Consider the following 121,896-nt stretch of genomic DNA (forward strand, 5'->3'; position numbering starts at 1 on the left):
ACCATATGAGCCACAACATGAATTCAATTATATATCGTTTACACTAAAAAAAATGTTAAAATAAATAAACATTTGTATTTTTCTTTGCTAATTCTCACCTGATATTTATTACTCAGCGCCACAGCTCGATCTGCCGTGAAAAAATGCTCTGCAAACAAATTTTATATAAATTAAATTAAATTGAGTTGACTCGATTTATTGAGAAATTTACCTTTTTTTATTTTTATTATAAAGTCGTAAGGCACCGCATGTGATGAAACTGTGGGGATGCCAAAGCAGAAACGCGTGCCGACCCCTGGTGATAGAATTTTTTTCGTCTCTTGTGATGTTATTATTATGTTTAACGCGATTTTGTCTTGTTATTTGCCAATAAAATGCTCACAAAATGCATAACAAAGTTAATAAAGCTGAAAATTGTGTGAAATTTATCCTAGGGCCCAGTTGTTGAGTAACAATTGTGTCATGGAAAAAAAGAAAGAAACATCTTTGTTAAAATCTTTTAAAAAAATACATTTAAAGCTCATTAGAGAGTTACTTACCGAAACAGGTGACAACACATTATTATTAACAATACACAAAAAAAATCCCATAAATCATAAATTTGGCATCCAAACCGCCGACACGACACAAAAAAATAGTAAAATAAAATTATATTGCGAAAATCGATGGTGGCATAAAAGTAAATGATGATCAAAATTCACCAACGATCGCCTCGAGACATATAATCTCCTACCTATTCATAGCGAAAATTCGTAGGCAATAGTGAGTAGTAGTGTGAAGTTAGTAAAAAAATAATATTATATGATTATTATTCTCATTTGTTGCGGCAAACCGCGGTGTTGTGTGATTGCATTATTATTATTATTCATTTTTTACCATTTCTCTTTTTTTGTATTTTATTACTATTGTAAAACTTTTGTGTTTGCCGAAAATCACATGAGATGATATACTAATTACTGTTCCAATATTTATTATGCCGTCAATCATCTGTGCTATTATGATCTTTTTTTAACCAACTCGAATTAGGGGACGAAAAATTGACGTGATATCACGTCGGTGTCGCTCACATTAAGGGTGAAAAAAAGTATAATGCAAGTCCTTCAAACGATAACAATGCGCACACTTTTCTTCCTTGTTGTTTTTTTATAAACATTTATACTTATTATTATCCAGTGTGTGTGTTGGCGTAAAAAAAAGGAAGACGAAGGCGAGGGACCTTGTATAAACAACAAAAAAGAGTCCTTTGTACAACTTCTTTTATTATAAATTTATGAAATGCGTTCTACTTCTTCTGCCGGTTTTTTTTATCATTTTATTTTATTTTTAAGAGAGCAAACATTATGCATAAATAATGAGATTTTTTTGTGTCCTTTCTCTCAACGACAAGTGTGTGGCGGTAATATGAAAAACGTGCAGAAATGTCTTGTCAAGTTTTTTTCTTGTATTTTTTGCTTTTAAGGTTGGAACAATGGGCAAAAGTGTTAAAAATATTTTATAGTCATTTTAAAGAAATTTTATAAAATATAAAGAAAATAAATTTTATATAGAATTATTAAAGATTTACTGCTTCAATTAAAAAAAAACTTAAAAAGAATTAAAAAATAAATCTAAAACTGTAAAAATAAAAAAAATTATAAAATTGAACATTTTTAAATTTAAATTAAAAACATGACAAATGAACTGATTTAAAATGAAATGAATATTTAAAAAAATTATACCTAAAAAGATAAATGAAAATATTTAAAACTATTAAATAAAAAAAATTAATATTATTTTGTTGATTTTTACCATTAATTTTTTTTTTGAATATTAGGTTGAAGAAAATTTTGACAATTTTTAACTTTTCAGCTTAAAAAATTAAAATAATAATAATTGCTTTAATAATTAAAAAAATTGATTTTAAAAGAAATTTGAAACTTAAACTGAAATTGGAATAAAATAAATATTTTTTTTAATTTTTATTAATGGCTTTAAATTAAATTTAATTTAAAAAAATTAAAAAAAATAATTGATAAATTAATTTTAAATGAGATTAAATATTTTTCGACTAAATTTTACAGAAAAAAATATTTTTATTCTCCAAGGTTTTTTTTAAATTTAATTTAAATTTTAATTTAAAAGTGACTTTTATTTAATCTATTTTTATTTAAAATTTTAACTATGAATTTTTTGTAAGTTAAAAAATTTTTCGAAGTTGTTTCAACCTAATTTTATACAAAAAATATTTAAACCACTTTTCTTGTGAAACGAAAAAAGGACCGAGACGGTAAGGTAACGGGATACTCCAATAGTTATCATTATTATTATTTTATTATAATATTCTCCTTTAAACTCTTAACCTCTCATCATTTTATTCTCATTTTTTTTTTGCAGCTAAATATTTTGACCACAAAACGTGCCTTGGTGTATGCAAAAATTAGATTATTATACATCAACGAACCATTTCATTATCATTCACTCATAATTCGTACACACGAAAAATAAAAAGTTTATATATAGGAATACCTTGCTAATTGATGATTACAGCTCACGATTCACTCTTTTAATATTTTTTTTTATTTTATTTTTTAGGTTTTAAGAGTGTGTCTGCAAAATTTTTTAACTGGCCCGAAAATACTCATGGGAATTTCGATGCAAATGATGCGGTGTGAAATTGCGTTTGAACCAATGACGAGTCGTGTAATACGGTTTTGTTGCGCGAGAAAAAAAATATTAAATTCCTCACTTGCGAATCAAAGTATGAGCCAGTCATGTGCAATTATTAGTCAATAAGCTCTGCCCTCCAACCAAAATTACTTAGTATGTTACACAAAACGTTTGAAGATGCAAAGAAAAAAAATTAACATGCAATCCTTTCTTTGCTCCTTCTTTTCTTCGTTCTTATCGTGCAGCAGCAGCAGCGGGAAAAAAGCAACATGATGATAATTTAATGAAAATAAAAAGGAATATTCATAATTTTTTTTGTGCATACAAAATTTGTGTGTGATTGAAAGAATGTGAATATTTGTGAATGTTAAGAAAATATGAATAAATTACGGTAATTATCATTCCATGCATATTTTTCGGCCTTCACATCGTTGATGAATGCACTTTTTTCTGTTGCACTCATGAAAAATGGAGTAAGGACTCATTTTTCATTGCGCGAGACTTTCTAATGAAAAAAAAAACCCGCATGATTTGTGATGCGATTTTTCGACATGCAGACAAGTGCCAGACATCCCAAAAGTACATACACACACACGAAAGTAGTAATTAACCCAAAAATCCTCATATTTTCTGAGAGAATGGATGTATAATTGCAGTCTCCATATAGTTCACACTTTATTATTATAAAAATATTAAATACCCTTTTCTCTGCTTTTATTTTAAAAAAATCCTGTAGCGTGTTATTAAATTGTTTTTTTTTTACAAATCTGTAGTAAAAAGAGACGCAGAAACGATAATGATTGTGTTAGTGGCCTCTAATAAAATTTAGATTAACCTTTGACTTGACTCATGAAAACGACTCTCGGTTTGTTCTTTTCAAAAGTATAATTTATAAATAAATGATTTGTTGGGTTTTGTAGTTCTAGCGCGTTGGCATTGAAGAAAAGAAAACGAGAGCAGATGAAAAGATGAGCCATGCCTCGATATTTACTTTTGCTTTATTGTTTGTCTTCTTTTGTCTCGTTTCTTGCACTATAAATGATGTCTTTGATCTCTAAATTGTACACTAATCGCCTTGTCTTGAGTGTTTATCTTTATCGGGCGGATTAGTGGATAGAAGAAGTGTATTAACCTTTTGATCTCTTGATTTTTTTTTGTTTTTTTGAATTGTTTTAAAATCATAATTACCTTCAAGAAAATTAAGCTGGTCATTTATTTACTTAAAAATGCCACAAGGCAACAGGAATCTGTCCGAAAATTGATCTCATTAAATATTTTTGTGATTTACTCATTGCACGTTTCATATCGAACGATAAAAGTGTCCCAGTGGAAAATTTCGGCTTATTTTAGCCCCTGAGGGCCTAAAAAATTCCTTATAGTGATTTTTTATGAGATTTGTAAGTTTTTCGAGAAAAGTCGTAAAATTGATGTAAATCTAATGTTTTTGTCTTCATAAGTCAACATTTGAACGCTCAATCTTAAAAGAGGTCTAGAGCGTTCAATTAAATCATCAAAAATAATTATTGAGTCTAACTAATTATAAAAAAAATAATTATTTAGTCTTCAAATGCGTTCAAATGTAGACTTATGAAGCCCAAAAACATTAGATTTTTATCAATTTTACGAGTTTTCTTGAAAAACTAACAAATCTTCAAAGAAATCACTATATAAGCGTTTTTAGACCCTCAAGGGCTAAAAAAAGGCCTAAATTTCCCACTGGGATGCCTTTGGAGCACAACCTCATCTCTGTCTCCGTGTATAAAAAAGAAGCATAAAATCTGCCTTTTTTATTGACTACAAAAAAGAAACCTAATAATTACAGGTTATATGCAAATATTTTTTGATATAAAACGTTTTACGAGTATTTGTCGTCGAAGAATCTTTGACGATGTAAATTATGTAAATTCTTGAGCACGTAAAAAAAATATCACAAATGCATCATTATTATTATTATGTGAGTCTCTTATTTTTTTTTTTTTTTTTGCATAATCCATAAATATTTTCTTTGCCTCTTTTTATAATGCTTTGATGCAAATAATCGCTCATATGGCACGATAATTTACGTTGCACGTCTCTTTCGCATCACCACAACAACAGGTTGCGATGCATATCTGATCAAAAAATAATAGTCAATCAATTTAAGTGAGTCGCATTTTTGATACATATGTTTATTTATAAATACACGGCGAAGAGACGACAAACGATGAAAAGGAGGGAAAATATATATATTTTTTTTGTAATAACGGATGAAAGGATTATTTATCAAGTGAGCGTCAGACAGAGAAAATAAGGGAATTGTTTGACAAAATTTTACATTTTTCGAATTGAAAAAACAATTTACTTTGCTATTCATGCGTAAGAACAACTTGTTAAACATTTTATGTGATCTGTAACACTTTTTCTCTGTGCGATGACGATGATGATGGTTGAAAATGGAAAATGTGACGATAATAAAGTACTTTACAATGCTAAATAGATTTTATTTTTATATTAGAGAGTATTTTACATTTTAAATGGATCTCTCTACGTTATAGGTATATGGAAAGCGGATGAAGGGAAAGGGTGCTTAATAACACAGACAGTGGTTTGGTTAAAAGGGTACAACGAGACAGACCGATTTTAAATTATTTTATGATTAAAAACTGTAATTTAACTTAAGACTGAACATTGTGTGTTTGATGTTCATCATAATATTGCAGATGAAGAGGGATCGAAAGTAAATTGCCTAATCGTTTTTTTTTTATCTAAACTCTTTTTTTTAGAGCTATCAATATTGACGAACAGTCTGGCTAATTTTGCAATAAAATAAACATAATTAGCGTCAATGGTCTGACATTAATGTAGAAAATTGGAAACGTTGTGGCAAAACATACAAATTAAAAAAGTTTTCAAATGAATGTTTATCAAATCACAGGTTTTTCATCATCATTTGCCGTCATTGGCTCGTGCTGTCCAACTTACTCTGTCATTATGAAAGTTATTTTTCCGTACCTTTCTAAGAAATTTGCGCACACACGGAAAGTCATGCAGTTGTATTATTATGGCAATTAGACATTTTTCTTATTCCTTTAATTCTTACTACAACGTGAGTAATTTTTTTTTCGTAAGTAATTGAAAGCATTCATTACAGTGCCATGCCATTTCTGTTTACGGGAAAAGATTATTTATTGTATTGGGACTGCTATAAGATATGGATTTGCCATCGTTGGTTATAAGTATTTAGTAACTTGAATTGACACAAAAAGCTCCCTTAAATTTTTAAATGCTTTCACTTTTAATTTTATTTCTTAGATTTAGAAAAAACCAACTTGAAATATTCAGCAGGTCTATTGTTTCTTGGAAAGATTTGTTTAGAAAATTGAAGAGTAAGAAATTAATGAATTGACAGCTTCCATATTCGCATAATTCCAGAATCTAAAAATTAAGTCTTGAATACTAAGTAAATTAGTTGATAAACATTTTATGAATTTCTATTGATAGAAAGAAAAACTCGCTAAATCTTAAAGTCGACAGGTTCAATACGTTTGATTTAGTTCGATATGTGTCTAAAGTTACTCAAAAATTTTCTTCTCAGCTCTTGATCGGGATCATTAGAACAGCATATCGGTACAGCATAAGTTTAAAGCACGAGAAAAAGCATATTGTAAGAGATCTTTCGAAAAGAAGTCATTGTAGTGTTTTACATCGTTACAAACTAAGCATTGCTATATCCCCAAGTTTACATAAATGGAATAAGAATACTTGTCAGCCTCGAAAGATTCGATTTCGCTTACAAGCAAAGTTGAGATTTAGCAATGACAGGTACTTATAGCTTGAAAATTTGTCAATGTCACATTAAATTCATTTTGGTCCTGAAATTAAAACAAAAATTAAATTAGGTATATTTCAGTAGAAACGTAAAATTGTCTTAGAAACACATCTTACTACCTTTTGATTTAATATGTTAAGTCATTGAAGCTGGCACCCTGCGAAATCTCTTCACAAAACGCTATTCACGTACAGCTTGAATTTTCATGCAAAACCAACTTATTATTTCTGGTCTTTTTTCTCGATATTCAATCGGTCATTTTCCAATTGAAAATGTACACTTAATTTGCATTATTTTTATTATTATTGCGTTTTGTGTACAACAGTCTCTTTTTCTTCGTTCAAATCATTCATCATCATGTGATATTACTGTGTATGGATGTTTGTCATGATGGCAATACTACACAATATAATTTCCAATATCACAGCATATAATTTTATTCTTTTAATTTCAAAGATTAATACAAATAGTTTTTAACACGCAAACTCGTGCTGGTTTGAGGCCAATAAACAATTTTATTTTATTATTACACACTGTGTGTGTACAACGTACATATCGGAGCCGATTAAATGCGCGAGTACTCTCGCAAGTCTCTTAAGATGAGTCCTCCATTTGTTCGTGGTATCTGTCTCTCTTTCTATGTCCATATAATGACACATCGTGAAGTAATGCTTCGTGTTGTGATTATATGTGATTATTAAATGCGTCTTTATTATTATTCCTCTTTTAATTTTATTTTATTCCATGTGATGCTTATCATTATTATTTGCTATGTACCAATTATAGTAAATAGTTATGTTTGATTGATCCATGCTTGAATACTTTATTTTAATTCGCTCTCGTACCTAGGCTAGAGAGACGTTGATAATTCGCCATTTTTCATGGTAAATTAAAAAATTGCTGAGTAATGAGTAATGTAAAATGTTACAACCAATAACGTTTATCGACAGAAAAGAAGTAGTTGCGCCCATTTTTTTCCTTCGTTAGATGATCAATGCCAACGAAAAGCCTTCGTCCTTTCAACCAATGCTAAGGTAAACAATTCCTCGGAAAAGTGCTTGATTGACGTTCAGGCGAATAATTTGTTTCCAGAAATTGAAGTGCTCCTGAAGGCTCCGAGGCAAGAACAACAACAAGAAACTTTTGTAAGTGTATCTCATTTCATTTTAATGCAAATATTCCAGCAACAAAGAATAAGAAGAACAACGGCGGCGGCGCGGAAAAATTAAAATACAAACAAACAGACAGACAATACTGCAACGAATTAAATATAACAACAACAACACACAAATGATCATAAATATTATGAGATGGAGTCGGCGGCTGTGGCGGTGGCATGTCGTTATATTATTATTTTTTGATCGCAATGATTTTTTTTCTTTTCTTTATATTTTTTCATGTATATCGCAACTATGATTATTATTTGTGTTTAGTTCAGGTTTTTAAAAAAAAGTTACTACTGGCTTGATTATATTGTATGTTCGAACAAAAAAAGTCGACTTTTAACAAATACACATAATCATTTGTGTGTATAGCAACAAACAAATTCACATATCCTGATCACCGGAGGCTCATAACTTTATCACGAATTTTTGTTTAAAATAAAAATATTTTTTTCGAATTACCATTTACTCTGCATTTCTCTTGTATAAATGGAAACGCGTTGCATGCATGTGGTATGGATAAGAATAATGAAATATAATTCATCTAGACCAAATATATAATTCATGATACTTCTGATGAAGTAGTTTGCACTCTTTTTTTTCTGAATATTTTTATATTTATTACTGTGGTAGATAATAATTTCTTTTACCTCGATTTTTTTCGTGTGTTGTCGAGCATGATTGTATCGGTCGATGGTACTTGAATGTAAATTACTTTGATAAAAAGTTATAGGGTGACAAGAAATTTGATGCTTATTATTTGGGACAAAAATAAAAGCTTATTTACCTTATTTAGTTCCGTTATTCTAAATTTTAGAGTCAAATTTAAAAGGTCGATTGAGAAAAATCGATTCTCAGAAAATTCATTAGTCAAAAATTCATTAAAATTCATTCCAAATTTTCGTTTAATATTGACATAGATGCTATTATTTAATAATATGTACAAATTATAGATTCTAAGTCAAAAGTCTTTTTCAAATAAATTTAGAAGTAAATATAATAATTTTTTTAAAAAATGTTTTTTACCCATTTTTTACAATGTAGTCTTTTATTTTAAATAAGAAATGAATTCATATTTTCGAACCTAAAATCATTTTGATCATTTCAAAATAATTACATACTAATTAGTTTCCTATTAGTTTCGCTCTTTTTTTGTAGCTCTTAACCGTCTTTCGTTTGACGCATATATAAGATTCCTTTACAGGCGACCTTCTAATGTGTCTTATCTGATGTCGTTATATGAAATGGCGATATGGAGGTGCAAGTGTAGTTCGTATTCAACGAACCTAATTATCGAATTACGAGCATTATGTTCGATTTGGCGGGCACATATATAAGCTGTCCTCTGTTGATCTTCTTTTTTGGAAGAACTGGTCTGATTTCACGGTAACTCATGAACTTTGAATGGTATGAGATCCCATACTTTAATCCGGAAGACGACATTATATTTTGCCCACATGTTTTCTGTATCCTTTGCACCTTCGCTGTCTAAAGGAATGATGCGAAAAGCATTACGTGGTTGAGGCTGTGGTTGTATCTTCAACTTGTAACTTGTACTACTTCTTATTTAGAAGCATGAATTTCAGATGGATATCGTTCGAATTTATTTGACTTTTTCAAAAAAGATGACCACCCTAACTTTACAGTGCATTAACATATTATTGAATTATCTCTACTCGTTTTATCATTTTTTTGCCTTTTGACTTCTGATTCCAATCCGCCGTATTTCATATCCATTGTTAATAATATGTTACAGTCACACAAAATGTAAAATTTATAAAATGCCCGTGCAGCAACGTCGATCGATTGAAAAATAATATAAAATAAATTGAACATTGAATATTGTTTTGTTTGGTGGTATTTTTATTTCCAAACAATAATAATCGTACACTGCAAAAAAAAAAAATAAGAAAAAAAAGTAACAATCATAACAATAAATGCAGCAAACAACATTTATAATAAGAAGAAGCAAAAATTATTTATACACAATCATTGGATGTTTTACTGGCTGGTAAGCTTCCCGACCAGCATAGTAATTACATTTTTGCAGGCATTTTGAATTTTTCTTTATTTTTTGTACTTTATTATTATTACTCGCTTGTGTACAACATGTTGCTGGTTGCACGTTATCGCATTTATAACCAATATGCGTAACTTTTGTGCAAGCCAGCCAAAGAAAAACAGGGAGTGCACCGAGCACCAAACAAAATGAATATAATGATCAGCATCTACTGTGCATATAGCGCGTATTAAAGACAATCTAATTGCTTCTTAGCGCACAAAAAAATGTAAAGAAAAAAATAAGTAACGCAAAAAATATGTTAAAAAATACCGGAGAACAAAGGTAGTGGGAGTGTCTTTTTTCGGTAGATTTTCAGGGCATTTTGTTTTGTTTTTCTTGGTATCGATTCGCTTCTTTTCCCGAAATTCGATTGAATTTTAAAACTTTTATTGTTTGGCATCTGTTGAATTTTCTTGGAAACGCTCTCGACTCGAAACATGATTCTTGCGCTGTAATTGCAGTTGCACGACTTTTTAGCTAATCACTGATTGTGATTATGTTGTACATATTTATGCGCACTGTAGGTACATTGTGATGCAGAATAAAAATGCAGCACTCGCCCCGGGCGCATTTACAAAGGTTCAAAAGGCTCTTAATGGCCAAGGTTACATACGAAACTGCACGAAGAAAACGTCTGCTTCAATTTGGTGGATAATGACCATTAACCCAAAGTACCTCGATTTGTCATTTTTCTCCTTCGTGTAATAAATGTCTTTACAAAAGTTATCTAATGTGTGTCTCTGCTGTCGCCCATTTTTCATAAGTACCGAAAAAGAAACGCAGAAAAATTACTTTTTTTCCCTCCTTGTTGTTGTGTGTGTTGTAATAATCAGCGAAAGCTGCAGGAGGAAGATGATAAAGCGCAGTGAGTGGAACAGAAACAAATGCTCATATTTTGTTATATTTCTTGCCTTAAGGATAATCACCTGATCACCATTATTTTTTTCGAGCCATCCCAGACTAAAAAAAGCACTTACAAAGTACTTCGAAAAAAAATTTTATGAAAAAATAAAATATGTGCACCATTAAACTTTTAGGCCTTGACAATATTCGAAAATGTTTTCAATTTTTTTTTTTCATAATTTTTTGACAAATTTTCAGGATGAAAAATCTGAAATTTAAGAAAAATTTTAATTTTTTCAATAATTTTGATTATATTAATATTTTGTATTTAAAAATAAAATAAAAAATTTTTGATTAAAATAAAAAAAAGTTTAAAAATTTTTATAAATTTTTTAAATTAAATTTAAAAAAATTTAAAGTTAAATTTTTTCATAATTTTTAAAAATTTAAAAAATTAATTAAATGCAAAAAAATTAAATAATTTTTAAAATATTGACAAAAGTACGGAAAACATGCAAAATTAAAAAAAAAATCTTTTTACAAATAAATAATTTTTTTTTAAATTAATTCAATTAAATTTAATTTATTATTTTTAAATTATTAAATTTAAATTTCTTATAGATTTATTTAATAATAGATTTAATAGATTTTTATTTAATAATTAAAATATTATCTCACCCAATTAATTTTATCACAAAATGTTGAAAAATCCGGAAAAATCTTTGCAACCGAAAACATTTTTAATTTTTGTATCGTCCTTATTATATTTTAAGAGATCTGTAGTCCAACTTTTGATTGCTGTACACAAGTGTAATCATCTCCGTCTTAGAAAGATATAAACCACCAGAAAACTCGTCGTCGTCATCATCCTCGTCGTGGTGCGTTAAAATTGAAATATTACAATAAAAATATGTACTCCACAGATTCTTGCAAGTTCATTTCATTACTTTACATGCCATCAACAGCAAAATATAATAATAAACTTCATGCTGATAAAACTTCCCGTACAAAATCTTCGCTGATCCTAGCTACAAATCGCTCGAATTTACACGAAAAAAAAATCATGGACAATATGCTGCTGCCAGAACGCGCAAGAAGAAGAAGAAAAATTTGCGCTATAAAAAGAAGGCAGTAAAAAAATTCACGTTCACGAATTGCCAAAGGGATGTTTTACCATAAAAATTATTTATATATGATACGGACACGCGGTATCTCGTTCTTCTTCTGTTTTCTTCTCGACAAGACAAGAAAAGTATAAAATGCATGTGCATTATTCTTAGTGCGCGAGTTATAAATTTTATATGCATGTGCACAGCATCTGAAAACTTCAGCATACGAACTTCTGAAATCAGAAAACTTTATCTTTTTATTTTAATAAACTTTTAAACTTCCATAAAAGACCGAATTCATTCATATATTTCGAAGCCCGCAATGCTAAATCATAAAAAATACCATTTTACGAACACACTTTTATTATTATTATTTTTTTGTTTCGACAAAGAGTAAAGAGTTGACTCGTTACTCGAAGGTACATGCCATTCATTTTTGCCGTTTTGATGCAACAAACACACTCTTCTTCTTCCTCACTCATAAGATACCTTTACTTGTTACTTGCATTTAATCTTTTAATCGTCGCCTTTGGATAAATCTTGACAAGAATCTGCATATAACTTGTGTCTTTGTTATGTTTCGTTATTTTTTTTCGTACACAACATTTCCAGTAACTTGTCTTTTCCTTTGCTGTCTTCTTGTCTCTCGCTCTCCTACTCTCTCGCGGTGTGCGGAAAATTTATATTATGGCGCACTTTTTATTCATGCACGAAAAAAAAGTCGTTCCATCTTTTAAAATAACGTAAATCACTTGTAATGTTTATCTTTATGGTGTTCCATAAATAGTCTCCAGCTACCCACATACGAGGGAAAATTTTCTAACCTACTCTGTGTTGGGTGACAGACAATTCCGCGATGAGATAATTATAGGTGTCGAGATCATTTTTCTTCTGGTGCATGCATTTCTAGGCGTGTTTCTCAATGCAAAAATTTTTATTCAATCACAACAACCGCTTTTTTTTTCGCATGACACCAAACGATTATACTAACAACGCGAACTAGCTAGCAAACTGTTGAGAGATAAGAGACAACGATATAGTTTATCTAAATGATAGTAATTATAACATCATAAATAATGCATTCTCTTTGCCACTCACAACGCACAGCGCAAAACATGGAGAAAAGAAATTGTTTCGAAACATTGTCAAAGGCACGAACAAACAATATGGTAACTGTTGCACACGACGACGGTGAAAAATTACATTATAATGTCATTATTTTTGCATTACAAAGTAATAAAAGTTGCATAAATAGACGCGATAAAGGCGGTATTTTAGCAAATATTGTTAGAAATTCAATGAGTGACAGGTAGCGCTCGAGCAATTTTTTGATATCCATTAAAGGCGGGAAAAGCTTTTGACTTAAACTTCAAATTCTTAGTTTAAGCTTAAGTTTTTGGTCAAAAAAACATATTTTGACTTCATAGGCTATTGACTTAAGCTTCGGTTCAAGAAAATTTTGAAATAAGTCAAAAAACAAATATTTTTTTTTGCATTTTCTACCAATTTTGAAAAATATAAATTAAAAAAATAAAAATTAAGTCAATTAATTGACTTAAGCCAAACTTAAGAGCATATGATTAAGTTTAAGTCATAAGTCAAATAGTTTTGTCTTAAAAAGCTTTGCAGCCATGATTATCAGTCAAAGCTTTGAAACTCTGATGTCAAAATTTTAACTTAAACTTCAAAGTATTATAAGATTTAAACTTTATCTTAAGTAAAATTAAATTAAATTTTGACTTAAGCTTAATTTAAAGTCACTCAAATTTGACTTAAGTTATATATTTAACTTAACTTATAAAATATTTTTAGAAAAAAATTGTATATTTTCTTGTATTTTTATTTAATTTGGTAGAAAAGCTGGAAAATATTTAACTTAATACACATTCATAAATTTATTTTTTTTCAATCAAATATTTTAATTATTTTACTTAAGTTGAAGGTTAAGTTTATATTAAGTCATAAGTTTTTGTAGTATTCTTTTGAATTTTGTGACTTAAAGAATTTTCAACTTAAGCTAAATTTTGAAAAAAAAAATCAAAAGTTAATTTAATTTAATTTTTTTTTTTTTTTTTGAATTAAAAAAAATCAATTTTTTTTAAATTTAACTTAATGTGACATAATTTTTTAAGTCGACTAATTTTTTTACGCTTGCAAGGTTAAGTAAAAGTCAAGAGCCTATCAAGTCAAAATATACTATTATTTTCCTAAAATTTAAGTTTTAACAGCTTTTTGAGATTTTAAGTTGAATTAGTGTCAAAAAATCTGAATGAAAAGCTTTTAAAACTAATTAAAATTTTATACTTTTGTTAAATTCTGTTAACTTTCAACAATTATCAGTTTGATTTGACAAAAAAAATTGAATAAAACTTACCTGATCTCCACACAAAATTTGCAACCTTTTACCTGGAATCGCAAATAAACCTTTCGAACAACAACAAAAAGGCATAAAATCTCATTATACAGCATATCATCATTTGTACTCCAATTCAAATATTATTATAACCTTCCTAATTATCGTTATATGACCCATCGACGTAGCGAGTCACGAAAATATGTTATAAATCGCCATCGCATCACTTCGGTACCGAGAACATCATTAAATTTAGATTTTATTCGGATTTTATGGTTTATGCGTTTATTGCAGCAGCATGTCAGCAGACACACGAGAGACGTCTGACTGCCAAAAGGATGCACCGTCAACATTATTATTGTTCTTATTACTTTTAAATTCATCATGATATCAACAAAGCATAAAATCGGCACAATCATTATAAAAAAAAAATAAGAGAAAAAAAATTGGGAACAAGTTCAGAGAAATAATCGCGGTTCGTGTGGTATTTGGCATCATAAAAACATTATGGGTTTTAAGGAACTTGTCATTAAAAAGTAATATTGCGTGTCTATTGTTTCTTTTTTTTGTGGCTCTTTTCGGTCTCATAATGCAACTAAGTAGTGTTATGAGATACTCCAAACACTAATCAGCGAAAAAAAATCAGTAGAAATGATCCTTAATGTGTAAAAAATTATCTCTCAAAATTCTCGGAGGCAATATCCAACTGTTCGTTCATTCAAGAGATGCCACTCCAACTTATGGGAAATACAAAAAAAAATATATTTATATGCGATTATAATTAATATTATTATTAATAAAGTATCCGTTAATGTTATTTTTATATATTTTCTCACAAAAATTACGAAAAATGCTACAGGTCATTTTTGCTCCATCGAGAGATGATAATTACCGCGCAGAATAATTATTACAGAACAATATCGTACCATAACAACAACATCATTATGTACCGAACTAATTGTTTTTTTACAAACAACGAAAAAAAGTGTATTAAAAACCGCTCAATATCTCATGGGAAAACGCAAAATTTTTATCAAAAGTTCAAGCACCTTCGAAATAACGCGATTTGTAGTACACACTACGCTACGACGCCGTAAAAAAAGTCAGAAAAAGGATAAAAAGCAAAAATATTTTCTAATTTAATTTAGAAACGAAACCTTTTATGTTGTTCTTTGCGTATTCCCACAACTTTTTTAATTTTTAGTTTCGAACGTCGATCGATCGCTAATAACAAAGGAATTTCTCGCCAAAAAATATGATAGAATTCTAAAACTTGCAAAAAAAAAAGTTATAATAATAATCATGTTTGTATTACTTTTCTATAGCGATGTACGATGGGAGACTTTCCTTCAAAAAATTTTTAGTGTGGTTTGGTTGCATGACGCACAAAATTAAAAGATTCCCTTCGTCAAAAATTTTTTATCAGTAGTTTTTTTTTGCAACAAAGAACGTGAAGAGTGAAGAAAATAAGAAATCAAAAATAGATCGTGAAGTTTACAAAATAAATAATGATATGGTAATTATCATACAGGGAACAGAAATAAGCAGAAAATTAACAAAATTTGTATTTAAAAAAAATTAAAAAGAAGCAACGGACCTGAAAAATTGTAAGTTGTAATAAAATTTTTGGGGCTTGGGAAACAAAAGTCATGACTAATGAGAACTATTTTGCATAATTTTATGCATATGCATGTTATTTTTTTATATTTAAAGATTTTTTATATACAAAAAATATGTTTGATGAAATTTGATTTAATTTAATTTTAATTGAAGAAAATTATACAAAGACAAGATTTTTAAAAAATTTAAAAAAAAAAAATTTTTTATGTAAAAAATAACAAAATATCGAACATTTTTCTTTCAAAATAATGAATTTAAAAAAATTTCAAATAAAATATTTTTTTTTTACTTTCTTGAAGAAAATATTTTCAAAAATTAAAAAAAAATAATTTCAATTAAAAAAATATTTTTTTATTCGAAAATTTCTTTTAAAATCGTAAAATATATATATTTTTTTTTTTGAAGAAAATTATACAAAGACAAGATTTTTAGAAAATTAAAAAAAAATAATTTTTTACGGAAAAAAAATTAAAAACATCGAACAAAATTCTTTAAAAATTTTAAATTTTAAAACAATTTTAAATAAAATGTTTTTTTTAAATTTCTTGTAGAAAATCATACAAAAAGCAAGATTTTTAAAAAATAAATGAAAAATCGAACAAATTTCTTTTAAAATTGTAAAATACTGATTTTTTTTTTTTTTTTTTTTTTTTGAAGAAAATTACATAAAGGCAATATTTTTTTGCAAATAAAAAAAAAAATAATTTAAAAATAAAAAATCGAACATTTTTTAAAAATGAAAAATATTTTAAAAATTTTTGAAGAAAATTATACAAAATTATAAAAACATTGTAGAAATAAAAAAAATTAAACGAAAAAAAATTTATCAGAGCATCAAGTAAATTTCTTTAAAATTCAAGACTTTAAACCAATTTTAAATAAAAAAAAATAAAACCTTTAAAATTGCGCATTTTTATTAAGTTTAGACATTTTTATTTAAAGTTATTGATTTATTTCATTTTATTTATAATTTTTTTAAGAAATAAAAAATCTCACAAGGATTAAAAAACCTATAAAAATTCTTACAAGTGCGTGAAATTTGGTATTTTCCATTCAATTTAATTTTGTTAGTTTGCAAATTTCTATCTAAAGATATTTTTAATTTACTATTTATGGAAAGTAAACATCAAAAGCTCAAATAAGTACCTGACTTGTCTGTAACGAATTCATTATAAATTGTAAATATAAATATTTATTTTGTATTTTCTTTAAAATTTACTTTCAAACTGACCTCCTTCCACTTTAAAATGCATCTTAGACGAAATATCGCTAAATTAAGGGGATAAAATAATTTCTTGTCTTTGTATTTTTTTAATATTTACAAATCCTTTGTCTTTCCTTAATAATCGTAAATGTTAAAAGGGACGAATTTGACTATTTATTGTGTGCTCTTTGTTTATTATGTACTTTAATAAGTTTAGTTCCCCCCTTTTTAATCCAAATAATAATAAAAAAAAGAGAAATAATAATTTCCACAAAACAACAAAGAAGAAACTTGGCAACTTCTAACAAGACAAACGTCCTTTTCTCTCTCGGCTTTCTATTATTACACAAACAACAATTTAATTAAACTCTTTGTTAGACTCTGAATTAAATTATTAACGTTTTTTTACCTCTCGTTTCGCTCGGAGGTGTTTAAATGGCGACTTAGACATTAGATTAGTTCAGTTAGTCATTTTCTTTCGCAAATTAAAAATTATTCTTTTTTAAGAAATTGAATCCATTTGTCGATGTTGTCATCATCCTTAGCGTTAGTCGGGTGCTGCGTGGCAAATGGCAGAACGAGAGAAAAGTGTTTGGCTTGTGGCACTATTTGAATGTAATTTATGCTTTTGAGTATTTCTTCCACGCGTATATCGCAATAATTGTTAGGTTTCTTCCTTTTATTGTATTTTATTATTTTTTTTTGTTTTTATTTTTTTCCAAACAGGAAACATTAAATTACGCAATTACCATCGATGTCAAAAAATATTTATTGGATTATTATGATTTAAATCGAATATCCGTGAAGCTTGGCACACGCAATGTAATGGCACAATTAACTACATCCGATCCTTATTTGCGTATTTGTTTCGTTTCTATAAGAAAAATTGAAGAAGTAAGTCAATTTCAACCAAAGGAGAAACTTTTTTCTATATTAAAAAAATATTAAACAAAAAAAAAATGAAAATAAAAAAAATGAGAAAAATACAGACCATAAAATTAATAAAACTTTTCCTTTCAACTTTTTTTTTTATTTTTTTTTTAATAAATATTTGTAAAGTTTTCAATGAACATGATTACTTTCCATCTGATAAACTTGTGAAAAAAATATTAAAAGCTTTTTTCCATTTTTTTATTTTTTTTTATTTTATAGGAAAAAAAAAGTTTATAGAATTTTTTTCTGATAAAAAAAAATTTAAAACAATCTTGAGCGCATTTCCTGTTCTTTAAAATTTTTTTTTCAAAACCCGAATTTGTCAACAAAAAATTTTTTTTCCTCAAGCAATCGTAATGCGCTTACCAAAAAAAAAATTTAAAGTGAAAATTAAAAAAAAAACGAGGAAATATCGTTTCATCTTATAAAACTTTTTTTTTGCATTGCAGCAAACTTTCAATAAAAATGGAAAAGAATTTTTTTATCTTTTGTGCACTTTTTTCCTTTTTTTTATTTTTTCATTTCAAACGTTGTCGTCATAAGATCCTTTTATCCTAGATATTTTTTTCTAACGTAAAATGTGTGTTATTTGTTTTTGTTATCGCAACGAGACGAGAAAAACGGTGACACAAAAAAAATGTGTGCGAGAAAAAATCCTTTCATTGCATTTCCCACTACTTTTCTTTAAACGATACTAATAACAACTGTGTTTACCTCATTTTTTCTCCTCTATTTCCACAGATAGTGTTTTTCTCGTGATTCGTGTGTGTTTTATTTCATTTTATTTGATGGAAGGCTAAAGGGTGACAACGAAAGCTTCGTTTAAATTTTTATTTATGGAAAAGGTGAAAATTTTATTGAGACTCCTGCCGAATTCAAACATTGCCTAGATGCCTTCTATGTACAAATAAATACATAACAATCTCTAATGTTGAACAAAACCCTCATCTTTATTTTCCGACACACATACAGACACACGGAACGTGCACTCATGTGGAAATTCTCCATACAAGATCCAATCTACGCATTCGTTCACTTGTCTTCGTGTGTGTGTGTGTGGATTCTCTTCATTTTCTCCCTGATTCAATATTTTCATCGAGCAATATTGTACATAAGAGCAGCACAAGCATCCACGTGCTCGCAATACGAAATGGACACAAACAGGCAGCAACCGTTCAACCTCACACAACCGCATTTCGTCCATTGTAGCTGTATTTGTGTGCTCGAAAAGGCGCGAGTGGAATGAGAAAAATGTGCGATTGTGTGTGTGTTTGTGCCGTATAACGAGGCACAGTGGGACAACGGTAGGCGGTCACAACATAGGAGGAGTTTGCTGCCTGCTTTATTTCTTTTAGGCATCAAATACCCCCAAGCCGTTGCCGTTTAGACAACATTTTTTAGTACATTTCGATCGATTGCGCAGAACAAGTCGTGTGCACCTCTGTCTCTCGGAATATATCTCTCGTTTTTACCGAAAATAATATTATCAAATAATATAATATAACATATTCCCTTTCGAAAAGCAGCAACAATAACTTATTTTGCTTGTTTTTCCGAAATATTGTTGCGCTCATGGTCCTTATTTTACGTGTGGCTTCCGACTGTTTTGCTACTGTCGTCACCCAGAGCTGCCGAAATTCCGTGCAATTGTCACTCGAATAATTTTTGCCGAGGCATCAGACCTGAAAAATACAGAAAATCGTGCGAAACAATTAAATTAACGATAAAAAGTGAAGAAAAAATATTATTTAAAGCCTTTTCCAAAAGTGCCAAACGAATCTCAAATTTCTTCATAATTTTTATAATTTATAAACTTCTGAAAAAAACACAAAAATTTAATTATTAAATTTATGAGTGCCTCTCCAGCTTATAAAACCCTTCTTACAACAAAAATTCTGAAAAAAATAAAATAAAAATAAAGTGAAAACGAGTAAAAGTTCAAAAATCAACTAAATTCAACTAAAACAAAAAAAAAATAAATAATAAAAATAAAACAAGTTTGAAACAAAAATAAAAATAAATAAATTACACAAAAAGTGAAATTTAAAGAATTTACGCAACACAATTAGAGTGGATTATTAAGAATGTGCGATATGATAATGGTACGTTTTTAATATATTTTTATTTAAAATTAATTTATATTATTTTTAAAAAAAATATTTAAAATAATTATTTATAAAATATTAATGATAATGTTATTATTTTTATTGAATTAAATAATTTAATAATTTTTAATAAAAAATAAATACAATAATAATATTAAAATATTTTTTTTTTATTTTAATATTATTATTTTTTAAACAAATTAAATAATTTAATAATTTTTAATAAAAATAAAATAATATAATAATAAAAAAAAAATAATTTAATAAAACAAAAAAAAAATATTTTTGATTGAATACTTTATACAATTATTTATAATTTATTTTTAAAATAATTAATATTTTTTTAAATATGAAAAATATAAAAATTAATATTAAATATAAAAAATGTGATAAAAGCTGAATTTTTAACAAGTTACGCAAAGAAAAAAAAACTACATGACATTTCCACCGGAAACCGCTATTTAGAAATTAAATGAAATTTCTATCGCGCAAAAAAATGTTAATTAATCACCCGAATGGACAAGTCATTGCGGCATGCATATTTCTTAATATATATTCATGGCAATCCGCAACTTTAATTGCAAATAAAAACAATTAAGTTTGTCTGTCGTGTGCGAATGATAGATTAATAGAGACAATGCAATAAGATTTAACCTGCGCGATGTGTGCCCACAAATTGTATATCAAGAGAAAAATGAAGAAAAAAAGGCAATTATTATCATACCTTAATCATCATTCATTTCATAGGACTGCCGTTTTATATTTTTTTTTTCTTATTCTATTCCATCATCATTATCAGTGCAGGCACACTTTTATCCATCGCGAGAGTTGTTTCGTTAATTAAAACTCGTGTTTTGTAATAAAAGTGACCTGTGGAAGAAAAATAGAGACACACATGAATAAATTATACATTTTTTTTTTAATGATAACTTCTTTTTCATACCTGTTTGTTTTTATCATGCTTTCATCATCATTCAGCTACTGTTGTGTCGATCATTGCGATAGAATGAGTCATTAAACATACATTTTATGCGGCAAAAAGGCACCAATTATTATTAATAAAAAAAAACGTAAAAAATTCCAATAATTCTTTAATAAAGTGCCAAAGTCTGCAATCAAAGCACGGTTAATAATAATAAATATTACAACGAGCAAAAATTCTCATTTTTTGGCTACTGTTTAATTTCATCCTCCTCCTCCTTGATGCTTGATCTTTTTTTTTCTTGCTCGTTGAACACGTACCACAAAAATTACTCCTCACAAGACAATTTGTATTAAAATTCCATCATCGCATCCATCCTCCGTGTTTTTATTTTTTTAAATAATGCCAAAAACTTACTTTGTTATATATTGCATTCCGCATACGCCAAGATTTCATACGCATAAAATCCAATTTACCACCAAATTGGATAATTTTCAAATCAAAGGGAATAGAAGTATGCGTGGATGTTACGTTCAACGAGGAGAGAAGAGTCAAAAAGTGAGGCACAAAGCAAAAGTGAAAAAATTAATAATAAAAATAATAAATATTGCGGTTCTGGTTCTGTTTCTGTCTGAGGGATCGAGTGCAGTTTAAAAATAATTTTCATTAATTATCAATCACTTGTTGTTATTGCGGTACGTGTGCGAGATTTCAAAAAATTCCTCTGAGATTTAAAAAAAAAATAAAAAAAAACCGTGAACCAGTAGCAAAAATATATGATTTGTAAATTATATGTTTTTACACAATTATTTCTTATCTTTATTTTATTTTTATTATTTTTTCGCACACAAAATAAATCCTTAAATAATGATTTTTCGTGCACTAATGATATGATTCGTTAGCCGTCTCATTAGTTTCAGTCTAATTCCAGTGGCGAATATCGATTATTTTCTAATTTTTTACTTTTCTTACAATTTCTTACAAGGTTAAAACTAAAAAACAAAGCCCCCGAGCCTCAAGTAAATTAACGCGAAAGAAGAAAAATATTTTGAAACTGACAGAAAAACAATAAAAACCTCAACATAACTTTTATTTAGACATATTTGGTAGTAATTAAATATGTATTAAAAATTTTATATATAAAAACTTTATCAAGCGAACACGTCAAAATATAAAACACACACAAAAAAGGAGGAAAAACGGTAAACAAACATTTTTCTCCTGAAATGCTGCTCATATTATTTATATTAAAGTCTGAACTTTTTTTGTTCATCGTAACTGAGCCAAACTGCGAAGTAAATAAAGCCTACGGTAACTGTCTGTGCTGATTATATATTTAATTTTTTGTTGTCTATCCATTGCGCTGTGGATACACACACACATCATATAGATCCTTATCATAGCGGTAAAATTACCCCAAAGCAAGTAAATATTCGGTGTTAAAAAATTTATAATCTTTTTCCATATATGATGATGATGACGACGATGCTGTCTGAGATTGTTTAATTTTATATATAATGTTATACATTTTTCCGGGAAAGACGAAAAAAAAATTTTTTATTGTTATATATCAACTTTTTTTTAAATAATAATTTTCAAGGATAAAAAGTTAAAAATTTAAAAACTGTGAAAATGCTTAAAGCTAAAATAACAGCATTTTATTTATTTATTTATTATTTTTTTTATTGAAATTGAAATAAAATGCGAAACAATTGCATGTTTAAACAACAATTGATAATAAAAGAGAATAAAAAAAATTGAATAAAATTCATAAAATAATAAATTTTGATAATGACAAAAAGATAACAAACTTGTTGCTGCACACGAGATAGATTTTTGCATAATATTCATATTTATTTATTTTTTTCTATATTTTATATTAAAAAAATAATAATAAAGTTATTGTATAAAATAATATTATCGTAATGTAGATAATGCTAAGAGAAATTTTAAAAATTGTTCTCTTAATGAAAATCTTTCAAAGTCAAATTTAAAAATTCGTTCTTTTAACATTTTAAAATTTCAAATTTTTGTATTTTTTGAAGTTTTGATTTAAAAATAGTGAAAATTTTAAAATTTCAACTATTTTTCGTATAATTATATTATTTTCGTGAATTTTTATTCTAAAATTATCATTTTTGTGTCAAAAAAAAATTAAAAACATAACTAAAAATTATTAAATATAAAATTAATTAAAAATTAGGCCGCTCCAAATGAAAATCAAAAATTAAGTCCAAAAATTTTTAAAAATATGACTCGATAATGACAAAAAAAAAAAATCAAAATTTGAAATTTTACTATTTTGCATACAAAATGACAAAAATTTTTAAAAAATTTTTAAAAGTATTAAATATTTTTTAAAAATTTTTTTTAATTATCTTTTTTGAGATTTGCTAATTTAAAATAGATTTCAGAATATTACATTTTCATTTGGATTTTCATTTGGAGCGGCCTTAATTAATTAATTAAAATTAATTATTAAATTAAATAAAAAAAAAATTAAAATACATCAAAAATTTAAGAGAAATTCTGTTCTTTGAACTTCAAAATTAGTCTTCAAATAATTTATCTACATTTTTTGTTTCATTGAAATTTCAACAGTGTTTTTATCTCTTAGAATTATCTACATTACGGTAGTAAGTAGGCATGTTTAAACACCATAAATGAACAATTTTCTAATAAAACACTTAATTTTCTTCCTTTTCGAGGAAATAAAAAATTTCTCTGAAAGTTAACGAGAACCTCATTAGTATTTTTTTACAACCTACAAGCTAATAACAATCAAACAATATGCATTTAACTTATATAATATACTAAACGTACAAAATAATGGCTAAAAGCTTTATTATGTTGAACTAATTCAAACATTAATAATAATAATAAATAACAACTTCTTTCATTTTTGTATTTTAATTGATTTTAAAGCATAAAATTACACCATTTTTTTCTTATTAATTTTACACCTCCGTTCATGCAACTTAATTACATTGAAATTGCTATTTTGTGAGTTCACCCTTCGAGTAAAGTATAAAAAAAATAAACATGAATAATTGCAGAAACTCGATTTTTCGGATTGCTTTAATGTTGGTGGATGAAGCTAAAGCTTGTTGTTATGATTATTATCATTATTAATAGGACAGGTTTTCCAATTTTATAAATATTTTTTTTAACATTTGCTTGAAAATTTCGTTCTTGTTGTTTTTGTATGATTATTGGTGGCAACAATTATTTTTACGACGACTTGACAATAATGACACAAAAAAAGAAACAAGTTTTTTTTTTGTCGTCTTTCATGTATTTATGTATAAATGAAGAAACAGCAAAAAAAAATAATGGAAGCAAAAGAGTTTCTCGCTTTTTTGTTTTGTTTCAGTGCAATTTGTAATTTAATTTGTCAAACGTAGTATTAATAATAATAAATGCAAACGAAAAAATGCAACATGTCATTTTTTTTTTGGGCATAATAAATAAAAATTTTCTTTAATTTTTATCTTTTTACGAGTATGCGGGCGTTCCTGACAAGCCACTAACAAATAAATATAAAATCGAACATTCCTCAATAATAACACACGTGTTCCAGCAAAGATCATTTATGGTCCAAACTACAAAAAAAAATTACGGACTCGCAAATTATAATTATAAAATTCTTGAGACGTGCGCCGCTTATTTTTTCTTGCTTTTCATCTTGTCCTTTCCTCCTTCGACTTTATTGTTTTGCATTTATTTAAATTTTTGCTTACAATTTTTTAAGGTAATTTCCTTCAAATGTTGAAGATTACTCATCTCCTTTCCTCTTCGTTTCTCATTTTTTTTATTTTGCATTTGTAATGCATTATTGCAATAACTAAGCATTTAATAATAATAATAAAATAAAATAAAAACGGAGCAAAAAAAATGTGGAATGTGCTCCAAACGTGCGAGGATCATCCCATTTGTGTACAAACTGTTGTAAAAATGTACAATAATAATATAATGCCGAGTGCAATAATAACTTTGTGTTGTTGTGTGCAAGTAATAATAATCAATGTAAGTGTGTTTTATTTTTCTTCTTCATTTTTTTCTTGCTTTGGAGATAAGGCCTGTAATGTAAGCGTGCGCGCGCTCTTGCCCATCAGATGAGACAAAGAACGAAAAAAAACATAAATATCTATTTACATTTTAATTTCAACGATGCCCAGTAATAATAATGAAAATTCCTTTTAAATTAGTTTGTGTCATTGAGCTTCTTCTCTATGATGACGATGATTGAAAATAAATAAGAATTTCTTTGTTTTTTTTTTCAATATTTCATGAATAACTTATCGCGTGATCGCCTTTTTGAGTCATAACTCGTGTTTGTTGTTACAAAACTGACAATTTATTGACTTGTGAGATCATAACGATAATTATCTCGAAATCATTGGACAATGGTAGTTAATACCGGTAATTATTTATTTTGAGTCATTAACTTCTATTCTTAGGTCATTCAGCTCGTAATAAACCAGTGTTGTGACAATAAATCATACAATTAACAAGAATCGTTTGTAACTTGTTCTGGATCGAAATTTATGATGTAAATTTGTTCACAGTTGTCAATCATTCAGGGACATGTTGAAAAAAATATTGAAACTTTGTATGTCAGATTTTTTCCCACAAAATTGCGATTAAATAATATCGATTTGCATTTTAAATGCATGACATTTTATGTTTAATATTTTTTTTCGGTGCACAATATTTTTATTGACATAAAAATTAAAAAAAAAATAAATAAAATTTTGCACTTAATTATATTAATTAAATTAAATAAAAAATATAAATATTAAATAATTACTTTTTTAATTAATTTTAATCATTTATTTTATTATTTTTTCATTAAATTTAATCGATATTTAAATTAAACTTTAATTCTCAGACGAACAAAAGTGTTAACAAAAAAAAAATATTTTAAATGTTTTAAATTAAAAAAAAAAAAATTAAACGATCATAAACTTCCAATCAAGCATCTTCTACTTGTTGCGATTTATTGCAAATTCAAAAAAAAAAATTGTTGTAATTTGAATGCATTTCAAATTTTTATTTTAATTTATTCACTTCCTTTCTGTAACTGACTTTACTATGAAAAATATTCAGTTTAAAATTAAATTTTTATTCTTGCTCTTACTTTTTTCCATTTGCAAATGAAAAAAAAAGTTTATATTTAGACAACCAAACCATAACACAAGTTCATTCTTTTTTTTATAATAACAATAAAATTGAAACGGTTCGCCTTATAACTCACATATTTCATTAATGTTTTGGCAATATCATTTAAATATTTCCTCTTCTCGCAAAATAAATGAGATTTTCTCTCTGCTCAGCGCCTTTCGGTGTCCAGCAAAATGCAATAATATTCATATTTATCTGTTATGGGAGGCAAGAAGAACACAAAAAAATTATGAATGAATATTGCTTGGAATGATACTTCCTCAAAAAGAAACAACAAATGCACGATGATATATGTTGCCTTTCAAGATGTTAAAAGTTATTTAGAGATGCCAGGTTTTATTACCTTCTTCGAGTTCGAGGTAGTAGAGTACGATAATCATTTATTTTTATGAATTGTGAATGTTTTAAAGCGTATCGGCTTTTGACCTAGAGTCAGCGTGAGTTTGCGCATCACAATTTTCGTGTGTATAGACGGAAAGTTATGAGATGAGTTATGAATGTAGATCAAAAATGGTTCATTTCATTGATTGAGATATTTTACACAAAAAAAAAACCATCATCATCATCATCGCTGCTGTCGTATAAATACATAGCAGATGAAGGTGGATGATCGCCTCGAGCGGGGATTCCCCGATGAATGTGGGTCTTGCTAGTTAAATAATAATTTATGTGCGCTTTTTTTAATGAGAGTCGCAAGACGCCATTGACCTTGCCTAAAGGGTTAAAAATTCAGCTTTTCACGTTTTATTCTTGCTCTTTTTTTACGAAATTTATCACTAACTAAGTTTTTTGTTTTGTTCAAGGTAAGACGGCATCCTTAATTAATTGAATTTATCCCCCCGAGTTGCATGCATCCGAGTTTTTTTTATCTCGCTCACGACATTCGTTCATTACACACACGAGCATAAAGACGTGTTAAAGTAAATTATCACGTCAAATTACACCCAAACACGTGTGACTTGTGTGAATTTTCTCGTATATTTCGTGTCGTCAACGGTCTCCCGTAAAATTATCACCATTGCGAACTACGGTATTTCCGACATTAAAAACGATTGCTACTTGTATCGACACCACCCATTCATTGGCGGCAGCGGTGGCGGCGAAAGTAGCAACGAAAGCTATCACAACAACAATAATCTCGCCGCGAATAACAACAACAACAACAATAATAACAACGACAACTTGACTAGTTCGCTAGACGACAAAGCTCAACTGTACCAAAAACTTTTTTCGCCGCCGTCGGACTGCGGAAACATTATTGGAGGAGGCGGTATTGATAATACAGCTGAGAACCTTTCCGCGACAACATCACAAGCTGCCAGCAGCAAAATTGCCCCGAAATATAAAAACACAACGGCAACAGCGTCTGCTTGTAAAGGCATGACATTCCGTTGTGTACCAACCACATATGATGCCACTTCGCAATGGGTAAGTGAATACGAGACATACGAAAAAAAAATCGATAATTTGCATATTTCGCGTGTGTGAGTGCGTGTCCTCGTGATGGCGCAAAAAAAACATGACAAAAAACATAAACGAGTGACAAGATACATAAATTTCAACGTTTTTTTGGTGAAATTATAAAATGTAAAAAACTTGCAAAATTATTAATTCAGGATTAAAATCCATCTTCAAAAGACTTCAACGATCACTAAATGCTTTAATGAAAAAAATGTTCGAATTTACACTCATTGCACTGTAACAATTTTCACACTCACTTGTGGTTCTTCACATTTCCGTACTCCTCAACATGTGGTTCATGTTCTCGCTACAGGAAATTTTCAAAAACATTTCGTTAAGGGAAATTATTTGAACATCGATATCGCTCAAGCAAATATCGCCTCGAGGCTTAATAAATAGAACAATTCATTAGTTCAACAAGTTCGTGGTTCCAAAAAATTCACCGGAAATGGTTAAAAATAACTTGATAAAGTAATTATTTATCGATCAATCTTTTTTTCATAAAATCATTTTTAAAAAAGAGTTCGATCGTCATTTACGCATCATTTGAAGCTTTTTTGCAATGTTGACAAGCAACAGATGTACTCTCACATTTCATTTCATTCATTCACGTAAGAAGGAGAAGATAATTAAACTAGATTAATCAATTGAAAAAACGGTACGTGACATATCTAATGTGAGAATGTGAATCGAAATCCTCTGACACTCTGAAGTGCACTGTGAAAATTTATGTTTCGCAATTGAAATTTTTAGTGCGATATCTTTCAAATAGTTAAGTAAAATTTTTGACATATTTTTGACAAATTTGTAACAAAAAAGTGAGATCTTTTAGTTGAAACTTTGAACTTAGAACAAATTATAAAAAATAGTCTAAATATATAGACTTAATTATTAAAATTTTAATAGTTTTTGTTTGTTTCTATGTCAATATAGTAGAATTTTTTTATAAAATTATTGAGAACTCTTAATAAAACAGCATGGGTAGTTGCTTTAGAACACTCTACCGAACACTTTCCAAAGCGGCTTTTAGTAATATAACTTTTGAAAGAAGCGGATCAATCTCATCTACTTCCTTTGGAATTTGATCATGTTCCATTCATAGTTTAGAATAAAACGTTGTTCAGTTCCTTCGTATATCAATCTGCTATGTACTACCGTGGTCAAACTGACATTTTTACTTCTGGCAAATTTTAATTGATGGTACTTTGTTGGGATAATATTAGCCGGACCATGAAATTTTGTTACAACTCAATTTATAATTTAAAGCTATTTCGTTTTCCAAATTGTTGTGACATTTCCAAATGCATCCATTTTTTAGCTGAATCTTCGCTTGTTGAATCATGTGAAACTTCTTTGGTAAAAATGTTTTCGCTTTTTTCCTGAAATTAAAACAAAAAAAATAATTTAATAGATTTTACAGTCTCGCAAAAAAATATTCTAATTGCGAAACATGCAATTTTCACAGTACGAAACACTCAAAACGTGTAAACGAAGTTACATTACATTGTCTAATCAATTATTACGTTTGCCATCTTTTCGCGTGATATCCGACGTTAAAACCTGCAACTTACTCTACTTTGTAGTTTAATTGTTGCGCATTTATCTGATCGTACACATCTGACATTCTGCACAGTATTTAAGTAATGACTATATTAGGAATTACAGAAATTATGAAAGAAATTTCTTTGCAACTGACAAATCGAATCACAACCATTTAACTTTAAGAATTTATCACTGTACGTGGCAGATTATTTCAAAACATGCAGTTGTAAGCTGTTAATTTCATGTTTCATTGATAACGCATTTCCAATTAATGAGTATGAGCGCGAAGAGGATGTAAATGATTGAATGCCGTAATTAGCAATACAAAGTTATTCAGTTATTATTGTGAGTCACTTTGTTATTTCAATCAATCAAAATTCTAACAAATTGAATTTTTTCCTTACACAAGATTGAATTACGAGCGAGTCAATATTTAAAGGGCTTGTCCGTGACCGTTGCGATAAGTAAATTGATATCGTTGCGGCACATAATTATTCTTGTCATGATTAGTCTCCAAGTCTGCCTCGATTTATTGTCGATATCACTTAAATGATCTTGAATGGAAACTAGTTTGCAATTACCCGAGTCGCTTAATGTGTGGAATAAACGCGAGACGAGAGATAAGGATATTTGAATATTTCTCGCAGCAAATTATTATCAAGAACGGACCATAAATCCAGAGCCGTCTCTCAACGCCTTTCAAACAAATATCGCGAAACAAACAACAATGAGAACAATGAGGAATGTTTTTTTGAGTAAAATATCATGACACTTCTTCTTCTTTCTCTTCGTCTTCATCACAATTGAAATACTTTGTACTCCGACAAGTGCTATTATTTCGCTACCATTCAATGTCCATTTAGTATTGATTCGTATTGAAAAAGAGAGTTCAACTAATAATTTATCAATAAGTAGAAGAGAAAGATAAAACTGATATCTAGCCTAGTCATTATTTATCCAAAATTTACATATCGCAGTCGAACATAATTTACGGGTTCAATTTTTTTTTCTTTCATATATGAACACTTATCAATAAGTCGAATCATTTTAAACAGGTTCACCAAACAATAGTATTGAAAGTCACTGTACTCAATTACCACTTTGGTTTGCTTACTTAACGCGTGTGTGTGTTGGAAGCGGGGTCAGCTAGTAGTGCAAATGTTATGAGATAAATAATCAAAAAACGAAAAAAAAAGAATTTTGAAACCGTTGTTCTTTTATACCTAACCTATTCATATATGATTTTTTGATCATATATGTGTCGATTGGAAGTAGTGAACCTGAACAAGTAGTAGACGGAGAGAAATTTTTAACATGAGCAAAGATCTAATAAACTGATAGTGATGGATAGGTTGGTAAAATTATCAAATTTGTTTCATATTATGTTTGAAATTTTTATTTAATTCATGAAAAAAAATATAATTTTAAAATTTGAATTACAAAATTTAGAATTTGAGTTAAAAAAAACTAAAAACTTTAAAAATTAATCAAAATAAAAAAAATAAATAAGAAAAATTAAAAAAAAAATTAAAATTAAAATTAATTATTAATTTTTTATATAATTTTTTTAATTAATCAATTATTTATTTTTTATATTTTAATTTTTAAAATTTTTAGTTTTAATTAAAAATTTAGATTTGTCAAAAAATTGAAATTTAAGAAATTTGATAAAACTTATTAATTTTAATTAAAATAATTTAAAAATAATAAAAATTTGTAAATGTCAATTCAAAAAATGACCGTTAAAAATTTGAAAATCGCTTTTTTGCTAATTCATACTTTAAAAAAATATTTTCAACTCAAAAATCATTAAATAAAGTAAAATTTCTTCTTATTGTATCAACCTTACCTGCTATCCGCTTCAACATTTACTTGTCCAAATATGAAACATTTCATTTGTTTGTCTGACCATACAAGTTATTTTTGTCTATCATGATGCCAGATGAGATTCGTACTTGCTTTTTAATTTGAAAAAAAAAAATATCCAAACATTGTAACAGTCATTCATTAATTTAACTTTGATTATTATTACACTATAGCACAGAAGAAAAAAAGTAACATAATAAAATCGAACATGTTAATACTACTCGGCAAATAGGCACATCAAGCCGCAAAATCCATTGATCCCGCGATAAGAAATTTAAATTCATTTAAATTAAAACACAATTTACACCTTCGCCTTATAAAGTCTATCTTTGCGCGCGTAACATTTTTTTGTTAGTTTTTTTTTCTCTCCGTACAAAAATTATTTCACACTTAAACGCGACGTCGATTCACGTGAAGTGAGAAAGAAAATAAAGGAACATGTAAAATTATTGTAAAACTATTTCACCTTATTCCTAATCAAGTTTACCTAATCGCAATTTAATACGCTTTTGTCTTTATTTGGCCAGAGAGAGAAACATTCGTACGAACAAACTTGTAAATGCAAATTTTTGCTATTCAATCGATTCCTTACCTTAGATACCTGTATGTCCATTGTTTTTGTGTTTGTTATTATTTACACATTTTGCACCGCGTTGAAAGAGAATCGACATTGTTTTAACTGTTTGTTGACTGCCTGCCATTCATACGTTGATATGTGTAAAAATAGTACAATGATATGCAGGTAATAAAATACAAATTGTTGTAATATTTTTTGATTATTTCTGGACAATTGTCGGAAATATTCTTTGAAACTCTGAAAATTTATATAATTCAATTCAAGAAGCTGCTGCCGTTACTTTTTTTTTCTTTTTCCGAACACATGTCGATAATCATATATAAATATTAAGTTATAACCAGCATAATGTTATTGTTATATCAACGCGCGATTCAGTAGTTCGATCAAATTCTTTTGCAACAAAAATGATAACGGTCACAAAAAAAATCAAAAGACTTCAATTAAAATAAAAAAGGAACCTGTTTGATTTCATTCCTCTTCTTCATCATCAACCTCATTACAATTAAGATGAAATATTTCCTGCTAGAAAAGAAGAAGACGAAGAAAAAATGATTCATTACACAAAACACACCGTCAAACGATGTTAAATCATAAATATATCACCAATTTAAGATTTTCCGTGTGCATGTACGTAACATGAGAACATGTGTTTGCAAATGTACCATAATAATAACACAACGCTCATAAATTATTCAAATTCAAAATTCATTACCAATAATAATTTTATTACATTAGAGTAGTACGCAATTTATTTATTTATTTAAATAACGTCAATAAAAACAAATAAAAGCAAATCCGAAAGCAAATCCAGCAAATGATAACAGAGACTGCATAAAATATGCATCTTTCGTCGTTCCTTTTATTATTTTTTTGTGTTCTTTTTTTCCTATTTTGATATGAAATTGAAATGAAAAAAAAGAGAAAAAAAATAAATGAATGAATTTATGATTAGAATATCGTCTAGGAGAGGAAGGAGGAAAATATTTTAAAATTTATTTATTTATGATTCTTATTATTTTATTAGACGCTAGTTCATAAATACATATTGGAATGCAAGTATTACATTATTATTGTGTGTAAAGAAAATAAATTCCGCATGAATTTACTTACGAAAAAAAAAACTTCCAGATCATTATCATTATTATTTATTTGTAAATTTATGGCATTTGTTGTTTTGTTTATTATTTTGCGTTGGGTTATTTGTGTGGCATTCTTTCGGTACTTATGCTAATTTTCGGCAAAGAATATAAGATTTATTTTTATATATTTTTGCATACTTTAGTTTATATATTTAAATAAAAATTTTAATAATAAAAATTAATAATAAATAATAAATATTAATAATTAAAAATAAGTTTTAAAGTAATAATTATTAAAATTTATAATTAATTTTATTTATTATTATAATATTTTTTTTAAATAATTAAATTTAAAATAATAAAATTTAATTTTTATAACTAAATATTAATAATTATATAATTTTTAAAGTTATAATAATTAAAATTGAAGGGATAAATATAAAAAATTATTTTTTTAAATAAATATTTTATAAATTTAAATTCTTAATAAATTTTTACTTTTTAGGAAAAAAAAAATAAATATTTTGATTTAAAAAAAAAGTTAAAAATTTTTTATAAATCATTATTTAAAAAAAAAAATATTTTTTATAATTTTTTTATATTTAGTTATTTTGATCTTTAATGAAAAATTTAAAAAAATATATTAATATTATAATTTATTAAAAAAAATATTTTTTAAATTAATGTTTAACATTTTTTATAGTTTTATATTTTTTAAATATTATTTTTTTTATGAAATATTTTTAAAGAATCAATAAAAGTTTTTATAAATAAAAATATTCTCATCACTCATTCAGTCAACGATCGCAAGACTTTTGACCCGCAACATGAGAAGAAAATACAACCGAAAAACAGACACATTACACACTTTTCAATTAATGTCAAACTTGACATTTGCTTGTACAATCTTGATATAAATTTCCTCAATTCTTTCTCTCCTCATCATTATAATTATTTGGTTTACCTCTTTTTATTCAAAAACATGAATGAATGAAAGATTAAATATTTTTTATATACTCACAAGTCTTCACGAAAATAAAAATAAATGAACATGTAGAAACGCTCAGATACAGCACCGTAAGCAATTTAATAATAAAGTTGCCAAAACACAGTTGGTGGCTTTTTTCTCCTTTCATGCTCGGTCTCGCACTATGATTAAAAAAAAAGATGAAGCAAAAAAAAACGAGTATGTGTCCCAAATTTATCAATTAATATTTTATTTTTCTTTATCTTGATCGCTTACCGCCTGCCTGACTGCCGCTTTCTTGATGTGTGCGTCACATGTCGATTTATTTATATTAAAGTTGAAATGAGATTGAACGGCGATTCAATTAAATCTTATTTAAAAATTAGGTGTATGCGAAGAAATCGTTCAAGTAGTGAAAAGTGGCTGCTATTAAAATGTTTTATGAATGAGTTGTAAAAAGATGAATGAATGAAGCGGTGATTTAATTTCGCGATATGCAACGAAGATATATACAAAAAGATAGTCATTACCTTTATACCGTAATTATCGCATTTAAGAGATAAAAGTCTCTCTCTCGCTTGTACACCGTCAATGAAGACGAACGATTTCACGAAGAAACCTCAACTCATGGTTGAAAAAAAAAAATAATAATAACGAAAGCAGAGCAAGCAGGCAAGGCACTTGAGCTTGAGAGCTTATATGGCAAAAAATTATAGTTGTATCTAATTTTAAAGTATTTTATGAATATTTTTAAATAACTTGTTCAAGAATGTACTTTAAAATTCTTTCAAAGACACTTTTAATTTTTTTAAGTTTATTATTTATGCAGATGATAGCGATGCCGACTCATTCCGTATTGACCTACAACGAGATATTCGCACGCATTTCCATACTAGACAAGCATTCGCCACTGATCGTCCTATAAATTTTATATTAATATGTTTCAATATGATTATTATTATTATTAGTATTTGTAAAAATTTCCAATAAATGTATATACTTTACTTTATGTTACTTACCGTAAAGTAAATAATTTTAAAAGAAATAAAAATTAAACAAATTAAAATAAATCAAGAAAAAAATATAATTTTGAAGTCAAAAGAAAATTATATATCTTATTTTATTTTCTCAACATCATTTAATATATTTTTATAAATTTTTAGTAATATTTTTATACTTTTTAATTAAAATAAAAATTAATTAAATAAAAATTAATTAAAATATAAATTAATTAATTAAATAATAATAATTTATTAATAATGAGACCTTAAATAATTATTTTTTAACAAAATAATAAATAAAACACAAAATAAGTTAAAAAATTCAGTAAAGAATTTTGAAGAATTTCAGTTAAAAATTTGAAAGAAAAAATAAATAAACGAAATTGAATTAAAACTTTCTTTAAAACTTTATTTTTATAAACAAAAAAAATATATTTTTAAAAAATATTTGAATAATATAATAAAAATTGAAAATTTTAAAAAATATTTTTTAAAAACATTAAACATATTTTTAAATTTTCTTAAAATTATTAACATTACGGTATTTAATATAGAATATTGTAACATGCATAAACTACTGCTATAAAATGAATTAATAATATTACTATTATTATTACATTTGGAACATACTTAAACATATACCTAACATATATAAATAATTTATATTTATGATTATTTGCACATAATTTCAATTTTTTCCAAAGTTTCTCACATTTCTCGAAAATTATTATTAAGAAATTCAAGAAAAAATAGATCAGTCTCGGATTTCCTTTTGTCCCGAAACGGACCTTCCTGAGATGACAACCCAAGAATTGCCGCAGAAAACCGGTTCACACACATTATTGTAGATTCCTCTCAGTTTATGTCCAGTTTCATACATATATGCGAGAGAGTAACATACAAACATACACGCAAGATCGTACAAATTGTACTTACATTATTATTTTTATTATTACAACAACGCGACAGCAGCATGAGTGCAAGAGATAAAATATAATATTTTTCTTTATAATATTGCTAGAGGCCATAAGTAGGATACAAGCCTTACAGACAGCATGTTCGCAGACAGTGTGTATGCGATATTCGGATTGTACGCATCGCGCAAGTATTTTATCTTCGGGTTCGCTTGTTTATTTATTTATTATTTTTTTTTTTCGTTCAATATTTATTTATTGAAAAATTTTTTTTTTGTGTGGAAGATGATTATGGATCACTATTGTTATTGTGACCGAATATAGAAATTTAGCACGTGTGGATTTTATCAGTGCGAAACATTGTATAAATTAGAATGATCTAAAAAAAAATAAATTTAATAAAAAATGGAAGAGTTAAGTGATATCCATGCCCCATCCGCGAAAAGACGTCGTTACAGCAGAACTTTTGTGGAATATGATCAGCATGAGCCCCAATTTGACGATTTGCGCCACGAATCGCTGAATCAAATTCTCAAACATAACATGGAAATTTTCAAGCATAATGATATGCATAACTTTGACGATGGCATAGACGACGATGAAAATAATAATAATGATAGTAGTTTAAGTGGTGAGAGCTCGACGACGACGACCAACAACTGCGTAGGTCAGATAATGATGCCCAAGTGCGGTACAAATGGCACTACGACGACGACGACGAGTGGTAACAAGGGGGATCATCTTGCTGAAGAAAACGACAACAACGACGATGACACGACACTCGTACATTTTAATCAATTGATTGATGACGAACGGGAATCGGAGATGAATGAGGATGATGTTGCTGTAAGTTATTTCAATTTTGCTATATGGAAACTAGTTTTCCCCGCGCGCTTCATGATGACTCTTTACAGTTAGCTTGTCTAGCGAATGCAGTCCTTTGCTAAAAATATATATCATTCATCAATGTCTTCCAGCAAGCATTTCTCACTAATATTCATATTTAGGCTGAAAGAAAAATTAAAAATGTTTTAAATTTCTTAGAGGTCATTAGGAAGAAAGATTATCTAATTTATGAGTCATAGTATGAAAAAGTACAAGATTTCTTAAAAAATCTTAAGATATTGTACTTTTTTGTATGAATTTCAAAATTCATAATTATTTTTTTAGAAATTTGATCATTTTTCGTTAAAAATTTGAAAAGTAAGAAAATATTAACTTATTTTTACAAAAATGTTGCATTTTTCAATAATTGATATGAATTTAATACATATTATTAAAATTTTTATTAATTTTGATTTATAATATTAAATTTTTAATAAAATTTTTTATTAATTTAAAAACATAAATAAATTAATTATTAAAAATATTTAAAAATTAATTTAATTTTTGTATTATTCTAAATTAAAATTTTACAAAAAAATTATTTTTTTTTATTCTTAATTTAATTTAATTTTTGTTAAATATTTTTAAAAAAATTAAATATTTTTTAATGTTAAATATATACAAAAAATATTAATAAATAATTATTTATTTATATTTATTTAATTAATTTTATACTTATTTTTAAATTGATTATTAATTTTATTTATTTTATAATTAATTAATATTTTTTAAAAATATAATTATATTTAATTATTAAAATTTATTTAATGATAAATTTAAATTCAATATTTCCAAAAAAATATTTAAAAATGAAAACATTTTCTAAAATTGTATCAACCTAATATCCATATATATTTATTTTGCTCTTCCTCAAAAGTTCATTTTCTAATCGCTTTTAAATGTGCGCACAAAATATCACTCATTTCCTGGCACTTTTTAACGGTGAATAGAATCATATTTTACACAACATTTAATTTACAACAATTTGTCTTGTACTTATTATTATTATTACTACAACAAGAAAAAAAATGTTAAACTACAACAACTCCATAATGATCGAAAAAGTTGAAAAGCTAACCGCTTGCTTTGCTAAAAAATACTTTGTTGCATATTTTATTGTTATATTTACTTGTGTGGACACCTTTATGTTTACGTGAAAGAATTAAAAGAAATTTTATGACTTATTTATTATTAATATTAAATGATTTTCTTGTCATCTCTCAGCAACACGCCAGAACGAAAGCAACACAAAAACGGTGTGAATTTTATAGATTTTTACAGGCATTACGTTACAGGAAACTTTTTAGGTCATAATCGATTTATTTATTGACATGAAAGTTGCACATTTAATTATAATTGTTTATTGCAACAGGAAATTTTGAACATTTATTTTATTAATTCGCTCAATTTTATCCTCATCTTCGTTTTATCAAAAAAAAAAAATTTTTTTTTTCATTCATAAATAATTTTTTCGGTTCATTTCACAAAAGAAACACGAGTAAGTTACAAAAAATATGAATGAAAATTACTTTTTTAATAACATGAATGTATAACAATGATACAAAAACTTTTTTTCAATAAAAAAACTTGAAGACGAAAGAAAGCAAAGGAATAAAAAAAATTATTGTGATTAAAAAAATAAATAAATAAAATATCTTAAGGCCAAATTTGTGTAAATTTGTTCCACATTCATTCATTTTTATTTATTTATTTTTTTTTTTTTGCATTTCGCGTGTGATTCTGATAACGAAACCGCGTTGTGCGGATTTTGTATCAATTTCCGCGCATGTAATTTAAATGTATTTATTTTGTTGTTCGATGTTCTTTAATATTATTATTATTATTTTAATTTTCGCCTCTCGACGAATGTTTGTAAAGTGTCAAACTTGCAAGAAAAATTATTGTGTGGGAACAGGTTGCTCGTTGCTTTTGTAGTGTTAAAACACTTCTTTTTTTTTTGTTAATGAATAAAATTAAGTCTCTACAATAAAAAGTGGTTTAAGAGATGAAAGAAAAAAGAACAACAAAATAATGTGAATGTGTGTGGATGGGAATGGTGACAGTTTTTAATTTGATACTCGGGTGTTTTCGTTGTTGTTACAATGCAGAAAGAAAGCAGTTTATGCGATAAACAAGAAATACAATAAAATTTATTTAAATTATCTGTTTACATCACAACTCAGGGGGGTCAACCCACTTGATGAATCGATTTCTTTGTTTTTTTTCTTATCATTTTTGATGCACTTTGAAGATTTATGCGTTTATTGATTTCGCGAAAAATAATAAGAAAAAATGCTTTTAAAGCTCACTCTCACCCATTATAATGAGATAAGGTTCACGTATTTGCTCATGTGGTTTCACGTAATTTTATTACAAATTTACTCGTTTAATGCCGTTGAGACAATATTTGCATATATGAAATTTTTGCACGTAGCGTTAACAAGTGTATCTCTATTCAAATAATAATATGAACTTAATAAATCTTTGTAAAATGTCGAAAATGTTGTTTCTACCTAAACTTTATAAAATAAATATATATAAATGTTTTACTTGAGTTTTCGCGCTGTTGCAGTTATTTCTGCACCTTTCATTAGCTCTGTGTACTTTAAAAGTTAATAATAATATAAAGTTTATATCTATCATTAAAGTACAAACATATATGTTAGTATTATTGTATAGTGAAATAAAAATGATAATAATATTAATAGCGATAATAATGGGTCTAATGAATGTTTGATAAATGTTTGTTTATTTATTTTTCGAATGAAAAATTATATTTTTTCATAAAATATTTTATTTGCTGCTCCTCAAATATTATTATTATTATTAATAATGTTAACTTTTTTTATTATATATAATATATATAAGTGAAACTACAAACATTTTCCCACCACTGAGCATTTTAACTATCTTGACAACCGTTTATAATTCGATTAATAATCCCGATATTTACTGCAATGATTTTTTATTACTACCTGTGTATGTATAATGTATACTATATTATTATATATGTTAATATACATTAAATATATGTTAATGCAAATTTTGTAGAAAGAATATTTCTAATGCTAATTTAATTAAATGCCATATCAACAGGAGATAATTATTATTTATATTCTGCGCAAACGAAGACTTGACGCAATCAACGGACATGCACTTATGATAAATGATTCACAATATTACTATCTTAATAACAATTGAATAATTTTATAATAAAATATCTTATTTTATATATTGTTATGATTAAACTGATTGAATTTATCGCGCTTCTTATTTTTTTTAAATAATTCTTTTTTAATTATATAATTATTATTTATTTTTAGAATAATATAAAAAAAATAAAAATCAAAATAAATTATATATGTTATAAAAAGGTTTATAGCTTAACATTTTTATTACTTTTTTATAAAATTAACCTTTAATTAAACATTTTAAACATTCAGTTCATGCGAAATCAGATCGTTATCTGATCATATAATAAAACATTCTTAATTATATTAATTATAATCATTATTCTTCTTCATCTTCACCCACATGATGATGCGTTTCAAGTAACTTTTAGGAGTAGTGATATAAAATTTGTCTGGATTTTTGTTGTAAAATGTGTAACAACCTTGCAAATTAAACGTTTTAAAGTTTATTTCAGTAAAAAATATATTTTATTACTATTTATTATTATAACATACCGTCGGTTTTTTAGATGAAAGTTTCTTTTTCGTCAGAAATTGATGATGAGTCACTGAGTAAAAATTAATAATGTTACAAAAATGTTCGGATGTAACAACGAATAATGCATTATGTCAAACAAATTTACATTCTACACAACATTTTTATGGTCAATTTGTTAAATTTCGTATCGGTTACAATTTTTCTCTTGTTTTTTTCGTATTCTTTGTATGAAAAAAAGTTTATTTATATTAAAATAAATTCTTAAACATGAAAAATATATGTTGTGGAATAATTTTTGTGCTACTGTTGCGCACGTTTTCAGCTACTGTGTCCATTATACCACAATTTAAGATAACATTTTGCTGCTGCCTCTTATGTGATACTTTATAATGTGCAAGAATATTTCTCTTCTCGTCTCTTTTTTCGGTCCCATACACATATATGAGAAATAATAAATAAATGTAACAAACAAGAATAATATCATCTTTCGATATTTATGTTCTTCTTAAGCAAGATTAAGCATGTGTTGTGTACTACATGAATGCGGGTATCATTATAAAACTAAAGAAAATCGCAAAAAAATAAAATTAAAGGTCACAAAGCTTAAACTTCTGGTGAACACACAAGCACAAACATTATTAGTTGGAGGCACACACATTAATTACACACGCCGCAAAAGATTAATTTTACTTGCATATTATTTACAGATTCATAAAAATAAAAATAAATAAAAAGAATAAAAAGTTGGGAATACTACATGTTGAAAGGTGTAATTTGATAGCCTTTGTCTAGTAATTAGTGACGACAGTAAATTCATGACTGTTTAATTAAATTTGCTCTAATTTACCTTGATTTTTAATTGTTTTCCTTTTTGTGCATTGTTAACGAAAAAAAATATATAAATTTTGATTCTGACAAAAAAAAACATTAATCTTTACCGCGCCACTTAATTCTAATTTATAGAGACAACTTCAATGTGAGGCTTTGTGCTCGCATTTCTGCCCGCAATACACTCGAGAACCATCAAATCGAAGTAATACTCAATCAAACGTAAATTAATTTTAATAAACTTCAAAATTTCATTGACTTTTGCCGCACGCACGCACGTTCACAAAATATTGTATATGATGTTAAATGTATAAATAAAAGACTTACTTGTCTATGAACTCCCATTGAGCTGAGCTGATATGACGATGAAAAATGTTTGATTGAATGGACGTTAATCGCTTTATCTGTTGTGATGGCTGCGCGGAGAGAGAAAGAGCACGCAATGTTTGGAGACGATGAAATTTATTGAAACTAAAAAAAAATTAATAAAATATTAATTTGAGTTGGTTTTAATTTTAAAATAAATTTTTAATTTAATTTTAAATTTTATTATTTAATTTCTTTACTTTAATTTTTTTAAATTTTATTATAAAAAAAAATATTAAAAATGTCTAAAAATTTCGAAAAAAAATTTAATAAATATATAAATATAAATTCGTTTGACATGTTTGAATTTTTATTTAAATTATTTGTTTGAATTATTTAATTAAATTATTAAAAATAATTTTTAAAAAATTGTTAAAAATTTCTGACCTTTACAAAAATCATAAAAATTAGTTAATTTTTTTAAATGAAAATTGCTTAAATTCAAGCAAACATTTTTAATTTTTTTTAATAAATGGAGGATTTCATTCTAAAAAATACCAAAATCCTGGATTTTAAATTTACCTATAAAAATACATATTTTATTAACTTATCGTGATGTCCATCCAAAAATAAGAAACTTTTGCTAAGACAACATTTATTTTCGACTTATTTTAAAAATTTTTATCAATGACTCAAAATTTTTTAAGAACGCTAAAAAATCACATTTTTGGGCTTTCTGATCAAACGATTCGTTTCCGACCATAAGTTTCATGGTAAAAATTGATGTACTTTAGACGACCAACAATCCTGGTGAACAAAAATTTTGAAAATCAAAACTTGAAATTTTGACCTTTTTTTCGCTACTTGAATTTTTCCCATATTATGCGATAAAAATTTTTTAAAAATATCATAAAATTTTTAAAAATAAGAAGAAAAAAATTTCGCCAAAGCAAAAATTTCTTCTTTTTTGATGGACATCACGATAAACTATTCAGTTTTTTATTTCTACTACTATTTTATGAGAAAAGTGAATCCGGGATTTTGGTATTTTTTAGAATGGAATGCACCAAATAATAATTTTTAAATTTATATATATTTTTTTTAATTTAAAAATTAATTATAATTATATTATATTAGGTATATTATATTATAATATTTTTTATTTTGTTTAATTTTTTTATTTTAGTTTTTTTTTTTAATTGATCAGAAAATTCTCAAAAATTTATTCTTATTAAAATATAAAAGTAACTTTAATTCAAAATATTATAATAAATAACATTTAATTTTGAGTTAGGTAATTTTAATATTAATTTAAATTAAATAATATATTTTTTTTAAATTTTATTTTTTTAAAAATATAATAAGAAGAAAAAAATCATATCAAATAAATTGGCAAAACATCGATAACCATCATGCCTCCCACTTGCGATATGAATCACTCAATTATCATGAATGCGAGATTGTTTTAACATCCACCCATTCAATTCAAGCAATTATTTGGACATGTCAGAGATCAACAACCTTTTTTCTCCTTTTAATATTTATTTAATCTACAATCATAATAATATGCGTCGACTACTCGATCTCCAACCTGTGCCGCGCAACACAAAAGCCTATTTGCTTTCATCATGTTCAATTTTCTACTTGTACAAATAAATAAATAAAAAATAATATCCGAGTACAAAAAATAAGTAGATTGGACGTGCCTCCGGATTAGGAAGTTTTTATGTTCTCTTTAAATTTTATTTGAATTTATTTATATTAATAGAGTTCGTGCATTCGATAAACTCACCGAAAAATTTTATCTCGCGCAACATTAATCACATTTTTTTGATTCGTAATGATCTGGCACGCGAGTGGAACTTTTGAATTGAGCACGAATTTTTTTTCTGTTTACTCGTCGATTGTCGTAAGAACAATCGATATACAATTTTTTAATCAGTTTCAACAAAATACATTTTTTTATATTTTTTTTTTGTTGATTACCTTTTTCGATGAACGTGAAAACGCTGATTCATTAATTTTTTATTTGGAGTCGATGAAAAGTCGATTGTGAATGGAAAATGTAATTTAAGGTTAACAAGAAGATGATCAAGTTAACAGACAGAGCAATTGTTTGTTTGATATCTTTTGTTAACTTTTGTAGGAGCCAAAAACATCATAATCATAAAAAAATCGTAAGTCCGAAAAAAACTCGATCTCAATTAATCTTACTTTAAATTTTCTCGTGCACTTGTTTCACTTACCGCGACCGAAAGCTGGGTGTGTCTCCAATGTTTTGCTCGCATTATCGTTAATCCTGGTAGTTATGAGCTATTTATTCAAGATATTTTATGTGCATGTCATAAATATTCAAATTAGAGTCATATTTTATTGTTCACTGACGGCGGCAAACACCTTTAAGTCGCACAGCTACCGGACTTAATTGAAAATAATTAATAAGAAATCGAGAAAAACGTGTCACAGGTACCTTTTGTGCGGCGTGATTGACGTGTGCCACTGATTTTTCGCCCAGAGGCTCGACTTTCGATGACATGTTGTCCCAAATAAACACTCGTAACACGAAAATATCGCCAGATAAGGTCAATTTTTACCTTTTCACGTGTACATTACGCAAACGGAGCAACTAAATCGACAACGATGACAATAAAGACCCATTGAAAATCACATTAAAGCTCCATAAAACGGCGTAACGCATCGTCGTATGCATAATTTAACATCCAAATAAGTGGTTCAACATAATCTACATGAATGGATTTCAAGGAAGTTGATCATTTATAACATTTTTCACATATTATTATTACCTTTTTTCTCGATACGAGATGATAATGTTGCATAGAAGTGTTCCCTTTTTTGTTGTAATATGATGACACCAAATAATGGCAATGACTCGTATTGAATAGACCTGCAAAAAAAACATAAATAGGATAATAAATAATAAAGATATCATTTATTGTTCAACACAACGACAAGACATATGTGTGAAGAAGGGAACTTTAATACGGCGAGAGGATGGGAGAAAAGAAAGCAAACATGTTTGTGGGAGTGTAAAACACAGTTTTTTATGTAGAACAACAATAACGCTAATCATGCGGTGTAAAATTACTTCGTCTCTAGTTGAAAAATTGGAGCAAAAAACTTGAACTTGAAATTTGAGAAGAGTTCTTGCAGTGTTTGAGATTGTGTGAGATACGAAAATTTTGTTACACGTGACTTTCAATTAGTTTAGAAGTGATTTTATCAAAAAGATAATTAATTTTAGACGAATAATGGGATGAAACAGATCAAGAGGCTTGATTAACATTAATTATCGGTTAATGATCCGTCTCGTAATAATATTTTGATGGGTGAAAGATCTACCGCACGATCATTTAAGATCAATTAACATTAAAAAAGGTGAAAAAAATATGTTTTTTCAACAAAAGAACTCTATAAGATTTAAATTTTTAATACATATTTTGAATAAAAATTTCAAAAATAAAAAAAAAATTAGAAAAATTAATGAAAAATATTGTTTTCAATATTTTTTTTTATGAAATATATAATATGAAAAAAAAAATTTTTAATAAAAATAAAAAAATATATAAAAATAATAATATAAAATATAATATGATATATAAAAAATTTAAATACATAAAAATATTTTTGCTAAAAATTCGGTTTCTATACAATTTTTTTATAATTATCAATTTATAATTATAAAACATATTTGAGTAAAATACAAAAAAAAAACTATAATTTTTACGAAAAAAATAATTTATAATTAATAATAAATTATTTTTTTTAAATACATATTTAATATAATTTTATTTAAAAAAAAATAATTTTTTTTTATTTCATGAATGTCCTTATTTAAATAATTTAATCTAATTTTATTAAATTTAAAAAAAATTAAATTAATTAGGTTTTCTGAAAAAAAAAAATTTGTAAAAAAGTTAAAAACTAAAAAAAAAATTAATATTTTACAAGTAACATTATTAAAATTTGTTCATATTTTAATTTTTTTTTATTTTTCCTTTATTTATAATTTAAAGTTATATACTTAACATATAAAAAATAATTTTTTAAATAATAATTATTTTTTTATAATTTTTATTAAAATAAATTTTTCAATATTTATTAATTTTTTACAAATTATCAAAATTTTAATTCATCACGAATTAAAAATAATTTTACTTTAATATTTTTTTTTAAATATTGCATTAAAAACCCTCAAAGTAGAACGAAATTTTGGTTTCCATAATGGAAGTCACCTCAGTTTCGTTTAATAAATTAACAATAAATCAAGGAAGGAACCATATTTAATAAATTTTTATTGCAGCTGTTGGCATTAAATTAAAACAGTTAAAAATTACATGCTACAACATTTTATTTATACAAAATGTTCAACGACACTCGATTCATTGTTATTTTATGCGCTAAGGGAACGTAGCTCCTCCCTTTTTATATGAAAAAAAAATAAAACTTTACTTTAACTATTTATTTATTGGAATTCTCGAGACCTTCAACTGTCTCAAATAATAAATGAAAAAATTGTCTAATAAGATTTTGTTCACTTTTTGCCAATAAAAAGACATCATTTATAATGTTTCATGATCGACAAAAAATAATTGAACGCTAAAAAATGTTAATTTTTATCTAATAATTCGATCAGAAAAGTACATCACTGACCAGTAATGTTATGAATAATTTTTTTGTACCAACTAACGGTTTAATTTTTGGTTTCATACGATGATTGACTACTTTCGGAGGTATTTAACTACATATCGCACATTTCTTTTATTGAGAAAAATGTTGTTATTAATGAAGTGAGCTACTCATGAAATAATAAAGAAAATAAAAAAAAAATAATGAATGAATTGTATGAAATTGTAAGTATGAATAAATAAATTGAAAATAAATATATGGATGGATGATAATTATATTGAACCAACTTGTTAAATGGAAACATGTGAAGGAATGATTTAACGAGAGATCGGGCCAAATGATAAGTTTGGCTTGTTAAAAATTCATTACGTGGTAAAAATTATTCATACCTGACGATGATGAGCTAATTTTTTCAGAAATTTTCGAATTTTTTATTTTTTAAATTTTTTAGGAAGTCATCGATTGAATTATTTTCAACCCTTCTAGAAGTTTTTTAGGCAATTTCCTGTTTAGACAAATTTTTTATTTATTTAAAAAAAAAAAAAAAATCCGTTGAAATTCAATGGACGTCGTCGTTAAAACAAACATCCCTCGACTCGACACTTTCCCTTTCAGTCAATCACTTAGAAAAATTGCATTGAAAATCATTTCCTAATTTTATTACCTTTTCTGCTTTTTTTTTCAATTTCCATGTGTGTGTATGTTGCGACATAAAGGATGAATTTCAACAAATCACAAGCCCGGAGGCAATAACGCAATGAACTGTAAATGTGGGTATAAATGTTCAACCCCATGATTTATTCTTCCTCGTTTTCATTGCAAAACAGAACGATTTGAAACAGATTGAAAAGTGTTTTAAACATTTTTTTTTTCAATGGCAATTCACAACAGGAGCGAGTTATGCATGAGAGACTGTGATTTCGAGAGCGCCAGCGTCGTCATTACAACAACAACAAAAAAAAAACATGCCGTGCTAGGATGTAATTATATTGACACATAATACGCGAGAAGGAAACTAATAACACTTACGCAGTTAATTTACAATTCATTCATAAAACTAAAGGAAGAAAAAATTACAGCGAGAGATCAACGCAAATCGCTTCTTGATTGCCTTGCGCACCAAGATGCACCTGGATGGAAACATGCAAGAATTTACAAGAAGTCGACGACACGAGGTCAGGGTTTTAAAAATAAAATTAAATTATTTTTTGAATTAAAAAAAATATAAAAAAAATAATTTTTGACCAAAAAAAATTTCAGATTTTTGAAAAAAATTAAAAAAAAAATAAACGAAAAATATGTTTTCACATAAAATTCATCAACAACAGGACAACAAGGTCAAAAAATATTCAAAAAAAAAATTTTTTTTTTCTCAAATATTGAATTAAGCTGAATCAATTAAGGAAAATTTTAAATGAAAATTCTCGAAATTTTTAATATTTTGAGTCGAACATTATTTCACATATTTGACTTTTTAGCAAATTTTTAAATAATTTTACCAAAATTATTATTTTTTACATATTTATTTCAAATTTTTGCATTTCTTGAAAATTCTGGGAAAATTATCTCTTAAAAATTGTAAAAATTTATAACTTTTCAAAGCTTCAATGTAAATTTTAACATTTATTTAAAGTTCATATTTTTGTCGTCTTTTAAAAAAAATTTTAATATTTTTGAAATTATTTAAAATATTAAAAATTAAATTTTAGTTAATTAAAAAAAAATAAATTAAATTAAAATTAAAAAATAAATTAAAAATTTAATTTATAATAGTTAAATTATTTTTTATTTTTTTTTTAAATATTTTTATTAAATATTTTTTATTATACTTCAAATTTTAAACTTTGAAACATAATCTTTAGCACATATGTTTTTTTTATCCCTGACCAGACCAAAAATTTAAAAAAAAATTAAAAGCCTTTGACCCTCAAAAGCATCTCAGGTTGGCTGCCGAAACATTGACACCTTTTGTACTTGCGCATTGCTGAGAGAGAAATTTTTACATGATTATGATAATTTTCTTCGTACATAAATGGCGAACATTAAAATTTTAACAACACACTCTCGTGCAGAAACACACAAAATTTGAGGAGAATAAGAGCAACCAACCACTTTTTTTATAACAACATAAAATATTGTGTACTCCAAGTGCTCTTCATACACGAAAAAGACGTGTGTTTAGCTACTACAGGCATATGCGAGATTCAAATGGTACACACACACACATTATTATGATCGAGCTCGGTGTTGTTATTTTTTTTATAATTTTTTTTTTTTGTACATACACGAGAGAACGAACATGAGCAACAACAACACACAGTAAGCACATCAACAGCTACTGAAATAGATTTGTATATTTAGTTTACTTTAGGCACTTGTTATGAATAGAATGCGAAAAAAATTGTGCCGTAAGACTTTTTGACGGTATAAATAAAAATTATCTCGCGGGGATAAAAAAAAACTTGAAAAAAAAAATAAAAATTATTAATTGAAGATAAATGTGACAAAACAATAAAATAATCATAAAGAAAATAATTAATAGAGTAATTTAAAATAAAATTAATGAATAAAAATAATAATATTTACGATAATCGCGCACGTTAGCCACACATAGAGAGAACTACAATCATAATCTTGTGTCCGGGTGTCAATTTAATGAATTTTTATTGAAAATGAAGTTGACACTGCTCGCTGAGTAAATTGTTTTGAAAGGTAGCCGGTTATTAAGTGAACTCATCTCGTATCAGAAAAAAAAGTATCAATTAAAATGTTAATTAAGGAGATATTTTTGCGGGAATTTGTGTGATTGGCGGAGTGCGCGGTAATTAATGGGATGATTGGATCATTTATAAAAAAAAGTTGGAGGTCAACAGGCATCAGTTTTTTCCCTTGAACTTCGGTTGAAAAAATTTTTATTGAGGAAGATATGTTAAGGATTTTTTATCGAGTTTCATAATTTAAAATAATTAAATAATTTTAAATTATAATTAATAATTATGATTAATTTAATATTATAATAATTATAATTATCAATTAATTATTATAATTTTTCGCTGTTATTTTTTAATTTAAAAATTAATAGCTGATTATAAAATTTTTCCTAAAATTAATAACTAAACTAAAATTATTTTTAAATATTTTTTCTTTAAATGAATAAAATTTTATATTTTGTCTAAATTTTTAAATATTAAATAATTTTTTAATAATAAAATAAAATTTTTAATAAAAAAAAATAATTTTTTTAAAACTTTTGAAAAAAAATATTTTTTTAATTTTTTAAAAAAAATATATAAAATTTTCAAAAAAATGAAGAAATTAAATTTATTCGCCTTAGTAAAAAATATTAATTTTTATAGTTTTTGATAAATAATTCGAAAATTTCATTTAAAAATTTATTTGAAATTTTCAAGTTAAAATTTACTTTGGAAATTTATATTTTTAAAAATAAATTAAATTTAATTTTTAAAACTTTTAAAAAAAATCTACTTAAATCAGGACGAATAAAAATTACTTAAAAAATATTATTATTTAATTTATTTTCAATTCAAAAAAATTAATATTTAATTTTAAAAAATAATCACGTATAAATAGGAAATTAATAATTTGAAAAATTTTAAACTAATTTTCAGCCAATTAATTGCTTTTTTTGCCAATTTCCTAAAATTATCTTTTTTTTAAATTTTAATTACTGACCATCAAATTTACAAACATGTCACAAAATTATTTTTGCCTCCTGTTAACTACCAATTTTTTTAATATTTGAAAAAAGTTTAACACGAAAGTCCAAATCAATCAAAACCTGCTAAAATCCTGTTCAAATTGGAGCGATTATCTTCACTTCTGCAAATACCTCCGAAAAAAAAGTCATAAAACAGATGCTCCTTCACCACTTTGCATTGACATCGTGTATCGAATTGATAATTTTTTTACGAACATGTCAAAACACGCAGAAGAAATTGCACACATCACACGTGCATCGCCATCATCATCGTCAAGCAAGCAAGAAAATTAACATCACCCGTAATTGATGTTTCTTCATTCCTTTTATTTTTTTACGAGACTCTGATGCTGCTGCTGCTGTAGGTTGGTACGAGCAAAAGCGAATATTTACAAGATGTTCTTCTTAATTTTTTGACAATGTCTTGCATTCCTTCAATATTTATGTTCTGCAATCATTTACATGCCAAATGTATGTCGAACAGGCAGCGTAAGCGAAGAAGTTCATCTCTCGCTCTCTCGGAACAAAGTGGATGAAATTAAAATAATATTTACGATAATAAATAAAGGGTGGGCAACGTTGGAACGTACAACGCGCTGCAAAATATTAATTTGAATGTGATTTTAAGGATCACAACAAAAGGAGAAGAAAGAAAAAAGAACGATGATGATGATGATGAAGTTAAAGTTTTAAGGCATGTTGAACATGCTCCAAATATTTCTTCATTATTTTATCTTTTTTTTCTTCTCGTCTCTTCCTCAAGTTTGAAACTTGCTTGCACAGAAGGCTAGAATTAAATGCATTTTTGAATAATTGCTCTCGAAATTCAACGATGACTCATCGCGAAAAATTTTTTCCGTCGGTTAAGAGAAAGAAAGATGCTGAAATTGATCCAATCATCCGCTTTTCACCCGCCAACAAAAATCAATTTGCATATTAATTTATTTATTCAATTATCCGAAGGTGATTGTGTGATATTATAAAATAAGGCTAAAGGTAAATCGTCGTCAAAAAAGATAAATTAATTTAATTAAAAAAAAAAATAAATAAATATAATAAACAATTAAAAGAGTAATAAAAGTTAATGAAAAATGGAAAAATAAACTGATCAAAAATTTATAATTAAAAATAAAACAAATTAAAAAAATAAATAAAATTTATTTATACAAAAAAAAATTAAATTATATGAAAAATAAATAAAAATCGAGTGTGATCAAGACAAGTAAATATCAACAAAATGGCATTGGCTTACGTGGATATGTCGTCAGTTATTGAGGTTCAGGTAATAATTTAAATAAATGCAAAATAAATTTGTTAAAAGTGCGAATGACAAATGATGAGGTGGCTGCGAACTGACGTTATGACACCCAGTTGTGTGCTAAATTTGTAAAATAACTAATGGCAAAATTAAATTAAAGTTACATGTTCAAATCACGCAATACCTAATATTATTATTAATATTCTGATAAATATTCTGATTGTGAAATGAAGAAATGAAGCTACGCAACCTTGACGATCCCTTTTTTTCAGTTTTTTTGCGATAAAAAAAAGTCCCGTTAATGCTCCTCTCTTAGAAAAATGCAAATAAATTGAGTAATTATGCAAGTATTTTAATTAAATTGCTGCGCTTCTTATCGAACCACCATCGACGCCTAATTGAAGTCATTCATCAATGTTTTTATCTGATGCAAAATGGCACGAAATGCAGGTCACACACTGCCACGTGTTTGATTTTTTTTCCTTGAAAAGAACATGAAAAAGAAAATATTTGCCGACAATTGTGCGGCAAATAAAGAAAAATAATTAAAAGAAAGAAAGAAAGGTGTAAAACATCATTGCAAGAAATTTACACATAAAAATGTTAAGTAGACTTAAATATGTCACTTTGTCATCATTTTGGTACATTACTTGAAAGAAAAAAGTGTTTAAAAAAGATTTTTACATCTTTTAATGACACTTAAAATGTAAATTAATGTCGTCTTAACGTCTTTCAAGTATGCGCTTGAATCTTGAAACTTTTTTTGTGAGTGAATGAAACTATCGTAGAGTGCAATTATGAGAAAAAATTACGAAAAGAGGATTGTCACTGAGAGCTGATTTGTGAATGTGTGAGGTTTTGAAAGTGAAATTAATATTTTTAACATTGAAAAACTAGAAAAATAATTTTTAAAAATTTTATAAGAGATTTTTTTTTAAATTGAGCATTTTTTGGAAAATATTTTTCAAAAATACAAAATAAAAAAAAAATAAAAAAAAATTAATTAAATTAAATAAAAGTTAAATTAAAATTAAAATTTTAAAATATAATAAAAATTTAAATTTTTATTAAAAATTATTAAAAATATTACAATTAAATTTTTCTTATTATTAATTTTAAAAAATGTGGAGCTCCTTCGAGAAATTAGTTTTATTTTTTTTTTAACCTTTTTATTTTAGTTTTGAATAATTATTACTATTTTAAATAATTTTAATTAATTATTTTACGTGACTTTTGATTTGTGAAATTTTCGTCTTTCTCCTTGCCTTTATCCTTTTTTTTTCTAACAAAAAATAAATAATTTCTCAAATTTACTATTTAGCTTGTAAAATTTTCTATTATTTTGATATAAATTTCAAATAGAAAAATAAGAAAAATTTGTATTTAAAAAAAATAATTTTTAAAACTTTAAAGTTATTTTCGAAAAATAATTTTTTTTATAAGAATCGAAAATCTTTTCAAATAAAAGTATACAAAGTTTAATTAAAAATGACATAAAAATAGAAAAAGAAAATTTATTTCTAATTATTTAACCATTAATGCCTCTTTTTTCGAAGTTTATTTGCTTTTTTTAAATTTTATCATCGTTATTTTAATTATTTTATATCCAATTATCATGCAAGTTATCGTTAAGTTAAAGAACATTATCATTATTTTGATGTGGTGAACGGCTCTGCGTAAAACTACCGTTCTGATGGACAATAATTATCATTATGTTGACTCGTTTCTCGATCCTCATCATCATCGCTTCTGCATTATTCTCGCATACGAGCCAAGAAACTGCAAAGAAAACGATTAAACTGATAATAATTAAAGTTATTCTTCTATTTTCTTTCATGTTTTTTTTACTTAATTGTATTAGAATGTAAAGAAATTAAAACAAAAAGAGCAAAAATAATAAAGGCCAATAAATATTTGAGCTTAAAATGACTTCATTTAAGGATTTTTCAGCATGTCTCGTGCCAAGTCATGAGAATTAACCACAAAAAATCGGTCAATTTTGTTAAGCATTAACCTCCATTTGAATCATATGACGAGAAATGCCACCGCTGGAGCACCGACACAAACTGCATTAACCACATTTTTCACAAGAACATAAATTAACGCAAAAATGCATAAATTAACGATCACACAAATTGATTATTATATTATTTTTAATGATTTTTAATGTGCGTTTGATTAATATGTTCAAGTATTTTCTCATTTTTTCAATCAAATAATGAAAATCTATCAACGAAAAGTTAAAATAAGGTGACTTTCCATTTTATTATACACCATTTTATAAATTCCAAGACGCAAGCAGCAATCAACGACGCATGATTGATAGAAAATGTGAAGCACTAAACATTGACAACGCTCATAAAAAACCAGATTTAATTGAATATTTGACATATTTTTGCGCGAAAATCGCATTAAAATCAACAAAATGTCGCGAATGTGAACTTTTTCGCGATTCATGCAACTTTGAGCTTAAATTTTGCGTACAAGGCAAGTTGGCAATAATGAGCGAAGTGTTTCCGTTATAAATTAAATAAATATGGAAACTCCTGTATCCTCTTCAAATGCATGAGATGCGGAATGTTGAACATGTAATTAGTAAATGGAGCAATAAACAAGTCCGGTGACTCAACAAGAGGAAATTTTCAAAGCAATTAGCGAACGGCAAAGAGAGTGACAGAACAAAACTCGTACTCGACTCGGGCAATTGAAGGCTCAATAGACTCGCGCTCAACAATCCATCAAATCGGGTTTTATTATTATATCAAATTACTTATTATTAGCTAAATAGCTGAAACTGCCCACACACTGCATTTGACGATAAGAAGGAAAATTAACGTAAATTCAACTGTCTACGGGTCTGTTTACGGAAGCATTGCCATTAAGATTATTTTCTTGTTTCAGAGTGTTTGCATTGCAAAAAAAATGGTAAATGCACACAAAACAAAACTGATTAAGCCACCGCGTTGACTCCTAATTGATTACTCGAGTGTGACTAAACATGCAACTCAATTTAGAAACTCATTTGCATTTGCAAAAAGCGTTAACACCTCATTAATTTTCCGTCGTTTTTTTTTTCTTTACTTGTAGGAGCGACTTACCAGTCATGGCGGCATTGGATTGTCAGGCGGTAGTCCAGCTTACACACAAGGACATCGTGGCACAGGCACAAATGTGGGACACAATGGAGGGCATGGAGGTACGCCGCAAATGCATCATCAAGCGTTGCAATCAGATTTTCAGCCGCCGTATTTTCCGCCGCCCTTTCATCATACGACACAGAGTCCTCCGCAACAACAAGTAAGTTTTAATTTATTCATTATAATTAATTATTTTTTATTTTTTTTTAAACTGAAAAAAATCCAAAATTAATACAATTTAAATTATTATAAATGCACAAAAAATATCTAAATTTTTTAATTAAAAAAATTTTAAAATTAAATGTATGTATTAAAATTTTTATTAAATTAATTCTCATTAAATTAAATTTTTATTTTGCCTAAATTTAGTTTAAAAATATTAGATTTTATTTATTTTGTCTTTAAAAATTTTTACTTTAATAAAAATTATAATTTTTAACTTTAAATTAATTAATTCATTCATTTTAATTGAATTTTCGATTTATTTTATTAATTTTTCATCTTATTTTTAAATTTTAATTATTATTTATTACTTTAATTATTTTATTTTTCTCATTTAAAAAAATGATTAAATTAATAAAATTAATTAATTAAATAAAACTAATAAATTGTCCTGAAATATAATTTAAAATGACAAATATATTGATTTTCTTTCAAGAACCGAAATAATTTTTATATTTATTTAATAATTATTTTTTATTTTATAAAAATTATTTCAATAAATAACAATTGATTTTTTTAAATCAATGAATTTTTTAACGAAATTTATTTTTTTTTAAATTTAAAAAGAGAAAAATTGAATTTTTTTTTATAAAAATGCAAAATAATTATTTGAGCTTCAATTAAAATTAAAATATTAAAATTTGTAATATTTTGAGACTTTCAAAAAAATAAGAAAAGTAAATAATTCAAAAATGTATTTTTAAAAAAAATTATTTTTAAAAAATTTATACAAAAAAAAATTTTTTTGTTAACAAAAATCGCCTAATAATAATAAATAATTAAAAATTATTTATTTTTTATCTTTTTCAGAATCACGGCTTAGAATACTTGAGCACAGATCCATATGGACAACCACTATCATCATTGCATCACGCCCCGCTTCACCATTACAATCAATTAGCCGGTCTAAGACCGTCACAAGATCAATTAGGATTACACAGATCTCATCGTGACTCCGACTTACAAGGGCATGTGGTGAGTTTTGTTTATTTTTTGCTTTTTTGCCATTAAAACTAAAGCAAAATAACTTAAAGAATGTCTCGCAATTAGCTTCAAACTCTATTTATAAAGAGAAAAATTTAATATCACACACAATCAAGTCGCATGCCATGCCAGCAACTTTCTTTCAATAAAAAAAAGACGAAGATAAAAACAGCAAAGCAAAAAATGAATCACACAACGCACGCTTTAAAAGTATTTTGTGAAATTCCACAGCGAAGTTTGTGCACTATCAACAACAAAATAATAATAATAGGCAATACATAATAATAACAAACAGGAAGATATTTTACATTATTCGAATTTTTATTACGTACGAAGAAGATCCCTTCATGCAAGGCCCTCATTTGCTAAACGCACACATATTGTTAACAAAATATTTTGTGATATGTGACCAAGATTAAGATACCAAAAAGGTCTCTCTTTCTCTCGTTTCTTGCGCGATAGATAAATAGTTTTCTTTTCTTTTCATAAGATGCTCGCTCGCATCGTCTTCTGACAACAAAAAAGGTTAAAGAGAAAGAATGTTTCCGTTTTCTAGACTGGAAAATTTTTCAATGCAGTAGGTATCACCATTCTCGAAGGGTGACTCGTACTTCATCAATTTCTCAGTAGAGAGAAAGGAATTCTTTGGTCTATTTTCTTGTCAGGGTCTCTGTTATGTCTAAATAAACTACACCAGAAATATTTTTAAGTGGTCTTTATTATCATTTTTTAATATTTTTTTTTTATTTTTCAATAAATATTTTCTTCGGAGAAATATTTTTGTGTACGAGCCAATAAAATAATAAACAAGAAATCCCTTCAACGCAAATATTTTCGCATTTTTTGTTCGAATATTGTTTTCAATATATTGTTTTTAAATATATTTTTACAACAACAACAACGGAACAGATACGATACGGCGATAAACTTTGCTTTGCTTTACAAACATGAGTACTTGTAATAAAACATATTTGTTGATGATGAAGACGCTGATATTTATTGGTATTTGCCATATTTTGCAAATATTTTGTATTCTTCGGTTTTTAATATAAAAGTTTATTTTATTAATATTAAATTTTTGATTTCTTTTTATCGAGAAATGGAAAATTTTTATTATTTTTATCATTTATATTTTTTTTTTTTTGTAAGAAAAAAAATTATTTTATTTTTTCATTTTAACTATTTTTAATTATTTACAAATTTTCTTTAAAGATATTCTTTTTTTAAAAGTTTATTAAATAAAATTTTAATAAAAAATATTTATCAATAAAAATTATAAAAAAAAAAATTGTTAAAATAAATAAAATAATTTTATTTTATGAATTTTTTAATATTTTTTTTATCAATATTTTTTTTAATTATTTAATATTTTTTTTATTAATTTCACCTTTCAAAAATATTTTTTATAAAATTTTTAATTTTCGAAAATTCGTACAATGTAACTTTAAAATGAAAGTCATTTCCACTTCAAAGTAAACAAAATGAAATTTTGCTCTTAAAAAAAGGTAAATGATGAAAACAACATTCCTCGACACAGATTCCTGTTTTATTTTCTTTCACCGTCGTCGTTAGCAAAGTCTACAAGTTCAAGAATTTGCGCTGCGAAAATATTTTCGTAAAGTAAACTTTTTGTTCAGCATCGTTCCATGAATTCCTCTCGTAAAATCAATAATGCGAAGACATTCTTTAAGATTTAGACGTTAATACGATTAACACTTTAAAATCAAGTCAAATCAAATCGCTTGACGCGTCGTGTCTGTCATTAAATCATTTTTTTCTTAATTTTTTTTTTTATTTTTTCTTATCTTTCAATAGACACAATTGTCACATGGCTTCCCATATTCGGATCGCCGGAGTGATTATGGCAGTACAATTGGTGCCGGCAGCGGCGGTGGTCCCCGGATACACGAGCACGATCCACTCACGTTACATCAGGCATTACAAAGTGCCGTTGATGATGGACAGAATCCAGTTATTGATGAAAATGCGGGATTTATGTCGGATTTACCATTACTCAAAAATAAATATATTGGTAAGTGACAATTTTTTTTTTTTGTTTTTTGGTGCCATGTGCAGAAATTAAAGCGATTAGATTTTAAAATTAAATTTAATTTATGCGTAAAACCGGTTTTTTGCTACTTGCGGGAATGAATGGACCAATTTTTAATGAAAGAAATAAATAAATTGTGCCTCGATGGAACATCTTTCGCTGCAAATTTATTGACTTTCAATCCATTCACGATAAACTTGTAATAAAATAATGTACCTGATGATTTAATAGTGTCGAAATAATGCATTTACGCGGCTTTTTACAACTTCATAAATAATCCCGTATAGCTTTTCGCATATTTATCGAGAGATAAGTCCAGTATAGACAACAATCGCTCATTCAACGCCCATTCTGCATGTGAAAATTTGCACCGCGAAACAGAAGCTATTGAGTTAATAAATTTTTTTATTCAGTAGCTCCTTCTCAATTGCTTCGTAAATCACTGCTACAACATTTTAACATGTATTTTTATTGATTCGATATTTTTTTTCTTTCATTTTAGGAGATCAATGGTCTCTTCTGTATCCAAAAGCAGGTAAGCATCCAATTTTTTACACTTTTTACTATTTTTGAACAACAATGAGACCAAAAATTTGCGATAAACGGTGTTAATGGGACAAAATATGATGTTGATTACCTTTCTCATGTTTCAATCTACGAGATTTTTCAATGCAATAGGATGTCTCATGATGATTTTTAAAGAAAAAAAATTGAAATTGAGCCTTTTAAATTTTTGTTCGCCCTAATTTTTGATGTTTTAAAGGGAACCCCAGCGATTTTTCATACAAAACATTAAAAAGAGAGGAAAATTGTATGATACATACCTTAAATTCCTGTTGAACAAAAAAAAAACGAGAATATCAACTTCAAGAGAGGAGGTTTCAAGTTGCATTGCCAACCCTAAAAAATAAAAATAAATAAAATATGATTGTTGTTTAGAAAAAAATAATAATTTTAGGTGTTAAATAAAAAAAAATAATTAGCAAAACTAACAAATTTAATTTTTTTCAGACATCAAAGCGAAGGATAACGGCAATATAAATATAGGATCGCCAAGTGATGTATTTTGTTCGGTTCCTGGTCGTCTTAGTTTATTATCTAGTACATCAAAGTATAAAGTGACTGTAGCTGAAGTACAACGAAGATTATCGCCGCCAGAATGCTTAAATGCGTCACTTTTGGGAGGCGTTCTCAGAAGGTATGAGATCATTAAAATACGTTTAATTAGTTCAACGACACAAAAATCACGAATAAAAATTTTTAATTGTTTCTTTTTTCTTCCTCATTTAAAAATTTCAGAGCTAAGAGTAAGAACGGCGGACGACTATTACGTGAAAAACTCGAAAAAATTGGCTTGAATTTGCCAGCTGGGCGTCGTAAGGCAGCAAATGTTACACTTTTAACCTCATTAGTGGAAGGTAAAATTTTATTTAAAATTTTTTTTTAAAGAAAAATTATTAAAATTTAATTTTTTTGTATGAATAGGTGAAGCAATTCACTTGGCACGCGACTTTGGTTACGTATGTGAGACAGAATTCCCCGCGAGACAAGTTGCCGAATATCTGTCGCGACAATATGCGGAACCGCAAGATACCTATAGACGGAAAGAGCTTCTAATGAACACCAAACAAGTGAGTTTTCTTATAAAAAAATTAACGAAAAAGACATAAATGACATTTTTTGTGTGAAAAATTTTAGGTCACAAAAGAATTAATGGACTTGTTAAATCAAGATCGTTCCCCCTTGTGTAATACTCGACCCCAAATAATACTCGATCCACAAATTCAGCGTCATCTTACGCATTTTTCACTCATCTCGCATGGCTTTGGATCGCCAGCGATTGTGGCTGCATTGACAGCTATTCAGGTAATTTTTTAAAAATTTATTTTTTTAACACAAAAAATTAATTTTTATATTTTTTGTAGAATTACTTAAACGAATCAATCAAACATTTAGAGAAAATGTATCCAAATAACGGCAGCATGGTGACATCCTCGTTAGACAAAACAAAAATGGAAAACGACAAAAAGTGATAGAAATTGTGGTACTATGATGATGAAAATGCTCAGTAATGTTATTTACAACTAGATAGAAATTTTCGTTTTTTTTATTGCAACCATCGAAGAAACACAGAAGAAAGCCAGTCGATCCGTTTTTTCTTTAAAAAAAATAAAACAATATTAATTTTTGATCAATAAATTGAAATAATGTTGTGATGTATGTTTAATTATTATTATATATAAATTAATTTTATCCTTTAAAAAATACGTAAATAATATTTAAAAAATTGTACAAAAATTAAAATTAATATTTTTTAGTTATTAAAAAGTTTTGTGCTGGCAATTTATTAAAAAATTAGCTCGCAGGAAATCTCATGAGTTACAGAATGCCGAGATTATTATTTTTAGTCCCTTTAGTTCAAGGTCACGTTTGTAAATAATTTTTTAACATTCCTAAATATCACATATTCCTTTTATGGCTGTAAAAAAAATCTGCTTCAAAAATATTTTTTGTAATTAATTTTTTGTTTCGACATTCCATTCTTGCATCACTCGTTGTTTCTTCCCCTCCGTTTGTAAAATTTCAGTGAATTTATGTGCCAATTTCGTTTTATTATTTTTTTTTAAATTAAATTCAGTAAATAATTCGAGTGTGCCATCACTTCACTTCAGTTTTAAAAAAAATTATTGGCAATCTTTTTCTTTTTTTCCTCTTTTTTCATTCGAAATTTTTACTAATAATTAATCGTTCAAAACAAAGTATTAAGAAAAAAACAAAGATATTTACAACATGTATCATATTTATTATATAAAACACAAAAAAATAATTATTATAAAAATTTTCACGTAAAAATATAGAGTTACAATGTATTTTCTCGTTACGAATTTTCGAACATATATGTAAAAAAAAATATTTAAATTATAAATTTAATTACTTCATGATATTATATCGGAAAGTGTGAGAAAAATCAGAAATTTTCACTGGAAGAATCAATTTATTGACTCTTTTTATTAATTAGCTTCGTAGGCGTTAAGGATATAAATACAAAAGAAAGAAAAGTGTAGAAAATACGACAAATTAAAAAAAACACACAATTCTAATGTAATAAAAAATAGTTTTAATTAATAATAATAATTAATTATTAAATATAATTCAAACACAAAAAAAAATAACTTTGACTTTATCATTCAAATTAATAAATTTAATTCAATCGATTATGAAAATAAAGAAAAATTAAATGAATTTTTTTCTCGTTTTTTTGATCATTTGGCTTCAATTTTTTTCTAATATCAATTTTTCATAGGGAATCATTTTGAAGGTTTTTCCTCAGAAGAGGCCGAATTTCATCTTTGCATTGCGCCGACCTGTTCTTTTACGAAATCTAAATGGTTGCAAGCGTCGTTCATGGCTTCATATTGATATCCGAGCTGTTGGTGGATGGCTTCCATTTTTTTCAGTGTTTGTGATGTGTTGTCCATTGTGGATTCCATTTGTGCGAAGGATTTTGCTGTTTGCATCAGGATCTGGAATTGTTTTTTAATTGGAAGTTTTTAATAAATTTTTGAAAAAATAAATTTTTGAAACAATTTCTGAGAAAAATTTAATTTTTAAGTCGATTTTTGATTAAAAATTAATAAAATTCGGTAAAAATAAAAATTATTTTAACGATTTCACGTCTTAAAAATGCAAAATCTCAATAAAAACCTCTCGAAATTTTCTCAAATATTCATAAAATTAAATTTTTTCATATCCTCCGGCGATGAAAAACAGAACTCACTTCACTTGATTTTGATCCTCGAAACACTTGTCGTGCCACAGAGCCCGCATTGTTCAAATTCACCGCTATCCGATCAGCCAGACGCTTTTTACTGTCTTGGAACAACAATTTTGCAGAAGTAGAAGAGGTAGAAGTCATTTTAAAATGTAGAAAAGTGATGAAAATTATGAAAATTCCTTCGTTTCTTGTTTGTTTTGATTTTTTGACAGATCAACAACCCCACGCTACAATTGCGCAACAAACGTCAAGACCCCAGCTGCAATTTCGAATCAATTCGCGGGAAATTGGCATTCAGTTTTTCCTTATTTTTCCTCAAAAAAATAGTTTAATTAATTAAAAATCGATCAAAAATTATGCAAAAGTGAGTGTTTCGCTAATTTTTGATCAAAATTACTCAAAAATCTGTAAGAAATTGTATAAAAAAGATTTCTTACCTCACATTGCTTTGTTTACTTCAGGAATTTTCCACATCCTTAATAAAAAATTTTAATTTTTATTTCTTTTTTAGATATGGAAACGCCGAAAAGCAACTCAAGAAGACTCAACCCGCGAAAATATCATCCGACTCCGAAAATGTCGGAACGTAAAAAGGCCTTGTTTACTCCAAAATCCAGTGAAAAATCTCCCTCAATATCGTCCTATCGCGAATGCAGTGATGACGACTCAGATTTGGGAATAATGAGTCCTTTGCAGCATTCTTCCAGTTCATCAAAATACGATTCTGATGGTGAATTTTAATTAATTTTTGATTATTTTCAAGTTTTTAACATAAAAATGTTTCAGATTCGGGTCCGACGTCATTTAAAGATGTTTTGAACAGCAGTAACAGCAGTCGAAAGAAAAATTATGAAAGTCGTTTCAGTAATTCTGGCAAATATGAGTTCGTTCCTGCTAGTCTAAAGCCCACGTTGTCCGATTTAACGGAGGAAAGTGATGTTCAGACGCCGAAACAGCTGAAATTGAACAATGCTTGGATCGACATTTCTCACATCGAGGCAGATATTTCGGCTCCAATACTGCTGATGACTCCTTGTGGGACATCGACAAAGGATAAAATCCCTAAAAGTTCCTTCCGTAAGACGATTGTTGACTCAGATGGGGACCGAACTCCAATTGTTGAAGATCAACCAGCGGCAAAACGTGCAGCGGAAGAGGAAAAAGATCCAAAAGCACGAACTTCCTTGTTCAGCGAAGGATCAATTCCAACGAAAAACTTTTATTCAGGCAACGAAACGAAAAAAGATGACTCTCCAAATTGCTCAATTCTCGCTGCCATTCGTCAAAACAGCAAAATTGGCAGCAGATTGATCAATAATCACAAACAAAAGCGTCACAGTTATCCTTTGACAATCAAAAAACGTCGTTCCTCGATCAATCGAGGCGTTTTTCACAAAATCCACAAACAACGTACGAGAAAACCGAAAGTCATTACGCGCAAAAGTGCCGCAAAAATGACAAAAGATCAACTTATCGAAGCAGCAATGAACATTATCGACAATTCCCCGTTAAATTCGTACCTAAACTCGTCCCTGGAGGTAACGGAGAACGACAAACGACGTCGCGTCAGTGAATTACTCAAAAATATGACAAATTCCATCGAATTAGCACGTCCCTTGAACATTGAAGTGCCTCAGCAGAACCCCTTCAATGACGATTCAGACGTGGAAAACAATGAAAATGCCGAAAATTTGAATCAAAACATCCTTGATACAACCATATCGAACGAAACTCTGTCAAATCGCAAGTTTTTCAAGTCAAAAACGGAAAAACGAGCAAAATACGAGATCATGAAAGGACATTCGGCGATCCTTGATCAATCGGGAAAATTATCACTTGCAAAATCCGTGGAGAAACCAAAGAAACGTAAATTACGATCGTTGTTTGATGACGATTTTGAGTTCGCTGAAGAGCAACAAGAGGTGAACGACATCTTGAAAAGTCTTGAAGACCCCAAATTAGGAACTCCCTTGAAGGAAGGTCCCGTAAATGTTCACCAAAATTCGTTTATGTCGCCGACAACGACGCAAATTTCGAGTTTGGCTTCCAAATTTGCCGCTTTGAATCCCGTTTCAGATCAAAATTCAACCGAAGAGAGTCAAAAATTGTTCCCGTTATTCGAAAAATCACAGCAAAAAGTCGTGAATTTAGAGCCAGAACCCAAACGGGTGAAAGTAACGAACGAATGGCGCCCAATTGGCGATGATCAGTTACAAATTGACGCGGGACAGAAGGAATTTGGGGCAATCGAGTGCAAAACTTGCGGATTTATCTACACGGTAAGTCATTTTTTTCAATAAAAATTAATAAAAAATTTAAAATTTTAATTTTTTTCAACAGCAACACGTTCCCGAAGATGAAATGCTTCACCAACAATTCCATAATTCCTGTCAAATACTCAACTTTAAAGGCTGGGAGAAGGAAAATCGTTGTTTAGACGTGTATGAATGGGGTGTCGCTGGTCGTGTCATCGCCATCTCGAATTCCGATTCAAAAACCAAAATGAATCGAGCGCAGGAAATTTTGCGACTTGCCGATATGGAATTGGGTTTTGCGCAAATCCCGCTGCATCAGAACGCGATAATTTTCCTCGCGTGCAACAACAAGGAAATTATGGGACTTTGTGTGGCGCAACCCCAATCGGAAGCCAACAAGCTCATCAGTGAATTTGGAATTGATTTCTGTTCGTCTGAGACGTATCCCGTAAAATGCGGCATTTCGCGCATTTGGGTGAATTCGAGACATCGACGCAAGGGTGTCGCATCGAAGCTTTTTGAGGCAGTCAAAGGCAATTTCATGTACGGATGTCGCTTGAACAACGACGAAATTGCCTTTAGTGCACCGACGGAGATGGGAAAAGCTTTTGCGGAGAAAATTATGGGAAAAAAGGACTTTTATGTGTACCAGTAAAATTAATTTTAGGCTTTGGTGTGCATTTTTTGTGTGAATTTGATGAAAATTATTTAGATTTAAGCAAATTTAGGGAGCTTTAAACCTTGTTAAAGCCATAAAGAGGCCATTCATGACACAAGCTACTCAGCAAAAAAGACATTATCCGTAAATTTAGAGTAATTTATATCGCATGACGAATAAAAATCTTTATCAATAATTTTTTTTCGCCTTTGACTAAACTTCAAAAATCGCAATTCTGCTAATTCCTTCGAGAACAAATTGAGACGAATTAAATTGATAACACAGCTGATCTGCACCAGCATGCAAAAAAAAATTCCTGCCCATGTGCTCTGGGGCGGGCAGGAATTTTTTTTTGCATGCTGGTGCAGATCAGCTGTTTATCAATTTAATTCGTCTCCATTGCCCTTGTCACAATTGGAAATTTCAACATCAAAATTCCCCATTCCTCAAAACAAATCGAGCACAAAAATGGCTCAAAACAGCGTTCCTCAAGTAATTACCGAGACAATTTGCCTCAGTGACGACTCCGATGAGCCCCAAGGTCCCGAAACGCCCAAAAATAGTTCGACAAAGCCCGAGGAACGACGCTCAAGTCGCCGAAAACGAATAAAAACGGTTCGTACGCTTGTTTTCATCTTCCTCCTTGGATATCCTTCGAAATTTTTCCTTTTTAATTTTAGACGGATGATCGAGCAGAAACTGCCCAAAAGAGCGTCGAAAAGAAACCCTTGGAAAAAAGTGCGACAAAAAAGAAGGAACCATCGCCGGCAACACCAGCACAACAGGATGAAACAAAGCCGCCGGAAAATCGGGATCCGTTCAAGGAAATTTTGACAGGACTTGAAGGTGCGGCCTTCCAAAGTCGCATCCCATGCGAAAAAATGACTGCCATCGAGAGTGCTTGTTTTCCGGAGATCATCAAAAACGGATTAATATCGACGCGGGTCTTTTTGAACATCAGAAATCGCATTTTGCAGATGTGGATTGAGGACCCAAAGACACAGCTGACGATCGAAAATACTCTGAAAAAGATGGAAAAGCCGTTCGAGTGTGACCAGGAGTTGGTGAAGAAAATTCATTCGTTTCTCGAGCGTCACGGATACATAAATTTCGGGATTTTCAAGAGATTAAAGCCACTTCCGACCTTGAAGCATGGGAAAATAGTCGTAATTGGGGCAGGAATTTCTGGTTTGACTGCTGCACGTCAATTGCAATCATTTGGCTTCGAAGTGATAGTTTTGGAAGCTCGAGATCGGGTTGGAGGTCGAATAGCGTCGTTTCGAAAAAATAATTACGTCGCTGATTTGGGAGCTATGGTTGTCACAGGAGTTTGGGGCAATCCCATTACTACTCTAAGTCGCCAAATTGGCATCGAAATGCTCCCGATCAAGCCAATGTGTCCCCTGTACGGCGCCGGAGGTAAATTAGTGAAAAAAGAAAAAGACGAGATGATTGAACGTGAATTTAATCGATTATTGGAGTCAACGAGTTATTTGTCGCACACCTTGGATATCAATTATTGCGGAAATTGCCCTCTGAGTTTGGGAGATGCCCTCGAATTTTTGATAAAAATGCAGGAAAAACACGTCAAAGAGAAACAAGCGCAGTATTTACAGGAAATCACACAAGTTCAGGAGAAACTTCTCGCTGGCGACGAATTAATTTTGAAAAAAGTTGAGCAATTGAAAGAAGTAAAAGCCACATATGCGAAGCTAACGAACCAGTCGAACAAAAAACAATCACAAGCAAAAACGGAAGAAGCGGAAACAGCACAAGCAGCACTCGAATGGCAACGACGCTCAACAATGCGCGAATGGAAACTCCTGTGGAACGAAATTGAAGCGCAAAAAGAGACAAATGCCGAACTCGAAACAAAATTAAAAGATCTGGAAAATAACCCACCGAGTGACATCTACTTGTCGTCCAAAGATCGCCAAATTCTCGACTGGCATTTTGCGAATCTCGAGTTTGCCAATGCGACGCCGCTGAGTAACCTTTCGCTCAAACATTGGGACCAAGATGACGACTTTGAGTTCATCGGGAGTCACACAACCGTCAAAAATGGATATTCCTGCTTGCCCATCGCACTTACGGAAGGTTTAGACATTCGCGTTAATACCGCAGTAAAAAAGATAAAATACTCCCCGGGCAAGGCGCAAGTCATCGCGGAAGATTTCAAAACGAATAATCAATCGGTGACGTACAACGCGGACTTGGTTCTTTGTACACTTCCGCTTGGAGTGCTTAAAGTTGCCATTTCCGATACGACAGAGCAGTTAAATACCGTGCGATTTGATCCGCCGTTGCCAGATTGGAAACAAGCAGCGATCCAAAGACTCGGTTTCGGAAATCTGAACAAAGTAATTCTTTGTTTCGATAGGATTTTTTGGGATCCAAATACGAATCTCTTTGGGCATGTCGGCAGTACGACACAAAGTCGCGGCGAATTGTTCCTTTTTTGGAATATTTCGCAGTCGCCGGTGCTGTTGGCGTTAGTAGCGGGACACAGTGCTGCCATTATGGAGAATGTGAGTGATGATCTCATCGTGGGACGATGCATTGCGGTGCTAAAAGGCATTTTTGGGAACTCTGCGGTGCCACAACCGAAGGAAACTGTCGTTACGAGGTACGTTTTTAATGAATTTCATTAAATTTCGTTTAAATTTTTTCTTGGTTCAAGTGAAATTTAATATTTTTGTTCAATAGAATTCAAAAAACGAGTGTTAAAAACAAAAAAAAATCTCAAAAATTGCCAAAATTATGACCTAAATATCGATTTTTAGTATAATTTATTTACTTTTTATTTATTTTTCCTAAAGGTGTTCCAAGACCGTTTTCTGTTTCAAATGGATAAAAATTTGTCAGAGGGGCTCTAATTTATCATTTTTAATCATTTTATAACTCAAAACTGCCAAAAAATTGAAACTGAAAAAAAAAATTTCTTTGACATAGTTTTGTTTTGAAAACTAAATCAAGAGAAAAACTAAATCAAAAACTATGTCAAAAACTGTGTCAAAGCAATTTTTGTCAAATCTTGCTCCAAATGGATAAAAATTTTCAGAGGGCTCTAATTTATCATTTTTAATCATTTTATAACTCAAAACTCAAAAAATTTGAAAAAAAAAACTTTTCTTTGACATAGTTTTGTTTTGAAAACTAAATCAAGAGACTTTTCTCAAAAACAGTAAAAATCAAAAATCAAAAATTTTTTCAAATCAGAGGGGAATCTTTAATTTGTTTTGAAAACAAAAAAAAAATCAAAAAGTGTCAAAGCAATTTTTGTCAAATCTTGCTCCAAATGAATAAAAATTTATCAGAGGGCTCTAATTTATCATTTTTAATCATTTTGCAACTCAAAACTGCCAAAAAATTGAAACTAAAAAAAAAAATTTTCTTTGACATAGTTTTGTTTTGAAAACTAAATCAAGAGAAAAACTTTATTCAAAAACTGTGTCAAAATTTTGAAAAGTTTTTTATTGGATAAATTTTCACAAAATAAAAATTTAAGTCAAAACGCTAATTTTATAACAAAATTTCAAAATTGAACAATTTTATTACTTTTTTATATAAATAATCTAAAAAAAATTTATATAAAATTTCTATATCAACAATTTTAAGCAATTTCAAAATATTTTCTTAGATTTTTATTAAAAATAAAAAAAAAAATATTTTTGAAAATTTTTTAATACATTTTAAAAAATTTTAAATTAAATAAATTCAATAGGAATTCAATTGAAACGAAAAAATACTAACCAAAATTTTTTTAAAATTTTTATACGAAAAAGTGAAGAAAAAATTACATATAATTTTTAAACGTTAAATATTTAAATTTTTTAATTTTAAAAAATTATTATTTAGACATAATTTTGGAACTTTTTTGAATTTTTTTTCTCCCCATTTGATTTTTTGATTCGAACAAAATTATTAAATTACCTTCAAATTAATAAAAACCTTCATTTTTTTTTAGATGGCGTGCCGATCCATGGGCTCGTGGAAGCTACAGTTTCGTCTCTGTCGGCGCCAGCGGCAGCGATTACGACTTACTTGCAGCTCCCGTACGAAATAACGACCAAAAAGGAAACCCAGAAAAAGATTTGCCTCGACTTTTCTTTGCTGGCGAACACACAATCCGCAATTATCCGGCGACAGTACACGGAGCTCTTCTCTCTGGACTCCGAGAAGCAGGACGAATTTGTGATTATTATCTCGGAATGCCCAATGGCATGCATGACGACCCTAAAATGTAAAATTAGACAAAATTCTCAGAGATTTATAAAGTTAGAAATTTGTGAATTCAATTTATTTCTATAAGCGTCTGACATCCAAATCCAAGAGATCGAAGGCATCATTCGATAAAAAGGCGAAATCATAACCCAATATTTGAGAAATTTCCTTTTCTGTCGTCTCGATTTTGTTACATGATGATTTTAGCCATTCGTAAAACTCCTCGGTCCAATCGGGATTCTTGGGCCAATCACATTTTAACAAAATATTGCTTTTACGGGCGTAGATTCGTTCCAAATTTGTAGCTGTATGTGCGGCAAGAAGCATTGTGGCGGAGGAAACGGGCTCGTTGATCACCAAATGGCGCAAATAGGGGCAAGTACGACACGTGAGAACGACTAAACTGTCAATGCGAGAGTTAAAATCCATTTTTGGGTTCTGCAAACTGCTTTTGAAGCCGTAAATTTGAAGCGTTTTGCTGTAAGAGTCGATTATGCGAACGACTTTTGTTGCTGTTATCTAAAAAAAATTAAAAATTTATTAAAATTTTGATTTTTTTAAGTTTTTTAAAGCACTCACCTTCGTATTTGGCGTCGAATAAATCACAGAATAAACGGGCGCATTCACTTGCAGCACAATTTCCGCATCTGCTGAATCCGAATCGATACTCAGATGAACTTTCAACTTTGGATTTCCTTTTTTCACGCCTTCCCACGCCTTTGCACTGCACGAACTGATGCCATCTCCCGCCGGCGAGTATCGATTCTGATGCAAACACAAATGTTTCAAATTTCCATCGGAAATCAGCATTAAAATATCATCGTCGATATTTTGCGGTGAAATTTCCAGCACTTGCAAGTTCAGAAACACCCCAACATGCATAATGGGACAATGCATCGACGTCACATTCACTAAATTCAAAATTTTCAAGTTCATCGCGTTCTTTTCCAGAACCTCGTCAAGCAAATGTTTCGCTTCGAATCGTTCAAGCATGAGGTCCGTCAACTTCAAAACACGCAAACAGCGAATATTTGACATGAAACGCTTCAAACTGACAAGCATTGAGCCTCCCGTGCCGAAAAGTTTGATAGATTCCGGGTCTTCGGAGTAGGACATGTTGCAGGGGAACAAATAATCCAACTTTCTGATGCGAGATCCGATCCCGACGTAATCCTCTTGTCCTGTATGCGCATCAATTTTTTGCTCCATGCACCACGAAAGCAACGAAATGAACTGAAATAAGTTGTTAAAGTTGTATTCGGGACGAAATGTGAGACCTTTGATGAATCTGCCGATGCGCGTGAAACATTGCTGACACTTGAGATGATCCAAAACGTTCTGCCAACCGCTGTAATAATTGTATTTTTGTCGTGTCAGAGTCTTGTCCTTCACTATGAAGTTCTTCCAGACACCGGGCAAGTAAAAGGCTTCATACCATCTTGAACAAACCTACAAAAAATTTTAAAATTTTAATGGAGACGCATGGTTTTTTACTGAAATTCAGTATCTGTCGAACCAAAAATTTTGATTTTTTGAGCGTTTGAGGTATTTTAAGACTTATTATGGACAAACAATAAATTTTTCAGGTCACATTTTTGATAACTTTTATAATTTTTGAACTGAAAAATTTCTCATTTGTCCATTTTGAGCCTTAAAATACCAAAAACTCTAAAATTTTTCGTTCGTCGGAAAGTTTTTTGGAGCTTCAGATACTAAAGTCGAACGAATTTTCACGAAATTTTGAAATAAATTCAATAGAAATCACTTACAAGACTCGCATAGTATCGTTCTTGCACAGTCAGATAAGAAAAAATCTCCTCGAGGAGCAAATCTGGCAGTTCATCCCATTGAGAGTACTCTTTGTTTGGATCGTAAGGCTCTTCTAAAGCATCAATATAGCAAGCTACGAAGAAAAAAATGTAAAAAAAAATTTAAATTTTTGGCCAAATTAAGTTCAGAATGAGAAAATATGTAAAAAATCGAAAATTTATAGAGATTTCCTGAAACCTTCTTCAAAATTTTCTGCACAAAAAAATTTTTTTTGTCTATTTATTTACTATTTTGTCATATAAGGCTCGAAAATCAATTTTTCGGCTTAAAAACTTAAAATAATTTTTTTTCTATTTGATTTTTCATATTCGTTTGACGTCATGAATATCCGATTTATTGTTATTAGTATCATAAAACTATTCCGTTAGATGCATTTTAATCGCAATCTGTTCAAATTCGAAAATTGCGGTGTACACAAAACAGATTGCACTGATTGATCGTTGATCTACAAATAATTATTAATAGCTTTTTGCTCTTAAAATAAAAATCGTTGCCGGTCCTCCAACGTAATCCTTATATAATTTTCGGTAATTCCACTTTTTTCTCATTAAGACATTTTTTTTCTTGAATTTTTACCAAAGAAAGACACAAACCTTCATCGTCTGCATTTAATTTCCAACCAGCTTCGACGAAACCTTCTTCTTTCTTTATGTGTACTTTTGTCGTCATTTTCGCCCAAAGACGGAATTTAATTGAAATTCATGTAAAAATAAAATTATGGCGCAACTAGAAATACAAAAATTGAAAAAAAAAATGTAAAAAAAAACGAGTGGTGACACGACGGATGATGTGCAAGAGACAAAATTCGAGATCACACTAAACATGAAAAGATCATCAGAGACGAGAGAAAATGCGAAATGTGTGAAAACTGTTGAGCAGGACATGCGCAACAAGTAACTTTTCCGTTGTTTCTAAAATTAAATGTTTATATTTTTTGTTATTACTTGGCGTGATTGAGGAAATTAAGATTTTGACATTGCGGAAAACAAACATTAAAATAAAAGAAAAATTTAATCTGTAAAAAATAAAAAAAAATTCAATCCAAATTAATGGAAAATTGAAAAATTTCTATACTTTTTACCTTTTTTACGTACATTCGTTCACCGGTCGACCACTTTTCTCATGATTTTCTAATTACGTTTAGAAATTTTATTTATAAACATCTCTTTGCCACAGAAACAGTTGTTTCTATGATTTTCTCGACCTATATATTTGTGTGAGAAACACTTGCACATCTGTTCGCTTCTTGTTGCTCTGCGAGATCATGAAAACATATGATTCGGGATTTTCTCTTTTTTTCACACACAATCACGTGTCGTCGCGATCGTCGTACGCGGAAAAGTGTTTATGTTGACACAGCGTCGCTATCGGATTTTTCGTTTATTTTCGATTAAAATAATAAATTATGAGTGTGATGAGCGATGCGTGGTGCTCAAAAATTAAAAGAAAATAATGGAGGCGTTCAAGAATCTCATAACGAAATGGAATGAAACAGAAATGAACTTTAGAATGAATATTTATTCAATTTTAGGCATAAAATTGGTCAAAAAGTGGCTTGTTAAATTTATCAGCGTTTTTACTTCAAAACGCTGATTTTTTTGTTACGTCAAATATCGACCAAATATGAACAGAAATGAACTTTAGAATGAATATTTGTTCAATTTTAGGCATAAAATTGGTCAAAAAGTGGCTTGTTAAATTTATCAGCGTTTTTACTTCAAAACGCTGATTTTTTTGTTACGTCAAATATCGACCAAATATGAACAGAAATGAACTTTAGAATGAAATTTATCAATTTTAGGCAGCGTTTTTACTTAAAATTTTTTTGGTCAAAAAGAATATTTGGCTTGTTAAATTTATCACTTCAAAACGCTGATTTTTTTGTTACGTCAAATATCGACCCAATATGAACAGAAATGAACTTTTAGAATATTTATTCAATTTTAGGCTTAAAATTGGTCAAAAAGTGGCTTGTTAAATTTATCAGCGTTTTTACTTCAAAACGCTGATTTTTTTGTTACGTCAAATATCGACCAAATATGAACAGAAATGAACAATTTTTTAAAATCAAAAATATTTGTTCAATTTTCAGGCTTCAAAACGCTGATTTTTTTGTTACGTAAAATATGACCAAATATCAAAAAGTGAATATTTGTTCAAAATTTATCAGCTTGTTTTTACTTCAAAACGCTGATTTTTTTGTTACGTCAAATATCGACCAAATATGAACAGAAATGAACTTTAGAATGAATATTTATTCAATTTTAGGCATAAAATTGGTCAAAAAGTGGCTTGTTAAATTTATCAGCGTTTTTTACTTCAAAACGCTGATTTTTTTGTTACGTCAAATATCGACCAAATATGAACAGAAATGAACTTTAGAATGAATATTTATTCAATTTTAGGCTTAAAATTGGTCAAAAAGTGGCTTGTTAAATTTATCAGCGTTTTTACTTCAAAACGCTGATTTTTTTGTTACGTCAAATATCGACCAAATTGTTAAATATTATCAGCGTTTTTACTTCAAAACGCTGATTTTTTTGTTACGTCAAATATCGACCAAATATGAACAGAAATGAACTTTAGAATGAATATTTGTTCAATTTTAGGCATAAAATTGGTCAAAAAGTGGCTTGTTAAATTTATCAGCGTTTTTACTTCAAAACGCTGATTTTTTTGTTACGTCAAATATCGACCAAATATGAACAGAAATGAACTTTAGAATGAATATTTGTTCAATTTCAGGCATAAAATTGGTCAAAAAGTGGCTTGTTAAATTTATCAGCGTTTTTACTTCAAAACGCTGATTTTTTTGTTACGTCAAATATCGACCAAATATGAACAGAAATGAACTTTAGAATGAATATTTGTTCAATTTCAGGCATAAAATTGGTCAAAAAGTGGCTTGTTAAATTTATCAGCGTTTGAACTTCAAAACGCTGATTTTTTTGTTACGTCAAATATCGACCAAATATGAACAGAAATGAACTTTAGAATGAATATTTGTTCAATTTTAGGCATAAAATTGGTCAAAAAGTGACTTGTTAAATTTATCAGCGTTTGAACTTCAAAACGCTGATTTTTTTGTTACGTCAAATATCGACCCAATATGAACAGAAATGAACTTTAGAATGGATATTTATTCAATTTTAGGCTTAAAACTGTCAATCGACCCAATATGAACAGAAATGAACTTTAGAAAAAAATGAATCAGCGTTTTTACTTCAAAACGCTGATTTTTTTGTTACGTCAAATATCGACCCAATATGAACAGAAATGAACTTTAGAATGAATATTTATTCAATTTTAGGCTTAAAACTGCTTTGACCCTCAAAATGAACTTTGTTAAATTTATCAGCTTGTTTGAACCTCCAAACTCTGATTTTTTTGTTACGTCAAATATCGACCCAATATGAACATAAATGCACTTTAGAATGAATATTTATTCAGTTTTATTCAGTTTCAACAAAAATAAGAAAGTAGAAATTAAATGAAAATTTAAATTTTTACGAAAAATTAATTTTTTTTTTTTCAATTTCGTCTGTATCCAAGTGACAATGAAGCCTCGCTATTATAAAAACCTCAAATTTATTGTATTATCTAAATTTTTGTAAGATATATTTAGGATTTTTCGTTTTTATTAAGATCTGCAAGTTCACATTCACAAATGATTAACTTTTTAAGTCAACTACGATGTGCTCCAAAAATAATTTAAAATAAATTAAACGATGGTTTAGCCTGAAATTCATTTTTTCCTGTGTCTGTTTCCAATCAACAATTTTTTTTAGAAGACTGATTATCAGTTTTTTCGTTATTTACACGACAGCAGCATTGATAATAAACTTAATGACGGAACATAAAAAAGGAGATGCGTCAATTGTGATAAGAATTTTCTGATGGCAGGCTGATTTTAATGGCTTTTTTTAAATTTTAATAATAAATTAAATTAAGTTGAGGTCGTTTTTCTTGTTTTAATATTACACAGATTTTGGGTGTGTATTTATAAATTTTTTTTACGAGGTTAGATTTCGTGCGTTTCCTTAAAAGTTGATGGGTTTTCCACAGAAGGCTGCCAAATTTGCTTCTCTGAGGGCTTCAGCGCATGTCTAAAAAGTAATTTTAAATGATTTTTGTGTGATTTTAGTAAAAAAATTATGAAACTTACTGGATGAGCATGACAAACTCGGGCAACATCTTCAGCCGAAGCTCCATATTCCATGGCCAAAACAGCTTCATTGATGAGTTCGCCGGCACCAGGTCCAATAATGTGTGTTCCGAGAACGCGATCTGTTTGCTTGTCAGCCAAAACTTTGACAAATCCGTCGGTTTCGTTGTTGGTCTTGGCACGCGAGTTCGCCATAAAGGGGAATTTACCGACTTTGTATTCGACACCTTCCTTCTTCAAGTCTTCCTCGGCTTTGCCGACCCACGCAACTTCGGGATGCGTGTAAACGACACTCGGTACGCAATTGTAGTCGATATGCACGTGTCCTCCGAGCATGCCTTCAACCGTGATAATACCTTCGTCTTCTGCCTTGTGTGCCAACATGGGTCCGTGAATGCAATCGCCGATGGCATAAATGTTCGGAACAATTGTTTGGAAGTGCCCATTGACGGGAACACGACCTCTTTCGTCGCGCACAATGCCGACATTTTCCAAGCCAAGTCCATCGGTGTACGGGCGACGACCAACGCACACGAGCAAAACATCACAATCGAGCGTTTCTTGCTTGCCATCTTTCACGCCTTCTGTCGTGACGCTGATACGACCGCCGGATTTGCTGGCGCCCGTTACTTTTGTGCCGAGTTTGAAGTTGAAACCTTGTTTCGTGAGGATTTTTTGGAAAGTTTTGGAAACTTCGCCATCGATACCGACACCTCCGATGGTATCCAAGAACTCGATTGCGGTAACATCGGCTCCTAAACGACCCCAAACCGAACCAAGTTCGAGCCCGATGACGCCAGCACCGATAACAATCATCTTTTCAGGTACTTGCTTGAGACTGAGGGCGCCTGTGCTCGAAACTACAGTTTCCTCATCGATTTCGACACCGCCGAAGGGCGTAACTTCCGATCCGGTAGCGATCATGATGTTTTTCGTGTTGATAACTTCCGTCGAGCCATCAGCTTTTGTGACGGTAACTTGATTGGGTCCGGTGATGCATCCATGCCCGTTGATTGGAACAACCTAAAAACAATTTTCAATCAAAAAATTGATTTTTTTAACCTTAAATCCCGTTTCTTACTCCATTTTTCTTGAAAAGTTGGGCAATTCCGCCGGTCAATTGCTTCACAGCTGTGGTTTTTTGTCCCATCAACTTTTCCAAGTTGAGTTGAACGCCCGACACTTCGATGCCACGCTTCGCCAAGTCACCCGAATGAGCCATGTGATAGTAGTGCGAGTTGTTCAACAAGGCTTTCGATGGGATGCAGCCAACATTTAAACATGTTCCGCCAAGTGTGTCGTTTTTCTCAACATTGTATGTCTAAAAAACAAAAAAAAATATTTAATTAACACAAAATTTAATTTTCAGTAAATTCATCAACTTACTTTCATTCCCATTTGAGCTGCCTTAATGCTGGCAACATACCCGCCAGGTCCAGCGCCGATGACAACCAAGTCAGCTTCGTGTGTCGTCGAGTAGTTGCGCAAGTTGAAGACGCGGAAGGCTGCAGCTTGGGGCTTCAAAGCGCTGCATGACTGTGAAACAATAAAAAGTGCTAATTAATCAGTGATTTGAGGTAAGACAAAAAAACAAGGCAAAAAATGTACTGTTGCATAACACACACGACCGACTATTTGGCTCCTTTTGACGTACCTTTGACGCTAAGATTGACAAAAATCTCATTGTTCTCTGCTTGGGCTCGTCGTTTGTGAACTTTTAAACGTAAAACAGGGAAATATGCGAGCGAATTACGGACCAAATCACCGAAAATTTATCACGGCAGAAATTTATTTTTTTTTTGTATGTGTCGAAGTTGGATGCCTTCGAGCATGGAATACACTGAAACCTTTTTGATATTTCAATTTTGGGGGATGGTGTCGATGATATGAGAAAAAAATTTAATTTTTAGGAAAAATATCGAGGAAAATTAATATTTTTTGTTAATTTTCTTATAATAAGTGCCATAAAATGTTCATTTTTTCACATTTTTTTAAGTGTTTTTAATATTTTTGAAAAATTTTAACCAAAAAAATTATAAGAAATGTCGAAATTTTTGTCAAAGTCAGGTTCACAATAAAAATTTTCTTATTTTTTCCAAATTCTGGATCAAAAATGTTCAAGTTTATAGATAAAAATAATTATTTTTGAAATTATTAAAAATCATCTCTGTTAATTTCTAGAATTTACGAACAAAATATGCAAAATTTTAAGAAATTCAATTTAAAAATTAAATTTTTTCATTAAAATTTTACAAAACTTAAGCCAACTTTTGGCAACAGCCTCAGTTTATTCCAAAAATATTCTTTGTAGCGCACGATAAGAGCATATATGTTACCAAAAAAGTCATTTTTTATTCAATTTTTCATCAATTTAAATTTTTTTCAGTGATTTCAAGTCTCATTCTCCTCAACGTAAACAAAATTCAAACAAATCTTCCAAGTAAACGTCAAACAATCGAGTTATTCGAGAATCGAAAATCTCCATTGTCACTTCAGTTCCCGTAAAATTCGTTCCCGTAAAGACGTACATTGCTCGTTGCTCGAACAAAAAGGCTCTAAATGGCTTTTTAGGGCTTTGATCGTGCTAAAATTCATCAAAAAAGGAATCAGAACGAGTCTATAGTACGATCGCAGTGAAATTCAATGAAAAATCCTAACAAAACTGCAAAAAATAGCAAAGTTATTGTTTGAAATTTTATTTTAAAATATTTTAATTTAGTGTTTGTGTCCATAATTTATCAAAAAAATCATAGAAAAACAAAGAAATCTCCTAATTTGTACTTAAAACCCGCGAATTCTCGAAATAAATCAGGAATTCAAGCCAAAAAATTTACCTGTAAGCTAAAAATTTCTTTGTACGTGAGTGTATTGTCAATAACTACGACTAGCAACAACAACAAACACACAGAAATTTATCCAATTAGAATATAAAAGCAAGGAATTTGCTCTAATAATCGCTCGTAATAATCAAAAGAGGTCATTATTCAATCCTGCATTACGCGACATCATTACAAAAACAAGGATTTGGAAGGTTTCGCAGAACTCGGTCAAATATCAGGAGAAAGGTAGAGGAGAGGTATGTGTCCACAGAAACATTCCACTGATCATACACGACGATCAATGTGTGAAACAGGTTTTTATTTGATATTTTTTTGCCTTCTTCTCGTTCGTTTCGCTTCGTCTTCGGAACTTCAATTTCAACATTTACTCACCTGAATGAATGTAACCGTTGCTATTGCCGTTCATTTGTATTGCTCTGTGTGTTGCTGTGGACGTCTCACATCTTTTTCTCACATATGGAATTTTTGTTTACGACAACGACGTATGTTTGCACAAAGTTTATTGTTTTAAAGAAAAAATACATTTTTTCAGAACGTGATCCCTTCTCATAGCAATGGAATTGTTACGGTTGACGGATCAAGTCATTAGATACAAAACAAAAAAAGTGCATCTTCATTCTTCATCGTTATCTGCAGAAAGGGATCTACCACCCTTGAACGTTATGCCATTAGAAAAGTTGCCTGCCATGACCTTTTTTCGACTGAAGAAATAAATTTCTTTTGAATTTTCTTCAATGAATGAGTGGAAATCATGCATGTGACAAGCGCTATATTAATCGATCATAAATTTATTGTTACAAATCGATACGTTGAGGTGTACGGGCAACTGCTTATTATATTTTTATTGTTTGTTAGACGATTCTTTTGAATAGCTATAATTTTTTTTCTATTTTTGTTTGCAAGGTCCCTCTCACGATAGCCTAATGATAAATTTATGGTATATGCAGATCATTTTTGAGGCTATAAATAATTTATTTGTTTAATTTTTTAATGAAAAGTACTTGCTGCGTGCTTGTCTCAAAGGTTAAGGCAATCATTGTCTGCCACCGAGTTAATTTTTTGTTTATTATTTTAAAAACACTTCATATAAATATTCTAAAAAGTTAACACATTATGTGTCTGTCGACAAATTATTTATGGGCTCATTAAAATTTTGAGCGTGTCGTTGGTCAGAGAGATTAAAAGGAAGTTTATTGGAAGGAATAAAATTGAGCTTAAGTGATTTTTTTGTCATTATGAGTAAATGGATTAGTTAACATGATAAAAATATTGTCAAGGGAAAAATTATAATAAATTGAATTATTTTCTAATAATTTTCATTTGTATCTAATTTTATTAATTTTTTGTAATATTTTGGTTTTAATTAAATTTTAATTTAAACTTCGAGTTTTCAAATAAATTTTCCTCAATTTTATTATAATTTTTTTTAAGAAATTTTATTTAAAGCTTCAAAAATTAATAAAATTTTTGAAGTAATTTTATTTTTAGTTTTTATTTTATTTCAAAACTTTAATAATAAAATTAATTCAAAAATATTAAATTCAAATTTTGAATTAATTTAATTTAATTAATAAAAAAAATTGAAAAATTTGGCTGTATATCGAATTTTATCATTATTTAAAATTATTTTATTTGAGATTTATTTTTATTATAAAATTGAAAAAAAATAATTTATTTAATTTAATTCAATTTCATTTTTTTTTTAGTTTTTAATTTAATTTCATTTTTTTTAATTAAAAAATTTTTTAAATTAATTAAAATTAAAAAAAAAAATAATAATTAAAATTAAAAAAAATATTTTTTTAAATTTTTCAATCAATTTTTTGTCAAATTTTTTCTCAATACTTTAATTTTTTATTAAAATTTTTTAATTAATTTTAATTTTTTTAATATCAAAATTGTTTAAAAATTAATGGCAAATATTAAATAAATGACAAAATAACGTCAAAATTTACAAAAATAAAAATCTTATAGGAAAATGTCCTTCACACTTGCCTTTTGCGGCTTAAAGACCTTGAAATATTTTTTTTCACGTTTTCAACTCCAAATTAAGTCATAAATCTCAAAAGTCATTTCAAAGACAAGTAACGGCAAAAAATATACTCTCGAAATGTATGCCAGACAAGCCCCTTGCCGACACATTTTTGGCTGCAAAAGTATTTATTACTCACACTCAATTATCCGAAAAAAAAATTTTTTGTCGGTTAATTGTTGGCACAAGTCATTATTTATTGAAAAAATGATTTTTTTTTTGTATAGTCGTTCATCCCACTTGAACACACAATTAGAAAGAATATTGAAAGCTGCTATTGTTGTTACGTGAGGCGAATACGTTTATTCAATATGTTAGAGGAAGTTCATATAACGAGAGTTGCATTATTTACATTTTAATCCAAATTCAGTAGGATCAACCTTCCTTAATTTATTTCTTGTTAAAAGTTGGGCGGAAAATGAAGGTTTTTCACATGAGACGTTGAGTAAAAGTGATTTTTCAAGCATTTTAGCATGAAATAATGAACTAGACTACTGAATTTCAGTAAATTCCTTCATTCGATTTTATGACTGGCGCCATTTCAATGAACTTAGGATAATCCAATTACAAGGAAAAATGAGATTATGTGTGGTTGTTGTGTGTAAATTAATCTGATTTTACGAGAAATGTTATCCAGTAAAGGATCTGGTAGCTTATTAATTTGATAGAAGACGTACAAGGACACGCGACATGGCATAAGGCAAATGCATGAAAAGTTATTAACAGAAATTTTTCTTTTTTTTATTAGAATGAAAGTTATTTATTTATTTAATTAGAAACAGATTGAGGCAGATTGTTGTCAAATTAACAAGAAATTTCTATTACAACGTCGGATTATGAAGTATTTATGGGTCAAATGTGAAAAATTTGTGTTTCGCAATTGAAAATTTTTGACGCGACAAGAGACGAAATAAGAAATTAAATTTAAAAAAATATATTTTTGTAAAAAAATTTTAAGATTTTAATACGAAATAATTTTTTTTCAGATTTAAAAATTAAAATTTAGAATTTTAATCAAAATTTATTAAATTTAATAAATATTTAATTATTTTAATAATTTAAAATAAAAATTAAACTTTGATAAAATTTTGAAGTCGATTTTAAAATAATTTATTATTTAAATTTTTTATTAAATTAATTTTAAATCGATTTCAAAATTTCTTCAAAGTTTAAATATTTTTTAAAAAATTAATTTAATTTAATTTAATTAATTATGTCTTGTTATTTTAAGAGATTTTTCAGGCTAAAAAAAATAGCGAGTCACAAAAACATCACGTTTTATTAATAAAATATTTTTTATTTTTTTAAATTGTTTTAAATTAGACTTTTTAGGCTTCTTTTGATAAAAAATTACACAAAATTAGTGAAAATTTTGAAAAAAAATTCTTCAATAGTAGCCCAACCATGTCTAAAGATCAACTTCTGTGACTCCATTTATCAAATTAACACATGCTCCTGTCTCACAGCTTCCCTTACAAATATTTTATTTCCTTAACAAGACCTTTTAATTAACCTCTAACACTCACGTGATCCGTTCTGCGCTCCTTCATACCCCGAAAACATTTGGCAGGATGCACACCAGCTGATCTATTTTCAAAATATTAGGATCCCGTTAATGACTTTTCTGCCACTTTGCCTATTTTTCTATAGAAAACATTTAATTAGTCATAAAAAGAAGTAAATTTCCATACAAATACGAACCATATGTGCATTGAGCATCGCGCAAGACACACACGCATCATATTGCATGAAGAAAGCGAAGAAATAATTTAATAAAAAAATTATACCTGCTCTCTTTATTCACAAATATAAAAAAAAACTTAGCAAGAAATCATCTGCAATCTTATCTAAAATGTTTTATATGCATGTTTTCGCTTCCAAACAGATGTGTTGCTGCAACAGATTTGTAAATTGGGAGGAACTTCATATAAAAATGTTAAAAATAGAAGCAAAATTGCATCTGTTCATTCAAATCCACGTCGTCGTCGGCCGAAAACATGTTGAACTGTAGAAAGAAAAACAAACATAAACTGCGATAAGTGGATTTCTTGTCGCAATCATTTATTAGAAAAAAAAATAATACCTTTGGCAAGTACGCAGAAGAACGGAAGTTCACCATGTAACGTGATCCTTTTAGTTTTATCTGTTATTTGTATCATCAGGACCTTTGTATCTCCTCTCTCCTATTCCGGGATGGAACATCTGTGAGTTGTCTGCACGTGTACGTGTCATTCTTATCCAAAATCGTAGTAATCCGCCCCTCGAGTGGTTTCGAGAGAAGAAAAGATTATTCAGTTGAAGCGCGACTGTCGAACGAACAAGAACCGGCTAAAAAATAAAAATTAAAAAAAAAATTGTAATAATTTTGTAAAATAATTGTAGTTCATTGTCTGTTTCAGTGTGACTTTTTCCCATCATTATCAATGCTACGACTATAATGGTAGTGTCACCGTACAAAGCATCGAGAAGTCAGATCGCAAGTGCAACACCGATATTTCAATTAAGATTAAATGACACAATAAACGTAGATAGTACAATGGATAATAAGCGACCGAGTACAGGTAATTTTCTTAGCGGTTAACTGTGACATAACTTGAGGAAAAAAATTTTTAAGAATAAAGGAAGTTTGTCTAGCTTGGCTTAACTGTTCTCTTGAATAAACAGCTAATAGCAAGACTTGGAAAAAAATATTTAAATTCGTGCAATATATTGTCATAAATAAATTGGTAGAAAAATCATAAAATAAAAAAAAATTATTTAAAAGTTAAATTAATAAATTAAATTAAATTAAAATTTAATTTTTATTTGCATGAAAAATTAATTAATTAATTAAAAATTTTAATTTTTATAAAATATAAAAAAATTGAATAATATAATTAATGACAAACAGTATTTAAAATTTTTAAATAACAAATTTTTGAATTAAAAATAAATAAATATTTAAATCGCATTTTTAAATTGCAAAAATTTAAAAAAAATTTGAAAATTTAAATAAAATTTTTTTAATTTTTTTTATACAACAATTTCGATAATCGAACTCCAATTAATTTTTTTTTAAATAAAAATTTAAAATTTTTTTTTTAAATTTTATTTACAACAAATTAAAAATAATTCAAATTAAAACAAAAATTTATAAAAAAAAAAATCCTTCGTGGGAAATTAATAATTTTTAATCAAAAATAAATAAAAATTAATTTAAATAAATAATTAAATTAAATTTAAACTTAATATTTTTAAAAAAATTTAATTTTTTTTTTTAATTTTTAAAATTTAATTTAAAATTAAAATTGAAATTCAAAATTAATTAAATAAAAAAATAATATTGTTCCAAGACTTGTAACAGCTAAGCGCAAGCAACCAACATTATTTATTACCATAAATAATAGCAGATAATAATTATAATCGCCTCGCCACTAATTTTAATATTTTTCCTCATTTTTTTTGTTTATTTTTTCTTTCATGCTATAATTTCTTCGCTACGACACCACTTTTGCATTATATAACTAGAAATTGCTTCCTCGTCTGGCGAGTCATTCGAAGGATTTGGCGAAAATGAGCAGAGCGAATTGGACCTTGCTCCTGAAATGAATCACACGGTCATCGGTATCGGGTAAGTTTTTTCATAAATTTTTAATTTTCCCAACGAAAATGACGTAAATCGATGATGATATTCTTTTATGTGTGCTTTATTGAAAAACGTTACCAATGACGATTGAATAATAAATTTCATATAATTATTATAAAGCGTTTACACAATATACAGCTGTTTTTTTTGTGAAATAGACAGAAAACTACAAAATATTAAACAAAAAAGCCGATAAAATCATACATACGTGTTTGTTGATTGCGATCGCGTGGAAGGTAGCGGAGTTCAAATGAAATATTTTCATTTTCGTTCTTCACTGTAATTTAATTAGTGCAATACTTTAATAAATTGATGTCATTTTTTTTGTTTCATTTCATTTTGAACGATAATTCATTTGCTGCAGTGACGGCGAACGGAACACATTGTCGAGAAATTCGTGGTCAAGGACAAGCTTACGCGGCAGCAATCCAAGGAATAATACAAGTTACGACGCGTTACCCAATCGTCGATGGGGATCAATGAGACAGTAAGTGGCTTTTTTTGATCAATTGTGGCGATTAAATGTGTGAAAGTTGCAAAAAAAAAATATTCGTTCAAGTGGCAAATTTATTTTATAAGATGAAGCGATAAAAAAAATATTAAACTGACATATGAATCGTCTTTCGTGCATCGTAAATCTCACTAATCTCCAAATGTCGAGAGTTCAACAAATTTGTAATTTATGAAAAATATTAGATACATGTGGTCGCTTTCATTTTTTTTTTCGTCGCAGTGATTAAAAAGTGATTTATTAAAAAAAAATGTGAACTCTAAATTACCTCGTCGAGCAAAGGAGTCATAAAATAATAAAAAATAAACAAATTTGTGTCAAAAAATCACGACAATGGGCTTTTTTGAATAAAAAGTAAAAGAAGTTTTTCGTGTTTTTAACATTTTTTACGTAGAATCGTGAATAAGATCATCGCATTCACACCTTTAAAGTGACTCATTTTTTTGCTCTTTGCCATTCTAGTTTAACATTTTGGTTCAAGAAAACGAAAATAAAAATACACAAATATTCGCAAATTAAAGTCAATTACAATTTTAGAAAATATTTTGGATTTTCTCATTTCTTTTTTTTTATATTTCTATTTTTTTTTTATTTTAAATCCTTGACGAATATTTAAAAAAAAAATAAGTTAAATTAACAAAGTTAATTTTTTGAAAATATTTTTAGCAATTTTTTTTTATTATAATTTTACATTTTTTCTTATTTTTTTTTTTTATTTTATTACAAAAATTTGATCATTTTTACCTAAAAATTAAAAAATGAAAAAAATATAGGGAAAAATACTGACTTTTGAATTGATTTTTATGAAATTTAATTTAATTTTTTTAATTAGTCCTAAACTTCTGAATTAATAATTAAAAATAATTGGAAAATAATTCAAAATAAATCAATAAATCTAATAATTTTTTATAAAAATTTAAATAAAATTAATTAATTAATTAAATAAATAAATAAATTAATTAAATAAATAGAAAAAAAAATTAAGATTTTTGTGAAATTTTATTTTATTTTATTTTTTTTTATTCAAAATTTATCAAAAATGTACCAAAATGTATACATTTTTTGATACTTAAGATACTCAATTTAAAATATTCATCCATAAAAATTCCCCAAAAAATCAATAAAAGGAAATCCAAAACATTTTGAACTATTGTATCAGCCTTAATAAATCATTTCATGCCTCCTTGAACGTCATCGCGTCCTCCGCTGACGACATTCAAACACTTTCACGCAAAATTTTCATTTATTTATAACCTTTTACTAACAAGATTACCCATTTATTGGATTTTCCGACCAAAATCACACCCAATGACATTTTTAACCCCTGCACATGTCGCGATCTCGTGTCACAAGTCTTAATTTCACGAAAAAACGATTAGAACGTGATCAAAAACGCGAGTTGTTCTATTTTTGCGTAAAAGTTAGTGAACTCATTAAATGTGCTTACTGCTTAGGGATTATTGGACTAATAAAAATATTTCACAGAAACATAATAATAATAAGGCATTTACGAAAAAAAACTTGCATGTTTTTGTATTATTATTATTTATTTGTTTCTACAAAAGAAAATAAATAATAATGACGACAGCGAATATCGAGAGAAAGCGCAAAAGTATTTTTTTATCACCAATTTACCGACAATTTGTTTGTCAATTGTTCATTCACGTAAATTTCGGTCATTTACACACATTTTTAGTGTTTTTCTCATGAAAATTAAGCAGATAAAGACTCAAATAACTTAGATACGGTGCGCGAATGACTTTGACGACGAAGTGAAGCGTTAAACTATTTTTTGATTAATTGATCAGTTTCTCTTTGTAGGTACAAGTGCGTTGCGTTAAAAAAAAGGTTATTTTCTATTATCTGTCTTTTTGTTGTACATTTGACGCTGATAAGCATCAGAAATCCGAAGCGATATGCAGTTCGCGTGACGACGATGCGAAAACGACACGAAGAGCCACACATACACGCACGAACATACAAAAAAAATATGCTTTTGAGGCTTAACCGACCGACAGTTAGATAATCCAACTCAGTTATTTGTGACAATTTTGCGAGAGAGTACATAGCGTTAATTTCGTCCAAAGTATTTATTCAAATATTTTTTTTGTTTTTTATTTACGGTTACGTCGAAATAGTACGTCGCGTCGTCGTTCGATCGTGCAAAAAAAAATTTATTAAAATAACAATAAAGTTGGGGGTTTATTTCATATTTCAATGGCCATAATGAACAATCATTACAAAGTTTTATTGTATAAAAATTTCAAAAATGATGAAAGGTAATAATAATAATAATAATAAACAAACGAATGAATGGTCATGTCACTCTATATTATTGCATTATGTGTCTATTAAAATTTTTACAAATAGAAAAATGTGTTGGTCGTGCATGGTCAAGCAAAATATATGTACTCACTCTCACTTGTTAGTTCGTTAGTTGTGCAGTTTTTGACAACCGTGCCGCAAAAATTAAACCAAATCACAACAAAACAATTTTTTTTTGTGTGAATTAATAAAGAACTAATTGTTAAAAAGTTTAAAAAGACGTGAAATTAAGAAATTATTCAAAAAAAATTCAAGTTCCGGAGAAAAGCGTCAATCAAAAGTAAAGTTTTCCGAGTCATCTATCACGTTGTCTATCGCGGCATGCTCCGAAGTTATTACGTGCCGCTATCCGGTCAGCGAGCAATTCACCTGTAAAATTAGCTCTGCATACTGAATATTTTACATGGGTCAGAAACGGTGGCAATTATACTGCGTCTTGCGTAATATCGAGTGGAAAATACCTTTTTTTAGAGTTGAATGTTGATATGGAGATCGAAATTTAGTTAGACGAGACCTTGGAGCATCAATTTACCGTAATTGGGATGTGTGATATGGCTTGAATTCCAACGGTTGATGAGAAAATTTTGTTAGTGAAGTGAACTAGTGAAGAATTTTTAGAGTTAAAAATGTGACGAATGGGATTTAGTTCGTTTAAAATCGAAATTTCTTAGAGCTCTTGCTTTAAAAAAAAAAATTAAAAATTTTAATTTTAAAAATTTTTAAAAATGTTGAAAAACTTCTTTTTAAAAAAAATTGCTCTAAAGTTTGAATTTTATGTAAAATTTTGACTGATATCTTGTAAAAAGAATTCATTTAAAAGTAAAATTTTTAATTTTTCGCATTACTTTTTTAAGAAAATCTATTTTTTTTTTGATTTTTAGGCTTCTAATTTAATATTTTTTAATTTAAAAGTTACACAAAATACTTTCAGAATTTAATTAAAAAAAATGAAAATTTATAAAAAAATTGATTTTTATTAAATTTTTAATTGAAAAATGGTAAAAATATTCTTGAAGTTGACTTCGAACTAAAAAAATTAAAAATAAAATACAAAATAATTACAAATTAAAATACAAAAAAAAAATAATTTTTATAAAAAATAATGAAAAAAATTGAAATAAAATATTTAAAAAAAAAAAATAATTTTATAAAATTTAAAAATTAATTAATTTTTTTAAAAATTTACAAAAATTCATTCAAAGGTAAAAATTTTATTAAAAATAATATTTTTAAATAGACTTACCTCAAAGAAAAAAATCCAAAATGACATTTTTCGCAAATATCCCAACATCAAAACCCTTAATTGAACCTTAATTGAGCGAAAAAACATTTTTAAGAGTTTACAGTCCCTGCCTACTTGATTATGCTGATCAACTCGGTCAATCATATGATTATAATTTCATATATTTATTTACCATAGCCAGCAATTTGCCACTACATACGTCGCACTATACCTCTTTTTATGCGAACATAACATTAGTTGAACACATTTTTTGTTTGTTTTTATTTAAAAAAAACTCTTTTTTTTTTGCAATGCGTTATTTTATTTGGGTACATACATTTCCACACACATTCGCAATCAAATGATCAACGCGTCAACATCAGTTACGTTCAAGTATTCCAAATAAATAATTTTTTTTATGTATTTTCATTGCAGTTCTGGAAAAAGACAACAGTTGAGCTCGAATGCGTTAGCAAGGTAAATATAAAATTTTTATTATTTTTTTAAGCTTTTCGCTTCTGCATGCTTTGAAGCTCAAAAATTATTTAATTTTTAGTCATCTTTATCGCTCATCCAGCTTCAACAGTTCCGGGCGCAGCTCCAATTGTGACACGACGGAGGACGTTTACAGCGACCTGAGTCTCGAAGATGTGCAAGATCTCAATCATAAGGTGAGTTGACGAACCAAAAAATTCCCTGCTAATATTGTGAAAACTTCAAACGTCCCGTGGTGCAATAAATTCCGAGTAAGAGACAACGAACGAGTCATAAAGAACGAAAATAACAAATAATTGGAATTTGTTCAGTTATCTGGTCGGTCTCATCAATTTAAACAACAATTATCTATCAGTGACCGATATAAAGTGACATAAAAACGAACGCATCTTCGTTAAATTAATTTATGAACTCTAAAAAATTGATAAAAACGACATTTTTTGTGGATGCGTGAGACGAAATGTAATTCTAATCTTCCGAAAGTGGATTTGAAGACAAATTTATTATCTCGTGTAAGCGATAAAATGTAAAATTTAAGAACATGCGGTGTCATAAATGGATTTACACAAAAAAAATTAAGTGAAAAAATGCCCTTGGAGACAGATCAGTGCAAAGTGACACAAAATCGAACGAAAATCGTGAGAAGTTGATCAATGAAATTAAATAACAACAACTTCATTCCCACTCATAGACTTGTAAATAAGCATCAAGTGTCCACTAGAAATCATGACTATCAATTAAATTAAAGAAATCACGAAAAAAAAACTTGTTAAACTCGTATCCATTTTTTTTTATTATTTAATAAAAAACTTGAAATGGCATCGCAGCACACTTCGCACATGAATTAATGAATTTTAATGGAATGAAATGGCAATTAAAGTGCGTAAACGTCTGTTTTTTCGCACTTTTTGATTTGATTTGATCGGAAATAGACGAGACGTGGATTTTTTGTGTGTGAATATTTTTTAATTTGCAAAGTTTTCAAGTTCAATTGTTATTCCGGAATACCTTTTACGGTATTTACAAAGGCAATTACCGGTAAAAGTGCGTGAAAGAGTACGAAATTAATAGGAATTAATGATTCAAAGCCGAAATTTGGAATTTTGTGTAAAAATTTTGATGCCGTTACTTCTTCATTCGAATTGGATACAAGAAACTTGTGCGATTTCATGCAAGTTTGGTTCAAGTTGAAAATGATACTTGGATTATATTCATGTAAAATTCATTTATTTTAAATCTTATGATGATTTTTTATAAATTATATTTTAATAATAAAAATTAAAAACAAAAAATTATTAAAATTGATAGTTAAATTTAAAAAATATTAATTTTTATGCAAAAATATTAATTATTATATTTTTTTTTTGCTTTTAAAATATTTAATTATTATGTGAAGCCAATTTCATTTAAATGTTTATTTAAAAAAAATAAATAATAATTAAATAAATTATTTTAATTTTTTTATTAAAAAAAATTAATAAAAATTTTTTTAAAAAAATTTATTTTCTTTTTCAAATCTTAAAATTTATACGAAAATATGATTAATTTTATTTTAATAATTTTTAAATATTTAATTTTACCTAATACTGTTTTTTATTTAAAAAAAATATTATAATAATTATTTTAAAATATTTTTATAAAAATGTTTCTTTTTTATATTAAAATAATTTTTTTAATTAAATTGATAATTTTATCTTATGACTTCAATTTTTTTTTGCATAAAATTAATTTTTTTTTTGTTAAAATTAAAAATATTTTAAATAGAAATATAAAATTAAATTTATTTAATGGAAAATTTTGAAAAGAAAAAAACTAAGCTTGATCTCTTTGAGTGACTTATTCAACAGTTTTCTGCCATAACGAGCGTTACTGATTGACTTTCCATGTAACTATAAACAAACACAAGATAAAATCATTTTTTGTCTAATTGGAATACATTACGCAAAACCATTTCCAAAAAGAAAAAAAAATCGTTGTTATGACAAGTTGTTAATGATTTTATTAATTAAACCGAACAAAAAGAAAACAACTAAGCCCCAAAAATAATAAAAGTAAGACCACCAAGTGGTTAATTGTTTACTACTATTTTCGGTTTTTGTGTCTTGAAGCATAAATATTGAAGAAAGGTCTTTCAATAAAAGCGACTTTTTTGTTTTGAATAATTTTCGGTGTTACCAAAAAACATAAACAAACATACGTTCATTAACCTCATCGTGCCGATCACTCTTACTCTCAACGCGGTGCTCATGTTAATTCGATTTCATTTTGATTGATTTGTTGTACTTTCCCGAAAAATTTTAATTTGTTTATAAAAAAAATCTCTTCATTGTCTGTGAACTCAATTGATTGAAATTTGAATTAAATTTTTAGTTGGGAATTTCAATGCCTAATTTTATGTTCAACATATGTGAAAACATAATAAAATCAGCAACGCTTGATTGCATACGAGTGACGACTCTCTTCAAATAACTCCAAATATGGCAAAGCGTATTTTGTAATAGTTTTTTTCAAAAATGGCACGAATTAGGGCTTAGCATAATTTAATGCAATCGATATAAAAACTCACGCCCCAGTCCGTTGTAAACGACAAAAAAACATGTTAATACCTACTTTTCTTACTACTCTTCTTACGTTGCTTTGTGTGTCAATGAATTGATCAATCGTGTAAGAAAGAAGTGCAATGCGAGAAATTTTTTGTGACTACTTCAATTATTATTTAAAAAAAAAGTTGGAAAAGTTACTGAGTGGTTGGATGAACGAATTGAATGAATCGTTTATCATATAGAGCAATAATTGTAAAAATTTAAATAAAAAATAAAAGAGAGAAGAGTAAAGAAATTATTATAGTAGAAACAGTTAAGAGTAAAGTTGTGATCATATGGCGTGAAAATTTGTGCGTTTGCTTAAGTTAACTACCTTTGAGGTTGATTTTCTTGCCTAAAAACTAGATATTTTTAACGTTTTGATAACTGTCTGTTTAAAAAATTAATAAAATTTTATTATTATTTTAAAAAATGACAAGTTTGAAAATTTTTTATTAACAAAAAAATTGAAATTTGAATAATTTTAAGTCACTTTAGAGAAATTTTTGATCATCTCTTGAAATTTATTCGAAATAAAAATCAATTTTTAAACCAAATTCAAAGATTTTGTATTTTTTTGTTGATTAAAAATTAAAAATTAAATTTATTTATAATTAAAATTAAAATTATTTTTTTTATTTATTTATTTTTTAATTTTCGTAAAAATTGAATTTAAATAAAATTTAATAAATGTGTGAAAATTAACACAAAATTAATTTATCTTTAAAATAATTAGAATTAATAAAGAATTAAAATCAATAAATTTATTGAAATTTAATTTAAAATATTTTTTTTAAATTAAGATAAGAAGTTGAATAAATTTTTGATCGTTCATGAAGGAAAAATTTGAATATATTTTTATTTTAATTTTTTATTAATTAAATATTTTTAAATAAATTTTATTTATTCATTTAATTTAAATTAGGTAATATATTATTTGAATTTTATAATTATTTTATTTCATTTTACTTTTTTATTAATTTATTTTAATTTTTATTCAATTTTAATTTAATTATTATTTTAAAAATTTTAATTAAACATTTTTGACCAGATAATTTTCAAATTCTTAAAATTGCTTCGAAATGATAAATTTAGTTAAAAATTTTAAAAATACGCTCATTTATTTTAATTTTTAATACAATAATAAACAATTTTCTCGAAAAATTCACTAAACAACCAGCCACTCTCCTCCAATTCATTCAATAAATCTCTTTTATTCCGACTACTTAAAGCATGACGATGTGTGTGAGTGTCACTCCGTACACTTTTCCGTACCAAATACCCACAACTCACTCAATACCTACTCTGCTCAAAACAATTTAGGTTGCTTTAGTATTCGTTCGCGAGTGTCTGCGCAAAGTCGTGTTTCTTTACTTTTTTCGTTTTTTTCTTTTATTTTAATTTCTTCGAACGATTCTCAGTGAAACATGAAAAACAAATTACTCCATGACACCGCTGAGCCTTCGATGCCCAGCTTAACGAGCTTAGATCTCGACTACGACATGTGGGAAGGTCAATTCCAAATAACGAACCCTTCGCCTCCCTTCTCGGCCGGAATCAATCTCGAAACGCAAAATAACAAGATAAATTCTGTGCTGCACGGCGAACTGCGATCACGATTGACGACAGCTGGCAGTCGGCTGCCAATTTCGCATCAAATTCTCGACAGCGAAGACGTTTTCCTGAGTTTGCATCCGAGCGACTTTGAGAGTTTGGCGATTGCGAATGCCAATGCGGGCGCAAATAGTTTCATCGTCATCGAAAATGGCAACAGCGGCAATCGGAGCAATAACATAATCGATGAGGGAAATCGCGTTAATAACGGTAGCAGCAATGCATTTCCGAAAAGAGAACAGAAAATGGTGAAGGGAAAAGAGTTTAATGGCAATGGTTGTGCGAAAAGCAACAACAACAACAACGAAATTGCGGCGACGGAATTACAACAGAGATTAAGCGAACAGGTAACTGTGATTAAATATTTATTCCGCAAATCGTCGTTGTCGAGTTATGAGATGCTAATAAAAGCGGTTATTGTTTAGTTTTTACTTTTTATCGTAAAATTTGCAATTAAAAAGTGGTACTTTTACATGTAATTGCGGGTTGTCGAGTGCAATCGAGAGAGAAAAAACGGTGAATTTACCATTTTTACACAACAAGTCGTCGAATTTTCACACAAGTTACAGCAACTTACGACACAATGACTCCGGAAAGTGTATTTTTACTTCTTAGGTAGCTGTAACTAAGGTAATAAACAACAACAATAATCGAAAACGAGTGATAAGCATGCCGAGTGTGAATGAATTATTATCTCATTGTTATGCTTTATTGAATGATTAGGAAATTTTAAACGGCATATGGGGCATTTCTCGCGTGTAAAAGCAATACTTGCTGTTATTTCGCGCACAGTTGCTAAATTTTGTGAATAAATTATCGCGTTCGGTGCATTTATTTGTCGAAATCAGTCGAAATCGTATCAAAATCATGCACTTTCGCCGTGATTTTGTTAATAAATTGTACAAATATGGCCTTTGCATGGGCAGTGATTTCCTGAAAGCCCAATGAAAGTCGATATGAAAGCTGTGGAGTTGGTTTTGTGAACGGGAATTAGTGAAAAATTTGCAAAGTGGATCTCAATTTTACACGCAGTTGGATGATTTTATGGTTTTGTTCTGATTTTGCTGCAAATTGAGAGGAAATTGAGTTAAGTGGCAAGAAATATTTGTTTTTAAATTGCTTCTGAACGTTCGGGGTCTTGCGAAAAATTGCCCCTAGCTGTAAATTTTAATGATTTATCGTGCATTTATTGGGCAATTTTCGTCAAACAATGAAACGAAATTCAAAATTTGATTAAAATCTTTGTTTTTTCAACTTTTAAAGGTTAATGAAACACAAAAAAATTGAGTAAAGTGTGAAAAATTTAGTTTAAAATGAAAATCGTAGTTAATATCTTTTTAAACGTCTTGTTCTCGAACAAATTTCGACATTTCTGGTAAGAACTCATGTCGTGAAGTGTGTCGTAACATCATGCATAACATGTAACAACTCAAAACATTGTCATAAAAAAGTCAACAAACTACCATACGACCTCTATGTCTTTGGTGTGCCGTGCCCTTTTGATAAAAAAAAATAATAAAAAGTTGTTTCGGCAATTATTTACGCTGCTGCAGGGCCCGCGCATGCATTCATTCCGTCGAAAAGTCGTGCCATACCTTCCCCAATCCATTATTCGCTCGTTGGAACAAAAACTTCACCTTGAAAGCTCGTCTCGTTTGTCTCTTTCGCGCAAACAATATTAGCAGAGATAATTTTGATTACTATCATTAAAGTGTTGTTATGAGCGTGTGTGGATTGTTAGCACCAACAAATTTATTTAAATTTTTATTTTAAATTTTACAGCTAGAAATACTGCAGAGGCAAGTTACGAATCTGGCGGATACACAAAACAACGTCGACGACATCAAGTCACGGACGAAGGCGGATTATGCGGTGCTGCAGGCGCGTTATCACATGCTCGAAGAGCAATTGCGTGACACGGAGCTACGTGCGGAAGAAAGGTTGGCGGAGGAACAGAAGCGACATCGGGAGTTGTTGAATCGCGCGGAACGAGAAACGAATTTGCTGCAAGAAAATTGCGAGATTCGCATTCGGACCGTGGAACAGGAGAAAAATAATGTGCGCGATGAGTTACAGAGACTGCGGATGCAAATGGAGAAACAAACGCTCGAGATGCAAAATATGGAAGACAAGTTGGAGAAGACGCGGGATAACTTGATGAATATTCAGCAGGATCTCGTTGAGACAAAGGCCAGTAATAAAAGGTAAAATTTACATCAAATTTATTTTAAACTATTTTTATTTAATTTATTCATTTGAAAAAATCGAAAATCTAATGAGACAAATATTAAAAAAAATTCATGATTAAAAAAAATATTAATTAATTATTTACATATTTTTTTAAATTTTAATTAATTTAATTTAAATTTTTTATAGATTTTTTTAATTGTTTTTTTATTTTTATTATTTTTTTAATTTTTTATTTAAGAGAAATTAAAAAAAATTGAATTAGAAACAATTTTTATAATAAAAATTATATTTTAACATGGATTACCTATATTTTTTAAAAATTAAAAATTTTTTATTAATTTTATTTCAATAAATTTTTTTAAAATTATTTTAATTAATTTTTTAAAAATTATTTTAATATTTTTAATAATTTTTTTCAATTTCATACTCAATAGTCAAATTTTAATGTAAAAATTTAATAAAAAAAAAAATCAAATAAAAAAATTTACAAAAAAATTTTTAAACGATCATTTTTTATTTCTAATTATTTATTAAAAACTTTTAATTTTTTTTCGCCAATTTTTATTTTAATTTTAAGAAATAATTTCATAGGACAAAAAAAAAACAAATTTAAAATGAAAATAAATTTTAAACATCTAATTTTTTTCTGTAAAAATCAATTTTTCATTTAAAAAATTTTTATTTTTAGATACCGTGAAGAAAAAGCCACAACCGAACTCATCCTCAAGGAAATGGAAACCGAGTTAACCCTCCTGCGACAAGAGAACCAAGAACGTCGTCGCAGCACCGCGAGCAACAACAATAACGAAGACATTCGATTTGAAGAGCTAACGCGCGAACTGAGTGAATTAAAAGACCAAAACCGACAACTCCAGGAGGCAAATGAGGAATTACAGGCAATGATGTTGACGCGAGGCGTGGAACAGGGCATTAATCTACTTAACGGGACTTCCGCCAGTCTAGCGAAGGAACTCGAGGCAATGGGCCAACAGCAGGTGAGTTAACTCAAAAATCACTAAAATTACACAATCACACTTGAAACATGCAAGAATTATGAAAAAAAAAACAAATCACAAGTGAGAAGATGTTGAAGTAGGAAGCGATTTTGTAATTCAGAAAATTACAATCGGTGTGTGTTGGATGCGTTTGTAGGTGGCATTTGTTGTGTTATTTTTACACAAAAAAATAAAAATAAATTCACGATTTTGTTATTTTTATTTCTATTTCATGCAATATTTGTTTACTAACAATTTTACGCACACATTGGGCCACTTCAATATTTTTTTTACAAAAAAAATTAATTAAATCCACACTTATTCATAAAAAATGTTTATTGTGTGACTTTGCAGGATACAATTGATTCCGCGACATTAGAGTCTTTGTCTCAGGTAAATAACAGAAAAGTTGCTTTTTGTTATTAGAGAGAAATTTTTTCTTTGGTGGCGTTTCTTTTCTTCTTTTTTAATTAATTTTCTAATAATTTACTAATTTTTCACGTATTTTCTGTAAATAAGCACTAATAAAAAAAAATAATTTGTAAAAAATTTAAAAAAAAATTAATAAAAAAAATTCCGCTGTGCTCAAAGCAGGGTTCGAACCTGCGACTTTCAGTGTGTGGGACTGACGTGCTGCCACTACACTATTTGAGCCACATACTGAGTATTGATTCCAGTGCCATATATGAAGTTAACGCAAATCTTGTACATACAGCGCATACTCAATACGTGTACATTTAATATTATTTGTTATTTTTTGGGGTTCTTTAACTTTTTTTGTAGTTTTTTTCTTTTAATTTTCTAAATAAAACAATATTTTAATAAATTTTCTTTTAATTTTTTAGCTACAAGAAGCCTACAAAGACAAGGAAGAAGAGAATAAACGTCTGAAGCACTACATTGACACAATTCTGTTGAACATTGTCGAAAACTACCCGCAACTACTCGAAGTTAAATCAGCAGCTCCATAAAAACTGCACTTCTTAAGGACGATTTTACTACTTTTTGTACTGTAGCCTTACAAAAAAATTATTATTTTTCATCAAAAAGGCTGACTCCGCTCCATATTTTTATTTTTTTCGTGAGAAGATGGAGCTTCCAGGAGTGAAAAAAAAATTGAATGTTGTCTATTTTTAACTTGTAATTTTTAAAATTTATTTAAAAACCTGAAAACCCCCCTTTGTATGTAATCGTATATATATTACCTTTATAGTATATTATATAAAATATATTTTTTATTAAAAATTAAGGAAAAGAAAAAAAGTTTATACGAAAAAAAAACATATTTATACAAATTTGCCTTTAAATTCTCCGTGCTCTTATTTGCATGTGTGATGATTTCAAATAAAAATTGGCCTGTAATTACTCTATTTAAAGCAATATTCGAATTCAAAAGTATTTTAAACATAAAAAAAATATTAATCAAAAGAGCCTTAATAAAAAGAAAAGCTGTTTTTTGTTAACATTTTCTGTCATATTTCATGCCTATATACAAAAACTTTAGGAATTACGTTAGTATTATTTTTTAAGGATATTTAAACACGTTAGGATAGTTAACTTGCGATAATAATAATGTTAATAAAAATGAAATTTAAATTCAAAAAATAAATTAATTGAATATTTTATATTTGAAGTTGATGTGTTTTTATTTTTCTAAAGGAATAATTTTTTTTGTAATTTTCTAAGTTTTTTAAGTTTTTTAGCGAAAGCTTAGTTTTAATGAATCTTATAAAAAAATCTAAATAAATATTAATGATAGTCACGTGACCATATATGTTAAACGGATGAAATTTAAAAAAATGTAATAATAGATGGCGCTGTAGTTGTTGAAATCCAGTTACGAGCCTCAGGGGCGAAATCAGAGGGGGCCCAAAACAAAGGGGCAAAGAACAAAAGTAACATTTTTCTTTTTTTTCTTTTTCCTTTTAAAAATTTAATAAAAATTTTACAAAATTTTGAACTCCAAACACTTTTTATAGTTTTTTATAACACTTCTGGATCCGAAACGGTTCATGTTAAATATCATGAAAAAGGAAAAACGGAAAATTGAAGAAGAAGCTGCAGGATTAAGTGTCTGAAAGGACCATGAGTCATCAAGAAATACAAAAAAGATAAGTTATGAAATGATATTTTGTTCAATTTTTTTCGTTATGTTAAAAAAAAAACTTTAATATTTGATCCAATTTTTTTAATCCTTTGTAGCTTTGGATATTTTAGCTGTTAAAAGTTAAATTTTTCATTTAAAGAAAATTTTTCTTGTATTTATTTTTTATATTACAGAAGCTTTTTAGATAAATTTTTTTAATTAATTCAAAAAAAAATTATTTAAATTTATTTTTTTTTGAAGAATTTAAATTTAATTGTAAAAAAATAAAATTAAATTAATTAAGGCGAATAATAAATAAATTTAAAAAAAAATTAAATTTTCATACCTTTTCAACATGAAAAAATTCCAAAATATCAACGAAAAAAAAAATCCTCTGCTCAAAGCAGGGTTCGAACCTGCGACTTTCAGTGTGTGGGACTGACGTGCTGCCACTACACTATTTGAGCCCTATGCCAACGACCTGCTATTTGCGAAGCGCAACACGATCAACCATGGCACCAAGTAAGATAATCGCAATTGAAAAGCACTTGAAATCACATTTTTTTTCTCATTTTTTATTTCAAATCGCTTCAACACCAAACAAGCGGAAATTACATTATTCCGCCAAACTCTTCCATCTTTCTATCTACTTTTCTTATTCTAATGCGCGCCACACACTCTTTTAAAAATAAATATCATCAAGCAAGAGAAAAGAAGCCATTATGCAGCAGCTGCTGCCGCGTTATCATCACACAAGTGTATTCAAAAATGGAAGAAAAAGCTCTTTGCTCTGATATATTTTTTTTCACCTACCTCTCGCATTAAGTAATCAAAAAACATTATCGCGTCACTTCTTCTATTTACCCAAAGATTTAGACGAAAAAAGCATGCTGATTGGTGATGCAGAGACACGAAAATCAATTGCGGAAGGATGTGATTAATAACACATGACGCGCACTTGAATAAAATTACTTTTTTTTTTTTCGTCGTAACACTTGAGCTCGTGTCGAGAGTTGCGAAAAGCGAGAAAAAAATTAAATTAAAATCTCTGGCTGATGTCTGAAATATCTCAAGGCAATTTTCTAAACTAACAAAGTTGATAATAATTTATTAATGGAAATCTATGTGGGTTAACATTTACTTGAGATGTCTGTAAAGAAGAGCTTCTTCAAACGATTAAGTTTAATTTATTTGTTTGCTGATTTTTTTTTTTGCATTACTTTAAAAGATTACCCTTTGAATTTTTTTCTTCGTTTCTGTAAAAAAAGAGAAAAAATTTTCCAGATGTGCCATCTTTTTTTCTCATAACTTACAATTATGTTGTTAGACGAACTAAACTAATGTCTTTGGATAAAAACTTAATCTTTTCATTTTTAATTTCCTTTTACCTTCTTCAACTGCAAAAAACAACACCCTCGATCATCGAATTAACTCACAATTCAATCACTTGAGGCACAACCGCTTCAATTAACTTCAATTTTGTGTCCACTCTATCCAATAAAAAGAGACTTTTTTTATTTTTTACTCACAAAACGGAGGAGGTGGGTGTGAAAGAATCTATTAACTTTTTAAGAGATGACTTAAAAGCATGGCGATGTCAAGTGTGGCAAGTGTTTATTCTATCAGTACATGCGAATCAAATATCATTTATTTTTTTTTTTTTTGCAATTTAATTTCTTCACATTTTTCTCCACGCTTTTATGGTGACGACGATGACGGCAACGATGATAAAGATGACAGCCACAGAAAGGAGAGACGACGACGAAGACCGATTGATGAAGAGGGAAACTTTCATTTAATTTTATTCTTTTGCTGCCTACCTCGCTTTCAACTCGTAAGGAAACATGGAAAGGGGACTTGAGGTTTTTTTGTTATTATTAACGTTTTAGTCAAAAAGTGTTCTTGTTGTTGTTGCTTCAATGCTTTCCTTTACAATATTGTATTGGAACTGAATGATTTAAATCAAAATTGATGCAAAAGTGTCATAAAAGGGGGAAATTAAATGTTATTTTGTGAGTGATGGATGGGAGTCGTCGTTGATGAAAATAAATTTCTGTGTAAAGGAAACCAATTTTGTCCATTTTTATGAATTGTTGTTATTTATTTATTTTTATTAAATATTATTATCATATATATACGCATTATACTACAAAAAAAATTTAAAACGTCCTTAATGTTACAAACCTTAATCGTATACAGTCATTGGTTTTACTAAAAACCTTAAAAATATTATCTTAAAATTATTATTTTGTTCCATTTATTATTAATATTATTAAAAAATTGTGATCCGTTGCACTTGGTTATTTTTTTTTTTTTTTTTTTGTTTAAAAACACACACTTCATAAAATTTTGTTATAAGATGTACGAATATTATTATTTTTTTGTTCATGTGTCGTTTTGTGTATAAATTGGTTTCATTTATTGTTTACATATTTCATGTGTTGTTGTCTAAAAACTATCATCTATCATTATTATTATATTAATATTATTACAATATATTCATATATAAACTCTAAATTTACTGTTTGTTTCTTTTTTCTGTATATATTTTATGTATAAAGTTAATATAGTTTAATATTACACAAACTTTGAATTTTTTCTGTCTCTGTTCATTATTTTCATAGTTACACTCTCGTCTACAAAATATATTTTTATTTATATATGTATTTATTTTCTAAAGTTAATTACGTATTTTTTCCAGTGAATATTATTCACTCGTTAATTTTTTGAATTTTATCGAATTTCCTTTCGTTTTCTATATGTTTTTGTATATTTGTATTTTTTGTTGTATATATGTGTAAAATAAAGAAGATGTACGGAAAATGTCCGAAAATAATGGTTTATTTTGATGTTTTTTATTGGGTATTAAAAGATTTTTGTAACATGATGGTCCAACAAACTAATTAATTAATAGATTTACTCTTCCGACGAATGTTTATTATAATAAAAACGAAGATAATGTTTAATAAAATGTTTACAAATGTTATTAATTCGTATGATATGATGCGCGTTGGGTCAATATAATTATGTTTTAATGATGATGATAATAGTAATCGTGATTCAATCAAAGAAAAAATATAATGTTTTCATGACTTCATTATAAAATGTGTGTGTTTAAGTAAAATAATATTGGAAAAGTCTGGATGATCGGAAAAATACTTGTGTTTGTTTGTATATAATGTTGTATAAGTATATATATAAACTTTTTTTTATAGTATATATTTCGAATACAGTACAAAAAATGTCTTATAAATACAATTGTTTACACAATTAATTTTTCCTTTTTCCTCGTACACGAACAACTTTACTGTTTATAACATTTTTTTTTCTTTACACACAGATTTTCTGTTATTTTTTTATATATAAATTTTACTTGTACACATTTATAAATGACTGCACCAAGTTGTTGACGGACTAACCGCTTCTTTCGCTTTATACATTAAAAAAAGTTATTTTTCTTTTCTTTTTTAAAAATTTTCCCGGGATTTCAACTCTTTCTACAATATATATATTTATTGTTTCGTTACTATTATTTTCAAATATTTCGTCTTCTTGTATATTATTATATTGTAATATATTTCGTTTTATTTTATTTTAGCTTGATAAATTGTATTTGTACAAAATAAAATTGGAATTAAACACAGGGTGCACACCATATGTGCAAACAATCGTATTATTATTGAGTAAAATATAATAATACGAAATTTGTATTTAATTAAATGACTGCTGCTGCACATACTATAGAGACAGATCGAATGTAATGAAGACGAAAATGTATGTATGTATAATAAAAAAGGAAATTACCCGTAGTGTAGTGGCTGGCGCTAATGTTTATACAAAAAAAAATCTATTTCCTGTGTTTTTTTGCGCCGATCTATATAAATAATAATTATGTTGATTGATTAAAACATTTGTTTGTCAAAATATATCTTTTAATTAAATTCTTATACGCATCCCAATAGTTCCATCCAATGTTTACTTATACAGCTTATCCCGCTAATTTTTTGTTTTGTAGGTACACAAACTAAAGTGAATGATAAACACACATGAGTTTTTTCTCACACGTGTTTAAACAGTAAGTAGTTGGATTTTTCTCGCTATCCAATATTTAAACAAGGGAGTTCAAGGTATTTTGTAAGTATTAATAAAAAAATTTAAAAATAAAAGTGATGATGATGACAAATAAAAAAAGTATCTTTTCCAACTAAATCCATCGATGTAATAAATATTTGTCGATGTTTTATTACAATATTTATCATCAAAGTGGCGTCAATGATTTTTTCTTATATTTTTTTCCCATGCTTTTTGCTTCCAGACTCAACATTATAACATTTTGTATCCCAAAAATTGATTTGTTTAACTTTGCGCGATGTATAAACAAACTGCGTGTAAAATTTTTTTTTCGCTTTAAACAAATTTATATTGTTATTAATAATAATTAGTATTATTTGACTTTTACACACATCATAATGATGACCGAAAAGAAGACATCACATGTTTATATTTCAATTTTCGTCAAAAAAAAAATAACGCCACTATAATAAAAATTTATTCATGAAGCAGAATTAACTTAAACATATATTTAACGATGATTGTTTAAAATTTCGTGTGCGTTTGTAATAAAAATAAGAGGACCGTTGTATGTATATGTTGTAAATAAATGGCAGCAACTCTACTCGAAGTCAAGTAGAACTCTTTTGTTTATATTTTGAGTGTAATATTAACTTTGTTTCAAAATGTTTTCTACGCATTTTCAATTTAAAGTTTACGTTTCACTGGAACTTCATAATACAATTGACGGAAAAATGATTTTTTTTAATATGAAATATTTAAAAAAAAAATATTGAAAAGCAAGTCGTCGCCCTGTCCTGTCCTGTCACGATAAAAATGGCAACTTCCGACATGAAATGACACTTTTTTCATGAATATTCCTCGCGCTTGAATGATGCTTGAAAAGTGACGTCGTGGATGCTGATAGTAATAAATAAATGAAAAACGGTTTAAACAAGTTCTCGCTTATCATTGACCGACATGAACTTTTCATATTTTTTATTTTTTGCGAATGGTTGGCGTCGATGCGATGATTATCATTATTATTTGTATAATAAATAAAAGTTGTGAAATTAAAAAAAAAAGTTGGAATTTATTGTTCGACATCTTCTTAATTGAGTGGGCGAGAGTAGTTGCTAAGATATTCGTTCTAATTTTAAATGAAAAAAAAAGTTTCTGCATTTTCCCAAACGTACAATCAGGAAAAAAAATATTTTTCAACTTTTACGACAACAACAAATATTAAGAAGAATGCTGTGAAGAAGTAAAACAGGCAGAAAACTATTGTTATTGGAGTGTATTTGTATAGAATTTCATTTTAGAAAATAAACTGCCAGATTCCTGCTTGTTGTACTGTAAATTATTTTGTAAAACACGCTGCGCGCCGCTACATCAATAAAAATAGTTTTCCTTTTGTTCTAAAACAACTCGATCTCTCGACAAAAATTATGCATTTCTGGTCTTCGTAACGCACCGCACGCCGCCACGTCTTTGCCGATTCCCATTCATCTTTTAATAATCCCACAAAAAAGAGCGTAAAATAGGCGAGATTACCTTGTTTTTAATATTTATTATTGTCATTATGCACTTTTTCGAAAGAAACATTCGGTATTTTATACATATAAATAAAAGACCCACCACTACAACTATTTATTATTATTATTATTTTTATAGAAAAACGCGGAGCGAGATTCATTCACATTAACGTGATTGAAAAAAGATGACAAAAAAAAACTAAAATAAAAGATTGAAATGCTTCACATGTTGAAAGAAAAATAGAAACAAATAGAAGAAGTGCTCTATTCATTTTTAATGTGTAGGAGAAAAAAAAAGAAATAGAACACTTTTAGTGCATTCGCCTTTCACGAAAAACAGAAAAAAAAATCACAAGACATTATTCCGTTTTATGTTTCTTTTCTGCATTTTGAAGTGATGTACCGCTTCCTTCGTGTCTCTTGAAAAAGGCTTGACAAAAAAAGTAGCGAAATTAGTCCTCGTAATTGCTCGCGAGCGATGCAGAAAAAGATCAAAGTCACGGTATGTGCATAAAAACCAGCTAATTAGAAATATTCCCGTGCGTGGAGTGAACGAGTTATTTATCATCGTCAATGAGAGACACTCCATTTGCATCATTTTTCCTTTTTTTGAGGTACAAACATCAAACAAATCTCGTGAAAAGCATTTTTTGAGGACTCTTCGTCGTGTTATTATCTCGACATTTCATTGGTAATTGTTACCCAGTTGGATGATATGGCTTGTTTTTAATGCTATGAAGGCTTAAAAATTAAATTTTCATAAATATAATATTCAAATTTTTATTTTTTGAGAAAATATTATTTAATATTTTATTATTTAAAATACTTTTTATAAAAAAATAATAACAAAAAATATTTTACTTTAATATTCCAAATTATTCAATAATATTTATTTAAAATTTTAAAAATATTAAAAAATTATTTTTTTATTTATTTAATATATTTTTTTAATATTTGAAAAAGTATTAAATTTTTATATTTGAAATATTTTCTAAATTTTCTCGAGAAAGTTTAAAATAATAAATTTTAAATCTTCTCAAAAATAAAAATATATAGGACAAAATTTTAAAAAAACATTTCACATATACCTTATTTTAAAATTATTTCAAATAAAAAAAATATATTAAAAATATTAAATAAATAAAAATTAATTTTTAAAAAATTAATTTAATTTTTAAATTTTAAATAAATAATATTGAATAAATTTTGAATATTTAAATATTAAATTTAAAATTATTGAAAGTTTTTAAATAAAATGTTTTTATATTAAAATTTTTTAAAAATATATGTAATTAATAATAATTTTTTAAAAAATAATAAAATATTAAATAATATTTTCTCAAAAAAATTAAAATTTGGAAAAATTTTGTATTAAAATTCTTCAAAACCTTTAAAAAAATCCATTTCCTTCCGATGGGCATGTTTGTTTGAACTCTTTTTTCTGCCATCATCAACAACAACAACGACTTCTTTCATAAAAAATAAAAAACGATAATCATCAAATCGCGACTTCCACTACTCACTCGTCAAGTAATCGAAGATTTTATTGACTTTTATAGCGAGATAAGGAGTTTTATTTATTCGTACGGTAGCTCGTCGTCAGTAGTTGATCAATATTTTTTCTAAAACTCATGAATAATCTGATTTTATATTTTATGAAATTTACTGATTTTGTATGATATTATTGTTACTTATAATCATATCGCAAAAGTTTATTGCAAAGTTTATAGTAATTTATAAAACAGATTTGAACAAACACACGCTCGAGTATATGCGAACATATGTGTGAAGTTTGTTTGTACAGTAACTTTTGATTATGTGTGAAGAAGATTTTATTGTTATTGCTGTTGGAGGTTCACGCAAAAGTGTCGACGACATGCGATTGATAGATAAGAAAAAAATGTTTAGCAATTTTTTTATTTTTCTCATCTGTTTATTGAATTTCGCTCTTGGATTGTGTCACGAAGAAAAACTTTAATAAAGTTTAAATCCTCTTAAAAAAAAACTTTTTGTACAGAAATAAAATTATCGATAAAAATAAATAATCAAAGTTAGTCATTACTTCAAGTAGATATTATTAGTTTGTGTAAAAATTGATATAGATAAGAAAAAGTGTTATAAGTAAACATTGTTTAGTATTTTCCGTTTTTTTTATTATTTTTTTTTAATAAAATGTGACTCGATTTCGTATGGCACAAAATTAATTTAAAGTTCTTAAGTTTTTTTTTTAAATCCTGTATTTGTTTCGATTTTTTTTAAGTAATGCGATTGGAAACGACGCAATATTTTATTATTATTATTATTTTGAATTAGGTCAAATGACGAGATGATGTGTCGAAATGAGTTTTCAAATAATAAAAATAAATCGCGCTTAATTGTCAAAATTTTTTAAATTATAATTGATTTTGTTCGTGTGTGTGTGTTTTTGAATTTATTTCAACGAGCATCATTAAAATTAATTTTTTTTATTATTATTATAAAGCTACTGTTATACTAATAATAAATGTTATCATTATTATTACACTTATCATCCATTCGTTTCATAGAATGTACAAAAAAAAATTATTTATTAATAAAAAAAAAAAATCTGTTTTTTCTATTTTTGTATTAATAATAAAATAATTATATCATAAAATATTTTGTTACTTTTTTTTTGTGTGTTGGACTAGATGAGAGAGCTCTGCCTCAAAATTGATTAAAATGTATCTTTATTTGGTTATTTCTAATTTTTTTTCGATACAGGCAAGTTGAGTCCCGAAACAGTCAATTTTTTATGTTTTGACTAGACTTTGTTTCGGGAGTCGATTGATTTTTTAAAAAATTTGGCAGATCGCGTCTAAATAAAAAAGTTTAATTCATGTTTAAAATTGCTCTAAAATTTTTGTATAAATTACAAAAAAATGCAAAAAGTCTTTTTGTTGACTTTTCGAAATGCTTAGGTTAAAATTTGTTAGCAGCCGTGAATTTTTAGTTAGGAATAAAATGTAATTAATTTTAATTTTCGTAGCTGTCTTCGTTAATTAATAATAATAAAATGTAATTATTAAATATTTAGAGTAGAAAAAGGGGTAAAAAAGTTGATTAATCTCACCACTTAGATGGGTCCGTAGTCGCTCAAGGCTTGTCCCGTCGATGTGACGACAACGGCATGATCAACCACGGATCCCGACGGAATTGAGGCTTCATGTCATACGTGACTCAAATTCGTCGCTTGCTTCGTGAGCACGTGATGATGCAAATGATGGTGCGAATTTGACGCGACACTTCCGAGCGTTTGTCCGTATGGCGTTGCAAGTAGTGAGGTAGCTGCGGTCGATGCTTGTTGCGGATGATGCGAAACTGTCGATCCGGCATACGGTTGAGGCAACGGGGCACGATTTGCCTTCAAAAGTGCCTCATTTGTCTGGATATGGTGTTGTTGATGCGACGAATTACTGCCGCCGCCGAAGCATCTCTTCCAGAATCGCTTCCACGAGTCGAGCGTTTTGCCGCTCCAGATCCAAACACCCGACGTAATGCCCACTGCGAGTGCCATGAAGTACTTCAGCATGAGAACCGAGTACAACGGCATCGATTTCATGCCATTTTTCGTCGCGCACGGGCACGCAATGCTCGACATCCATTCCTCGTGATATGCAACTTCGTACAAGTGACATCCGATAATCATCACTGCCGGCACGGTATACAAAACGGAGAAAATCCCAATGCGAATCATGAGTTTCTCCAATTTATCCGCTTTTGAACCGGCGCCGATGCCTCCTTGTTGCTTAATTACCGAACGAATGCGGAAAAGTGACACGAAACCAGCCATGAGGAAAGTTGTGCCAATTACGAGACAAATAAAAAGCGGCACCAAAACGAAATTCTTTAAATTTTCCATCGATGTGTTGCCAACGTAACAAATTCCAGCAACAGGATCGCCATCTACGCCTGGTTTGAGCAAAACCAAGACAGATTGGATTGTCGGAATCAACCATGCAGCTGTAAAAACGTTAAAATAAAGAAAAATCCCAAAAAAATAATCATGCGAAACTCACCTAAATGGAAATATGTGCTATGTTTAGCGATTGCTTCGTTTCCCCATTTGAGTCCAGCAGCCAAGAACCAAGTAAATGCCAAAACTACCCACCAAATCGACGAACTCATGCCAAAGAAGTAAATCAGTAAGAATACCAAAGTGCATGGATTTCGCCCGACGGATGAATATTTGATGGCAGCATTTACTCCGGTTCCATCGCATGCGATATGTTCGTGTCCGATAAAGATTCGCATCAAATATCCCGTTGCTACCATGAAATAGCACATACTGAGAAAGACAATCGGTCTCTCAGGATACTTGAATCTTTCGGTGTCGATGAGGAATGTGGTGAGTGTCCTAAAAATTAACATTTTTTTATAGATTTATTTATGGAAAACACAGGTTTAAGTATTTGAATTTAATTATTTCACTTTTAAAAAATTATTTTCGAATTTTAATGTTAAAAATAAAATTTTTAAAATTATTTAAAAATTAAGTTAATTTTATTTTTGAATTTAAAATCAAAATCCGGGATGAAAAAATTTTAAAGTTAGGGTTTACAGAAGAGTTAAATAAAATAAATTGTTTTTTTTTTTTAATATTATTTTAATTTTTCAATACCTAAAGTTTTCAATAAAAAAAAATTAAATTTCTTCTTAAAAAAAATCATCGAAAAATCGATATCTTATCTTTTGCTTTTATTTTTTTTTATTTTAACGCAAGTTTTAGCTTATGTCTCTTATTTTTTTATTTTGTTTTTTTTTATAGAAGAAAAAAATTGTTCAATTCAAAAATTGAAGAAAATTTTTTAGTTTGTTTTTCATTTAAATTTATTAATTAATTTTTTGCTATTGTAACGTTTTCATAATTTTTCAACCAAAAAATACCAAAAATTAAAAAATCTTATGTAATTTTGAATAATTTTTTTAATGGTCGAAAAGTGAATTTTTTGTTTAAATTTACCACAATTGCAATTAAATAAATTATTTTTATAAAATTAATTTTTTTTTAATTTTAATTTCGATAGAAATTTTGATATTTAATTTTGATAGTTAATTTAATTTTTTGAATAACTTTCATGATTTTTTTTAATTTTTTATAAAAAATTAATTTTCATTTCGAAAATGTGTTATTAAGGTTTAATTAAATTTTTTAAATCATTTTCATTGATTTTCAATCAAACAAAAATTTTTTTTTAATTTTTTAAGAATTTTTTGAAAATATCAAACAAAAAGTGAAATATTAAATTAGAAAAAAAATAAGAAAAAAAAACTTACATTAGAGTGCTTATGACGCAAAGGCCTGACCACAGAGCGATCCACAGTCCCGCGAACTCCTGCTCCTCCGGCGTGAAGAACGGGCTCTTGCACGGCAACTTGCAATTTTTTACGTCTTGCATGGTGTTTCTTATGATGGCGACACTTGTGTTGTACCAATGATCCTTCGGACCCAGTGGAATTAGTGGATTCCTGCAGTGACAATCGCACTCTTTTGCACTTGTTTCCACCGGGTTGCCTACACAGTTTTTTTGGTTCTTCTTTGTGCATTTGGCCTTCTTGGGGGAGCGCGTTGCCGTCGCTGACGACGATGGCGTCGTTGCGGGCGACTCATCGTCATCCAAGTGACTCGGTTTCTCCATGCACAAGTAGTCCGGATTGTTGGGCAGCGGCAAATTGTCGCAATTAAAGCGTTCGGGCCAATTAAAGTTGTACTGCTCCATGATGGGAGCACATCCGTCGCGTGCTCTTTCACAAACCCCACGACACGCTGGCACCGGTTTGTGATATTCTTCCAGGCAGATGGGCGTGTACATCGAACACAGGAAGAATTTCAAGTCGGCAGAACATTTGATCTCGACCAAGGGCCAAAATTGATGCACTTCCATGCCAGCTTCGTCTTGCGAATCGTGCGAAAATTCATTCGGGTACGAAGTCAAGTTGTAACCGATGCCGCGACACATTGGGATTGTGATTTCTTCGCATCGCGGATTTTTGCCCGACGTCATGTGATATGAGGGATCGCCCGAATAGTAACTTCCGCTGCTGTCGGCCCATGTTGCCTGACAACTGACAAGCAAGACGATTGTCACTACTGATAAAATTCTTAAAATCATGTTTATTGCATAAATTGTCCTTAAATCTATGTGATAAAAATTCTTTTCCTCTACTTTTTCCGAGTTACGAGAAAAAGGCGGATGAGGAGTTTATCGGTTTTCTTCTTTTTTGTGTATTTTCTTCTTCTTCTTCTTGTCAGCTACGAATACGAAGATATGACTGACTGGCAATTTTTTGTTGCTTTGTTCTTTCCTGGCACAATGATAAATTGTGTGGATTTTTTGCGATAGAATAATTTTGCTTTTCTTCTATAGCCCAATAAAAATCGTTGACGACGCTGGAAAAATAAACAAATATCGTGTGAGTGAAAGAGATTTCATTTATTTGCCGAGGGAAATTGTGTTTGGTGTTGACCAAAGTCGTTCAGATGCGATGCCCGCAAAACGAAGTGAAATGTTCAATACACGCAGTTCGAGGTTTGGCATGATTTGCAATATAGAGAGGAGACCATTGTTCACGTATTTACGCGTTTTTGTTGTGAATGTGTGCGAATGTCATTCATTGATGGGGAGGAAATTAATGATGTTCTCTTGTCGTGTCGTGTCGTGTGTGTGTGGCGATGAGTTTTATCGTCGCTCGAGGGCAATTTCACCCGAAAACGAAACTTTTCCAATCAAAAGCGACACCACACACACACGAGAGATGAAACTAACGAGAAATCATCACAAATGTGCTGCTTACTGGCAATGTTAAGACGATTTATTAGCAATTTGTTTAAAAATTTCAATAAACATTCAAACTTTATCGTTGAAGAAATATAAAATAAAATGTTTAATATGAAAAATCTCTTTTTTCTTTGTATGCATTACTTTTTTAGCAGCACACACATGTAACAACTCTGTTTATCGTCTACAAACTTTATGAGTTTCTGCAAAAATTTTATTTCATTCTTCCTAGTAAACTGTAGAGAAAGAGCTTTACACAGGAGCGTGTGTGTGCTGTCCGCAATAACAATAAAAATATTACTCATAGGCTAAGAGAATTATCAAAGTTGTTATAATTTTTATAGAATTTTTTAAGTTTTTTAAATTTTTTTTAAGTGAAAAAGTATTCTTGACAACAATCATTATTATAAAGTTAAAATTTTTTCATCAGTTTAAATTTTAAGCACTTTTCTTTCAATTTCGATTTAAATTAAACATCTTAAAAATTAAAAGTTGTACAAATTAAAATTTAATATTTCTTTTAAAAAATTCATTTTCACAATCTTTTGAAACCAACATTTTAAATTTTTTTGATATTCAAAATTTATTTAGAATTTATAGAAAAATTTTAAAAAAATGGTTTTTATTTTTAATTTTTTGATTATTGATGAAGCAGAATAATTTCAAAATGTTATTTTTATGTTCTTAAAAAAAATAAAAATATTATCTTTTAAAGAATTCTTTACGATTTTCACAATCTTTGTGGAAATTTTTCACATATTATAAATTTATTATTTTAATATTCAAAATTTGACCAATTAGATTAATTAAAAATTTTTATGAATTTCTCACAATTAAGGCTCTTAATAAAAAAAAATATTTTTAATAAAAATTAAAAAAAGTCTGCTATCGTGAATGCTAATATTTCAAAAAAATACTTTTTCAAGTAAAAATATTATGTTATTTATGAAATTACATGTTTGGGGCACAATTAAAATGGACTTATTATATTCAAAATCAAAATTACTGATTCATAAATAAATATTGCGCCAAAATAAAGTAAATTATTCCATAAAGAAAATATTAATTTTTTACATGCCCGGCGCGTTCTCCAAAAGTGTATTTACTTAAAAATTTTTATTTAAAAAATTTCGTGGCAGTTTTAGTTAAAAACAAACATCCTGAGAGGAGAAAATTTGCAAAACTTAGATTTAATTTTTAATTTTAATTTTTAATTTTTAAAATTATTAAAATCATTTTATAATCAAGAAAATATAAGAAAAGTTAACTAATTATTTTTTTATAAGAAATTTTAACAATTTTTGTAAAATTCAAAAATTATTTTACTTTGTATTATTAAATTATATTTTTATTAAATTTTAATTTATTAATATTAATTAATTTTTTAATTTTTAATATTTTAAATTAATTTATAATTAATAAGAACCGAAAATATTCAAAAATTGAAAATAAATCAAAGTTTATTTAAATTTAAAACATTATTCAAAATTGATAATTTCTTCAACTTAATTAAAAATGTTAAATTTCCATAAAAATAATAATATGAAAATTTAAAAAAAAAAACACGATTTTAACAAATATTGTTATTTTTCAACAAATTCATAAAAGAAAAATTTAAAAATTCTAATATTTTGAATAACTTTGCAAAAAAAGGATTAAACGTGATGAAAATTTAAAACAATTTAGAACATTGTAGCAGCCTTATAAATAAAATATATTATGTGTAAAAACGTGAAACATGCATTGCAACACACTACTATCCGGTCTAACAATGTTTATTATTAACTTATTATCCCACATGTAGTATTAGAAAATTTTCAACTTTGTATAATTTTCTCGTTTGGCAATTGTTAACGCGCAGCAACATTTTAATTAATTCCTCAAAAAAAAAAAAAATAAATAAAAATTATTCATTCATTCCAATTCATGTGAATGAAGACAAAATCTATATCTGATGATATTCTGATATATTCATATTCTTCGACTGCCAAGCGGGGTATCTCTAAACTCGAATTCAGTCTTCGAATGCAAGAAGAAGAAATATTTCTCATATATCAACAAAGATATAAAGGTGGCAGGTTTTTTTTTTTGTATTTTTTTATACTTTTTTTTATATTCAGTTAAGCAAGTGAGAGATATACTTATATGTGTATAAATATTATAACACAAAGATTTTTATCGATAAATTTAACATTGGGCGACATGTTTTTATGCAAATTAATCACCAATATAATATATTTCATACGCCGTGCCAAGAGAGCCAAGTGTACACACAAGTGCCTCGAACTGCGTGTGATTCTTTTTTTTTTCTTTATTTTAATATAATATTATTACTGTACATTTCATTTCGTTCCCCGCACATTACCGCAAGTAGTAGACTCATAGGTTTCGTGTGTGCTGAGTGCAAAACAAACAGCATGTGAACGAAACCAACCCAGAAAAAAGAAGTTGTTAAAGAAGAGTATCAAGTGTTAGAGTGATGTTTAATAATAAAAATAATAATAATATTAAATAAATGATATTTTTAACTTACCTATTATTATTAATTTTATTGCATTTGATCCGAAATAACTGGCAATCACTACATCTTTCTTGTATTTTACGATTATTATTCACTTCTCGCAGTTAGTAAACATATTAAATAATTTACAACAGTACACAAACACACATATTGCACATTTTTTACTTATTATTTTATTTTATATTACACACTTTTGCTGTATTATCAATAAAGTCGTTTCTTTATATATTTATTTCTTGTTTGCGTTTTTTTTTTCTTCTCTCCTTATTAAAACTTTATTTCTTTATTTTTTTCTTCTTCTTGGATTACTTTTTTTTATTATATATATTTTTATATATAAACAAACTTTGGCTTCCAATTACAAGTGTATATTTTTTATTATTACTTTTATTCATAAATGTTGTTGCTTCGAAGATTTTCGTAGGTACACTTTTTTTTTATTTTATTATTTGTTTGTGTATGCGCCAGAGACACACAATTTCTTAGAAACAATTCTCTAGTTTTGTACACGGGCGTGTGTATAAACTTTGTAAATACTTCTTTTTTTACTTGTGTCTGGCATCTATTTTTTTCGCTTCTTTTCTTGTAATAATTCAATTTTTCCTTTCTTTTTCACCAATTAACCATTAGCACTACTTGACGATGTAAATTTTATTGAAATTTGCCTAATTCGATTATTTCCACTTTTATTTTCGTTTTCTACATTTTTTTTCCACAGTCGCTCCTTCATCTGCGTGCACAAAGAATTCTCGTAGAAAAATGTCCGAAAAAAAATTCCGGAATATTTTGCCGAATTATCGCGTTTTGCGTGCACACTTGGCGTGAACTCGATCAAATCGCAGGTCTTCTCACGTCAGAGTCTCGATTTGGAATGCGTTTTGCAATTTAGGAGCTCATCGTAGCACTGAACTCTACCAAAATCCGTACACTTATCAATTAATCGCCCGTCGCCGTCTTATTTGTTGTCAACAAAATTCCCATGAAATACGGTAGTTGAGTCGGGGAGTTGCGTTCGGGGGAAGAGGAAAATAGCGCCATCTGTAATTTATCATTTTCATTCGTCTCATATGAAAGATGCTGTTTTCAAGAATATCGTTGATCACTTTGAACACGTGACCAAGTTTAACGAAAAATTTTAGATATTTTTCTGATTAATTTCTGAAAAAAAATAAAAATATAAGTTAGGCCGCTCCAAATTTTTTTCTATGTTTTTGTCCCCTGCCCCATTTCAAAAGCCGAAAATCCAATGGGGCAAAAAAAAAAAAAAGTTAAAAATTGCATCAAAATTGACCATTTTTTGGTCATTTTCCATTGAAGAAATTTTCAAAAATTTTTTAAAATATTGGTAATTTTTAAATTTTTTTTGTGTTGAAAATCCAAATTTTACATGAATTTTCTTCTCTAAAAATATTTCCTAAAAATTATTTTTCAAAAATTTTTGACGGTTATTTTTATGAATTTTTTTTGTTAAAATTTTTAACTTGAAATACTTTCAGATCAATTTTAAATCATCAAATCTCAATGTAGATACCATAAAAACATCTAAAATATTCATGAAAGACCAAAATTTGTTAAAATTTTGGCATTTTGTATGAAACAGTATTTCAAAATTTTTTTTTTTTATTTTGCCCCCCCCCCCCATTTTGAAAAAAATGTTTTGGGACAAAAACATCGGAAAAAATTTGGAACGGCCTTATAAAGAGTAAAAAAAAGCTTCTTTGAAAATATTCAAATTTAGAGTCTAATATTTCATGAAAAATTTGATATTTTTTTTTTTTTTTGGAAAAAATTCAATTTTTTATTTTAACTTAACTGACTTAAAACTTTGACTTAAGAAAAATGAAAGTAGCATTTTTTTTCAAAAATTTTGGACTTTATTTTTTATTCCGCTTTTGGAACTTTTAAGCCCAAAATCAACTGAATTATTACCAAGCAATAGCATTAAGTTTTTTATTTTTTATTAAAAAAGTAAGTAAAATTTTTATTTCTGATGAAAAAATATGAAATTTTATTTCTTAATTCTAATATTTTCAATTTAAGCAGATTCACACGAAGTTAATTGAACGTAACCTTTTCCGATGTATTCCAAGGTATTTTGTCCCACAATCAAGACTTGTTCCATTTCTTTTTTACTCTTTTCCAACAATTCCTTTTCTTTTTCCAGCTCTTCCTTTTGCTTCAGCAAGTTCTTTTTCGATTTCTCGTTTTCCTTTTGAATCGTCGAGAGCTTTTTCTGATGTTGCTTTATCTTCTTTTTCTTCGCTTCCAACTTTTTCTTCGTCGTTTTGATCTGCAAGTCGTAATCTTTCATGACTTTCGAGAGCTCATCTTGAACTTTCAACAGTTTTGCTTGAAAATCTTTGAGATCACGATTCGTTTGTTCCTTTTCCTCTTTTTGCTTGAGAAGTGGCTCGACATTTAGGAGTTCGATGAGTTTTTGTGCTTCATCGATGACTTGTCTGACATCTTCCTTTTTGTGATGACTTTCAACGAACCTTGCATGGGTCGCAGATCCATGTTCCTTGATTTCAGCCAACTCGTTTTCGACTTTTTTCCGGTCCGAGAGAAGTTGTTTGACTTCTTCTTCGTCGATGAGGTCGTCGTTCAAGGATTCAATCTTTTTCAGAGCGTCGCGATTGCTGAGAGAGAGAGTTTCTGTGGCTCGTTTTGTTTTATCGACTTCAGCAGAAAGTTGTTTAATCTTCGCGGTGATTTCTTGTGTGTCATTTTTCAACACTGGAAGTTCTGCGACGTAATTTTCCATCTTTTTATCCAACTAAAAAAGGATTTTAAGTTAAATTTTGATTAAATTTCATTAAAAAATCGAATATTTACCAATTCTTTTTGCATTTTTGAACGTTCAATTTCGACTTTTAGGTCTTTGTTTGTCTTCATGAGTTGATCGCGAGTCTCCAATTTCTCCTTTACGCGATCCAGGACATTTTTCTTCAAAAATTGGTAGTAACAATAATAATTATGAAGCACTTTTAGCAAATGAATTGTCTTCTTGGAAGCTAAAAACACAAAATTTCATTAAATATTCCAAAAATTATGAAAAAAACAAAAACTTACTCGGATAAACCAAATCAAAATACAGAAAATTATTCTTCGGATCACTAACTTTGTACAAATCATCGACATATCGCACGAATTTGGTCTTGGCGATGCCTGCTTCAACCTTATTCTCCGCCTGCATCTTCAAAGTGTAGCAATCTTTGATCGACATTGCTCCGAGAAGTGTAGAAAGAGCCTTTACCACGAAGGTTTCTGTGGGCGCAAGTAAATCTGACTCCTTTAACTTGAATGTCAGCATTGCGTTCCAATCGTTGATGAGCTCATCTATCACTGCCGACGACATTTTTTGACTTTAAAGCAGGTTTTAGTACGAAAAATGAGAAAAAATAAGGAAAAAATTTTGTTTGTTTATTTTTCAACGGTTTTAAGTTGAATTAGCGTGAAGGCAAATTTCCTACCCTACCAACCAATTTGTAAAAATGTATGAAATTTTAAAATTTTCTTAATTTTTAGTGAAATTTCATTCAAATTTGATGATTTTTCTATTTTTTTTTTTATTTAAAATTATCTACAATTTTAACAAAGCTTCTATTATTGTGCCGCAGCCATATGTCGTTTCGCATATTCAGGTATTTTTAGGATATTTTGACCGTCTTTTGCTTCAAAGAACGTATAAGATAAGATAATTTCCTCGAGAAATTCCATTTTTGGGTCTTCCGTGATTTCAGGATCGATGTAAAAGAACACTGGCATGTCAACCTAAAAGATTTGTTCCAAAATTTTAAAGTTTTCTCTTTAAAAAAATGTTAAAAACTCACTTCTTCATGTGGATTCAACATTTGTTCCTCAAAACAGAAACACTGAATCTTGTTAAAGTACTGTCCCGCCTCAAAGGGGATCACATTGTACGTGCTGATGCCAATTACGGGCTTATCTGTGGGATTTTTGGCTTTATAGAAGGCCAACGCTGTCTCTCCCGGCACAACTTTGATCTCGTGTTGTTGCGGCTTGAAGTTCCACAGCATCGAAGCACTCAAATCCGCATTAAATGTGACTTTTATGACTTTATCGGGCTTTCGCTCCATGTCTTCAACGCTCGAACCGTCGTGTCCTAAAAGAAAAAAATATTTAAAATTAAAAGAAATCATTGAAAAATTTAATTTTCTTACCTTTTGTTGTTCCTCCATAACTGTAGGCCTGACAAAAGGCTCGATATAGCGGCACAGCGGCAAATGTCATGCCCGACGCCAACGCAATTCCCGAGATCAAATAGTTCATTGTTGTCCTTTTTTTCATTTGCTCCTCGGAGGCTTTTTTGTAACAAAATCTCACCAACTGTTGTCGCACTGAATTGACTGAATTCGGTATTTTTGTGCTCTGCCCGCCATATCTGAGCATGTTGCGACACATCATTTGCGAGAACATCTTGTCTGTTGCTTTGTTTAATAAATTTTAACAAAAATCATTCAGTTAATTCCCCAAAAAATGAGGAAATTTCGTAATTTTTTCTTGTGTTTTGATTTTCACATTGAGCCAAAGACGTCAATTAAATTTTTAAAAAATGTGCCTGGGGTCTTTAGATTTTTGACGTTTAAACATCGATTGTGACTCGGCACAAAAAAACCGCATCGGCCAATCGTTTACCAAAACAAATCCGATTTTTTCTCATTTTCCGTGAAAATATCAAACAAAAAGCCACAAAATGTCGTTCAAGGCGAATCCCAAAGTACAAAAGATCATGGTGATGCCCATCAATCTTACCTTCCGTATGTTGCAGAACCGGTCTCGAGTGCAAATCTGGCTTTATGAAAATACAAATCTCCGGATCGAAGGTGAGTTGCGTTGTTTTTCTCCCAAAAATACTTGAAAATTCTGAATTTTTCTTTAATTTCAGGGCACATTGTTGGATTTGACGAGTACATGAACTTAGTGTTGGACGACGCGGAGGAATTTCATGTGAAAACACAGAATCGGAAGCCACTTGGAAGAATCATGTTGAAAGGAGACAACATTACGCTCATCCAAAATGTGAATCCAGACCAATCGGGATAATTTTTCGGGCATCTCACAATACATTCATTTCATGTACCGCTGTAAGGATAAATAAATTTTGGTATTATTTAAGAATGAAATGTGTCGAGTTTGGGTTTTCAAGTGAAATTTTTGGAGGGAATTACATTATAAGAAGAGTTGCGAGTCAATTTGAGTCTTTAAGGATATCAATTGATTTCGAAAAAGTGATGAAAAGGAGAATTTATTGCCTTTTAAGGGCATTTTATACCTTCAAACCTTAAATTTCCTCAGAAATATCTTGAATTTGGTAAATTTGAAAAATATTTTTTGGAAAAATTTTAATTAAAAGAGATTATTTTGCGGAATTGTTTGAAATTTGTCAAAAGTTGCATAATTTTTTAAAATATTAGATTGTCGCTTGATTTGTAAAAAATCCCAAGAGGCTTTATTTTTACGAAAAATATCTTAAAAATAGCTTCCTAACCCCTGTTTTAACTGAAAATGTTAGATAGACAATGAACATCACGTAAAAATTCATTCAAAAATGATAAAATATGAACTTCGTTACTCACTAAAAAATTTCTCAAAAGAATTTTTTCGATATCAAATTGATTTTTTTTATCATTTTTAACTAAAAGATCGTTTTTCTCAAAAATTTTCTTCCAAAAACATTTTTAAATTTAATTTTTTTCTAAATTTCTTCTTTTTCTGAAAATTTCTTCAAATTGTTACATTGTTAGCAAAAATTTGTGACTCATGTTAATATGTATCATCAAATAGCATCATTTCCTGATCTTAGCAAGCCATCAAAAAATTTCTTTCTTTCACATAATAAAAGGTTGCAAGCGAGAGAAAGAAGAGCTCTAAATTTACGTTTTATACAAATAACTTGCATGTTATTCACATGTTGCTTCAAACCTATTTCATAAATAAAATAGAAAAGAGATCCACCTATATGTTGTTTATCTTTTAACTTTTTTTTCGTTGTTGTTGATGTTGTGTGTACGAGAGATGTTGTTTAGTTCATTCAAACACATATAGCTCCAACACACAAGAAGTTCGAGGTCAAGTAAAAATGACCTTTCTTGATTTAGGAATTTTCTCTCTCACAACGTCGTCGTCGTCGTTGTCGTTCATGTGTAAGTATGTGAAATAAAACGAAACACGATGATGACAAAACGTTGTGCGTATTTGAACAATATGGGATTATGTTTTATGTATATTAATGTGAGAGGAGGCTAAGCTCCGCGCACATGTGAGGCACATAAAACAGGTTGAATTTCGAGTACGAGATATTTTTATTGTCGTCGTCGTCGTCGTAGTTCATTGTACATTTTCATAAACTCATACGCAAACTTTTTAATATTATAGATCAATATGAGAAAGAAGAAGACGACGAAGAACGAAGAAAATGGTAAAGCACAACAGGTTAAAACAATAAGGTGTAGCTGATAATATAACATTACATACGTACGAGAAACGACCGAGCAAGCCATGAGAGAATTGAAATGTAATTTAAAAAGAAATTTCACATCTATGCACAAATTAATTAATAAATGAGTAAAAGATGAAATTAAATATTAACCGTATCGTTTAAAGTTTAGATGCGCTATTGGTGGTTGGTTCGAGTGGCTCGCGGGATGCGAAAAAGAAATTTTATTCGCGCGAAACTAGTTGAGAAATTTTTGCTGCAACTAAATATTAGAAAGAAAAATTTTTAATCACTTCACTAACCTTCGTGTTGCACCACGAAATGACCGATTAAGGCAATACTAAATGACCGTTTAATTCTCTATTACATTTACCAAAGTAGTCGAAGAGGAAGGTTTTTTGCACGTTCTGAAGGGATTCTAAAGACGGATATGTAAAACTCGAGTATTTCTCATGCAAACATGAATTTAAGTTCTTTAAAAATATAATAAATATTTAAGACGATTGAGAGTTTAAACCAATTAAAATTTTTTTAATGACATACAAAAATTACTTCGAATTTTCTAACAAATTTGAGACCAGTTGATTAAGAAAACTACCATTTGGTTTCTACTTTTGACACTTTAACGGAATATAATCTTAATTAGAAGTTTTTTTAAAAGCTATTTCTGTTTCGTTGGTTTTCATTACTGCTTAAGTTTACTTATGTAAAATTATATGAATTTGTTTTATATCAATTTCCAAATTTTCAAGAATATATGAGCGACAAAATCTAAACAAACTGAATTACTGATAATTTGAGAAATAACTACCTTGAGTCAAATTGTAATTACAAACGCTCCTGATTAGTTTGAGAAAATCCCAAAGACTTTAGTAGCTTCTATCAGTTTTATGACTGCAAGTGACTGTATAAGAACTGTTTTTAGGTTTCCTTTAGCAAATACGTCCTTTATGAAAAGATGTCGATTGTTTAGAAGGCTTTTTATTTTTGAATTGAATATTTTTTACCTGTAGAAGGCAAGTTGTATGAGGCTAATTTGGACTATTTTTGTTTTCGATGTTTTCTTCTTGAAGGTTCAGGGCATAATGATTATTTTTTTTTTATATTTTAGGAAAACTGTTTTAACCCAGTTTCCTATGATTTAATTTTTTTGCCGTTAAACCGTTAAGCACGTAACAGTCGATGCTTTGTTTTTCCACTGGTTCCAAAAAAGTGAAAAAACAACAATAACACTCAATAACAAAAAAAATTTTTTCAATCCGCAGAGAAATCCTTCTGTAGGATGAAAGAGGACCTAAAACTAAACAATTTTTTCCTCTACAGTATAGGGTTAAGGCTTAGAGTTTTTTCTCTACATCCCCCTGAAGTTTCAATGTATTTTAAATGAGAGCGACTTACGAAAAAAACAACAAATTCACTTTTTTCGAAATTTCGAGCGTTTTTTCAACACATAGCTTATTTTCACCCAAGAGTATTATTAATGAAATTTTCTCAGCTTTCTAATGGTATATTTAGATTTTTGATTTTTCGAAATATTTTGGCCAAAAACCTTCAAAAATGACGAAAATTTGCATATTTTGAACTAAAAGTACCTCAAAATTTTTCTAAAATTGAGTCAAATTGCTTGCATTGTGTAGCATTTTTTCTCTTCTTTTTAAACATGAATAACACTTTACAGTTATAACGAGTTTTCGTGGGTTTTTATAGAAGAAACAGATTTTTATATGAAAAATCTCATACAAACTTCAAGGGACTGTAGAAAAAAAACTCTAAGCCTTAGACCTATACTGTAGAGGAGAAAATTGTTTAGTTTTAGGTCCTCTTTCATCCTACAGAAGGATTTCTCTGCGGATTGAAAAAAAATTTTTTTGTTATTCAATAATTATCTTAACTCACAACAAGAAAACAAAATAAGTGAAAATAGAACAATAATTATCACAACTCAATAATTATTTAATTTATTCTTCGATTTCGGGTGCGTTTTCATGTTGGAGTTTTATTTTATATGAAATTGCTTTGAGGTATTGCCCCACATTGCTTCCATTTTTGTAATTTTAATAATTGCGAACAATTTGCTCAATTTGAATTTGATTTGATCCATAGTTGCCTTTAATTGGATATCGAACACGTTTGTGTCCGAAAGACAATTGAATCATCATAATTTCATTTTGCCTGTGATCCTTCTTCAAGTGCTCAAAAAACTTCCATATTCCTGAATGGTGTGTGTTGATAAGTGTTTGAAACCGTGAATGCCAACCCTCTGCTTCATTGGTTGTTCTTTGAAGTTTTGTTTCGAGTTCCGTCGTTCGGTTATGTTTTGAATCCAATTTATAATCATAATTACCTTGATCCTTTCTTTTTGCGAAACGTTTTCTAAGACTTCAAAAGATTCTTTACTCGTCTTTATGATAGCTTTAGACTCCCTTGAGCTTCATTTTCTTAAATTTAGATTGATTTTATAAACTTTACTTACAAAACCTAAAATCCGAGAATTAAACGGGAAAAAAATTTAATTGGACAAGAACACAAAATCTTTGCACTACTCACATTTCCAATAATCCACTGCCAGCGTGCCATACCAATAAATGGAAAATTATTTATCTTTCTTCTATGACAGATATTCTAAAGCGAGATGTTTGTCTGATTACATTTTGCAACGGTTTACGGTACCTTCACATGTTCCTTCACATATTTTGCCCTATGTACATCGTATCTAGCCACATAACTTGAGCGTCGTTCTTATTGTTATTTCCCTTGAATTTTTTGATTGCCACGACCTTTTCCACAGACAAAGTTCATCGAGATAAGTGTTTAGAAGATATTTGTCATTCGCGCGCATCACAACATTTCCTTGCCTCAATACCTTACCTGTTGTTCGGAAAGTATTACAATTCAGACACATTGTACCGTTGCAAGTCTGGAAACAATTATTGTTTTATCGTCATGTGTTGGGTCCTTTTTTTATTATACAAATGCTCTTGAGCTGCAGCATGATAGCGCGAAGAAAGCCAACAGATCTCATCATGTTCATGTCTATCGATTATTTATGCCATTTTATGCAGACAAAATTGATGATTAGTATTAAATGAGGAAGGAATTTCTGTCGGTGGTTCAATATGGGAATTCATAAGAGACAAGCAAAAAAAAATATATATTGAAAAGAAAAAACAATTACCTTGCCATTATTTTATCTATGCCAAAGCAGCGGAGAAGATGCAGCAGCAGCGACCAACGACGACGCGGATGTCGACTAGCGATGGTATGTATATATTTTATTCATCTTATTATTATTAATATTATTACATTGATTTGTTTAACAATGGTCACACATGTCTTAACCGTAAGGGACACAAAACAGTTATTTTTATTATTATTTTTTTTTTCTTCAATCTTTCGTCTATTCACCACATGATGATGCACCTTGCTCATATTTTCTGAACATCCCATTAATTCATATGAGCATAAATTTCGAAACTTGTACTTACCGCTTAGGTTAGATGATGTGTGTCATGTTGTGTATATGGCATCCAAATATTTTAATTTTAATAAATCACCTCGAAAGGTCAAATATTGTGTTATGTTCATGCCTAGATAGTTATTTTTTTTTCAAAACATTTTTTTTTTCATTATTTTATTTATTTAATAGAAGTGTAAAATAATGACTTTTGAAAAAAAAATCACAAAGAGAAATTGGTTTAAAATTCATCTCAGGTTACGCGTTGACGTTAATTATGAGGACAACAATTTGATGCGTAGAAAAATATTGATTAGACAAGTTATTGTATGACATGCCACAAAAAGTATCAAAAGTTCGCTATGTCGCATCTTTCTCTCGGCGCGCTTTCACCTGTTTCAATAATAATTATTGTTATTATTATTGACAAGTGTTTAATTTTGTGCCTGACGAAGAAGAAGAAACGACGCAAGTGACCGCGAATATCACGAAGAGAGACACACTCGATAAAGAATTATGTTTGATATGAAGTGAAGATGTGCGACGCATTATAATAATGGCAATCATATTATGTGCTCCTTGTCTATTATTA

General features: G+C 28.5%; 11 protein-coding genes and 2 non-coding genes across 19 annotated transcripts; 5 read left to right on the top strand and 8 right to left on the bottom strand.

The window, feature by feature from the left end:
* The first annotated feature begins 19,723 nt into the window (after positions 1–19,723).
* On the top strand, positions 19,724–59,199 carry LOC134837996 (transcription factor AP-2-epsilon). Of its 2 annotated transcripts, none has more exons than XM_063853425.1 (10): positions 19,724–19,843; positions 53,758–53,967; positions 54,840–55,004; positions 56,829–57,045; positions 57,566–57,598; positions 58,075–58,261; positions 58,363–58,481; positions 58,549–58,694; positions 58,762–58,929; positions 58,989–59,199. In XM_063853425.1, exons 1-10 carry the CDS (start codon positions 19,826–19,828, stop codon positions 59,094–59,096), a joined length of 1,371 nt encoding a protein of 456 aa, XP_063709495.1. In that variant the 5' UTR covers positions 19,724–19,825; the 3' UTR covers positions 59,097–59,199. The 2 variants fall into 2 exon arrangements, with proteins under 2 accessions (XP_063709495.1, XP_063709493.1); XM_063853423.1 differs by lacking the exon at positions 19,724–19,843 and adding an exon at positions 27,302–27,380.
* Positions 59,200–60,158: 959 nt separating this feature from the next.
* On the bottom strand, positions 60,159–61,059 carry LOC134826953 (uncharacterized). The gene is made up of 2 exons (XM_063839466.1): positions 60,842–61,059; positions 60,159–60,587 (listed from the first exon to the last, which is right to left on the bottom strand). Exons 1-2 carry the CDS (start codon positions 60,977–60,979, stop codon positions 60,408–60,410), a joined length of 318 nt encoding a protein of 105 aa, XP_063695536.1. The 5' UTR covers positions 60,980–61,059; the 3' UTR covers positions 60,159–60,407.
* Positions 61,060–61,100: 41 nt separating this feature from the next.
* Positions 61,101–63,944, top strand: LOC134826952 (N-acetyltransferase ESCO2). The gene is made up of 4 exons (XM_063839464.1): positions 61,101–61,202; positions 61,350–61,568; positions 61,625–63,117; positions 63,179–63,944. Exons 2-4 carry the CDS (start codon positions 61,352–61,354, stop codon positions 63,746–63,748), a joined length of 2,280 nt encoding a protein of 759 aa, XP_063695534.1. The 5' UTR covers positions 61,101–61,202; positions 61,350–61,351; the 3' UTR covers positions 63,749–63,944.
* Positions 63,945–64,488: 544 nt separating this feature from the next.
* Positions 64,489–68,279, top strand: LOC134836966 (possible lysine-specific histone demethylase 1). The gene is made up of 2 exons (XM_063852261.1): positions 64,489–66,377; positions 67,719–68,279. Exons 1-2 carry the CDS (start codon positions 64,633–64,635, stop codon positions 67,996–67,998), a joined length of 2,025 nt encoding a protein of 674 aa, XP_063708331.1. The 5' UTR covers positions 64,489–64,632; the 3' UTR covers positions 67,999–68,279.
* On the bottom strand, positions 68,035–70,607 carry LOC134836967 (uncharacterized). The gene is made up of 4 exons (XM_063852262.1): positions 70,399–70,607; positions 69,745–69,878; positions 68,555–69,424; positions 68,035–68,494 (listed from the first exon to the last, which is right to left on the bottom strand). The coding sequence occupies exons 1-4, from the start codon at positions 70,472–70,474 to the stop codon at positions 68,057–68,059; spliced, it is 1,518 nt and encodes a 505-aa protein (XP_063708332.1). The 5' UTR covers positions 70,475–70,607; the 3' UTR covers positions 68,035–68,056.
* A 3,144-nt stretch (positions 70,608–73,751) lies between these two features.
* On the bottom strand, positions 73,752–75,793 carry LOC134828920 (dihydrolipoyl dehydrogenase, mitochondrial). Its single transcript, XM_063841914.1, has 5 exons — positions 75,625–75,793; positions 75,357–75,506; positions 75,052–75,291; positions 73,971–74,993; positions 73,752–73,911 (listed from the first exon to the last, which is right to left on the bottom strand). Exons 1-5 carry the CDS (start codon positions 75,652–75,654, stop codon positions 73,846–73,848), a joined length of 1,509 nt encoding a protein of 502 aa, XP_063697984.1. The 5' UTR covers positions 75,655–75,793; the 3' UTR covers positions 73,752–73,845.
* A 711-nt stretch (positions 75,794–76,504) lies between these two features.
* Positions 76,505–95,958, top strand: LOC134834570 (rab11 family-interacting protein 4B). 5 transcript variants are annotated; one of them, XM_063849411.1, is made up of 10 exons: positions 76,505–77,046; positions 81,242–81,403; positions 82,350–82,452; positions 82,832–82,954; positions 86,961–87,002; positions 87,082–87,196; positions 92,999–93,420; positions 94,095–94,401; positions 94,756–94,794; positions 95,247–95,958. In XM_063849411.1, the coding sequence occupies exons 2-10, from the start codon at positions 81,280–81,282 to the stop codon at positions 95,370–95,372; spliced, it is 1,401 nt and encodes a 466-aa protein (XP_063705481.1). In that variant the 5' UTR covers positions 76,505–77,046; positions 81,242–81,279; the 3' UTR covers positions 95,373–95,958. The 5 variants fall into 5 exon arrangements, with proteins under 5 accessions (XP_063705481.1, XP_063705640.1, XP_063705718.1 ...); XM_063849570.1 differs by having other exon boundaries at positions 87,103–87,196; XM_063849648.1 differs by lacking the exon at positions 94,756–94,794.
* Positions 94,984–95,055, bottom strand: Trnav-cac (transfer RNA valine (anticodon CAC)). Its single transcript has one exon. It is a non-coding gene; the product is annotated as a tRNA-Val (tRNA).
* A 924-nt stretch (positions 95,959–96,882) lies between the features above and the next one.
* Positions 96,883–96,954, bottom strand: Trnav-cac (transfer RNA valine (anticodon CAC)). Its single transcript has one exon. It is a non-coding gene; the product is annotated as a tRNA-Val (tRNA).
* A 3,371-nt stretch (positions 96,955–100,325) lies between these two features.
* On the bottom strand, positions 100,326–112,334 carry LOC134828174 (frizzled-2). 2 transcript variants are annotated; one of them, XR_010161852.1, is made up of 5 exons: positions 111,403–112,334; positions 107,368–108,481; positions 106,110–106,447; positions 105,164–106,053; positions 100,326–100,361 (listed from the first exon to the last, which is right to left on the bottom strand). XR_010161852.1 is itself a non-coding variant. In XM_063841175.1 (4 exons), the coding sequence occupies exons 2-4, from the start codon at positions 108,201–108,203 to the stop codon at positions 105,260–105,262; spliced, it is 1,968 nt and encodes a 655-aa protein (XP_063697245.1). In that variant the 5' UTR covers positions 108,204–108,481; positions 111,403–112,334; the 3' UTR covers positions 104,681–105,259. The 2 variants fall into 2 exon arrangements, 1 of the variants encoding a protein (XP_063697245.1); XM_063841175.1 differs by lacking the exon at positions 100,326–100,361 and having other exon boundaries at positions 104,681–106,053.
* A 1,062-nt stretch (positions 112,335–113,396) lies between these two features.
* On the bottom strand, positions 113,397–114,822 carry LOC134827019 (mRNA export factor GLE1-like). Its single transcript, XM_063839544.1, has 3 exons — positions 114,463–114,822; positions 114,226–114,404; positions 113,397–114,166 (listed from the first exon to the last, which is right to left on the bottom strand). Exons 1-3 carry the CDS (start codon positions 114,746–114,748, stop codon positions 113,426–113,428), a joined length of 1,206 nt encoding a protein of 401 aa, XP_063695614.1. The 5' UTR covers positions 114,749–114,822; the 3' UTR covers positions 113,397–113,425.
* Positions 114,823–114,917: 95 nt separating this feature from the next.
* On the bottom strand, positions 114,918–115,933 carry LOC134836893 (cytochrome c oxidase assembly protein COX11, mitochondrial). The gene is made up of 3 exons (XM_063852165.1): positions 115,575–115,933; positions 115,224–115,516; positions 114,918–115,164 (listed from the first exon to the last, which is right to left on the bottom strand). The coding sequence occupies exons 1-3, from the start codon at positions 115,828–115,830 to the stop codon at positions 114,997–114,999; spliced, it is 717 nt and encodes a 238-aa protein (XP_063708235.1). The 5' UTR covers positions 115,831–115,933; the 3' UTR covers positions 114,918–114,996.
* Positions 115,934–116,004: 71 nt separating this feature from the next.
* On the top strand, positions 116,005–116,537 carry LOC134837170 (probable small nuclear ribonucleoprotein E). The gene is made up of 2 exons (XM_063852521.1): positions 116,005–116,237; positions 116,300–116,537. Exons 1-2 carry the CDS (start codon positions 116,108–116,110, stop codon positions 116,455–116,457), a joined length of 288 nt encoding a protein of 95 aa, XP_063708591.1. The 5' UTR covers positions 116,005–116,107; the 3' UTR covers positions 116,458–116,537.
* The last annotated feature ends 5,359 nt before the right edge of the window (positions 116,538–121,896 follow it).

The sequence above is a fragment of the Culicoides brevitarsis genome, chromosome 1, assembly GCF_036172545.1.
Source record: "Culicoides brevitarsis isolate CSIRO-B50_1 chromosome 1, AGI_CSIRO_Cbre_v1, whole genome shotgun sequence".
Taxonomy (NCBI): domain Eukaryota; kingdom Metazoa; phylum Arthropoda; class Insecta; order Diptera; family Ceratopogonidae; genus Culicoides; species Culicoides brevitarsis.

Bases quoted from the DNA above. Each gene is read 5' to 3' on its own strand.
- LOC134836967 (XM_063852262.1), bottom strand. From the start codon at position 70,474: ATGACGACAAAAGTACACATAAAGAAAGAAGAAGGTTTCGTCGAAGCT. The intron at 69,425-69,744 runs GTAAGTGATTTC...AATTTTTTGTAG, and splicing joins AACGATACTATGCGAGTCTT to GTTTGTTCAAGATGGTATGA. The intron at 68,495-68,554 runs GTGAGTGCTTTA...AATTTTTTTTAG, and splicing joins ATTCGACGCCAAATACGAAG to ATAACAGCAACAAAAGTCGT.
- LOC134828174 (XM_063841175.1), bottom strand. From the start codon at position 108,203: ATGATTTTAAGAATTTTATCAGTAGTGACAATCGTCTTGCTTGTCAGT. The intron at 106,448-107,367 runs GTAAGTTTTTTT...GTTAATTTTTAG, and splicing joins TGCGTCATAAGCACTCTAAT to GACACTCACCACATTCCTCA. The intron at 106,054-106,109 runs GTGAGTTTCGCA...ACGTTTTTACAG, and splicing joins TAGCACATATTTCCATTTAG to CTGCATGGTTGATTCCGACA.
- LOC134834570 (XM_063849334.1), top strand. From the start codon at position 91,030: ATGAAAAACAAATTACTCCATGACACCGCTGAGCCTTCGATGCCCAGC. The intron at 91,564-92,998 runs GTAACTGTGATT...TAAATTTTACAG, and splicing joins AACAGAGATTAAGCGAACAG to CTAGAAATACTGCAGAGGCA. The intron at 93,421-94,094 runs GTAAAATTTACA...TTTTATTTTTAG, and splicing joins ACAAAGGCCAGTAATAAAAG to ATACCGTGAAGAAAAAGCCA.
- LOC134827019 (XM_063839544.1), bottom strand. From the start codon at position 114,748: ATGTCGTCGGCAGTGATAGATGAGCTCATCAACGATTGGAACGCAATG. The intron at 114,405-114,462 runs GTAAGTTTTTGT...TTGTGTTTTTAG, and splicing joins TTTTGATTTGGTTTATCCGA to CTTCCAAGAAGACAATTCAT. The intron at 114,167-114,225 runs GTAAATATTCGA...ATCCTTTTTTAG, and splicing joins CAAAAATGCAAAAAGAATTG to TTGGATAAAAAGATGGAAAA.
- LOC134836966 (XM_063852261.1), top strand. From the start codon at position 64,633: ATGACTGCCATCGAGAGTGCTTGTTTTCCGGAGATCATCAAAAACGGA. The intron at 66,378-67,718 runs GTACGTTTTTAA...ATTTTTTTTTAG, and splicing joins AAGGAAACTGTCGTTACGAG to ATGGCGTGCCGATCCATGGG.
- LOC134826953 (XM_063839466.1), bottom strand. From the start codon at position 60,979: ATGACTTCTACCTCTTCTACTTCTGCAAAATTGTTGTTCCAAGACAGT. The intron at 60,588-60,841 runs GTGAGTTCTGTT...AAACAATTCCAG, and splicing joins GAGGATCAAAATCAAGTGAA to ATCCTGATGCAAACAGCAAA.
- LOC134826952 (XM_063839464.1), top strand. From the start codon at position 61,352: ATGGAAACGCCGAAAAGCAACTCAAGAAGACTCAACCCGCGAAAATAT. The intron at 61,569-61,624 runs GTGAATTTTAAT...AAAATGTTTCAG, and splicing joins ATCAAAATACGATTCTGATG to ATTCGGGTCCGACGTCATTT. The intron at 63,118-63,178 runs GTAAGTCATTTT...TTTTTTCAACAG, and splicing joins CTTGCGGATTTATCTACACG to CAACACGTTCCCGAAGATGA.
- LOC134837170 (XM_063852521.1), top strand. From the start codon at position 116,108: ATGTCGTTCAAGGCGAATCCCAAAGTACAAAAGATCATGGTGATGCCC. The intron at 116,238-116,299 runs GTGAGTTGCGTT...CTTTAATTTCAG, and splicing joins TACAAATCTCCGGATCGAAG to GGCACATTGTTGGATTTGAC.
- LOC134837996 (XM_063853423.1), top strand. From the start codon at position 27,333: ATGACATTCCGTTGTGTACCAACCACATATGATGCCACTTCGCAATGG. The intron at 27,381-53,757 runs GTAAGTGAATAC...CTTTACTTGTAG, and splicing joins ATGATGCCACTTCGCAATGG to GAGCGACTTACCAGTCATGG. The intron at 55,005-56,828 runs GTGAGTTTTGTT...ATCTTTCAATAG, and splicing joins CCGACTTACAAGGGCATGTG to ACACAATTGTCACATGGCTT.
- LOC134828920 (XM_063841914.1), bottom strand. From the start codon at position 75,654: ATGAGATTTTTGTCAATCTTAGCGTCAAAG. The intron at 75,507-75,624 runs GTACGTCAAAAG...ATTGTTTCACAG, and splicing joins TGTCAATCTTAGCGTCAAAG to TCATGCAGCGCTTTGAAGCC. The intron at 75,292-75,356 runs GTAAGTTGATGA...TTTGTTTTTTAG, and splicing joins CAGCTCAAATGGGAATGAAA to ACATACAATGTTGAGAAAAA.
- LOC134836893 (XM_063852165.1), bottom strand. From the start codon at position 115,830: ATGTTCTCGCAAATGATGTGTCGCAACATGCTCAGATATGGCGGGCAG. The intron at 115,517-115,574 runs GTAAGAAAATTA...TTTTTCTTTTAG, and splicing joins TTATGGAGGAACAACAAAAG to GACACGACGGTTCGAGCGTT. The intron at 115,165-115,223 runs GTGAGTTTTTAA...CAAATCTTTTAG, and splicing joins TGTTGAATCCACATGAAGAA to GTTGACATGCCAGTGTTCTT.